Source organism: Pteropus vampyrus, unplaced genomic scaffold (assembly GCF_000151845.1).
Source record: "Pteropus vampyrus isolate Shadow unplaced genomic scaffold, Pvam_2.0 Scaffold927, whole genome shotgun sequence".
Taxonomy (NCBI): Eukaryota; Metazoa; Chordata; class Mammalia; order Chiroptera; family Pteropodidae; genus Pteropus; species Pteropus vampyrus.
Genome location: NW_011889708.1, coordinates 246,682 through 390,860, shown reverse-complemented (window position 1 = coordinate 390,860; position 144,179 = coordinate 246,682). Strand labels below are relative to the sequence as shown.

Here is a 144,179-nt window from a genome sequence, read left to right as displayed (position 1 = left end):
TACCTGCCTCAGTCCCACCCAGCAGGATTGGCCTCTACTCCCACAAAGATTTGTTTATTCTATTCCTATTCACTTGGCAGATAAGGTTCTGTCTGGGTCTGACATGTTCTAGTTCCCTGCCCTTGGCCCAAACTGCCCTCCCCTAGGCCTGGTCAAAATCCTTTCTACCCCCAAGAGCCAAATGCACTTGCTTCATGAGACTCCAGCCCCCTCAGGAGAGGTGCATCATTGTCCCTCACTCCCTGGTATTCTGGTTTCCTCCTGGGTCAGTTAGGCTATGCAGTCAAGACTACTAGCACCCCCAAAGGTTCTGGGATGGTGTCTGAGGTGTTTTTGGCCCCAACCCTCCTTTCTTTCCCGCCATAGTTGCCAGGAGGTGGGCTCGGCAGAAAGAGCCCTTGGGAGTGGGACCCTGAGTAAGCTGCTTGGCCTCTCAGCCTCCGCCTTCTTGTCTGCAGAACAATCTAGACAAGGTTGTGAGTAAGCTCAAATGACAAAACACACAGCCAGCCTGGGCCTAGTGCCAGGAGGCTCAGAGGTCCACAGCGGAGTTAGGTAGAGCTGACAGCAGGACATGCACACACCTCAAAGATGAGCAGGATGTGGGCGTCATGCAGCATGCACTTGTACAGGTAGTCCCTCATGTAGCCCTAGCCCCCAATGATCTGCGATGCCTCACTCACACTGCCAGGCGCACTCTAAATTGAACACCTGTCATGGACCCAGGAGCAAGATCAACATAGTGTCATTGGTGCCACTAATGGGAATGGTGTGGCTGGGGATGGAGTTGGAGGCTCAGTATGGAGAACTGGGCTTTGCGATGAGACCAACTCAGACAGGAGCCCTGACTGTCATGGTCTCACTAGGTGGCCTCAGGGAAGTCATTTTCCTTCCTTGTTCACAAAGACCAGCTATGGCTAAGGAGCATTTCTCAGTTTCTCTCTGGCTGCGCTGGGATTACCTGCACCATGGCAGCCTCAAGAGAGGAGTTGGAAAACGCTGGTTGGTCCAGCATTCCTGCAATGAGGTAGGCCATACTTTCTGTGGGTCCCAGATCTGGCTGTGATGCAGGCTCGCAGCTAGGAATAGGACCCTGGATTTAGAATATCACATTAGTAGAGCGCCTGCACCTAAAATATGTAAACATAATTCAGCTTATTGTATCATGCATGTGTGGCTGAATATCACTATTATACTCTTATATGTGTGGAGCCCATGTGGTCCCCTGGGGAGCAGAAGGAAAGCAGAAGAAGAGTAGGAGCAGAAGCCTGTTCCTCGCAATAAAGTCAGTGACACCTAACCCACAAATTAACTGTGGCAAGCCTGCTCCCAGGCAACCCAGTTCCATCCTATGCTTTCCTTGGGTCACGAATTCAACAGCAAGCAACAGTATTCAGTTCATGCAGCCCACACAAAGCCCATATATCTAGAAGAAGCATTCAGTAGCAGGCCACAAACTTATGCCCACGAGCTTCAGAAATTCTTAAACAGAGCCTGGGTGTTTATAGGACCAAGGTCAGCAGCAACTGACCTTGCTACAGTCTGAAACTTATACAGGGAGCTACGGAGATAATGCTGGCATATAAACTGACACTGAAGTGACAGGGGGAAATTTACTCAATAGATCCAAGAGATTCCCGGGGTCCCTATACCACCCAATAAGCATATCACCCAGAGGCTCTTCCAGTTTTAGAGACTTACAGCAACTGACAGGCAGTGTCAGGCCTTGAGGAGCACTGGTCCCTCTGTTAAACTGCCCTAGGTCAGGGACGGGGGATAACCTAACCGCTGCCTACAGCGTTGTCTCTTCCACTTACCTATGGATCCAGCATAGGCAACAACAAGCTGCGGATCACTTTGTAGCTCCCACCTGATAGCCCTGAGCAATCAAAGGCAGAGTTGACCTTGGCCTACTGGGGATCCTCTCCCAAGGGGCCACAAAGCCAATGTACCAGGAGGTTGGCACTAGACCACGACAGAGCAACTCCTGACTAGCCCTATATGCAGTGCACACAAAGGGTGGTCACAACAAGTACACAAGCCTGCTATGGCAAATCCCATTCAATAGGGTCAGCCCCCACACACCAACTCTTACCCTGTGGGTGCAGCTAATTCCCACAGTTAGCCTGAGCATTAATCCCATCCACTGATGTACTAACACCAATAAAGGCTCAGCTAAAACAGAAGGCCACATACAACCCACACAAAGATCACGTCCAGAGCCCCCAGCATAGGAGATAAGGGAGAGTATACCACTGGGCCACATAGGACACCTTCCATATGAGGCCATATGGCCAAGGGTGAGAGACAAAACAAATATTCCTGACGCATAGAAACGAACACAGAGAGGCTAATAAAATAAGAAAACAAAGAAACATGCCACAAATGAAACAATAGGAGAAAACTCCAGTAAATAAGCTAAATGAAATGGAGGCAAGCAACATACCAGAGACAGAGTTCAAAATAATGGTTATAAGGATGCTCAACAAACTAATGGGTAGAATGGATGAGCACAATAAGAACCTCAACAGAGAGATAGTAAGCATAAAAAAAGGACATAGAAACCATAAAAAAGGGCCAAACGGAAATGAAGAATATAATAACTGAAATGAAGAATACACTAGAAAGATTCACCTGTAATTGGATGAAGCAGAAGATCAAATAGATGAACTTGATGACAAGGTAGCAGAATACACAAAATCAGAACAACAAAAAGAAAAAGAATTTAAAAAATGAGAATAATTTTAGAGACCTCTGGGACAACATGAAGTGTAACAACATCCAGATCACAGGAGTACCCAAAGGAGAAGAGAGAGAGCAAGGAATTGAGATCTATTTGAAGAAATCATGACAGAAAACTTCCCTAACCTGGCATAGGAATTAGACTTACAAGTTCAGAAAGCACAAAAAGTGCCAAAATAAAAGAGCAATTCAAACAGGCACACACCAAGACATATCATCATCAAAATGCTAAAGGTCAAAGACAAAGAGAGAATCTTAAAAGCAGCAAGAGGAAGGCAGTTAGTTACTTGCAAGGGTACCCCCATAAGAATGTCTGCTGATTTTTCAATGGAAACTTTGCAGGCCAGAAGAGATTGGCAAAAAATATTCAAAGTTATGAAAAACAAGAATCAACCACGAATACTCTACCCAGCAAATCTTTTGATTAAAATGGAAGGTTTGAAAAAGAGCTTCCCAGACAGGGAAAAGCTTAAGGAATTCATCACCAACAAACCTGTGTTATAAGAAATGTTAAAGGGACTTCTGTAAAAAAGAAGGGGTAAAAAAGAAAAAAAACAAATACAAATAATAGAATGGCAGTAACTATGTACCTACCAGTAATTACTTTCCATGGAAATGGATTAAATGCTCCAATCAAAAGATGTAGGGTAGCCAAATGGATAAGAAAACAAGACCCAGGAATAATCTGTATACAAGAGACCCACTTCAGATCAAATGAGACTCACAGACTGAAAGTAAAGGGATGGAGAAAGATATTTCATGCAAATGGAAATGAAAAAAAAAAAAGCTGGGGTAGCAATACTTACATCAGATAAAATAGACTCTAAAACAAAGGCTATAATAAGAGACAAAGAAGGGCATTACATAATGATAAAGGGATCAATAAATCAAGATGACGTAACTCTAGTAAACATATACACACCTAGCATAGGAGCACTTACATACATAAAGCAATTATTGACTGACATAAAAGGAGAGATCAACAGTAATGCACTCATAGTAGGAGACTTTAACACCCCATTGGCACCAATGGACAGAGATCTTCCAGACAAAAAATCAGCAAGGAAACAATGGGCCTAAAAGACACATTAGACCTGATGGATTTAATAGATATTTTCAGAGCATTTTACCCCAAAGCTGCAAAATATACATTCTTCTCAAGTGCACATGGAACATTTTCCAGGATAGACTACATGCTAGGCCACAAAACAAGTATCAGTAAACTTAAGAAGACTGAAATCATATCAACCATCTTCTCCAATCACAATGGTATGAAATTAGAAATCAGCTATAAGAAAAAAAACTGGAAAACACACAAACATATGGAGGCTAAATAACATGCTACTAAACAATGGGTTATCAATGAGATCAAGGAAGAAATCAAAAGATACCTAGAGACAAATGAAAATGAAAACAAAATGACTCAAAAAAAAAAAAAGATAATAAAGATCAGACCAGAAATAAATGAAATAGAGTCTAGAAACGATATGAAAGATTAGTGAAACCAAGAGTTGGTTTTTTGAAAGGAAAACAAAATAGATTAACCCTTAACCAGACATCAAGAAAAAATGAGAGGACCCAAATAAATAAAATCAGAAATGAAAGAGGAGAAGTAACTATGGGCTCCATGGAAATACAAAGGATCATAAGAAAATACTTCGAGCAATTATACATCAACAAATTGTACAATCTGGAAGAAATGGATACATTCCTAGAAACATACAATCTCCCAAGACTGAGTCAAGAAGAAACAGAAAATCTGAACCAACCAGTTACTACCAATGAAATCAAATCAGTAATCAAAAAACTCCCCAAAAACAAAAGTCTTGGACCAGACGACTTCATAGGCAAATGTTACCAAATATTCTAAGATAAATTAACACTTATCTTCTCAAACTATTCCAAAAATTTCAAGAAGGAGGGCTCTCTATTTCTTTTTATGAAGCCACCATTTCCCTGATTCCAAAACCAGACAAAAACATTACAAAAAAAAAAAAAAGGAAACTATAATCCAATACCTCTTATGAACATTGATGCAAAAATCCTCAACAAAATATTAGCAAACCGAATTCAACAATATATTAAAAATATCTGATTCTGGGAAAACATGGTGGAGTGAGAGACATCCTCAGATCATTCCCCTTGAAACAACAATAAGCTGAACATCTAAAACTGAACAAAAAACACCCAAACTGCATACCAGCACATCTGACCGTGGGTTCTGCACATAAGAGCTACCACGGGTCAGAACCCCGGGTGTCAGGCAGTAGACTGGGAGAAATAAAGAAGCTGCCTCTTGCAGCTGCCAGAGCTTCACGCAGGAAGATGGGAAGGGGTGAAGGTGCGGCGACTTCCCTGATCAGCCTGCCTGGAAGTGCCGGAACTTCTAGCAGCTGGCAACAGGGCCCAGTCATCAGGGCAGAAAGCAGAGAAGCGGGACTGGACAGCAGAGAAACAACAGTTGATTTTCACCAGCCCCAGTTCCAAAACCAAGGCTGTGCTGCAACCCCCAACCACAACCGAGGGGTCCCCTCTCCACATACCCTCCAAGACCCAATACTGCAGAGCCCCAGGGGAATCTGAGCGAATGCTGCCGAGACTGAGGCTACCTCTCGCAGCCTCTGGAGCTCCATGCAGGAGGAAGGGGACAGGAGAAGGAGCAGCGAGTTCGTGCTGCAAGTTCTCTGAACAGTCAAGCCTACGAGGACTGTGGGCTACCTGTGGCCAGCTGGCAGCAGGGCCCAGTCATCAGGCCAGAGAGCAGAGAAGCAGCTGGCAGAGAAACAACAGTTGATTCTTACCGCCCCCGCCCCCCATATCCTCCGAGACCAAACACCACAGAGTCCCGGGGGAATCTGAGCAAACTCTACCAAACCTGTTAGAGATCCAAGAGGCTTAGACACCACCTACTGGAAACCAAAAGAAAAGCTCCTTCTTTGCAGCAAGCTAAAGAGAGATCTTTATGTAATAAATCTTCTTTCTGGTAAAACAACAGAATACACTGTAAAAGTGGAAATTCTCCAGTTTCAGGGAGGTGGTATCTCCAGGCGCCAGCCCCCAGGGAGAACAGTAACTCAGTTACAGGGAGGTGATATCTCCAGGTGCCAGCCCCAGGAGAAGCACGACATTCCAAGGCGCAGATGATAAAACTGTCTACTAGGCCCTGTTTTATCTGAGAGTCCCCCGGATACATTTATCTTTGTACAAAAGATTAACGGCTAACTTCTGCTTCTTGTAATCTGCTTATTCAAGGATATAGTTGGAGGCTTTATAAGCTGCCTCCTCTGGAAGCTCGGGATTAATCTCCTCTAACCCTGCATGGTACAGAGTCAGTCACCGGCCAGCAATAAAGGCTCATAATTACTCTGTAACATTTGGAGGCCCCAGCGAGATCTCTCCAGCGGAGGAGATGTCCTAAGACCCGCGACTCCGGCCGCCTTGGGCGAGGACCTGGCCGTCCAGGGGACGGCCGCTGAGAGACGTTCCTCAGCCCCGGACACCAGGCAGACTCGCCCAGGAGGGCAGGTGGACAAAAAGGTTTAATACTGTAACAATTGGGCACGAGCCATCTGGAGCAGCTTCACCGGTGAGTAAGACTGCTCTTGGATCTGTCTGTTAGTGGGCCCTAAAGAGAACTAGTGGAAGGCTGGACACAGCAATACTTTCCTAGTCCGGTCAAGGTCTGAGACGTCAGACTTGACTCCAGGTATTCAGTTTTCTGGTGCACTAGTGTTTTGTGTTACCTGTAGTTTGTCTTGTCTGTCTGTATTGTGTCTGCCTGTCCAGATCAGCCAAATGTACTGTTACCCTCCTATTGCTTTAGCTTTCATAAGTTTACTTAGTTTGATTCTTTCCTTAGGTCTGGCCTCCATGCCCGCCCCCCCTCCCTGCCCCCGACTGGACGTTAGGTCAGAGGCTGATCTTAGCCCTGGCTTATTTGGCTTTTGTGGGGATTTTCTCTTTTCTTGCCTGTCTTTACTAACATGGGTCAGGTTTCCTCCTCAAATCGTCCTACCCCCCTGCAGTGCCTCCATAACCAATTTAAGGATTTTAAGAGACGAGCCCAAGCCTACGGAGCTAATGTCACTCCCTTCAACCTCAAAAGGTTCTGCCAGTTGGAGTGGCCCACATTTGGAACAAGGTGACCACTAGAAGGGTCACTCAACCTGCAAGCAGCCTTTCAGGTGTGGGATATCATCTACAGAGATCCTGGCCACCCTGATCAGGCTCCATATTTCGATGTGTGGGTCAATATCGTTTCTGATGCCCCCAAGTACTTGAAGGGCTGCCGCTGTGGTCAAGAGTCAAGGGCAACTCCCAAGCCTATCCTTCTCTTAGCACCAAAGGGGCAAAAGGAGAAACTGTCCGGACAGACACTTAACTCTCTTTACCCTGTCTTAAAGGAACTCCCTGAGGACCCCAAGATCACTACTCCTCCTCCCTTACTCCCCTCATAACCCGTTCCTGTCTCCGTCCAACTGGGAGGCAGAACCTCTCTGGAGCCCTCCCCATACCCGCACTGGAACTGTGTATCAGCCCCCACAAGACCCTGACCCTGCTCTTGATTCCTTGAACCAGGCAGCAGTCTTGGCCCCGCTCTGGCAATTGGCACCCCCAGTTGGGGGAGAAACCCAGAGGCCATTCATGGTCTATGTCCCTTTCTCCACCAGCGACTTATACAATTGGAAACACCAGAACCCCTCATTCTCAGAGAAACTCCAGGGATTAATCTCTCTCCTAGAGACTATTTTCTTTACCCACCAGCCAACTTGGGACAATTGTCAGCAACTTCTCCAGGTCCTGTTTACCTCAGAGGAGCGGGAACGAATCCTGAAGGAGGCTGCAAGGATGGTATTAGAGCCCAACGGGCAGCCTTCCATCGATCCGGCCTATGTCCAGCATGTTTTCCCGAACACCCGTCCGCCTTGGGACCCCAACACCAACCAAGGTAAGGAGGCTCTCCAACGGTATTGCCAGCTTCTGCTCCAGGGCCTCCGGTCTGCCGCCCGACGACCCATTAACTTATCTAAGGTAAGTGAGGTCATCCAAGCTAAGGATGAATCACCAGCGGTGTTCCTGGAACGACTTTTAAAGTCACACCGGTTATATACCCCTATTGACCCAGAGGACCCTAATAATAGGAGGGCTATAAATTTTGCCTTTGTCAGTCAGTCAGCCCCGGATATTAGAAAGAAACTGCAGAGGATGGAAGGGTTTGAAGGAAAGAACCTATCTGAACTGGTCAAGATAGCCCAATGAGTATTTAACAATAGAGATGATGTAGATATAGCACAGACCAAGAAGATGACCAAGGTCCTGCTTGCAACCATGCAAGGAGCCAATCCAAAGGGACAGGAAAAGGCAGAGGCCAAGGACAGGCACCTAGAGCGAACAATGGACCTAGGAGAGTCAGGCTAGAGAAGAACCAATGCGCATATTGCAAGAAAAAGGGACATTGGAAGAATGACTGCCCTGAAAAAGGACGAGCCCCCAAGAAGAAGGCTCCCCTCGTTGTCTTCAAGGACGCAGAATGAGGAGGTCAGGGCTCTTACATTATAAGCCCCCGGGAGCCCAGGGTAACTTTACAAGTCGGAGGCAAGCCTATGAACTTCTTGGTAGACCCAGGAGCTACCTATTCTGTCCTACAAAGCACCCAGGGCCCACTCTCAAAGGAAAAGACACTTATACAAGGGGCCACTGGACAAAGTAAATCTTACACTTGGACCCAAGCCAGGATAACAGATCTGGGAAAAGGAACAATTACTCATTCATTTCCAGTTATGCCAGAATGTCCGTATCCGCTGCTGGGTAGAGACTTGCTACAGAAGTTACAGGCCACAATTACCTTCAAGGAAGGGCATACTGAATTGACTGTCGGGTCAGGACCACCTGCCCATTGTCTGAGGAATACCTTTTGCTAGAGAAGCCCCTAATAAACTCGCCAGGAGCCTTACTTACAAACTCCCTATTAACTGAATTCCAACAAAAGATTGGAATTCAATCTTTTGAATTCCTGATGTCTGGGCAGAAACAAATCCCCCCAGCTGGCAGCACATCATCCTCCAATTATAGTGACTCTGTCCAGCTCAGCTACTCCAGCCCGGGTACATCAATACTCTGTCAGTAAGAAGGCCCAAGCAGGTATTGCTGTCCATATTCGAAGGTTGAGGGAGGCAGGAATCTTAGTTCCCTGCCACTCCCTCTAGAATACTCCCTTGCTCCCAGTACAGAAGCCCGGCACCAATGACTACCAACCTGTCCAGGATCTCAGGGAGGTCAATAAGCGAGTTGAGACCATTCACCCAGTAGTGCCCGACCCTTACACTCTTCTCAGCCAGCTACCCCCGAGTCATCAAGTATATACTGTCCTAGATCTGAAGGATGCCTTCTTTACTCTGCCGCTGGCCAAGGCTAGCCAGCCCATCTTTGCTTTTGAATGGGAAGACCCAGACAGACTTTACTCAGGACAGTTGACTTGGACTCGACTGCCTCAGGGCTTCAAGAATTCCCCAACCCTGTTCGATGAAGCCCTAAGTAAAGACTTAGTCGAATTCCGCCAGAGGCACCCAGAGGTAGTACTTCTACAATATGTTGATGATCTTTTGCTAGCGGCTGAAACAGAATTAGAGTGTAAACAGGCTACTGAGGACCTACTCCAGGAGTTAGACAAGAATGGGTATCGGGTGTCTGCTAAGAAGGCTCAATTTTGTACTCCCCAAACGACATACCTAGGGTACAGTCTACAGAAAGGAAAAAGGGCCCTGTCCTCTAGTTGGGTTGAGGCTATTCTGAGGATACCCCAGCCACACACCAAGCGACAGGTTCAAGAGTTCCTGGGAGCAGTAGGTTACTGCAGGCTTTGGATTCCGGGGTTCACAGAAATAGCTAAGCCCCTGTACACCAGTACCGGAGGGAAAAGAGAGGACCTAGCCTAGGGAAAGGAAGAAAGAACGGCATTTGAAGCCCGGAAGGCAGCCCTAACCACAGACCCTGCATTAGCCCTGCCTAACCTGGAAAAGCCATTCCAGCTCTTTGTTACTGAGGTGCGGGGAATTGTGGAAGGCGTCCTGACACAGACCCTAGGACCCTGGAAGCGACCAGTTGCATACCTCTCCAAAAGATTGGACTACGTGGCAGCAGGATGGCCCAACTGGTTGAGGGCAATCGCTGCCACTGCAATCCTCACTAAGGAAGCCCTAAAATTGACACTAGGACAGACCCTCCAGATCATCGCCCCACAAGCAGTTGAGTCAGTGCTTCGCAGTCCACTGGACCGGTGGATTTCCAATGCTTGAATCACCCAGTATCAGGTCCTGCTTCTCAACCCACCCCACGTACAGTTCCTGAAAACTGCCACACTCAACCCAGCCACTCTACTGCCTGACAATGACCCTCGCCAACCCCTACATGACTGTCTTGAGGTCCTAGAGAATGTCACCTGCACCAGACCGGAACTGACAGATAGCCCTTGGCTGTACCCAGACGCTACCCTATTTACGGATGGGAGTAGCTTCGTCTCAGAAGGAGTCAGGTATGCTGGCGCTGCAGTGGTTACCACTGAGACTGTCATTTGGGCACAAGCCCTAAGCCATGGAACTTCAGCTCAGCGGGCTGAACTAGTAGCAGTGACTCAAGCTCTGCGGTGGGGTAAAAACAAAACTGTTAATGTCTATACGGACAGCAGGTATACCTTTGCCACGGCACATGTACATGGGGTGTTAGATAAGGAAAGGGGGCTACTGACCTCAGGAGGAAAAGAAATCAAGAATAAGGAAGAAATACTAGCCCTGCTTGAGGCAATTTGGCTGCCAAAGAAAATGGCAATCATCCACTGCCCAGGGCACCAAAACTCGGGTTCAGAGGTAGCACGAGGCAACTCCTTCGCTGATCAGACAGCAAAGGAGGCTTCCCGAAAACCAGTGGGGCCAATTGACATTCTGCCGGCCCTACCGCCCAGAGTGCTAACAGACATCCCTACCTACACTCCAGAGGAAATTGAACTATGCAAAAAGCTGGGAGGAAAAGAGGAATCTACTAGGTGGGTTAGGATTACGGACGGCCGCATTATAGTATCTGAGGTCTTGGGCTGAGACCTTATAACCCAGGTTCACCAGAGCACTCACTTAGAAGGGACCAAGTTAATTGAACTGAAGAGACTATTACATCCCGGGACTGCAAAGAATGGCTAAGCAGGTATCAGCCCAGTGCCACATCTGTGCACGAGTGAATCCAGGGCCCTCCAAAGAAGTACAGCAAGGGACGAGGCTTCATGGACAGGCACCAGGGGAACACTGGGAGTTGGATTTCACTGAGGTCAGCCTGGGAACCTTCGGATTCAAGTACTTGCTTGTGTTCATTGACACTTTTTTGGGATGGATAGAAGCCTTCCCCACCAAGCAGGACACAGCTCAAGTAATAACAAAGAAATTAGTCTCAGAAATAGTGCCTCGATTTGGCCTGCCCATAACACTGGGGTCCGACACCGGCCCGGCGTTCATTGCCCAGACCAGCCAATCTCTAGCAAAGGTGTTAGGGATCAATTGGAAATTGCATTGCATTTATAGGCTGCAGAGTTCAGGGCAAGTAGAAAGAATGAATAAAACCTTGAAAGAAACCTTAACTAAGTTCAAGCTGGAAATTGGCGAAAACTGGGTGAGTCTCCTCCCCTTTGCCCTGTTAAGGGCACGGTGCACACCCTATTGTAAGGGCATCACGCCTTATGAAATAATGTTTGGAAGACCCCCTCCTCTCCTCCCCAAGTTAGGGGAAGAAAAGCTAACAGAAGTTCATAATTTTTCACTGCTTAAGTCTTTGCAGGCCTTCCATCTCGCATGGCAGGAGACCCCGCAACTGGTCTCTGCCACTAGAACAACTGCTCAGCATCCAGTCCAGCCAAACAACCACGCTCCAGGTGATTGGATCTGGGTGAAGAAGGTACAGCCTGCTTCTCTTGAGCCCCGCTGGGACGGACCTTTCCCTGTCATCCTCACAACACCCACCGCAGTCAAAGTAGCTGGGTGCCATCATTGGATTCACCATACTAGGATCAAGGCTGCGCATCTACCACAGACATCGGAACAATGGACCCCGCGTCAGTCAGAGGACCCACTAAAGATAAAACTTTCAAGGGTTCAGACTGGACCATCTTAATTGTCTCTATCTTCCTACATGTCACTCACTGTCACTCCAGCAATCCTCACCGGCCCCAGGTGTATAGATGGGAGTTAACTAGAACCAAGACGGGCATTCCTATTTCCACAGTGAATATCTCTAGCCAACCTATTTTCAATGTAGATCTATGTGCTATGGCAGCCTGGCAAAGCTCACTATAAGGCAAGGGGCCAACTCTGGTCATCCCCATATGGGTGTGAAGACCTCACTATGGAAAAAGGTCTTCAAGGAACACAGCTTTATATGTGTCCTCAGGAAGGAAGCCCCACATGTGCTAAGCCAAATGAATATTATTGTGTCTCTTGGGGCTGCGAAACAATCACACCATGGGAGAGTGAACTGGGTGGGAGAGCTCACTACATATCCCTATTCAGTCTGTATGTACTAACCTAGGAATCTATAACCCTGTAACCCTCACTGTAAAACAATGGAATGCACAGGCCTGGACTACAGGGAAAACATGGGGCCTTCAGTTATATGTATCGGGAGTTGATCCTGGTATACTCATCACTGTACAGCTACAGGTGAACTGCCGCTTCTCACCTCTACCAATAGGACCCAATCACCTACTAAACCCCTTGATCCCTTTGCCCCTGCCATCTCTACCTCAACCCACGCCCTCAAAGGGACTATCTCTGCCCCTTAACTCCTTAGAAAGTGCTGCCCCCACCAACCCCACTATTCGGAGCATCCTGAGGCCACCACAACTCCCCAACCTGGTGTTAAGTATGTTAGATGCAGTTTTTTGTTTTGTTAATCAGACTAACCCTAATATCACCAGTGATTGCTGGTTTTGCTTGAATCCGGCCCCATCATACTATGTAGGGCTCGGAGCTACTACTGCTTTTGGAAATTCTACTCAGCAGATTAGGAATATTTCAGTAAGCAATAGCAGCACTTTGTGCCCTTGATTTACAAGGCCAGGGCGCTTGTATCCACTCTACTAGCTATCCCTTAAGCACTTCACCCTATGCCCAGAATTGTGACAGCATCACTCTCATAGACACTACTCCTCCGTTTTACTTAGTTGCCCCACAATGCACCTGGTTTGCCTGTAATATCGGTCTAACCCCCTGTATCAGCTCCAACTACTGGTCCCAGGGGACATATGGCTTCTGTGTACTAGTTCACATTATCCCTCAAGTGTATTTCTACTCCAGGGAAGGGGGCTGCAAACATTTTCAGTACATAGCAAATCACATTGCAAAGAGGGCGCCTATCCTAATACCTGCACTAGTAGGCCTAGGTGTGGCAGGATCAACGCTGTTGGAGCGCAGCCTCAGTAATGAGGGATTCTAACTACCAGACCCTGAGTCAACAAGTAAACAAAGACTTGCAAGACTAGAGACATCGGTTTCTCACCTAGAGACCTCGTAAACTCCCTAGCAGAGGTAGTCTTACAGAATAGGAGAGGACTGGATCTCCTCTTCCTGAAACACGGAGGTCTCTGCATGGCTCTGGGTGAAACCTGTTGTTTCTATGCTAATCATTCAGATATTATTAGAGATAGTTTAGCCCTGGTCAGACAGAGACTCCATGACAAAGAAGAACAACGTCAGCGGACAGGGTCTTGGTATGAGAACCTGTTCAACAGATCCCCTTGGTTAACTATACTGCTTACCTCCATCACAGGACCCCTAATGCTGGTACTTCTGGGGTTGCTATTTGGCCCCTGTGCAATTAACTGGATAACTGCCTATGTCAGAAAATGGGTCCAGGCAGTAAAACTCATGGTTCTCAGAACAAACTACCAGCCACTCCAAGTCGGAGAATCAATGACTTGATTTCCCTTCGAAACCAGTGGGGAATTTAAAAATAGAAATTCTCCAGTTTCAGGGAGGTGGTATCTCCAGGCGCCAGCCCCCAGGGAGAACAGTAACTCAGTTACAGGGAGGTGATATCTCCAGGCGCCAGCCCCAGGAGAAGCACGACATTCCAAGGCGCAGATGATAAAACTGTCTACTGGGCCCTGTTTTATCTGAGAGTCCCCCGGATACATTTATCTTTGTACAAAACGTTAACGGCTAACCTGTTTCTTGTAATCTGCTTATTCAGGGATGTAGTTGAAGGCTTTATAAGCTGCCTCCTCTGGAAGCTCAGGGCTGATCTCCTCTAACCCTGCATGGTAGAGAGTCAGTCACTGGCTGGCTAATAAAGGCTCATAATTACTCTCAATTGGCTCCGTGGGTCATAGAATCGTTCATGCCATAACAACACTTCCATTAATGCCCAGGTGAAAAAATAGCCCATTAAACACCATGAACAACCAAGGTGACAAGGCATCTCACAAAGAAAGAAAAAATCTCCAGAAAATGAGCTTAAGACATAGATATATGCAACTTAAGTGACAGAGAATTCAGCATGGTACTTCTGAAAAAAAACTCATTGAGTTCCAACATGAGTCATATCAACAATTTCAGAAACTGTAAAAACAAATAAATGAGCAAAGCAAGGAGATTAAAACCCTCAAAATGAACCAAAAAGAAATTCTGGAGATGAAGAACACACTGCAAGAGCTGAAAAATGAAATAGCGAACTTGGGAAATAGAGTAGACAAAATGGAGGAAAGGATCAGTGATATCCAAGACAGAAATCTAGAAATAAATCAGAAGGAATAAGAGAGAAACCAAAGAATGAAAAATCATGAAAGAGAAATTCAAGAACTAGCTGATACCATCAGAAGAGGAAACATAAGAATAATGGACATTACTGAAGGCGAGGAAAAGGAGCAGGGACTAGAAAGCATTTTCAGACAAATAGTGGATGAGAATTTCCCAAATCTAAGGAATGAGCTGGAGCTGGGAATTCAAGAAGTCAACAGAACACCCAAATATCTCAACCCAAAAAGGCCTTCACCAAGACACATTGTATTAAAGTTATCAAAAATCAACGATAAAGACAGAATTCTCAGAGCAGTCAGAAAATAGTAACTTATAAAGGAAAAACCATTAGATTATCATCGGATTTCTCAGAGCAAACTTTACAAGCCAGAAAGGAATGGAATCAAATATTTAAACTATTCAGTGAAAGGAACTACCAGCCTAGAATAACATATCCAGCTAAGCTCTCCTTTAGATATGAAAGAGAAATTAAGACCTTTCCAGACATACAAAAATTGAGGGAATTCTCCACTACGAGGCCTGCACTACAGGAAATTCTGAAAGTGGTCCGCACACCTAAAATAAAATAACAACAAAAATAATTAGGAGTAAAGTGACTATCAGGCAAATAGAAGCAGAGAAGTACAACCCTTACTAAGAATAGGGCATTATAAGCTTAAATAATAAGAAGAGAATTGCTATAGCAAGGTAGTAATGAACGTTCAGCATACATAGAAACAAACTTGAGATAACAATGACTGAAAAGGGGAGAATTCAAAGATCCAAATTTGCAAAGGGGAATGGAGATAAGGCACACGCAGAAGAAAATGGACAACTGTATATATATATAATTATCTTTTTCAAATTTGTAATGGTAACCGTGCATTATAGAGTCAAAACTGAAGTATGTAACATAAAACAAGAAGAATCAGAGGCAAATCCCATAAACACCAACCAAAATAAAGAAAATAAACACAAGGACAAGGAAGCAATGAATACACCAAGCTACCAGAAACAAAAGATAAAATGGCTATAAGAAGACCTCATATTTCGATAATCACCATAAATGTAAATGGACTGAACTCACCAATAAAAAGGCACAGAGTAGCAGATTGGATCAAAAAACAAAACTCAACCTTATGCTGCCTCCAGGAAGCACATCTGAGCTACAAAGACAAATATAGACTCCGAGTGAAAGGGTGGATATTTCAAGCAAATGCATTCAGAGAAAAGCGGGAGTAGCAGTACTAATATCAGACAAAATAGACTTCAAAATAAAAAAGGTAAAGAAACATATGAAGGGACACTTCATAATGATAAACGGAATCATGCACCACGACGACACAGCGCTTATTAATATCTATGCTCCCAATCAGTCAGCCCCAAAATATATAAAGCAATTACTAACAGACTAAAGGGAGAAACAGACCAAAACACTGTCGTAGTAGGGGACCTAAATACTCCACTGTCAGATATGGACAGATCATCCAAACAGAAAATCAATAAGGAAATAACATCCCTAAATGACACATTAGACCAACTGGACATAATTGATAATATGGAGCCTTCCATCTCAAAACAACTGCTTATAAATTCTTCTCTACTGCACATGGAACATTCTCAAGAATCAATCACATACTGGGACACAGAAATAGTCTTAAAAAATATAAGAGGGTCAAAATCATATCAACCATATTCTCCGATCATAATGCTTTGAAACTAGAGATCAACTACAGGAAGAAATCTGGAAGAACAGCAAATACATGGAGATTAAACAACATGCTACTGAAGAATAACTGGGTCAGGGAAAAAATAAAAAGAGAGATCAAGAGACACATAGAAACAAATGATAATGATAGTACAACATATCAAAACTTTTGGGACATAGCAAAAGGGGAAAGGGGAAAGTTCATATCATTACAGGCCTATCTTCAAAAACAAGAATGCTTCATCTTTAAAAACTAGAAAAGGAAGAACAAATGAGGCCTAAAGTTAGCAAAAGAAAATAAATCATCAAAATTAGAGCAGAAATAAATGAAATTGAAGAAAAAATAGAATAAATAAAATGAAGAGCTGTTTCTTTGAGAAGGTTATTAAAATTGACAAACCCCTGGCTAGACTCACTAAAGAAAAAAGAGAAAAGACACAAACAAAATCAGGCATGAAAAGGGGAAATAACGACTGAAATCACAGAAATACAAAGGATCATGCAAGAATACTATGAAAAAGTATAGAACACCAAATTTAATAACCTAGAAGAAATGAACCAGTACTTAGAAAACTACGATCTTCCTAGACTGAATCAAGAAGATCTGGAAAATCTAAATAGAGCAATCAGCAGTATGGAAATTGAAACAATCGTCAAAAACCTAACAAAAAGTAAAAGTCCAGGACCAGATGGTTTCTCTAGTGAATTCTACCAAACATTCAAAGAATATTAATACCTATTCTCCTCAAACTCTTCCAAAAAATTGAAGAAGAGGCAATACTTCCAAACAGTTTTTGAGGCCAGTATTACTCTGATACCAAAACCTGTCAAAGATACCACAAAAAAAGAAAACTACAGACCAATATCTCTCATGAACATAGATGCAAAAATCTTAAATAAGATACTAGTGAACTGAATACAGCAACATATTAAAAACATTATATGCTACGATCAAGTGGGCTTCTTCCCAGGGGCCCAGGGATGGTTCAACATATGCAAATCAATTAATGTGATACACCATATAAACAAATTAAAAAATAAGAATCATATTATTATATCAATAGATGCAGAAAAAGCCTTCGACAAGATACAGCATCTATTTATGATCAAAACACTTAACAAAATCGGTATAGAAGGAATGTACCTTAAGATTATAAAAGCCATCTATGACAAATCCTCAGCCAACTTATACTTAATGGTGAAAAACTAAAACTCTTCCCTCTATGATCAGGAACAAGGCAAGGCTGTCCACTATCGCCACTGTTATTCAATATAACATTGGAGGTCCTAGTGAGTGCAATCAGACAAAAGAAAGATATCCACATAGGTGTCCACATAAGAAACTAAGAAGTCAAACTGTCACTATTTGCAGATGCCATGATTCTCTATATAGAAAACCCTAACGACTCCACAAGAACACTACTAGAAACAATAAGTAAATACAGTAAAGTCTCTGGATGCAAAATCAACGTTCAAAAATCCATAGTGTTCCTATATTTTAATAATGAAGTGTCAGAAAAAGAAGTGGAAAAAATAATTCCTTTTCCAACTGCAACAAAAATATAAAATACCTAAGAATAAATTTAATGAAACAAGTGAAGGACCTCTATAATGAAAACTACAAGACCCTATTAAAACAAAAAAAAGAAATGGAAAGATATTCCGTGTTCTTGGATTAGAAGAATCAACATAGTTAAAATGACCATATTACCTAAAGCATTATACACATTTAATGCAATCCCCATCAAAATCCCATCAGCATTTTTTTAAAGAAATAGAACAGAAAATCATCAGATTTATATGGAAGGACAAAACACCCTGAATTGCCAAAGCCATTCTGCGAAAAAAGAATGAAGTTGGAGGCATCACTCTGCCCAACTTCAAATTATCTTACAAAGCAACAATAATAAAAAAGGCATGGTATTGACAAAAAACACAGACACACAGACCAGTGGAACAGAATCGAGAGGCCAGAAGTAAACCCATATTTATATGGACAAATATTTTTTGACAAAAAAGCCAAAAACATACAGTGGAGAAAGGAAAGCCTCTTCAATAAATGGTGCTGGGAAAACTGGAAAGCCACCTGCAAAAGAATGAAACTAGATTGTTGTCTATCACCACACACCAAAATTAACTCAAAATGAATTAGTTAAGGATCTGAATATAATACCTGAAACAATAAAATGCATAGAAGAAAACATAGGAACTAAACCGAAGGACCTTGGTCTTAAAGAGGATTTTATGAATTTGACCTCAAAGGCAAAGGAACTAAAAGCAAAAATAAATGAATGGGACTACATCAAACTAAAAAGCTTCTGCTCAGCAAAAGAAATCATCAACGAGGTAAAGAGACAACAATCCGAATGCGAAAATATATTTGCAAGCAATGCCTCTGATAAGAGCCTAATATCTAAAATATACAAAGAACTCATATGACTCAATAACAATAACAAAGGAAAAACAATCCAATCAAAAAATGGGCGGAGGACCTGAACAGACACTTCTCCTTAGAGGATAAACAAATGGCCAACAAACATATGAAAAGATGCTCAACATCGCTAGCTCTTAGGGAAATGCAAATCAAAACCACAATGAGCTACCATCTCACACCTGTTAGAATGGCTATAATCAACAGGGTAAGTAATAAGAAATGTTGGAGAGGATGCAGCTATGATGCGGGAAGCTGGGGTCTCCGGAAGTTTCCACAATTCACAATAATTTTTAGGCAATATTAAGACAGTAATCATAAACACCAAAGATTTTGTAGTTTTTCTATGAGGAAAACCTGGACAATATGTAAGGTTAAAATATAAAAATGCTCAAAAATGAGGATGGAGAAAGTACGGTTAGAGTTAGAGAACCAAGATATGGAAAAAGAAACTGCAAAAATGCCAATCAACAAGGAGCAAAGAAAAAGAAGAAAAATTGTCAAATGGATATCACTAGAAATCTGGAGAAGTTTGTAAATTGGGAAATCAATTACATATAATGTTGTTACTTGTCTTATATAATTAATATTATTATATTAAATACAATAATATTAAAAGTGAAATTTAAAGTACTGAAGGAGCAGCTTCAAAAGACAGCGAGACAACCTCTTAATTATAAAATGGTAAATTCATTTGAAAGTGAAAGAATCAATGATAAAAGGGAAGGTCGTTGACAGTATAAAAACAAAGCTATTGTGCTAGCACATACATTATAATAAGATATTGGAATAAATCTTTCACATGGTCTCAGACACCTCTCCCAACTTAACCTGCAACTTAACTTTTCCTTTTTGAGGGGTGAAGTGTGCTTGCTGTTGGGGAAGGCCAACAATTCACTGAATCTCATCCTCATTCCTATTTACAGTCACACTTTAACTCTCATCCTCTCTGCATTGGATTATGCCTATCAGCATCCAAACATTCTGCAGTATCTTCCTTCTAACCAAAACCAAATACACAACAAACATTTTCCTTTGACTCAAACATCTCCCTCTGTATGTACCCATAAGAGAAATTGCTAAATTTCCATTCTCTCTTGAATTCTCTCCATTCAATAATGGGTCCCCATTATTGTTCAGCAGCTGCTTCTATCTAGGTCACCAGTGACTTCCACATTCTTAAATGCAGTGGTCAATTCTCAGTTCTTATCTTAATCTATCAGCAAAATTTGATATAGTATCACTCTCCTATCCTATGAATTTTCACTTGGCTTCCTCTGAAATACCATTGTCTCAGTTTCATTTTACTTGGCTAACTATCCCTTCTTAATCTTCTTTGTTGGTTTTCTGTATTCTTGACCCTTTAATATTGGAATACCACAGAGCTCAGTCCTTAGGCCTCTTCTTTTGTCTATCTATACTTACTCTTTAGGTAATTTCATTCACTTTCTTGGCTTTAAGGCCCATCTCTACTTGGATGATTCCCAGATTCGCATCTCTAACTCATACCTCTTCCCTGAACTTTGAACTCAAACTGCCTAATTATTACCTCGATTTGGATTGTCCAATAGGAACCACTAGCCTACCATGTTCAAAACTGAACTTTAATTTTTCTGCAACAAATTTCCTCCTCATATCGAAAAAGGGCAACTTAAATATTACTTTCCCTGACAACCTTTTATAAAATAGCAATAGCTCAGTTGCACTCTAGTTTCTTGAAGCTGTTTCATTCATCTACATAGCAATTATCACTCTTTAACATAATTTATTTGTTTGTTTTCAACCCACCTATAATGTAAACTTTGTGAAAGTGGAGATTTAGTTTTGTTCACTGATCTGTGCCCACCACCTAGAATTATGCCTGTAATTTATTAGGTACTCAAAAAATATTATTAAATGAATCATTTTTTAAAACTTCTGTAATTAGACTTCAGACTAGTATTAAAAAATACTTCAATATCTCTTATAATTTAAAATATTACACACACTTAGGAAGCAGTTTTCTCCCCAAAGAATTTAAATGATTATAACTAATATTGTAGATTATGTCATAGTTTCAGAGAATGTAGCCATAATCACTTCTGATTTAAGACTATATTACTAACTACTTCATGGTAGCATTCAAAGAATTAGAATGCTGCAAGTCTAAGAAATGGCTAATAACAGTATTAAATGTAAAACCCTGGCCATTGGTAAATTACCTTACTATTAAATCATACTATTACCTTATTTAATATTTATTTAATATAATGGCAGACAAAATTTAAGGAATCTTAGCCAATTATACCTATCTAGAAATGTTTAAAAATATAAACAAATGCTAATATTCCTGAAGTTGCAAGTATGAAAGCTAAAAAGGACTTACTGGTTGAATTGATTGCTGTCCATGATCTAAAAAAGGATTTATGGAGTAGCAATGAGGCAATATTTCTATTAAATCTTATTCTATGTGAGCCACTTCTTAAAGGTCATGAAATTTGAACAATATGGCATAAGTAGTAGACAAGACCTTGAAATAAAGGATCCATTTTTTTATAGAGTAGGAAATACATGAAAAGGACTTTCCAGACAGGATAAATGATATTTTCCTTCACTGGAAAACAGATGAGTGACAACATGTGCAGCATTGTACGTACAGGCCAGGATTTAGGCCCTAAACATACTTAAACATTTCATTAAGATTTTAAGAAAGAATGTTCTTTGATTTGAAATGAAAAAAAAAAATCTTATGGTACATATCAAAGCACAATAATGTTATTTAAAAATTCAAGTTAGGCAGACCTAATTGAGTAGACTGTGGTAATGTTAAAGTCTGAGATTATCCTGCATTTTTAGATTTTATCACTCCAGATAATGCTGATTGGATAATTAGAGTCAACTTTTCTATATCTTATAATAGGGTCTTTATGAAGAAAAAAATGCATATTGGGGTAGGGGTTAAGAGCTTGTGTTTTGGGGGTTTGAATCTCAACTTTACCTGTTATTAACTATGTGACTTTTAGCAAATGACTTAATTCCTTTATATTTCCTTTTTCTCATTTGTAAAATGAAATAATACAGATATCAGTAATCTATACCTCAAAGTTACTGAATATAATTGAGAGGAGACAATAAATCATTTATTTTTGTTGTTAGCAAATAAAAAATGTTACCAAATGATCGAGCAATCTGTCTTCTGGAATGTACCCCCAATTTTTGATAACGTTTATTCGTATAGATATATGTATCCCTATGTTTATTGCAGACATGGGAAGAACTGAAGTGTCTTTTTAAAAAAATGTTTTAAATTAAATTTATTGAGGTAACATTGGTTAATAAAAGTATACAGGTTTCAAGTGTATGATTCAATAATACATCATCTGTATATTGCACTGTGCGTTCACCACCCAAAGTCCAATCTATTTGACCCCCTTAACGCTTATCTACCGCCTCTCTTACCCTCTTTCACTCTGGTAACCACTAAATTGTTGTCTATGTCTATGAGTTTTTATTTGTTTGTCTTGTTTGTTGCTTTCAGTTTTATATCCCACATATGAGTGAAATCATATAGTTCTCAACTTTTTCTGACTTATTTCTTAAGAGAAATAATGATAATCCTGAGATCCATCCATGTTGTCACAAATGGCAGTGTTACATCTTTCCTTAAGCTGAATAATATTCCATTGTATATATGTACCATATCTTCTTTATCCAATTGTCTATCAAGAGACATTTCAGTTGTTTTCATGTCTTGGCCACTGTGATTAGTGCTGCAATGAACATAGTGGTGCATATATGTTTACAGATAAATATCTTTAAATTTGGTGGTTAGATACCCAGAAGAGGGATTGCTGGGTCATATGGTAATTCTATTGTTAATTTTTGAGGAAACTCCATACTGTTTTCCATAGTGGCTATACCAATTTACATTCCACTAGCAGTGTATGAATGTTTCTTTTCCCCCACTGCCTCTCCAACATTTTTTGTTACTTGTCTTATTAATCATTGCCATTCTGACATGTGTGAGAATGTGGTTTTGATTTGCATTTTCCAATACATTTAATTTTTAAAAAATTTGCTACATTGGGGTACCAGAAGGAAAAGAGAGAGAGTAAAGGATCAAAAACCTATGTGAAGAAATAATGACTGAAAAATTCCCTAACCTGGTATAAGATGTGAATGTATCAACTTGCACAGAGAAGCATTTGGTATAATTATATAAAATCATGGCTGACAAATAATTTTGTCTTGCTGAGAGTTTCAGGTGCTAATCATTCAATTTAGTGGATGAATGGTGCTCTAGGTCATCCTGAAATTTGGAGGTGACCAGGCCTCTACTGGGGTGCTGCTGAACAAGATGCTCATCAGAGCCATGTGGCAAGGCTGCTGGCCAAGCCTGTAAATCCAACACTGCTAAAAATTATTATACTTGTTTATTCCATCCATCGTGATCATACTAAGAGCAGGTATGTCTCCATGTAATATAAAATCTGGGGCTTATGAGAAGGAACCAGCTGAAGTTCCTAATGCCAGTACTTGGAGAGGCCTCAGTGGACAGTTTTCAACAGGCAGAATTTTGCCTCCAATGATGTCTGACCTGTGGTGCTACTCCTGAGATTACATTATCTGACATAGCAAAGGAATTTTACAGATGTAATAAGTTTACTAATCAGTTGACTTTTGGAGAAGTACAATCTGGGTCGGCCCAGTCTAAGCACATGGGCCCTTTAAAACAGCTTTCTCTGGCTGAAAGCAGATGGGCAAGTCTGAGATGTCAGGAGCTCAACTGAGCCAGGAAGAGAGCTGAGTTGTCAGGTTGTCAGCTCAAGGGACCCCAATAAGAGGCTTTGGCTGTTTTATGCACCCAAGGATGAGGAGTAGGTGTGAGGGGGCTGCTTCAGAGTAAAAACTACTGAGTACTGGGAGTAGGGAAAATGCCTTCAAGGTTTCCCCTCCACTCCCAGAAGGAAGCCTCACAGAGGCTCCTAGGGAAGTCTCCTGCCCAAGGTCTCAGGTAAAGAGGCCTAGGGATGGAGATGTAGGACTTAAATGCAAATAGGTAAGAAGCATGCCTGGCCAAGAAACCTGAGTCCTTCACCTCAACTTTCCTCAGAGATGGTAGTTAACCATCTGTTTCGCAAGCCTGGTTCTCCATAAGGCCTACCAGGAAAAGCCTTTGTAACCAATCAGGCCTGAATAGGCACATATAGGCTTTTAACGAGAAACTGGATTCCTCAAGAGAGATTCAGAGTGTGACAAGGAAGGCATTGTTTCCATTTTGGAGAAAGAGGGAGCCCTATGGGATGGGTCTCAGACTTTCAGTGACAAGGAACTGGGTCCCACCAATGTCCTGCATGATCTCAGAAGTAGATTCTTCTCAGAACCATGGACAAGATCCCAGGCAGTTGAAGTCTTGATTTCTGTTCTGTTCATCCCTGAGCAGAGAACCCCGTTGAGGCTTCCCAGACTTCAGACCTGCAGACTTACGAGGCAGAAAATGGGCACTCACTAAAGACACTCAGTCTGTGGTTAGAGGATAGTGCTGATAGGAAATGCATATGGAGGTCAGTGGTGTAAATGTGGTCGTTACCTTCTTCAGCTTCTCCAGCAATCTGGCAGAGGAGGCAGTCACAGCTCCACAGGTTTCTGGGTCCATCCTAAAGCTGTGACCAAGTAGGGAATCCTGAGAGTACAGGGCCTGTCTTGGGTGGATGGCCCCCAAAGTTTCCCAAAGCCAGTCATTGCCCAGTGAGACAACAAAGGGGGAACCATATGACATGACTGCCAGGAGCTCTGGGACTGTAGTCAATTCTGCCAGGACCTCATCTCTAAGGTCAAGCCTTCCAGAGGACATGAATACTCAGGTTCCTGAGGTGAAGCCTGTGGTGGCCTGCAATGGAGAGCCTTAGGCAGAGGACCCTCAGGCCTCATTCCCACCCTGTGGTGGTGGCTCATCTCAAGACATTCTGGGCTACCATCTCCAAGATATACCTCTGATAGTTCATTCATTCCACCAAATGTTTTTTCCTTTCAATTTTTTATTGTGGTAAAATATATATAACATAAAATTTATCATCTTATCCATTTTTAACTGTGCAGTTCAGTGATATTAAATATTCATAATATTGTGCCATCATCACCACCATCAATCTCCAGAACTCTTCATCCTGCAAAACTGAAACTGTCCACATTAACCACTAACACCCCATTTTCCTTTCTCAAACCCTGTCTTTGGCAATTCCCATTCCACTTTCTGTCTCTTTGGAATTAACTCCTCTAAGTACCTCATAACAATGAATCAAGCAGGATTTGTCCTCTTGTGACTGGCCTATTTCACTTAGCATAACATCCTCAAGGTTCGCCCATGTCTCATAAATGGTTTTTTTAGCACCAACTATACAAGCCCTGGATGCTGGTGACAGAGAAGTGAGAGACTTTCACTTGGTCCTTGAAATAGCTAATTAACCATGTCCTCAGATTAAGTACTAAACCAAAAGTTACAACACAGAGGGAAAAGTGCATAGGGGGAAGTAAAGGCTACTTTCCAGCCTGGGGAAGTTAAGCAATGACTCTTGCAGGGATACATCTCTCACTATAATAGGACAGAAGGAGAAAAGAAGTGTTGTTATGCAGGGGTTAGAAGAAAGGTTCCAAAGAGATGGCTTATTAAGTGGGATCCAGCACATCTTTCGTGAGGGTTGGTTGTGGGGGCAGAAGACTAGTGAAGTGAGAAAAAAGTTGAAATAAATGTGTTAAGGATGAGAGATCTGATTATGACTATGATGTAAGGCAAGGGGTGTCAAACTCCAGGCCAGGTGCTACATCCTGACTACTGCCTGTTGTCATTCAGCACACAGCTTAAGTGGAACTTTTTACATTATTCAGTGGTTGAAAAAGTCTAAGAAGAACAATATCATGACACACAAGAATTATAAGAAATTCAATTGTCAGTGTCCTATGGAACAGAACCACCTCATTTTTTTAATATATTATCTACGCCTGCTTTTGCATAACTATGGCAGAATTGAATAGTTGTGACGGTGACCATAAGGCCTGCAAAGCCTAAAATACTTAATATCTCACTATTTATAGAAAGAATTTGGCAACCTCTGATGTCAGCTCCAAGAAGCAGGGACGTTATCTATTTTGTACAATGAATACATCCAAACTTACAAGGAAGGCACTCACCAAATTTATTTGGATGGATGGATGGATGGATGGATGGATGGATGGATGGATGGATGGATGGATGGATGGATGATTTCCATGCTGCATTGGAATTGACCAGTAGTTGCAGACCATACGTTTCTGGTAGCATGATATACAATCTTATGGGATTTGATCCAATAGGTCTCAGCCATTTACTATGAAGCAGGCTGAGAAGAGACAGCCAGTGGGGATTTCTCCAGGAAGAACTGGTAAAAGGGAAATAGGTATGGGTGTGAGGGTGTTGATGGTGGTGGTTAAGTGACAAGGCTATGAAGTCTATCATGGAGAGGGAAGACATAGAGACCAGAGGTGCTAGTGAACAAGGAAAAAGTGTGAGGAGCAGTAGACTGAGGCCATGACAGATCTCCACGTGGAGGCCTAAGTGAGAAAGATGGAGGGTGAGGTCATAGCACTGAATGCCAGATTGTATTACCTCAGAATACACAGCAGCTCCTGGTGAAAAATTCCTGACCTGGAATTTCTGAATTGCATTTTATGTCACTTTACATCCAAATCATCCTCCACATAACAAAGGGTTTTTCCAACCCTGGTTCCTCCTGTGTTAGCCTTCTCAAATTATAAGTAGAATTGTGTCCCCCTAAATTCATATATTGTAGCCCTAATACCCAAGATCTAAGAATGTGACTTTATTTGGAGACAGGGTCTTGAAGAGGTAAAATAAAATGACGTCATTGGGTGGCCCCAATTGATCTTATAAGAAGAGGACTTTAGGACACAGGCATGCGCAGAGGGAAGACCATGTGAAGACACGGGAAGAAGATGGTGATCTATAAGCCAAAGCGATGTCACCATTCCCCAAGGACCCAGCCAGGTCTCTGGTGGCAGGTTGATTGCATTAGATCACTTCTAGAATGAAGGGCACAGCAGTGTGATCTCACCAGAGTAGACACTTGCTCTGGGTATGAATTTTTCTTTCCTGCTCATACCTCCATGAGAGTAGATTCTGTGAACTACAGGACACTGTTTCTCCATCATGGTATCTTTCTCAGAATTGCTGCTTCTTGAGGAAGTCACATGGCAATGGGTTAATGCTCATGAAATTCACTGGTATTATCATGTTTCCTGTCTCTACAAAGCAGCTTATCTGAGAGAATGCTGGAATGGAGACTTTGGTCTCTAAGACAAAAAAAGAAAAAATTTAAACTTTACTGAACTATGATTTTATTCAATAAAAACTGTATTAACAAACATTAAAGACACTAATACAAATGTATGATAAGTAAACAGTCCTTGTCACAATAGTAAGATCAGGGAAAACATTGTGGTAGACTGAATAATGATTCTCAATATATTCAGGCACTAATCACTGGAACCTATGAGTGTTATCTCATATGAAAAAAAAAAAGGAGGAGTTTTGCAGATCTTATTAATTTAAGGGTCTTGAGATAGGTAGATGATGATGTATTATCCAAGTAAACCTAAATGAAATCACAAGGGTTTTTGTAGAAGGCAGAGGAAGATTTTCTAATAGACAGAGAGGAAGAGGCTATGTGACACAGAGGTAGAAAATGAAGTGACATGGCCAGAAGCCAAGTAATGCTGGCAAATTCCAAGAGCTGGAAGATACAAGAAATGGATTATTCTTTTGAGTACCTGAAGGGACAAAAACCTAGATATCAGCCCAATGAAATTGATTTTGGACTTCCAGTATCCAGAAGAGAGGATAAATATGTATTGTTTTAATCCATTAAGTTTGTGTTAATTTGTTACAGCAATCACAAGAAACTGATAACACATCTGGAAAAATTAATACACAAGTCTATTTTAGATTCTTTTCCAACATTAAAATAAAACTAACTAGATTTTCTTTTAAACTTCTCTTTGTGCATTCGGTTCACATAAATGTTAAAAAGGATGATAAATTTGTAAAGTCTAATAAAATTGTAAAAAATTGACCAGACCCAAGGGGAGAAATAAACCATTTGTAAAATATAATAACAGACCACTGGTATTAATTTATATTATGTCCCGCTTTGGAATTCCAAATACCCTTTGCAATTTTACCTTAGAAAAACAACATGTAGCAAATAGGAAAACTGGCATTCTAAATACATTTTCTCCATGTGACACATTTTTTCTCTGTTAATGGAATGAGAATTTTAAAAAAAAAAGATAGCTTTTATTCCTTCCTTTACTACCAAAACATAGGCACAAAAACAAGAATAAAAAGGAATAAGTTAAGATAGATATAGAGGGGGACATAGAAGCCAAGAATGGCAGACAGAATTCTAAGATGAAAGCCATGACCCTCTTGAAGCTTCTCCCTCTGAGCATGGGTGGAACCTGGAAATATGATAAGCTATCTCTCCCACATGGCAACAGTGATTTTTGTACATGCAATTAATGTTATTAATCAGTTGCCTTTTGGGTCATCAAATAGATGATTAACTTATTGGGCTTGGGCTAATCCTATGAGCCCTCAAATGTGGGTCTAGAAGTCAGGGGCAGAGAAGTCACATATCTGAAGCAGGAGAGATGTTCTGATGACCTTGAGGGAGCAAATGCCATGCTGTGGAGAGGGCCATGTGGCACAGAACAGACATACATTCACCCATTAAATGCTTGCTATCATCAACGGTGCAGCCAGAAGTTGTACCTTTTTATGTGTGAAGTTTTTTGATTACTAATCCAATTACTTTCATCGTTGTAGGTTTGTCAGATTTTACATTTCTTCTTGAGTCAGTATCTACAATTTACATCTTTCCAGAAATTTTAAAATCTAATTTATCTAATTGTTACCATGCAGTCGTTCATATTATTTCCTAATAACTGTTTTTCTAAAAGGTTAATAGTGATTTCCTTTCTTTCATTCCACATTTTAATATTTTGAGTTTTCTTTTATTTTCTTTGGTCAGCCTTGATAAAGATTTGTCAATTTTATTGATCTTTTCAAAGATGCAAATTTTGGTTTCATTAATTTTCTCCACTGTTAATCTTTCATCTTTATTATTTTCTTCCTTTGCCTTTCTTTGAATTTTGTTTGCCATTCTTTATTGGTTTTCCAAGTGTGAAAGTTTAAGTTATTGACTTGGCATCTTATTTCTTAACATAGGCATTAGAGCTATAAAGCTCAGAACTACTTTTAGTTGTATCTCATAAGTTTTGGTATGTTGTGTTTTTGTTTTCATTTTTATTTTTGTTTTTTTATATAATGTATTTCTGATTTGTCTCATGATTTCTTCTCTGTCCCATTGGTTATTTTGGAATATATTGTTTAATTTCCATATATTTGTGAATTTCCCAATTTCTTTCTGTTGTTAAACTAACTTAATCACACTGATCAGAGAACATTCTTTGCATTATTTCAATCCTTTTAAATCTCTTGAGGCTTGTCTCATCACCCAACATAAGGGCACTCCTGGAGAATGGTCCATGTAGTTTGAGAAGAAAGTATATTCTCCTATGTTTCTGGTGTGTTCTATGGATGTACATTAGGTTTAGTTGGTTTATATTGTTATTCAAGTCTTCTATGTCCATGTTGATTTTCTGCCTACTTGTTCTACTCATCATTGGAAGTTGAGTATTGAAATCTCCCATTATTATTATTGAGTTGGCTATTCCTTCTTTTATTCATATCAGTTTTTGCTTTAATTCTATTGAGACTGTTGTTTTGTACAAATACGTTCATCACTGTTATATATTCATTATGGATTGACTCTTTTGTAGCATTATTTGATATCCTTCTTTACATCTAGTAATATATTTTATTTAAAAGTCGTGTCTTGTCTATCTTGTCAGTATAACCACTTCAGTTCTCTTTTATTGTTATTTGCACAGTATATCTTTTTTTATACTTTTACCTTCAACCCTCTTGTGTCTTTGAATCTGAAGTGTGTCTCTAGTTGGCAGCATTTAAAAAATTCAATCTAGGGGAGTTAAATAGGGTAAAAGAGGTCAAATATGTGGTGATAGAAAAAATTCTGAAAATTAGATTAAACATGGCGGCACGAGGGACATTCCCAGATCTCTCCCGTTGAAACAATAATAAGCTGAACACCTAAAAGTCAACAAAAAACACCCAAACTGCACATCAGCACGTCTGAGCATGGGATCTGCACATAAGAGCTACTACAGGTCAGAACCCCAGGTGTCGGGCGGTGGACTGAGAGAAAGAAAGAAGCTGCCTCTCGCAGCCGGAGCTCCCTGTAGAGGAAAGGGGAGGGGAGAAGGTGCGGCGTGTTCCCTGAACAGCCCTGCCTGAGAAGGCTGTGAGCTCCACGTGACCAGAGGCAGTGCCCAATCTTCAGGGCAGAAGGCAGAGAAACAGGCAAAAATGCGAGGACGGCAGGGAAACAATAGTTGATTTTTATCAGCCACAGTTGCACAACTGAGGCTGAGCTGCAGCCTCCAACATCCAACCCAGAGGGCCCCTCCCCCATATGCTCCGAGATGGAACGCCATAGAGCCCCAGGGGAATATGAGCAAACACTACTGAAATTGTCACTTACACTGACAGGAACTGAGACAGGGTAGCGAGCATGATTAAACATCAATAAGGAAAAAAAACACTTTATTAACGCTTTATATAAAGCAGAGATCCAAGAGGCTTAGATGCCACCTACTAGAAACCAAAAGAAAAACATCTTATTTGCAACAAGCCAGGGACCTATATACAATAAATCTTCATTATGAAAAAAAAAAAAAAAAAAAAGCAGAACACACTTCCATTAATACCTAGGCAGAGAAATAGTCCATTAAACACCATGAATAACCAAGGTTGTTCAGAGCTCAGAAAGAAAGAGAAAAATCTCCAGAAATTAAGCTTACAGACATAGAAATATGCGACTTAAATAACAGAATTCAGGAAGGTACTTCTGAAAAACTCAGTGAGATCCAAAATGAATCATATCAACAATTTCAGGAATTGAAAAAACAACTATATGAGCAGAACGAGTTCTTTAGCAAGGAGACTGAAACCCTCAAAAAGAACCAAATAGACCTTCTGGAGATAAAGAATACACTGCAAGAGTTGAAAAATGAAATAACAAGCTTGGAAAATAGAGTTTACCAAATGGAGGAAAGGATCAGTAATATCGAAGACAGAAATCTAGAAATAAGTCAGAAGGAAGAAGAGAGAAACCGAAGAATGAAAAATCATGAAAGAGGAATACAAGAACTAACTGATACCATCAGGAGAGGAAACATAAGAATAATGAGAATTCTTGAAGGGGAGGAAAAGGAGCAGAGATTAGAAAGCATTTCCAGACAAACAGTGGATGAGAATTTCCCAAATGTAAGGAATGAGCTGGAGCTTGGAATTCAAGAAGTCAACAGAACACACAATTATCTCAACCCAAAAAGGCCTTCACCAAAACACACTGTATTAAAATTCTCAAAAATCAATGACAAAGACAGAATTCTCAGGGCAGCCAGGGAAAAGAAGATGTAACTTATAAAGGAAAATTCATTAGATTATCATCAGACTTCTCAACACAAACCTTAAAAGCCAGAAAGAAGTGGAATCAAATATTCGAACTATTAAATGAAAGAAATTACCAGCCAAGAATAATGTCTCCTTTAAATATGAAGGAGAATAAAGACCTTTCCAGACATACAAAAATTGAGGGAATTCTCCACTACGAGTCCTTCATTACAGGAAATATTGAAAGAGGTGAGCTCACCTAAAACAAAATGACAGAAAAATGCATAATTAGGAGTAAGGTGACTAGCAGGCTGATAAAAGCAGAGGACTGCAACCCTAACTCCAAACAGGGCTTTATAAGCTTGAAATAACAATAGATTTGCTATAGCAAGATAGTAATGAACATTCAGCACACATATGGACAAATTGAGACAACAATGACTAAAAAGGGGAGGATTCGAAGATAAAAATTTGCAAAAGAAAATGGAGATAAGACACGCACAAAAGAAAAAGTATGATTATATATATACCACGATCCTTTTTATGCTCATAATGATAACCACAGGCCAAAGAATTAAAACCAAAGTATATAACATAAAACAAGGACCAGAGAAAAAACCCACAAAAGCCAACCAAAATAAAGAAAACAGAAACACAAGGATGAGGAAGCAATGGTAACACCGAGCTACCAGAAAGCAAAAGATAAAATGGCTATAAGAAGAGTTCATATTTCAATAATCACCCTAAATGTAAATGGACTGAACTCACCAATAAAAAGGCACAGAGCTGCAGATTGGAACAAAAACAAAACAAAACAACAACAACAACAACAACAACAACAAAAAAAAAACCACAACCATTTGCTGCCCCCAGGAGATACAACTCAGTTCCAAAGACAAATACAGACTCAAAGTGAAAGGGTGGAAAATGATATTTCAAGCAAATGGCATTCAGAGAAAAGCAGGAGTAGCAGTAGTAATATTAGACAAAATAGAATTCAAAATAAAAAAGATAAAGAAATATATGGAGAGACACTTCATAATGATAAAGGGAATCATGCACCAAGAAGATGTAACATTTATTCATATCTATGCTCCCAATCAGAAGCCCCGAAATATGAAAAGCAATTACTAAAAGAACTAAAGGGAGAAACAGATCAAAACACTATCATAGTAGGGGATTTAAATACCACACTGTTGGATATGGACAGATCATCCAAATAGAAAATCAATAAGGAAATAACATCCTTAAATGATACATTAAACCAACTGGACATAACTGACATTTACAGAGCCTTCAAACCCAAAATAGCTATTTATACATCCTTCTCTACTGCACATGGAACATTCTCAAGAATTGACCACATACTGGGACACAGAGATACCCTCAACAAATATAAGAGAGTCGAAATCATACTAACCATATTCTCTGATCATAATGCTTTGAAATTACAGATCAACTGTGAAAAGAAAGCAGAAAGAACCACAAATAAATGGAGATTAAACAACATGCTACTAGAATAACTGGGACATAGAAGAAATAAAAAGAGAGATCAAGACATACATAGAAACGAATGATAATGATAGTACAACATATCGAAACTTTTGGGAAAGTTCATATCATTACAGCTTATCCAAAAACAAGAATGAACCCAAATAAACAACCTAACGCTTCATCTTAAAAAACTAGAAAAGGAAGAACAAATGAGGCCTAAAGTCAGCAGAAGGAAAGAAATCATCAAAATTAGAGCAGAAATAAATGAAATTGAAAACAAAACAAAACAAAAAACAATAGAAAAAAATGCAACAAAGAGGTGGTTCTTTGAGAAGGTTAATAAAATTGACAAACCTCTGGCTAGACTCACTAAAGAAAGAAGGAAAAGGACACAAATAAACAAAATCAGGGATGAAAGAGGGGAAATTAAGACTGAAATCACAGAAATACAAAGGATCATGCAAGAATACTATGAAAAAGTATATAACATCAAATTCAATAAACTAGAAGAAATGGACCAGTACTTAGAAAAATACAATCTTCCTAGACTGAATCAAGAAGATCTGGAAAATCTAAATAGACCAATCAGCAGTATGGAAATTGAAACAATCATCAAAAACCTAACAAAAAGTAAAAGTCCAGGACGAGATGGGTTCACCAGTGAATTCTACCAAACGTTCAAAGAACATTTAATACCTATTCTCCTCAAACTCATCCAAAAAATTGAAGAGGAGGCAATACTTCCCAACTCATTTTATGAGGCCAGTATTAACTTGATACCAAAACCTGGTAAAGATAACACAAAAAAAGAAAACTACAGACTATGTTTTACAGATTAAAATATCTCTCATGAATACAGATGCAAAAATCTTAAGTCAGATACTAGCAAACCAAATGCAGCAATATATTAAAAAGATTATACACTTATGATCAAGTGGGCTTCATCCCAAGGGTGCAGGGATGGTTCAACACACACAAATAGATTAATGTGATACACCACATGAACAAATTAAAAAATAAGAATCATATGATCATATCAATAGATGCAGAAAAACCGTCGACAAGATACAGCATCCATTTATGATCAAAACACTTAACAAAATCGGTATAGAAAGAATATACCTTAAGATTATAAAGGCCATCTATGACAAACCCTCAGCCAACATTACACTTAATGGTGAAAAACTAAAAACCTTCCCTCTAAGATCAGGAACAAGGCAAGGTTGTCCACTATCGCCACTGTTATACAGTATAACATTGGAGGTCCTAGCAAGTGCAATCAGGTAAGAGAAAGATATAAAAGGCATCCAAATAGGAAACAAAGAAGTCAAACTGTCACTATTTGTGCATGACATGATTCTCTATATAGAAAACTCTAAAGACTCCATAAGAACACTACTAGAAATAAGTAAATACAGTAAAGTCTCTGGATACAAAATCAATGTTCAAAAATCCATAATGTTCCTATACTATAATAATGAAGTGTCAAAAAAAAAAAGCAAAAAAAATAATTTCTTTTGCGATTGCAACAAAAAGAATAAAATACCTAGGAATAACTTTAATGAAACATGTGAAGGACCTGTATAATGAAAACTACAAGACCCTATTAAAACAAATCGAAGAAGATTCAAAGAAATGAGAAGACATTCCATGTTCTTGGATTGGAAGAATCAACACAGTTAAAATGACCTCATTACTGAAAGCATTATACAGATTTAATGCAATCCCCATCAAAATCCCATCAGCATTTTTTAAAGAAATAGAACAAAAAATAATCAGATTTGTATGGAAGCACAAAAGACCACAAATTGCCAAAGCCATCCTGAGAAAAAAGAGGCTGGAGGCACACTCTGCCTAACACCAAATTATACTACAAAGCGACGGTAATCAAAACAGCATGGTACTGGCAGAAAAACAGTCACACGAACCAGTGGAACAGAATCAAGAGTCCAGAAATACACCTATATTTATATGGGCAAATAATTTTCAACAAAGAGGTCAAAAAACATACAGTGGAGAAAGGAAAGCATCTTCAATAAATGGTGCTGGGAAAACTGGAAAGCCACCTGCAAAAAAATGAAACTACACTGTTGTCTATCACCACACACTAAAATTAACTCAAAATGAATTAGTTAAGGATCTGAATATAAGATCTGAAACAATAAAATGCATGGAAGAAAACATAGGGACTTAAACTGAAGGACCTTGGTCTTAAAGAGGATTTTATGAATTTGACCTCAAAGGCAAGGGAAGCAAAAGCAAAAATAAATGAATGGGACTATGTCATACTAAAAAGCTTCTGCTCAGCAAAAGAAATTGTCAACAAGGTAAAGAGACAACAATTCGAATGCGAAAATATATTTGCAAGCAATGCCTCCGATAAGAGCCTAATATCTAAAATATACAAAGAACTCATATGACTCAATAACAACAACAAAGAAATAATAATCCAATCAAAAAATGGGCAGAGGACCTGAACAGACACTTCTCCTTAGAGGATATACAAATGACCAACAAACATATGAAAAGATGCTCAACATCGCTAGCTCTTAGGGAAATGCAAATCAAAACCATAATGAGATCCCATCTCACACCTGTTGGAATAGCTATAATCAATAGGACAAGTAATAACAAATGTTGGAGAGGATGCAGAGAAAAAGGAACTCTAATACACGGCTGGTGGGACTGCAAATTGGTACAGCCACTATGGAGAACAATATGAAGGTTCCTCAGAAAACTGAGAATTGATCTATCATATGATCCAGCAATCTCTCTACTAGGTATTTACCCCCAAAGACTTGAAAACCCATATCTGAAAAGATATTTGCACACTGATGTTCAGAGCAGCATTATTCACAGTGGCCAGGACATGGAAGCAACCAAAGTGTCCTATGACAGATGACTGGCTAAAGAAGCTGTGGTACATATATACAATGGAATATTACTCAGCCATAAGAAAAGATGAAATATTGCCATTTGCGAGAACATGGATGGACCTCGAGATAATCATACTAAGTGAAATAAGCCAGGCATAAAAGGTTGAAAATCATATGATATCACATATGTGGAATATAAACCTAAAAGCAACAAATGAACAGGACAAACAGAGACTCATGGACATGGACAATGGACTAGTGGTTACCTGAAGGGAGGGGGAAAATAAATAAAATTAATAAAATGTTAAAAAAACATTATGTATATATCATATGAAAAAAATAAACTGGTTTTTAAAATATAAAAAATAAAAAAATAAAATTAAAAAAAGAATTAAAAAGAAGAAAGAAAAAAATCTAACTATGGGCAGCAAACACACAATGCAATATATATCTATGCCTTACTGTTGAATTGTACACCTGAAATTTATGGGATTTTGTTAACTAATGTTATCATAATAAAAATACATTATAAATAAAATGGGGAACTTCTAAAGACATAAATTAAAATTAAAATTAAATCTAGCAATCTTTGGAAATTAATTCCACACACCACCACCCCCCTGCCGCCCATACTTGTGTTTATGTTTGTTCCTTTGGACACTTTGTTGAGTGATTTGGCCAGACTAATTCTGTGAAGTCTATTTCACCTGCAGCGTGTACCCTCTAATATTCCTCAGAATCTGTGTTCCTCTGGGTGCCTTTCTTCCATCAGAGCTCTCTTTGAAACTGGTTCCTACATTGTCCATGATCCCCTTTCAGCATCACTTTCTCCTCATGAATACTCACATACCAGACCGTATTCCACAACTGGACCCAACTTTTCCTTCAGATGCTATTTTCTTACATGACCCTACACTCTCTCAGGATCTCAAAAACTGATCTGCTTCTGATAGCATGGATAAAGAAGGACAGACTGTGAGAATGTCCTCCTTTAGTTGTACTCATAGACTGGCAAAGGTGCCTTAGACTTGGGAGGACAGAAAACAGGACAAGAATCTATCATGGACCTAGGAGAAAGAGGCCAGCATAGAATGAGGAGACCAATGGCAGCATAGAATGAAATAAGGGATACAGGATTTGACACCACTCTCCCTGGGGAGATGGCCCCCTGTTTAGAACAGGCAATTAGCAATTTCTGTCCCTACTTCCATGACAAGTGCCTTAAAAACAGGAGGAGGCATTGGTTTTACTGCTTTCATCCACTGAAGAGAGAGAAGGGACATAAATACCCATGGCACAAAGCCACTATGCATAGCCCAGGGCCACCAGAAATCAGAGTTACCTCTGTAGGCAAAGGGAACATTGAAACCAGATGAACAAGCCAGACATTGCCCAGATCCTGGAGAAGATGGTGGAACTTAAGTGAGGAGTTAATGCAAGGAAAAGAAGTCCATTGAAGGAGTAACCTAAGGCTCAGGAGAGCCTAACATCACATCTTCCTATAATTTCAGGGCTCCCCAATTCCCTGAGCAAGGACACGGCTGAGGGCTGCATCCTGCCACCTTCACACAGACTCTGAGAGGCTGAATGCTCCACACAGGACAGTCACAAACAGGGTCAGAAACACCAAGGAAATTGCAGTTCCATGATGAGTGACTATGTTTGAGTCAATCCACTCCCATGCTGCTCAGGACATTGTCCCCAACCAGGACCAATAGCCTGGACCAAGAATGGATGGTCCATCAAACCACCTTACACCTGTTTCAGGCTCTGTCTCAGGGACCAGGGTCGATGGGGTGGGTTGGGGAGTAGGAGTTCCCTTCAATCAGTCAGAAAGTCTTCCTCCATCCCCTACTATAAGCAAAATTTCTCTCAAAGAGTTTCCGTACAACTTTTGAAAATTAATTGACTCTCATGTTACACATCCTCTGAAGAGGATCATCTTTGTTTCTCATAAATAGTGGCACTGATTCTTCTCTACTATTTACAATTTCCTCACAAACAAGAGTATGTTTCTCTCTCTCTGCTGAATTTAGGGGAAATTTAGAATATCCCCAGAACTGCCACTTAGAGTTCAGCTTCAGCTTTTACTGAGAGCAGCTTTGACTTCTCAGAACTGACAAGACTTACACAAAGAGATTCATGGTGATGTTGCACACCCACTATCATCCAGCTTCCTTCATTTGTCTCTATGAATCCTGCCTTTTAAAAACAAATACAAAATCCCCTAAAGAATTCAGTGAGAATTCTTTATGGAGAAGTGAGAAAATTAGATTTGTAATATGTAGGTATATATGTAATATATGTAAAAAGTGAGAAAATCCACTAAAGAGAATGCCTCAGGACCTGGAGTTATTGATCCTCTCACTTCTGTATCATTATATTGTACTGTATGTAAACAGCTGAGGCTGGAATGCTTGAATCTATACAGGTTACATATGGTCACAATTGTTCCCACTCATCTCCAGAACAGAGAGAGACAAGAAACTTTGCATATCTCCAATATGGAGCTATATTTGGGGAATCTTGGATTTCTAAGTTCAGAAAAGTGAAGAGCAATATCCATGTCCCTGAATATTTTGGTGAAGAATAGCTTCCATGCGTCCCTCAAGACCCCTTTCATTCCCAATGGAGACTGGAGAGATAAGCAACTCCCCATTTCTTAGCTTAGCTTTAATGAAAATAAACAGTCAACTATCAACTTCCTTTTCCTCTCCCAGTATGACAGGCATCAGAGCAGCAGGGAGCACAAGCCAACTTTGTGTTTTAGCAGGTGGGAACAGGAGGTCAAAGGGCAGGCAGAGCAAGAATAAGGTCTTAGCACAACTGCGAATGGAAGAACATGTTATCAGGTGTGGCAAAGAAAAAAGAATCTCAACATATCTTCAAGTAGCACTTTCAGCTCATTCTCTAGCTTCTAGAAAAGAGATGAATTCCAAACTAGAGACTTGAAAATTAGCCTAAGACCTGGGTCACCTTGCCCACCTTCTACACACTACAAGACAGCTTAGCTCTGGAAGTATTCAGGAATAACATAACTTACCAGAAATGGTGACTCTGGATGGTAGAAAATCTGGTGACTGTACAGTATACATTGAGCTGGGTCAGCTTTAGGAGGGCTGATGTTTGAAAATATTGCTGAGATGGATCACTGAATGAGTGTGGCAAGGTCAAGGAACAGAGTGATGGCTGCTGAGGGATATTACAAGTCTGTGGGGTTCATCTTTCTTGGGGCAAATCTTACACTCCATAAGAATTCTCCCTCCTGAGTAGAGACCTTGGGAAAGGGAAGTCCCTCTCCATATAGACTATATGGGACCTGACGTGATGACAGGGCATAAGGATCACACAGCTTGTAAGAAAGGGATGGCTCATGGGGCCACACAGCACCTGTGAGTCAGATAGGAAAAAATTTGAAGGTTGAATAAGTGGGAAAGGAGGAAGACCAATGAAGAGAGGAAAGGATGACCTAGATAGTATAAAGGATTATTTCCATTGTCACTAATAATAAAACCCAACTCACCAAATACATATACATGCTTATGACCAGACACAAGCTCTCTGTGACTGAAAAGGCTTCTGTGGATCATTGGTGCCATCTGGGTCAAAGTGTGTAACCAGTGTCTGCAGGAATGTTGTCTCAGCTGGTACCTTCTGTCTTGGTTAAGTGGTCTTGTTACCCTACTTCCAGCCCTTCTTTATGACTGCATAGGATAAGTCATATAGGATAATCTTGTCCCCAATGTAAGCAGTGGGCTCATAAGGAATGAGGCACCCCTAGTGAATTTTGTGTGCTTGATAGAGTCCTGGGAGATCTCCTTCAGGGACATACACAGCTAAGGCACCACAAGTGGGTCCTGCAAACTGTGATGAAGATGCCTGAAAGATTAATGTCTGCTCTTCATTACATACTCATGTATATTACATATATACCTACATATTACAAATCTAATAACACTGCATATGAAACTTTTTATTGAATTCTCCCAACTTGAAGTTCAGAGAGGCTGACTCACACAGTAGGTGGACAATTCAGGACTGGAGAGCTTAGAGGTGGTGGCCCTGAGGCTTCCACCTTTCTTTCTTGACTTCTCCATTCTGTCATGACTTAGATTACTCATTCCTCAGGAAAGTGGTGGTGGCTTGGAGGTTCTGAGTGACTGTCCATGGGTCATATAAGCTGCATTGGCTCCCAGTCTGTGGTTCTCTCCAGAGATACACAATAGGTGAGGCATCAGGATTGCATACACAGGGGACTACTGAGTGGTCCGTCCAAAATGATGTGGGGCCCACGACAGGAAAAAATGCTTACCCTAAATTGGGTTCTAGATCCTTTTCTTAAATTTTGCTCATATAGGTAAACAAGGTGGGCCCTTAGAGCAAGAGAGCCATTAAATGAATGTATGATACTGAGAGGAGAACCTATTTCTCAAGAAAAATTTCCAGTGCTCTGCTCCTTCCCTCAAGGTCCTCAGGACTGCCCAACTCCAGAGAGCATTGTGCATATTGTATAGAGCTATGCCTGGCCAGATGCCCCACTTGGGCTCCCTGGTGGAATTAACAAATTTTGGGGGTCTTAGGTGGGCATAGACTTTAGGAAAATGCTTGTAGGAAACATGGATGAATCATTTTTATTCTATAATACTGGAATGAAGAAGGTCCTTCTAAAGCATAAAACAAAACCCAGAAGCCATCAAAGAAATAATTGATGAACTTGACCACATAAATTTTAAACAAAATTTACCTTTGTATATACCACAAAAAAGTCCAGAGACAACAAATGTGTGGGGACATTTGAACAAATATATGCATGATGATAAGATTATTGATTTCAGCATTATCATAATAACAAAAAATTGGGGGGAAATAATAGTTATGCATTAAGAGGAACTGGGTTAAATAAATCCCATACGAAGCAAGGTATATCCATACAATGTACTACTATGAATCTGTGGGGATTTTAAGGAGGTAAATATTGATGATGAGCTGTTAAATGGAAAAAAGCAAGTTGTAGAACTTCCTTTGGTGTTTAAAAAAAGTAAACATTTACCTTTAAAAAATTATATGGATAGGCAGAGGAATTAGAATTGCTACAGCAATTTCAAATAATAAAAATAAAGCCACCTCTGTTTTGATGCTTATTTATAGAGCTGATAGAGACCATGTGATGTCGACAGACAGACACGTTTATCAATGGAACAGAACAGAAACCCAAACAAATATGTGCAAGCACAGCTGACTTTTGGCAAATGTGCAAAAGCAATTTATAGGATGTCCTCTCCATCAAATGGACATCTACAGGCAAAACATGCAAGAAAGCAAGCAAGCAAACAAACAAATCAACAAACTATCCTTGATATAAATACCTATACATAACCAGTTCACAGCTCATACAATAATGAACTTGAAATAAATCAAGCACTCTTATGTAAAACATGAAATTAGAATATACCTTAGGAAAAGGGCAAGGGTTGTAGTAAAATTCTCAGAGAAAAATTTGGGTTCTAGGGCCAGGTAGAGATTTTAGACTTGACACCAGAAGTGTAGTCCATAGAAAGAAATAGAGAAATTGAAATTCAGCAAAATTAAAAACTTAGATTAGTGAAAGACCCTTAAGAAAGGATGAACAGACAGAGTACAGACAGGGAGAAAATATTTGCCAGCCACATATATGATCAAGGTCTAGTATCTGCAATGTATAAAGAACCCTCAGAATTCTAGGATAACTTTATTAGAATGGTCTCCCTTACTGGCCTGCCAGAGAAGTTTCCAGGTTCCCGGTTTCCCCCAGAAACTTAGAAAACTTTGCAGGGTCCATAGAATGACCTTCTGTGTGCATCAAAGGCATGGGGATCCAACATTTAAAAGACACTGTCCAAATGGAGTTAGGCAACTGACTTAATGGGGTTGCCCTTCACTTCATGAGGCACACCAAAAGCAACTTCCTATCAGCAGAGAGAAAACAGCAGGGACAAAAATGATGCATTACATGCAGGAAAGAGTGGGAGACAGTGTCAACCATGCAACTAGAGATGGCCTTCCTGGGGGAAATGGTATGTGAGCTGATGTTGGAGAAGTGGAACTTCAGAAGTGGAAGAGGAGGGGCAGGGCAAGTACAAGACCAATGCCTTCCTTCTTGTTCTTGCGATCTTTCTCCTCCTTACTCACCACAGTCACGGGAACTGAATCCCTGAATACAAACATTTACTTTCCTGGAGAACTCAATGCCTAGTCCTGCCTGTCTCTCCAGATTGCTCCTCCTCTCCCTGGCCATGCACATCTTTTGGAAGCTTATTCCCACCCTGACATCTCTCACACCCCAGCCCTAAACTGAGCACTGACTGTTGGTTAGAATTCTACAGCAACCAGTCCTGTATTTTGACTCAAGAAGTTGATACTTTTACTGGGACATCAAAACAATGGGATCCAAAGGAATGTAGCCCAGCCTGCGACCTGAGAAAGAAAATCTATATAGAATTTAAGGACTAAATGAAACTTTGTTTACAAAACCTTATTCTAGGAGAATTTGAGGGAATGAATTATATCTGGGCTACTGAAGCAGGAAGGAGGCAGAGAAGCAAATGGATCTCCAAGGACCATGGAGAGAGGTTCAAGGCAAGTAGAATTTCGAGAAGGCAGGAACAATGGATGGAAGATAGAATGTTTATGTATGTGTGACAGTGCGTGGCCTGACTCAGCAGGATCCTAGGGGTTCAATGTCAGCTCATCGTGAGGCCCTGAACAACATGGCAGTGGTAGTAGAAAGCCACTGAAGATGTGAGAGCGGGGCAGGGGGCATTATAAAAAGTGATTTTTGGAAGGGAAAAAAATGGTGTAAATGATAGGGGTTTTGATCATCCCTCTTGAAACCAAATCAAAGTTGCAACAGAAACATGGAGCAAACAGCAAGTTAAGTTGCCTGGGATCTAGATGAATCAGTCCTATAACTGGAGAGAGAAATAAGAAATCACCCTGCAATGAGAGGAGGTGGGATGGGGAAAGGACGCAAGGCTGCCTGGTCCTGAGTGGCCTAGTTATATAGAGGCTGCAGCAGCAGCAGCCTGCAGCTGCAGACATCTCTTAAAGGGGCCATGTCCACAAGTGGACTTTCGTGGTGATGGACCTGCTCAATCTGAGCACCAGCACCTTGGTTGGCTGTGCAGGGGACACCAGGGACTTACGGTGGGATACTGATTTGTCCGAGTGAAGGCCGGAGGCTAAGATCTCTCTGGGACAGAAGTGTCGAGTAGTATCCATTGTTTCTCTGTTGAGCCTTCCCCACTCCCAGTGAGCTGAAGCAGCACTGCCAGCCAAGATGTCATCGAACTGGATAACAGAGGTCACTCCACCAAGAGGAGTCCCTGAAACTGCCCCTCTCCTAACTTGTGGCCTCACCCAAGCCAATTCCAAATGTAACCTCGGCGAGTCACGTGCTCCTTGCTGAGCAGACCAAGACTCACACTAGTGGCAGCTGACATCAGTTTCTGCTGTGGTTTCTTGAGGCAACTATAAGCACAGAACCTGTGGATTGTTTGCTGAATCAACAGGTGGCCCCAGAGGGGCACAGGCTGGGAATAAACTTGACTTGCAACTGAACCCTTCTTAGGATTGTGCCACTGAACACCTACTATATCTATAGATATATCTATAGATATATCTATATCTATAGATATACATATATATATCTTGATAGATAGATATAGATATAGATATAGATGATATAGATATATATATAGAGAGAGGATATCTTAAAAGCAGCAAGAGAAAAGCACTTATAAGAGAAGCACCCAGCAAGGGAGCACCCATAAGACTAGCAGCTGATTTCTCAAAAAAAATCATGCAGGACAGAAGGGCTTGACATAAAATATTCGATATGATGAAAACCCAGGATCTGCAACCAAGAATACTTTATCCAGCAAAGCTATCATTTAGAGTCAAAGGACAGATGAAGAGCTTCCCAGACAAAAATAAGCTGAAGGAATTTATCAACACCAAGCCAATATTACAGGAAATGTTGGAGGTTCTCCTTTAAGAAGAAAAAACATGTATCAAAAACAGGAATAAAGAATGGTAATAACCATATTCTTATTAACAAGTACCTCAAATGGAAAAGAATTAAGTGCTCCAACCAAAAGATAGGGTGGCTGAATGGATAAGAGAACAAGACCCCTACATATGCTGCCTCCAATAGACTCATTTTAGGTTAAAAGACTAAAAGGAAGGAGATGGAAAAAGATATTGCCTTGATGGACCTAGAGAGTATTGTGCTAAATGAAAGAGGTTGGATAGAGAAAGGTCTCACATGATTTCATGTACGCATGGAATCTAAAGAACAAAATAAACAACAACTAAAGCAATAATAAACTCATAGACACAGAGAATATTTTGAGGGCCACTAGATGGGAGGAGGGTTGGGGGAATGGAAAAAAGGGAAAGGGATTAAGAAGTACAAATGGATAGTTGCAGAATAGACATGGAGATGTAGAGTGTAGCATAGGGAAATGATTAATAATGTAATAAATATTAAGGGGAGGAGGGGTACTACAAAACTGCTTTGCGAGTTATGTGGATCTCTGATCACTAGAATGTACAACTGAAACTAATATATTATTGTATGACAATTATAATTGAAAAAAACTCTTTGAATTGTACGATGCAAATACAAGCAACTGTCTATTATATTTCAATAAAACCTGAAAAAAAAGTGATGTTTAGCAATTCCATGGGAAACGGTTGATTTCTTCTCACTGTCATATGAGTAATGAGTAGCCCTTACCTCAACCCCAATGAAATAGACTACTCATTGATCAGAGATATGAATGTTGACACTGAAACTATATAAGACTAGAAAAAAAAATTGGATAATTCCATTGTAACCTGTGTGAAGGTTTTTATAACTATGCTTCAAAAATACTGATGCAGTAAATAAAAAGAATGATATTTTAATGCATTAGTACTAAGGAAAAAAAACTCTTGCATGGGCAAAAAGCACCATAAACTAAGTCAATGTACAAATAAAATTGAGAGAATATTTGCAACGTGGAACCCAAATAGAAGGTTAATCTACCTAATATAAAAGAGTTCTTACAATTGACAGAAAAAGAGAGAAGTGAATAAAATGGCCTTTATGATACACTAATGATGTTTAATTTCATTCATAATATGATAAATGCAAAATAAAATTATACTAAAATCTTATTTCTTTCTTACCTCTTAGATTGGCAAAAAAAATCTCAGAGCTTAACAACACCCTCTGCTGGTGAAGGTGTGGGATGACAGTTGCTCTTACGCATCTCTGGTGGGAACGCAAAGCAGTGCAGCAGCCATGTGGGGAAATTTGACAGCATCTAACAAAACTACATAAAAATTTACCTTTTGATCCAGTAATTGCGCTTCTAAGAATTTAACCTAAAACTACACCTCAAACAATAAAAATAGATATACATAAGATTATTTATGGCAGCATTGTTTGTAACAGCAAAATATTGAACCAATCTAAATGTCCATGCTGAGAAGACTTGTCAAATAAAATATCTAAAAAACTGAAAAATACATATGGACATAAAAAATAATGAAAGCCATGTATTTCACTGATATGGAATGATTTTGAAGGCTGTACTGTTAAATAAAAAAGCAAGGTATAAAGTGTTCCATATATTTTAAAGAGAAATAAGAATGTAAATATATAGATATATGAATATGTGTTTGTTCATTTTTTTCAAAAAGAACTCCAGGAAGAATAACCAAGAAATCAATGAAAACATTTTGTTATAAGGGTTAGGTTAATGGTATAGATAGGATAGCGATTGGAAGGTGATTTCTTTGGGTCCGTTTTTAAAATATATTTTTGATTTTTTGACATTTAAAAAGTAACATTTAAAATATAAACATTTTATCGATTTGAAAAAACTAAATATAGAATTATGTAAAAACAAACTCTAAAAATTGAATGCAAACTGAAGTACATGAACCTGTATATCAAATTGATAACACAACTAAACACATTAAAAATAAATAATTCAAGTGACTTTCAAGAACAATAATTTGCATATACATTCTTACACAATGGGATATGTTCTATGGACAAAAAGATTTACAAAACATGATAGGTTTGCTTTACATGATAGTAAAATGGGCATAGGAATTCTGAAACTATATTTGTGTTACAGGACTGAGCAAATGCATACATTTCCTGATATTGGTAACCAGGTCTGTTCCCATGGGAGAAACGGAATGAAATCTTGGCATGGGGGAAATAGAGAAGAACCTGCTTATGTTTGATTTAAATAAGAGGATTAATATAAACCTATGATTTAAAAAATTACACACACATATATATATTTTAACTTGTGCATTAAAAACGCTTAAAAGCAGTAATATTGCAGGAGCAGTGAGCATACCCTTCCCACTAAAAGATACCAAAGTGCCTGAGGGAAATCACAGATCTGGGGCAAGCAAAGTCCTAGATGAGCCTGGAACATATTGTCAGAAATTAAGAAAGTGCTCAAAGAATGTTGGAGGACAAGGAGACAGCTTGAAAGGGGTGTGCTGGACAAATCTGGGACAATTTGAGCATCAAAAATAATGACATTTATGGACTAAAATTCCTTGAACAAAAGAAAGCTTCTAAAGCAGCTTTTCCATCTCTTATAAAAGGGTCTTTGTAACACTTTGTAACACTTACTTTTCCATCTCTTATAAAAGGGTCTTTGTAATACTTACTTGTATCATTGACCAGTCATGTTATTTTCCTTTCGTGAAGGGCAAAATTGCCTTCACCTTCAATTTGGTGACTGTAAGAAAAGCTGGGAAAACTTCAATCACTGAATAGTTTCCACCAGGTAGGGCCTAGGTAAGGCCACCACTACCTGATCATCAGTACTTCATACTGCCTGGGACTCTCATAGATCCACATTTGTTGTGGCCAGAACCGACCAATATTTGACTCAAAGGGTTATGATCCTCAAAATTTATTCTCCTCAGAACGAGCCATTTGGGAAAGGGCATTATTTTCCATTTTAAGCATTTTGAGCATTTCCAATGCTCAATCAAAATCCAGTATTGGGCCTCGTTTGTGTTGTCTGTCCTTCAAACATCTTCTATCCTATGGTGAAAACATAACCAAGCCCTGCAATCAGCCAAGCCCAGCTTTGGGGTCAGTGGGAGGTGGAGATGGCTGTCAACTTTTGGTTGCGCATGCGTGGTTGCTTCGTTGCCAGGATACAGAATCCTGCCTAGTAGGCTCTCCCTTGTCATTGGAGGTGGTGCCCAGACCCCGCTTCAAGGATTGGCCGGAGTGGTCCAGCTCAGTCCAACCCGCCGCGGCCTCTTTGGCTGCATTCTGCCCAGGGATCTGCAGAGTGGTGTTTGGGTTTGGTTATCCTAGTTCCTGGGAGAGGCCCAGCATTGCAGATTTAGCTGGAGGCGCAGAAAACCCGTCCTCAGTGTGAGTTTTTGAAAAATGGGTGCCTAGGAAGGGAGGTCCCATTATGGGGACCCCCTAAGTGGAATGAGGAGTGGAGGGGCAGGAACGAGTCTCTGAAATGGCCCCTGCAGCAGCAGATTCAAGGCTGGGACCTCAGGGAGGGCTGGGTGGGGTAGTCCGTGCAGGGACTGTCTCCGCGCTGTCGAATTTCCTCCCTGGGCTCAGGGTGAAAGTGAGGTATTGACGGCTCCCCTCACTTAGAGAGTATGTGGCAGGACCACGTGAGTTAAGGGGTCGGTGCCAGCGTGTATCCACTCTTTGCTGTCTAGGGCGCCTGCGTGGGAGGACAGGAGGGGTTAAGGCAAGAGGTGGTGGGGGAGTGACTGGGGAAGGTGAGGTCCTTGGAAATGTACCTGCAGAAGAGACAGGAGCTACAGAAAGCATTTTATTTTACTCTTTCACCCCTTCTCGTTGGCAATCATCAGCTTGCCAATCTACCATTCTGGATCATTTTTGTTTTGTTTATTCATTTGCTTTGATTTTGATTTCACATGTAAGTGAAATCATATGGTATTTTGTCTTTCTCTGACTTATTTCACTTAGTATGATATATATCGCATTATATATATAATCTCACATCTATTAATGGACACCTAGGTTGCTTCTGTATGTTGGCCATTATAACTAGTGTTGCAGTGAACCTCGGGGTGTATATATCTTTTAGAATAGTGTTGTTTTTTTATTTGGATAAATACCCAGAAGTGGAATTGATGGATCACATAGCAGCTCTATTAATTTTTTTGAGGAATCTACACATTGTTTTCCATAGTAGCTACAACAGTGTACGAAGGTTCCCTTCTCTCCACATCCTTGCCAGCACTTGTTGTTTGTTGATTTTTTCATAATAGCCATTCTGACAGGTGTGAAGTGATACCTCATCAGGGTTTTGACTTGCATTTGCCTGATTAATTAGTGATGTTGAGCATCTTTTCATATATCTGTTGGCCATCTGTATGTCCTCTTTGGAGAAATGTCTATTCAGCTCCTCTGCCCACTTTTTAATTGGAATTTTTTTTTTTTTTTTTTTAGTGTTAAGTAGTATGAGTTATTTATATATCTTGGATAGTAACCACTTATCAGATGTATTAGTGATGAATACCTTCTCCTATTTAGTAGATTGTCTTTTCATTTTGTAGTTTCCTTCCTATGCAAAAAACTTTTAGTTTGATGTAGTCCCATTTTTTAATTTTTTCTTTTTTCACCTTTGCCCAAGTAGACATATCTAAAAAGATATTGCTAAGATCAATGTCAGAGTTTACTCTGACTTAAAGTCTTTAATCCATTTAGAGTTTATTTTTGTATATGATGTAAGAAAGTGGTTCAATTTCAATTTTTTTTTTTTGCATGTATCCATCCAGTTTCTCCAACACTGCTTATTGAAGAGACTGTATTTATCCAATTGTATATCCTTGCTTTCTTTTTTGTCGATTAATTGACCATATAAGCGAGGATTTAGTTCTGGGCTTTCAGAACTATTCATTGATCAATATATCTGTTTTTATGCCAGTACCATACTATTTTGATTATTGTAGCTTTGTAGTATAGTTTGAAATCAGGAAGCATGATACCTCCCACTTTGTTCTTTCTCTGTATTTCTTTGGTTCCAAATAAATTTTAGGATGAGTTGTTCTAGTCCTGAGAAGATGCCATTGGGATTTTAATGGAGATTGAATTGGATATTTATAGTGCTATAGGTAGTAAGGACATTTAAACAATATTAACCTTTCTAATCCATAAGCATGGTATCTTTCTATTCATTCGTATCCTCATCAATTCCTTTCTTCAGTGTCTTATAATTTTCAGAGTAGAGATCTTCCACCTCTTTGTGCTTTTTGATGCAATTGTTTTCTTAATGTCTCCTGATCATTTGTTACTTGTGTATAGAAGAACAACAATTTTGTATCCTGCAATTTTACTGAATTAATTTATTCTAATAGTTTTTTGGTGGAGTCTTTAGGGTTTTCTGTGTATCACGTCATCATGTTATCTGTAAATAGTGTGAGTTGGTGTCAGTTGCATCTTATCTTTCATTTATCATATTTTTTCTTGATGAGTTTGGCTAATGATTTGTCAATATTATTTATCTTTTCAGAAAACCAGCTCTTAGTTTCATTGATCTTTCCTATTGCTTTTTAGATTCTATTTTGTTTATTTCAACTTATAATTATTTCCATCCTTCTTTTTACTTTGGGTTTTATTTGTTCTTTTTCTAGTTTCTTTAGTGTAAAGTTAGATAGTTTATTTGGGTTGGTTTTTTTTTTTTTTTTTTGAGGTAAGACTGTTTAGCTATCACCTTCCTTCTTAAAACTGCTTTTTCCGCATTTCATTCATTTTGAAATGTTGTGTTTTCATTTTTCATTTGTCTCACGGTAAGTCTTGATATCCTCTTTGATCCCTTGATTGTTTAGTGGCATATTATTTAGTGTCCATATATTTTTTTTCCCAGTTTTCTTGAATTTCTAGCTCCATACCATTGTGGTCAGAAAAAAATGTGTGATATGTTCAATCTTCTTTAATGTTATTGAAACTTGTTTTGTGGCCTAATATGTGATCTCTCCTGGGGAATATTTCATGTGCATTTGAAAATGGTGTGTATTCAGATTTGGGGAGAAATGCTCTAGTAATGTCTATTAAATTAATCTGGCCTAATGTGACATTTAAGGCCATTATTTCCTTATTAATTTTCTGTCTAGCTGATCATCCATTGATGTAAATGTATAAAAATCTCCTACTGTTATAGTTACTGTAGATTTCTCCCTTTATGTCCATTAATAATTGTTTAGGTGCTCTTATGTTGGGTGTGTAGATATTTATAATTGTTTTATCTTCTTCTTGGATTAACTCTTTTATCGTTATGTAATGTCCTTCTTTGTCTTTCTTACTTTGTTTTAAAGTCTATTTTGTCTGATATGAGTAAAACAGCTATGACAGCTTTTTTTTTCATTTCTATTTTCACGGAATATCTTTTTTCATCCCTTCACTTTCAGCCTTTATGTTTTCTGATTTAAAGTGAGTCTCTTGTAAGCAGCACATAGGTAGATCATGTTTTTTAATCCATTCAGCCATGCTATGTATTTTTATTTCAGCGTTTAATCCATTTACATTTAATTATTAATAAGTATGTACTTACTGCCATTTGTTCATTGTTTTTTCATAGTTCTCCTCTGTTACATCTTTCTTTTCTTGACCTCTGTGGTTCGGTTTTATTTGGGTTCTTTTTTCTTTATTCTTTGTGTATATTTAGTAGGCTTTTGGGTTGGGTTGTGGTTTATATAAGATATATATATATTTATATATACACATATATATATATATGTACACACACACACACACTTCTATATCCATAGCAGTCTATTTTGAACTGATAAGTCTTTAAGTTTGAATATATCTTAAAAGGACTACATTTTTACTACCCCTTCCATGCTTTATATTATTAATGTCATTTAGATATTTAGATATCTTTGTTTTGTATATTTCCTAACTACTTATTGTAGTTTGAATCAAATTTGATACTTTTGCCCTTTGACCTTTGTAGTTTTTAAATTTTTCGATTTACTGTATTAAACATTCGGCTTTACCTGTAAGTTTTTTTCCTTTCTCATATTTTCTTATTTCTGGTTATGGCCTTTTTCTGCTAGAGAAGACCCTTAAATATTTCTTGTAAAGCTGGTTTAACAGTGACAAACTCCTTAGATTTTCCTTGTCTGAGAAATTCTTTATCTCTCCTTCAATTCTGAATAACTTTGTTGGCTAAGTTATTCCAGGTTGCAAGTTCCTTCCTTTCAGCACTTTAAAGATGTCCTGCCACACCCTTCTGCCCTGTAAAATTGCTTCTGAGAAATCAGTTGCTAACCTTATGGGGTTTACTTTACATCTAACTAATCAGTTGCTAACCTTATGGGGTTTACTTTACATCTAACATGTTATTTTCATATTGCTGCCTGAAATTGTCTCTTTAACTTTTGCCATTTTAATTAAGATATGTCTTGGTTTGGGTCTCTTTGGGTTCATCTATTGGTTGGTTGCCACTATGTCTGCCAGGACGCTGTTCTGTTCATCTCTATTAGCTAATCTGCTATTGATTCCTTCTACTATATATTTTAATTTCAGTTACTGTATTCTTCAGGTCTGCTTCGTTCTTTATTATATTTTCTAACTCGTCCTTGAAGTTCTGCCCAAGTTTTTCTATTCCACTTTTAAGTATGGTGGACATCCTTATAGCCTTTTTTTTTAATTCTTTTTACAATTTAACAGTAAGACATACATATATATTGCATTGTGTGTTCACCACCCATAGTTAGATTTCCGTCATCACATATTTGACCCCTTTTACCCCTTCTACCTCTCCCCTCCCTCCACCCCCCTCACCCAACCCCTCTGGTAACCACTAGTCTATTGTCCATGTCCATGAGTCTCTGTTTGTCCTGCTCATTTGTTTTTAGGTTTATATCTCACATATAAGTGATATCATGGGATTTTCAACTTTTTCTCTCTGGCTTATTTCATTTTGCATGATTATCTCCAGGTCCATCTATGTTGTCACAAATGGCAGTATTTCATCTCTTCTTTTGGCTGAGTAATATTCCATTGTATATATGTACCACAGCTTCTTAAGCCAATAATCTGTCATAGGACACTTCGGTTGCTTCCATGTCCTGGCCACCGTGAATAATGCTGCTATGAACACTGATGTGCATATCGGATATGGGTTTTCAAGTCTTTGGGGTAAATACCCAGTAAGGGATATCTGGATCATATGGCAAATCAATTCTTAGTTTTTTTTTTAGGAAACTCCATATTGTTTTCCATAGTGGCTGTACCAATGTACATTCTGCCAGCAGTGTGAAAAGTTTCCTTTTTCTTCACATCCTCTCCAATGCTTGTTATTACTTGACCTGTTGATAATAGCTATTCTAACAGATGTGAGATGGTATCTCACTATAGTTATGATTTGCATTTCTTTAATAGCTAGCAATGTTGAGCATCTTTTCAAATGCTTGTTTGGTCATTTGTATGTCTTCTTGGCAGAAGTGTCTGAACAGGTCCTCTGCCCATTTTTTAATTGAATCGTTTGTCTTTTTTGTTGTTATCGAGTTTTATGAGTTCTTTGAATGTTTTGAATATTAGGCCCTTATCGAAGGTGTTGCTTGCAAATATCTTCTCCCATTCAAATAGTTGTCTCTTTACCTCGTTGACGGTTTCTTTTGCTGTGAAGAAGCTTTTTAGTTTGATGTAGTCCCATTCATTTATTTTTGCTTTTACTTCTCTTGCCTTTCAGGTTGAATTCATAAAATCCTCTTTAGTCCAAGACCCTTGAGTTTAGTTCCTATATTTTCTTCTATGCATTTTATTGTTTCAGATATTATATTCGAGTACTTAATTCATTTTGTGTTAATTTTGGTGTGTGGTACTAGAAAACAGCCTAGTTTCATTCCTTTCCAAATAGCTATCCAGTTTTCCCAGCACCATTTATTGAAGAGGATTTTCTTTCTCCACTGTATGTTTTTGGTTCTTTTGTCAAAAATTATTTGTCCATATATACATGGGTTTACTTCTGGACTCTCGATTCTGTTCCACTGGTCCGTGTGTCTGTTTTCTGCCAATACCATGCCATTTTGATTATTGTTGCTTTGTAGTACAGTTTGAAGTCAGGCAGAGAGATGCCTCCAGCCTCATTCTTTATCACAGGATGGATTTGGTGATTAGGGATCTTTTGTGTTTCCATATGAATCTGATGATTTTTTGTTCTATTTCTTTAAAAAATGCTGATGGGATTTTGATGGGGATTGCATTAAATCTATATAATGCTTTCAGTAATGAGGTCATTTTAACTGTGTTGATTCTTCCAATCCAAGAACACAGAATGTCTTCCCATTTCTTTGTATCTTCTATTTATTTTATAGGGTGTTATAGTTTTCATTATATAAGTTCTTCACGTTTTGTTAGATTTATTCCTAGGTATTTTATTCTTTTGTTGCAATTGCAAAAGAAATTATTATTTCCACTTCTTTTTCTGACACTGCATTATTAGAGTATAGAAACACTATGTATTTTTGAACATTGATTTGTACAGTAAAGCAAATACTTTACTGTATTTGCTTATTGTTTCTAGTAGCATTCTTATGGAGTCTTGAGTTTTCTATATAGAGAATCGTGTCATCTGCAAATAGTGATACTTTGACTAGTTCGTTTCTTATTTAGATGCCTTTTACAACTTTTCTTGCCTGATTGCACTCACTAAGACTTCAATGTTATATTGAGGAACAGTGGCGATAGTGGACAGCCTTGTTTTGTTCTTGATCTTAGAGAGCAGGTTTTTAGTTTTTCACCATTAAGTATACTGACTATATGGCCTTTATTATGTTAAGGTACTTTCTTTCTATACCAATTTTGTTAAGTGTTTTGATCATAAATGGATGCTGTATCTTGTCAAAGACTTTTTCTGCATCTATTGATATGATCATGTGATTCTTATTTTTTAACTTGTTTATGTGGTGTATCACATTAATCGATTTGCATATGTTGAACCATCCCTGTGCCTCTGGGATGAAGCCCATTTGGTTGTGGCATATAATCTTTTTAATATGTTGCTGTATGTGGTTCGCTGGTATCTTATTGAGGATTTCTGCATCTGTGTTCATGAGAGATATTGGTCTCATTTTCTATGTTATTTTTACCAGGTTTTGGTATCAGGATAATTACTATTAGCCTCATAAAATGTGTTGGGAAGTATTGCCTCCTCTTTGATTTTTGGAAGAGTTTGTGGAGAATAGGTACTAAATCTTCTTTGTTTGGTAGAATTCACTGGTGAGGCCATCTGGTCCTGGACTTTTACTTTTTGGTAGGTTTTTGATGATTGTTTCAATTTCCATACTGCTGATTGGTCTATTTAGATTTTCCAGTTCTTCTTGACTCAGTCTAGGAAGACTGTATTTTCCTAAGTAACATTTCTTCTATGTTATTGAATTTGATGTTATATACTTTTTCATAGTATTCTTGCATGATCCATTGTGATTTTAGTCTTAATTTCCCCTCTTTCATCTCTGATTTTGTTTATTTCTGTCTTTTCTGTTTTTTCTATAGTGAGTCTAGCCAGGGGTTTGTCAATATTATTAACCTTCACAAAGAACCAGCTTTGTTGCATTTATTTTTTTTCTATTGTTTTTTGTTTGTTTGTTTGTAATTTCATTTCTTTCTACTCTAATTATTTTTTAATTCCCCCACACACACTTCCACCCCTACCTACGGATGTTGCCATCTCCCTTAAAAACTGGATCTCTGAAAATGAGGTGTCTCCTCCCACATGCTTGCAGCCCACACATGGGGCCTGGATCACCCTGGGGACATGATGCACCTGAGACCTGTTGCACCTTGGGCCTAGCGCATCCAGGGCCTGGTGCACTCAGGTATGGGCTGTGGTTCCACTGGGGCTCAAACCCAGGACCTCCTGCATGTAAAGCAGACGTGCTAACTACTACTCTATGGAACCACCCTTTATATAATTTTGATTATTTCTTTCCTTCAGCTGAATTTAGGCTTCATTTGTTCTTCCTTTCCTAACTTTTTAAGATGAAGTGTTAGGTTATTTGGGCTCGTTCTTGTTTTTCAAGATAGGCCTGTAATGATATGAACTTTCCTCTTATGGCCGCTATTGCCATGTCCCCAAAATTTTGATATTTTGTACTATCATTATCATTCATTTCTATGTATCTCTTTATCTCTTTATTTCTTTTCTGACACAGTTATTCTTCAGTAGCATGTTGTTTAATCTCCATGTATTTGTGGATCTTCTTGCTTTCTTTTTGCAGTTGATCTCTAGTTTCAAAGCATTATAATCAGAGAATATGGTTAGTATGATCTGTGTGTCTCAGTATGTGGTCAATCCTTGAGAATGTTCCATATGCACTAGAGAAAAATGTATAAGCAGCTGTTTTGGGAGGGAAGGCTCTGTAAATGTCAATTATGTCCAGTTGGTTTAATGTATCATTTAAGGATGTTATTTCCTTATTGATTTTCTGTTTGGATAATCTGTCCATATCCGACAGTGGGGCATTTAGGTCCCTTAACTATGATAGTGTTTTGGTCTGTTTCTCCCTTTAGTTCTGTTAGTAATTGATTTATATATTTCAGGGCTCCCTGATTGGGAGCATAGATATTATTAAGTGTTATGTCTTCTTGGTGCATGATTCCTTTTATCATTATGAAGTGTCCTTCAGTGTCTTTCTTTTCATTGTTTATTTTGAAGTCTTTTTTGTCCGATATTAGTACTGCTACTCCCGCTTTTCTCTGAATGCCATTTGCTTGAAATATCATTTTCCATCCTTTCATTTTGAGTCTACATTTGTCTTTGGAGCTGAGCTGTGTCTCCTGGAAGCAGCATATGGTTGGGTTTTGTTTTTTGATCCATTCTGCAACTCTGTGCCTTTTTATTGGTGAGTTCAGTCCATTTACATTTAGGATATTGAAATACGAACTCTTCTTATAGCCATTTTATCTTTTGCTTTCTGGTAGCTCGGTGTTTCCATTGCTTCCTCGTCCTTGTGTTTCTGTTTTCTTTATTTTGTTTGGCTTTTGTGGGTTTTCTCTCTGGTTCTTCTTCTTTTATGTTGTATAATTCAGTTCTGAAACTTTGGCGTGCATCTACCATTACAAATATGTAAATGATAGTTATATATACACAGTCATCCATTTTCTTCTGCGTGTGCCTTATCTCCATTCCACTAGCGAGTTAGGATCTTTGAATCCTCCCCTTTTCAGTCATTGTTTTCTCAATTTGTCCCTAGGTATGCTGAACATTCATTACTATCTTGCTATAGCAAATCTCTTATTATTTAAGCTTATAATGCGCTGTTCTTAGTAAAGGTTGTAATCCTCTGCTTCTATTGGCCTGATAGTTAGCTTACTCCTAATTATGCATGTGTGTGTGTGTGTGTGTGTGTGTGTGTGTGTGTATATATATATATACACACACACACACACACACACACACACACACACACACACACACACGTGTGGAGAATTGGAGAATTCCCTCAATTTTTCTTTCTCTGGAAAGGTCTTAATTTCTCCTTCATATCTAAAGGAGAGCTTAGCTGGAGACATTATCCTTGGCTGGTAATTCCTTTCACTTAACAGCCTGAGTATTTGATTCCACTCCTTTCTGGCTTATAAAGTCTGGGCTGAGAAGTCCGATGATAATCTAATGGATTTTCCTTTATAAGTTACCATCCTTTTCTCCCTGGCTGCCCTGAGAATTTTGTCTTTGTCATTGATTTTTGATGATTTTAATACAATATGTCTTGGTGAAGGCCTTTTTGAGTTGAGATAATTGGGTGTTCTTTTGTCTTTTTGAATTCCAAGCTCCAGCTCATTTTTTAGCGTTGGGAAATTCTCATCAACTATTTGTCTGAAAATGCTTTCTAATCCGTGCTCCTTTTCCTTGCCTTCTATAATGCCCATTATTCTCATGTTTCCTCTCCTGATGGTGTCGGCTAGATCTTTTATTTCTCTTTCATTATTTTTCATTCTGTTTCTCTCTTCTTCCTTATTTCTGTCTTCGATATCATTGATCTTTCCTCCATTTGGTCGGCCCTATTTCCCAAGCTTGCTATTTCATTTTTAAACTCTTGCAGTGTTTTCTTTATCTCCTGAAGGTCTATTCTGTTCTTTTTGAGGGTTTCAATCTCCTTGCTAAAGAACTCATTCTGCTCATATAGTTGTTTTTTCAGTTCCTGAAATTGTTGATATGATTCATTTCAGATCTCAATGAGTTTTTTCAGAAGTACCATCCTGAATTCTCTGTCACTTGTCGCATATTTCCACATCTGTAAGCTTATTTTCTGGAGATTTTTCTTTCTTTCTGAGATGCCTTGTCACCTTGGTTGTTCATGGTGTTTAATGGACTATTTCTCTGCCTCGGTATTAATGGAAGTGTTGTCTGCTGTTTTCCCAGATTATAGAAAGGTCTTCCTTTAGCCTGCTGCAAAGAAGGCGCTTTTCTTTTGGTTTCCAGTAGGTGGCGTCTAAGCCTCTTGGATACCTGCTTTACATAAAGCCTTAATAATGCCTTTATTTTTTTTTTTAACCTTAAAAGATATTTAATCATGCTCACTACTATCAGTCTCAGTCTCTGTCAGTGTTAGCCACAGTTTCGGTAGCATTTATTCAGATTTCCATGGGGCTCCTCAGTGTTCGGTCTCAGAGAATATGGCTGGAGGGTCCTTCTGGATTGGGGGTTGGGCACTGCAGCTCAGCCTTGGTTTTGCAACCATGGATATAAAAATCAACTGTTGTTTCTCTGCTGTCCTGCTTCTCTGCTTTCTGCCCTGATAACTGGGCCCTGCTGCTGGCCGCATGGAACTCACAGCACTCCCAGGGAAGGCTGTTCCGGGAACTCACCACACCTTCTCCTCTCCCCCTCCTCCTACGGGGAGCTCCGGCAGCTGCAAGAGGCAGCTTGTTTGTTTCTCCCAGTCCACCTCCTGACACCGAGGGTTCTGACCTGTGGTAGCTCTTATGTGCAGATCCCATGCTAGGCATGCTGCTGTGCAGTTTAGGTGTTTTTTGTTGAGTTTTAGATGTTCAGCTTATTGTTGTTTCAAGGGGAGAGATCTGGGGACAACTCTCACTCCGCCATTTTTCTCTAAACCCAGGTATTTTATTTTTTGATGCAATTGTTTACCTAAGGTCTCTGATAGTTTATTATTTGTGTATAGAACCAATTTTTGAATATTAATTTTGTATCTTTTTACTTTAATGAATTCATATTAGTTCTAATAGTTTTGGGGTGGAATTTTTAGGGTTTTCCATCTGCACTTGAGAAGAACACATATTGTTGCTTCAGGGTGAAATGCTCCAAAAATACCAATTAAATTAGTCTGGTCAGGTATGACATTTAAGGCCACTGTTTCCTTGTTGATTTTCTGTCTGGAAGATCTGTTCATTTATGTCAATGGGGTATTCCCCTACCATGACTGTATTACTGTCAATCTCTACCTTTAGTCAGTTAATATTTGCTTTATACACTTCAGTGTTCTTATGTTGGGTGCACAAATGTTTTTTGGGGTTATATCCTCTTGTTGGATTGATGCTTTTACCATTATGTAATTTTCAGTCTCTTATGATAGCCTTGTTTTAGTTCCAGTCTTGTCATCTGCAAATAATGACAGTTTTATACCTTGCTTTCCAATTTGGATGGTGTTGTTTGTTTTTTGTGGGTTTTTTGTTTTTGTTTTTGTTTTTTTTTGTCTGATTGCTGAGGCTAGGACTCCCAATCCTGTGTTGGATAAATGTGGTGAAAGTGGACATCTTTATCCTGTTCCTAATCTTTAGGATAATGCTTTTAGCTTTTCCCCATTATGATGTTACCTGAGGGTTTGTCATATGTGTACTTTTTTGTGTTCAGGTGTGTTCCCTCTATTCCAACTTTACTGAGAATTTCTATCATAAATGAATGACAAATTCTGTCAATCATTTTTCTGCATCTATTGATATAATCATATGATTTATATTTTTTATTTTATGTGGTGTAATATATTAATTGATTTGAAGATATTAAACCAATCTTGAATTCCAGGAATAAATCCCACTTGGTCATGGTGTATTATCTTTTTAATTAATTTTTAGTTCCATACCATTGTGGTTGGATAAGATGCTTAATATGATTTTAATCTTCTTAAATTTATTGAGACTTGTTTTGTATTGCTGAACTCAGTTTGCTAATATTTTTTGAGGATTTTTGCATCTATGCTCATCAGGGATATTGATCTATAATTTTTTTTTTTTTTTTGGTAATGTCTTTCGTGATGAAATCAGGGTAAAGGTGGCTTAATAATGTAAGCTGGGAGCCTTCCCTTCTTTTGAATTTTTTGAAATATTTTTAGAGGAATAAGTGTTCATTATTTTTTGACTGTTTTGTAAAATTCACCTGTAAAGCCTTCTGGTCCAGGACTTTTGTTTTTTAGGATCTGATTATTGACCAGTTCAGATTTTCTGTTCCTCACTCAGTTTAGGAGATTGTGTGTTTCTATTATTTATCTTTTTCTTCTAAATCTTCCATTTGTTGGCATACAATTGCTCAGAGTATTTTTTATAATCCTTTCTATTTTGGTGGTGTCAGTTGTCAATTCTTTCGATTTATTTGAGCCCTCTTTTTTCATGATGAGTCTGATTCAAGGTTTATAAATTTTATTTATCTTTTCAAAGAAACAACTCTTGGTTTCATTGATCTTTTGTATTTTTTAGACTTTCTTTTATTTCCGCTCTTAACTTTATTATTTGCTTCCTTCTACTCACTTTGGACTTTGTTTCCTATTTTATGTCCTAGTTCCTTTAAGTGTAAGGTTAGTTTGAAATTTTTATTCTTTCTTGAGGTTGGCATGTATTACTATGAATTTTCCTCTTAGGACTGCTTTTGCCATGTCCCATAGATTTTGAGTCATTGTACTTTATTTGTGTCAATGATTCTTGATTTCTTACTTGATCTCATTGTTAACCCATTCATTGTTTGATAGCATGTTATTTAGCCTTCATGTGTTTGTATATTTTTCAGGGTTGGTTTTTTTTTTTTTTTTTGTGATTAATTTTTAGTTCCATACCATTGTGGTTGGATAAGATGCTTAATATGATTTTAATCTTGTTAAATTTATTGAGACTTGTTTTGTAGCCTAACATGTCATGTAGCCTAGAAAAATTTCCATCTGCACTTGAGAAGAACATATATTGTTGCTTCAGGGTGAAATACTCTGAAAATACCAATTAAATTAGTCTGGTCTAGTATGACATTTAAGGCCACTGTTTCCTTGTTGATTTTCTGTCTGGAAGATCTGTTCATTTATGTCAATGGGGTATTCCCCTACCATGACTGTATTACTGTCAATCTCTACCTTTAGTCAGTTAATATTTGCTTTATACACTTCAGTGTTCTTATGTTGGGTGCACAAATGTTTTTTGGGGTTATATCCTCTTGTTGGATTGATGCTTTTACCATTATGTAATTTTCAGTCTCTTATGATAGCCTTGTTTTAAAGTTTTTGTTTCTGATGTAAGCATGGCTACCCCAGTTTTCATTCATTTCCATTTGTATGAAATGTCTTTTTTCAACCCTTTAACTTTTTCCTGTCTGTGAAACTCTTTATCTCACCTTCAATTTTAATTGATAGCTTTGCTAGGTAAAGTTATCTTGGTTGTAGGTCCTTCCTTTTCATCACTTTGAACAATTCATGCCAGTTTTTTCTGGGCTACAGAGTATTTGAGAAATCAGCTGACTTTTATGAGAGCTCCCTTTTAAGTAACTAGCTACCTTTCTCTTGCTGCTTTTAGGATTCTCTCCTTGTCTTTAACCTTTTGCATTTTAGAGTTAGGCTTAGGTTTGGGATTAGGGTTATGGTTTTGGGTTTAGTTTAGGATGAAGCTTAGTATTAGGTTTAGGGTGGAGGTTAGCTATAGGATTTAACTTATGTTTAGGGTTAGTGTTAGCATTAGGATAAAAACTGAGTTTAGGATTAGTTTTAGGCTTAGGGTTGGTGTTAGGGTTAAGGTCATATTTATGATTAGGGTTAGGGTTAAGATTGGATTAAGTATAGATTTTTGAGATAGTGTTGTGGTTGGCTTAAGTGTTAGGCTGAGGTTAGGTATAGGGTTAGGTTTAAGGTTAGGATTAGGGTTGATAATGGATTACCATTAGAGTTACAGTGAGGTAAAGTATAGGGTTAGGTTTAGAGTTAGGGTTAGAATTGAGAATAAAATTGCAATTAGGGTTAGGTTAGAATCAAGGTCGGGTTAGGGTTAGACTTAGGGTTAGGTTTTGGTTTAGGGTTAGGTTTTTATGTATAGTGTTAAGTTTAGGGTTTGTCTGAGGTTAAGTATAATGTTAGCCTTAGGGTTGGCATTGGGTATAGGATAGAGTTCAAGTTAGAGATAGGCATAGGTACAAGTGTATGGACAGGTTTGTGGTTGTGGTTACGTTAAGGGTTAGGGTTAGGGTGATTTAGGTTCGATTTAAAATTATGGTTAGGGTTAGGCTTAAAATTATGTTTAAGTTTAGGTTTGAGTTTATGTGTACAGTTAGACTTAGGTTTAGGATTAAGGTGTGTGTTCAGTCTAGGCATAGGGTTAGGGGTTATATTTAGTATTAAGACAGAATTAGGATTAGAATCAGGGTTGAATTTAAGTATACATTTAGAGTTTAGGTTTGGGTTGAAGTTAGGTATAGGTTTAACTTTGAGTAGGGCTAGGTTTAGCAAACATAGGCATAGGTTTAGGCTTAGGGTTTAGTTTAGGGTTAGGTTTAAAGTTAGGTACAGTATGCTCCAGGTCAGGGTTACATTTAGAGTTAAGGTTTTGGTTTTGTGTAAGCTTAGGATTACTTTAGTGTTAGGATAAGTTTAGGATTAGATTTAAACTTAAGGTTTAAGTTGAAGTTGGCACACTCGGGTTATAGTTAGGATTAGGTTTAGGGTATTAGGTTTAGGATATAGTTAGGGTTAGTGTCAGGTTAGGATTAGGGTGAGGTTTCTTATTAAAGATAGGTATAGTATTAGGGTCAGTGTCAGGTTTAATATTAGGCATAGGTTCAGACTTAGATTAGGATTGAGTTTAGGTATGATTTTGGTGTAGAGTTATGGTTAGGGTTATGATTAGGGTTGAGGTTAGCTGTAGGTTTAGGCTTAGGGTTGGTGTTAGGGTTAAGATTGAGATTATGATTTGAGTTAGGGTTAGAAATAATATAGGTTTAGTCTTAGGTTTAGTGTTAAAGTTATGGTTAGTTGTCAAGTTATGGTTAGGGTTAAATTTAAGTATAGACTTTGGCTTATGGTTAGTGTTAAGGTTAGAATTGAGCTTAGGAATGTGTAATGCTTTGGGAAAGGGTTAAGGTTCAGTTTAGGGTTGAGGATATAGATAGGGGTAGTCTTAGGTTTAGTGTTAGGTTTATTTTTTATTAAATTTATTGAGGTGATATTGGTTGACAAATTTATAAGAGTTCATACAATTCAGTGATACTTACGTATATTGCGTTGTATGTTCTCCACCCAAAGTTAAATTTCCTCCATTACCATATATTTGGGTCAAGATTATGGTTAAGATTAATGTTAGAGTTGAATTTACGTATAGGGTTAGGCTCAGGGTTAGGGGAAGGATTCAGGTTGAGGTTAGGATAAGGGTTTGGGTAAGGGTTGAGCTTAGGTGTAGGGCTAGGTTTAGGGTTAGGTATAGGGTTATGGTTAGGCTTAGATTTATGGTTAGGGTTGATGTTAAGATTAACAACAGAGTTAGGTTTATGGTTGAGGTTTAGTGTAGGTTTAGGGTTAGAGTTACAGTTAGGGTTTGGGTTAGGGTTGAGTCTAGGTATAGGGTTAACATTAGGATTAGGGTTAGATTTATGGCTGAAGTTAGATATCAGGTTAGGCTTCATGTTTTATTTATGCTTAGGATTAGCCTTGAGTTTAGGTGTAATGTTAGGCTTAAGGTTAGTGTTGGGTTAGGTCTGAGGTTATGTATCAGGTTAGATTATGGTTTGGGTCAGGATTAGGATTAGGTTTTTGTACTATGGTCAGGGTTAGAATTAGGATTGAGGTTAGGTGAGTTAAGCATAAGGTTAGGGTTAGGGTTCAGTTTAGGATTAGAGTTATGGTTTGGTTTGTGGTACATATAGGGTTAGCTTTAGGATTAAAATTTAATTAGGGCAATGGTTAGGGTTAAGGTAACATATAGGGTTAACCTTCAGATTATTGTTAGAAATGGGGTTAATATTTAGTTTAGAATTGGTGTTAGGGTTAGTGTTAGGATTGGGTTAGGGTTGAGATTAGGTATAAATTTAGGCTTAGGTTTCATTTAGGGTTATGGTCAGGTTAGACGTTAGGTATAAATTTAAGCTGTGCTGAGTTAGGGTCAAGTTTAGGGTTGAGGTTAGATTCACAATTATGTTTAGGATTAGATTTGATTAGGTATAAATTAGGCCTAAGCTTAGTGTTAGGGTTAATGTTAAGGTTATGTAATGAGTTAGGCACCAGGGTTGGGTTTAGGATTATGGTTAGGATTAGGGTTAGATTTAGTGTTAGGTTTGAGGTTAGGTATAGGATTAGGATTATACATTAGGTTTAGGTTAGGGTTTAAGTTTGAATTTAGGTTAAACATTAGAGTTAGGGTTAGATTTGAGGTAAGTTGTAGGGTTAGGTTTAGGGTTAATGTTAGGGTTAGGGTTAGAACTAAGGTTAAGATTAGAGTTAGGGTTAGGCCTAGGTTTCAGGTTAGGTATATGTTTAAAGTTAGGATTAGGGTTAGAGTAGGTTGGAGTTTAGATATAGGATAAGTTTAGGCTTAGAGTTAGGTTTAGAGTAGAGGTTAGGCATAGAGTTAGCTCTACGGTTAAGGTTGAGGTTAAGGTTAGAATTAAGGTTATGGTTAGGGTTGACTTTAGGTATAGATTTAGGGTTAAGCTCAAGTGTATGCACAGGATTAGAGTTATGGTTAGAATTAGGTTTGAGGTTATCATTTTAACTGAGTTTAGCGCTAGGTTTAGGGTTAGAGTTAACATGGTAAATGTTAATCTTAGGTTTGAGGTTAGGTATAGGGTTAAGGTTAGGGTTAAGGATTATGGCTAAGGTCTGGTTAGAGGTAAGGTTAGGCAAAAAGTTAGGGTTAGAGTTAGTTTTCTATAGGGTTTGGGTTAGCATTAATGTGAATATTAGGGTTGAGGTTCAGAATATGCTTAGGGTTAGGGTTGACAGTAGGTATAGTTTTAAGTCTAGGGTGAGGGTTAGGGTTGGGTTAGTTTTGTGGTTATAATTAGTGTTAGCATTAAGTTTAGGGTTTAGATTAGGTATATTGTTAGCCTTAATGTCAGGGTTGGAGTCACTGTTGAGTTGAGGGTTAAGATTAGAATTAGAGTTAGGGTTGAGTTTAGGTGTACAGTTAGGCTTAGGGGTAGGCTTGAGGTTAGAATTATAATTAGTGTCACAGTTTAGGTATTGTGGTTAGGTACAATTAGTGTTGAGTTTAGGTATTGTTATAGAAAATTTGGGATGAAATTAGGTATAAGATAAATATTAGGGTTAGTCTTAGATTAAGATTAGGGCTGATGTTAGAATTAGGGTAGTGTTAAGGTTTAAGTTAGGTATACATTTAGCATTGGGGTTAGGATTAGGGTTGAGTTTTAGTATAGGGTTAGATTTAGCATTTTCATTAGGTTTAGGGTTGAGGTTAGGGATAGGAATAGGCTTAGTGTTAGTGATGAGGTTTTGACAATGTTTAGGATTAGATTAGGGTTGAGGTTAAGATTACAGTAAGTGTTACGTTTAGGAGTAGGTATGAGGGTTCAGGTTAGGTTAGTGTTGAGGTTAGGATTAGTTTAGGGTTAGGCTTAGTGTAGAGGTTAGGTTTAGGAATTACCATTAGGGTAAGCACTGAAGTCAGGCCAAGTTTAGGGTTAGGATTAGGGTTAGGTATAGAGTAAGGTTAGGATTAGAGTGATTTAGCATTAAGGGTAGGTATAGTTTTAGACTTAGTGTTAAGAATAGGGTGAGGTTAAATGTTAGGTAAACATTCAGGCTTAAATTAGGGTTGAGTTTAGATAGTTTTCAGCATAGGCTTAGGGTTAGAGTTATGATTAGAGTTGAGATAAAGTATAGGTTTAGGCTTAGTATTAAGGTTAAGTTTGAGTTATGATTAGTATTAGGGTTAGGGTTATGTTTGAGGTTAGTATAGGCTTAATCTTAAGGTTCTGGCTAGGTGTCAGGTTAGGTTTAGGGTCAGGGTTAGGTTAAGTTTTAAGTTAGGTATTAACTTTGGCTTAGTGTTTTTGTTAGAATTAGTGTTTGGGTTAGTGTTAAGTGTTAGAATTAGTGTTTGGGTTAGTGTTAGTGTTAAGAATGGTTTAGGCTCTGGGATAGGGTTATAGTTATTTTAGGGCTGAGGTTATGGATAGGGTTGATGTTAGCTTTACTGTTAGGTTTAGAGTTGAGGTTCATATTATTATTGTTAGTGTTATATTTGAAGTTAGATATAAAGTTAGGCTTAGTGTTAGGGTTCATGTTGAAGTTAAAATTAGAGTTAGGGTTAGGTTTGAGGTTAAGTGTGGGTTTAGATTTAGGGGTAGGTATAGAGTTATGATAGTATTAAGGGTAAGATTACATTTAGGGTTAGAGTGGGGTAAGAATGAGGTTAAATTTAGGGTAAGGTTTAAGGTTAGTGTTGAGGTTAGAATTAGGGTTAGAATTAAATTTAATGTTGAGGTAAAAGTTGTGGTTAGGATTAGGCTTAGGGTTAGTATCAGGGTTAGGGTTGTTTAGGATTGGGTTTAGGGTTACTATTAGGGTTGAGGTTAGAGGGTTAGGCCCAAGTTTAGGATTAGTTTTAGAGTTCGTGTTGAGATTAGGTATAGGGTCGGGGTTAGTGTCGAGGTTAAAATTAGATTTTGGATTAGGATTAGGGTGTAGGTTAGATATAGGGTCAGGGTTAGTGCTAGGGTTGATTTGAGGTATAGGTTTAAAGTTAGGGTTATAGTAGAGTGTAGGTTGAGGTTAGTTATAGTGTTAAGCTAGGATTATGTTAGAGTTGAGGATATTAGCAACAGAATTTGGTTTATGATTGAAGTTCTGTATGGTTTTAGGGCAGTGTTAGGGTTGAGTTTAGGTAGAGTTAGGGTTAATGTTAGAATTAGAGTTATGGTTGAGATTAGGTATCAAGCTAGGGTTATAGTTTTGGTTGGTGTTAGGGTTAGTGTTGAAGTTAAGTATAGGGTTAGGCTTAGAGTTAGCTTTGAGTTAGGGTTGAGTTTAGGTGTAGAAATAGGCTTAGGAGTAGGGGTATGGGCAAGGTTGTTTGGGATTCTGTTAGGGGTTATTTTTAGGATTAGATTTAGGGTTAGTGTTAGAGTTAGGTTGAGATTAGTATTGTTTATGGTTAGAATTAAGGTAGAGTTTAAGTATACACTTAGGCTTAGGCTTAGGGTTAGGGTTAGGTTTAGGGTTGAGTGTCAGTAAATAGATAGGTAATGGGTTAGGGTTAGAGTTAGTATGGATATTAGCATTAGGGTTAGTTAGGGTTAGGATAGGGTTTAGGTATAGTGTTATGCTTAAGGTTAGGGTTGTGGTTAAGTAAAGGTAAGCCTTAGGGTTAAGTTTAGGTTTAAGGTTAGGTTTAAGTTTAGGATTAGAATTATGGTTGAGATTTGTTATAGGCTTATTAAGATTACTGTTAGGGTTGGGGTTAGAGTTAGGGTTGAGGATAGGTTTAGGATTAGGATTAGGTTTATAGTTGATGTTACATAGAGGATCAGGCTTAGGGTTAGGGAAAGAACTAAGGTGAAGTTAAGAATAGGATTAAAAGTAAGGGTTATACATGAGTGGAATCTCCAAATTTGGAAATAGTGGGATTTATTGATATAGCTGATATTTCAACTCCCCCAGTTCTGTCCAGACATTTGGTCCTTCCTATAGCACGTAACGAAGAAGGTGATGAGGTGGGTACTGGCATAACTGACAAAAATGAAGATGAAAATTCAGCCAATCGGACTGCAGGCAAAATACCCAACTTTTGTGTCCTGCTCCATGGCAGCCTAAAAGTAGAAGGAATGGCATCGATAGTCCAGTTAGGTACTGAATGACGAAATGCTCTACTCTCAAGGTGACAGCAAGAAGAAATCAAACCTCATAATATCTTTGAGCCTGGCCCAGAACCTCTCCAATGGCTAGGGAAAATGGCACGGTTGGGTCCTATTTCAGATGCTAAAGAAAACCGTTATGGCAAAGATGATAGTAAGAGCCCATTCCCCCTGCAGCCCCAACAAAAGACACAAGTATGCCCAGAATGTGACTGTTTGGATCAAACCCAGTGGCCTGCAGACAGATGCACAGAAGATCTTAAGATATACAAGGAAACTAACCGGGAAAAAAAAAAAAAAACATAGATATTCTATAAGGAGGTGAACCATTTACGAAAGGCTGCCTTGGCCTTTGGTTTTCTGGACCTGCTCAAAGGGGTGGCTGACATGCTAAAAATGGAGTGCACACTGCTTCCCGACACAGCCCACCCCAGTACTACATTCCAGCTGACCCACACTGCCCAGCAGCTCAAGCTGGCCAGTATGCCTCTGAGTATGCCAGCTATGGCCACAACATCACACCTTTGCAGACAGACTTTCCTGGGAGCAGCACTGAAAGAATGTGAAGACTTCCCTGAGGCTGCCTCAGAAGCACCTTTTGCTGGTTTGAATGACTCTGCTACAGTCTGAGAAGGGTTCTAAAGGGTGGTTGGCTGCTTAGGCTCTGACTTTAGCTTTCTGGAGCTCAGTCTCTTTAAACCCAAGACACATGTTGCTCCTGCGATGGGTACATCTCCTGAGAAGCTTGAAGGACTGATGAGCACAGAGCTCTCCCCCTTCCTCAGGAAACCTACCTAGCGAGGGTCCACTGGCTTCCTGAAAGGTGTCTTCTATCAAACATAAGAACATTTTCAAGCTTCTGTCCTTGGAATAAGCAACCCAGACTGTCTGGACTTTCTAAGTACAAGCCCTACACCACTAAGTTTCAGAACTTTCTTAGAACTTGGGCAAAACTTGGTGGTAACCTGTAGGTGCTTTTGGTATGTCTTGAGATACAAACTTTTAAATACCAACCACAAATGTATAAAATTATTCCTCACTCTTCAAGGTTTTTTTTTTTGTTTTTGTTTTTGTTTTTTAATGAAAATATTTCTTCTTGATGTTTTGTATAGGGTTGAGAATAGGCTCAGGCATAGGTTTTAGGTGTTAAGGTTGAAGTAATATTAGGGTTACAGTTGGGATGAGGGTTGAGTTACATAGAGGGTTAGGCTTAGGGTTAGGGTTAAGTATAGAATTAGGGTTGTTTAGGATTAAGATTAGGGCTTGAATTAAAATTGAGTTTAGGTATAGGTGTAGGCTTAGGTTTATTGTCAGGTTAAGTACAGTGTTAGTTTGGGTAAGGATTAGGTCTAGGGATGGTCTTGAGGTTAGGGGTAAGATTAGGGTTAGGTCTAGGATAGGTTTAGGCTTAAAGTTAGGGTTGAGGTTAGAATCAGCATTAAAGTTAGGTTTGTGGTTAGGTATAGGGTTAGGCTCATGGTTAGGGTTAGGATTAGGTTTTGGATTCAGTTTAGGATTACGGTTACAATTAAGGTTGAGGTTAGTCAGAGTTAGACTTCTGGTCAGGTTATGGTTAGGTATAGGGCTAAGTTTAAAGGTAGAGAGAATTTGGGTTAGATTTAGGTTTATGGTTAGTGTGGGTTGAAATAGGTTAGGGTTAACAATTGAGTTAGAGTTAGCAAAAGGTTAGCTCTGACTGGGATTAGCCTTAGAGTGAGGATTAAATTTGAGTTTAGGGTTAGTAATTGTGTTAGATTTCATATTAGTTAGGTTTAGGTTTGGGGTAGGTTGGGGTTATGATTGGGGTTAGAATTAGGGTTATGGTTTGGGTTAGGTTAGAGTTAGGGTTAGGGTTAGGGTTGAGGTAAAGTATAATGTTAGGTTTAGGGTTAAGATTAGAATTACGGTTAGGGTTGAGTATAGAATTGGGGTTAAGATTAGGTTTACGGATGAGGTGAGGTTAGGGTTAGATAAAGGGTTAGGGTTCACTTTGGGGTTAGCGCTGAGTTTATGTATAGTTTATGTGTTAAGTTTAAGGTTTGTTTGAGGTTAAGTATAGTGTTAGACTTAGCGTTAAAGTTACAGTTGATTTTAGGGTTAGGGTCAGGGTTAGGGTTGAGGTTCTGCACGTTTAGTCTTGATAGTGTTTGGGTTGTTAGGTATAAGGGTTAGGCTTAAGATTAGTGTTAAGGTTAAGATTAGAGTTAGGTGTAGTGTTGGGCTTAGGTTGGGGGTTAGGGTTAGGTTTGAGAGTTGATTTGGGTTAAGGTTAGGATTAAGGTTAAGTTAAAGGATTAATTTTAGTTTTGAGGTTTGGTATAGGGTTAGACTTAGGGTTAAGATTAGGTTAAAGAATGGGGTTAGGATTAGGATCAGGGTTAGAGTTAGAGTAGGTTCAGTGTTAAGGCTAGGGTTGAGGTTAGGTTTAGTGCTACATTTAGTATTAGGTTGGAGGCAAGGTTTAGGGTTACGCTTATGGTTAGAGGTTTATTTGAGTGTAGGTATAGAGTAATGTTATATTTAGGGGTTGGAATCATACTAGAATTAGTTGTAGCACTGAATTTAAGTATAGGGTTAGGTTTAGGCTTAAGGTTAGGATTAAAGTGGGTAGTGTTAGGTTTAAGGTTAGTGTTATGGTTAGATATAGTTTTAAGCACAGGGTCAGGGTCAGATGTTGGTTAGGGCTGTGATTAGGATTAGGGTGTTAGGGCAAGGGTTGAGGTTAGATGCAGGTTTAGGGTTAGGGTTAGTGTTGAGGTTAGTATTAATGTTAGGGTTAGGATAAGGGTTGAGTCTATATATAGGGTTAGTTTTAGGGATAGGGATTAGGTTTAGAATGGGGTTAACATTAGAATAAAGGTTAGGTTAGGGTAGGTTCAAGATTAAGGTTAGTGTTGAGATTTAGGATTAGTGTTAGGTTCAGTTTTGGGTTTGAGATTAGGTATAACGTTAGGCTTAAGATTAGGGATGGAGTTAGGGTTAAATTTGAGTGTATGTATAGGGTAGTGTAATGTTTAGGGTAGGGTGGGTATTAGGATTAGGGTTATTTTAACATTGACTTAGGTATAAGGTTAAATTTAGGCTTAGGGTTAGGGCTGAAGTAAATACAGTGTTAGGTTTAGGGTTAATGTTATGGTTGATATAGTTTTAGGCACAGGGTTAGGGTTAAGACTTGGTTTTGTGATTAGGATTAAAGTTAGTGTTAGGATTAAGGTTAGGTGTAGGTTTAGGGTTAGGATTATGGTTGGGGCTATGTATAGTTTTAAGGTTAGGATTAGTATCAGGTTAGGTTTAAGGTTAGGATTTTGTTTAAACTGGGGTGTACAATACATGGAGACCCATTCTGTCAACCTAATATGTAAGCACAAAAGTTTATTATTCACTGGATCAGAGCACTCATGCCTACTACTGGACTATGGTAAAATTAAGTGACTGAGTGCTACAACCATGAGGAACTTAGGCAATAGTTCTGTTGGTTAAGGTGTAACATAAGTATTTGTCCTAAATGTCACAGTTTGGGTTGCTATAACAAAATACCATAAACCAGATAGCTTATAAACAACAAATGTTTTTTTTTTTTTCTTACAGTTCTAGAAGTTGAGTACTCCCAAGATAAAGGTGCCAGCAGATTTGGTATTTTGTGAGGAACTGTGATGGTTAATCAACTGCTGTCTTTTTGCTGTGTTCTAACATGGCAGAAGGTACATGGGACTTCTTTGAGGTCTCTTCTTAAAGGGCACTATGGTGATGCCAAAACATGGCGGAATGAGAGATGTCTCCAGATCTCTTCCCTTGAAACAACAATAAACTGAACACCTAAAACACAACGAAAAACACCCAAACTGCACAGCAGCACGTCTGAGCGTGGGACCTGCTCATAAGAGTTAACACAGATCAAAATTCCAAGTGTTGGGCAGTGGACTGGGAGAAACAAAGAAGCTGCCTCTCACAGCCAACGGAGCTTCAAGTAGGAAGAGTAGGAGGGAAGAAGAAGCAACTTCCTTGAACTGCCCTGCCTGGGAGTGCTGTGAGCTCCACCCAGCCAGTGGCCTTGCCCAGTCATGAGGGCAGAAGGAAGTGGGGACGGCAGAGAAACAACAATTGATTTTTATCAGCCATGGTTGCAAAACTGAGACTGAGTCGCAACTCACATCCCCTAACCCAGAGGGCCCTCCTCCTACCCCCACCTCCCCGCACCTCGAGACAGAACATCGTGGAGCCCCAGGAGAATATGAGCAAACAGTGCCGAAACTGTCGCTAACACTGACAGGAACTGAGACTGAGGGTGGTGAGCATGATTAAACATCTGTAAGAAAAGAAAACATTATTAAGACTTTATATAAAGCAGAGATACAAGAGGCTTAGACGCCACCTACTGGAAACCAAAAGAAAAGTGCCTTCTTTGCATCAGGCTAAAGAGAGACCTTTATATAATAAATCTTCTTTCTGGAAAGAAAGCAGAATAAACTTCCGTTAATGTCCAGGCAGAGAAAAAGGCCATTAAAAACCATGAAAAACCAAGGTGACAAGGCATCTCAGAAAGAAAGAGAAAAATCTCCAGAAAATAAGCTTACAGACATAGAAATATGCAACTTAAATGACGGAGGATTCAGGATGGTACTTCTGAAAAAACTCAATGAGATCTGAAACAAATCATATCAACAATTTCAAGAATTGAAAAAAAAACTAGATGAGCAGAATGAGTTCTTTAGCAAGGAGACTGAAACTTTCAGAAAGAACACAATAGACTTTCTGGAGATAAAGAACGCACTGCAAGAGTTGAAAAATAAAATAACAGGCTTAGGAAAATAGAGTCGACCAAATGGAAGAAAGGATCAGTGATATCGAAGACAGAAATCTAGAAATAAATCAGAAGAAGAGAGAAACCAAAGAATGAAAAATCTTGAAAGAGAAATTCAAGAACTAGCTGACACCATCAGGAGAGGAAACATAAGAATAATGGGCATTATTGAAGACAAGGAAAAGGAGCAGAGACTAGAAAGCATTCTCAGATAAATAGTTGACAAGAATTTCCCAAATCTAAAGAATAAGCTAGAGCTTGGAATTCAAGAAGTCAACAGAACACTCACTTAACTCAAAAGGCCTTCACCAAGACACATTATATTAAAATTGTCAAAAATTAATGACAAAGAAAGAATTCTCACGGCAGCCAGAGAAAAGATGGTAACCTATCAAGGAAATCTCATTTGACTATCATGAATTTGTCAACAGAAACCTACAAGCTAGGAGAGAATGGAATCGAATATTCAAATGAATGAAAAAGAGAAATTACCAGCCAAGAATAGTATCTCCATCAAAGTTATCCTTTAGATATGAAGGCAAAAAAAGAAAAAAATTCTTCAGACATATAGAGCTGAGGAAATTTTCCACCACAAGATCTGCATTACAGGAAACAATAAAGGGTATTTTTCTACTTGAAACAAAAGGACAAAAGATACAACAATACTAGTAAGATGACTAAGAAACAGAAGCTGAAAACTGCACCCCCTGTTCAGAATAGAGTATTATACATTTAAATATAACATAAAGGTTAAAGAAAGTAAAAACATTTTTAAAAAGGAAGACAATAACTACTGCTCTTTGGAAATGAACTTAAAGCATAAAAGGGGATACTTGGTGATCACAAAAACAAAATAGGAGTGGGTACATGTCTGAATCTGTACAGGTGAATGGAGATAAGATACAATTAGAAGAAAAGGAACTACTAACACATGAAAATTTCTTTTTCATAAACCTAATAACCATTAAAAAAAAGTCTAGAATTGAGACGCATGACATAAAAAAAGAGAAAATAAGAGAAAAAAAATGATAAAACTAAACTAAAATGATAGAAACACATGGGAAGAGAAACAAGAGATATAGAGTTACCAGAAAACAAAAGATAAAATGGCTAAAGGAAACTTTCATATATCGATAATCGCCCTAAATGTAAATGGACTGAACTCAGCAATAAAAAGGTACAGAGTAGTGGGTTGGATCTAAAAACAAAAGCCAACTAAATTACTAAATTCTATATTCAGGAGACACATCTCAGCTGCAAGGGTGAACAGAGATTCAAAGTGAAGGAGTGGAAAATGATACTCCAAGCAAATGGCATCCACAAAAAGTGGATATAGTCCTACTTCTATCTAATTATACAGATTTTGAGATATAAAAGGTAACAACAGACAAGGATCGACATTTTATAATGATAAAGGAAACAATACATAAAAAAGACATAACACTCATTAATATATATGCACCTAATCTGAGAGTACCAAAATATATAACAACTACTAAAAAAACTAAAGGGAGAAACTGACTAAAATTATATTAAAGGACCTGCATATCCCATTGAGAGCTATGAGTAAACCATCCAAAGAGAAAATCAATAAGGAAATATAGGTGTTAAGTGACACATTAAACTATAAGAATATAATTGATATTTACAAAGCTTTTCATCCCAGAACTCCAGATTATACAGTCTTTTCTAGTGCACATAAAAAATTCTAAAGAATAAACCATACGTTGTGGAATAAACCAAAACTAGCCTCAACAAAATTTAAAAGGCTGAAGTCATAACAAATATATTCTCCAACCACAATGCTGTGAAATTGGAAATCAACTGCAAAAAAAGGGCGGGGGGGACAAATATTTGGAGATTAAACAACATGCTACTAAACAACTGAATCAGAAGAAATAAAACTCAAAAAATACAGACAATTGAGAATGACATTACAACATATAAAAATTTGGCGGATCAGCAAAAGTGGTAATGAGGGGAAGTTATATCATTACAGGCCTACCTCAACAAACAAGAAAAGTCTCAAATAAACAATCTAACATTTCACTTTAAAGAACTAGAAAAAGAAAAGGTGAAGCCCAAAGTCAGTAAAAAAGGAAATAATAAAAATTTGAGAATTAAAGAAATAGAAAACAAAAACACAATAGAAAAAATGAATGCAACAAATAACTGGTGTTTGAATAGATTAATGAAGTTGACAAACCTCTGGCTAGATTCACTAAGGAAAGAGAAGAGACTTAAATAAAATCAGAAATAAAAGAGAAGTTACAACAAACACACACAAAAAAATACGAAGGACTATATAAAAATACCAAAGGCTCTTTGAAGAAGTAGCCCTGACCCCAATGACTTGAGAAAATGCTGACTTATTATTTTCTGCTCCAGATTCTGAGCTTGTTAAATACAGGATATATCAGTACCTGGCACAGGGTCTTACACAACTTTCAGATTCAAGAATTGCTTGTGAAATGAATAAATGAAATGACTCATGAGGAAACTAAAACATATATGGTTAGAACACATTAGTTCTGCCCTTTTTCATGAAAATTCTCTGAAAAAAAAATTCTGAAGTTTCTCAGCATGTTTCCTGCTGATATTGAGAGCTTTTTAAATGGTTGCGTACCTCATTTTCTGAACCCTAAGCTTTGAAATGCATAAAAGTTTTAAAGTCTCCCCACCACCATCCCCTGCAAAGCCAGGTTCTGCACTAAGTAGTATTAGTCAGGAAAATGAATTTGTGCCTGAAGTCGCTTGGCTTATGCCAGGAACTGATGAAGGCTTCCAGAAGAATTAAGTTCAGTTTCACATAACATGTTTCACATAACATGTTTTCTTTGCAGCAAGTTCTATCAGCTAATGAGTTGTGTGTGTGTTTTATGTATCTGTGTTCCAACTTTGCATTAGTTGAAAATGACATGCCATGGAATGTGGGTCCTCAAATTGGATCAGGTAGATTTCCCTACCCCAGAGAGTTGGTAAGAGAACTGGAGACTGTGAAGTGTGCTGCCACTCTTTTTTAGGTGAGAGTTCTAAAACATAAAAATCAAAGCAACATGTGGGTGAGTTATGTGGCACAGCGGTGAGCACAGCAACACCAGCTAAAAGTCAAAGCACCCCCAGGGGAGAAAGGGCATACATAGCCAGAGAAGGAAATTGGGTGGGCTACTTTATAAATAGTTTTATACTTTAATGATGTGACTTTACATTTTCTCCATTATAAAAATAATACATACTACAAAAACAACTAAGTAATAAAAAATGGGGAGAAAAAGGAAAATCTCATAATTTCACTAAAGACAATATAAGTCACTAAAGCCATTTTGGTATATTTCCTTGCAACCTTTTTTCCTTTTTAAAAACCATAGCTATAATCATACTCGCTCTATAATTTCATTCTTTTTTCTATTTTGTCAAAACATTAATTCTGATATTATATATTTTTATTACATTTATTGTGGTGACATTAATAAAATTATATAGGTCTCAAGCATACAATTCAATAATACATATGTATATTGCATTGTGTTCACCACCCAAAGTCAAATCTCCTTCAGCCACGATATAGTTGACCCTTTTTGCTCCTTACATACCTCTCCCCTTTTCCCCCTCTTCTCTCTGGTAAACACTAAACTGTCGTCCATGTCTATGAGTCTGTTTGTCTTGTTCATTTGTGGCTTTCACTTTTATATCCCAAATATAAAATCATAAACACCTTCCCCCTCCCTCCCTCTGCTATAAAGATAATTCCTATTATAACTCCTCACAAAATAGTTTTGCCTGTCTTTTCTTTTAGCCTTATGTAAATGGAATCATATGTACTTCTTTGTGCTTGCCTTCATTCACTTAACACTGTGATTAAGTTTAGAAGATTTATCTGTGTGTAGCAATACTCTATTCTTTTTCATTGCTGTATGGAACTCCATGATATGAATATAATACAAGTTATTTATTCATGCTACTGCCAAAGTCTGAAGCCGTTTTTAGTGATTAAAAATAATGTTCTTTTGAAAATTCTGGTGCATGCTTTTTGGTTCACATTATATACATTTTTGATGCATATTTATGTAAGAGTGAAACTGTTAGGTTATATAGCATATCTAACTTTAGTAGCTGTTGCTAAATAGTTTTCAAGAATAGTTGTTCTGATTTATATTTCCACAGTGTATGAAAATTCTAATTTCTTCAAATCCTCATCAACACCTGATTTGTCAGTTTAATTTTTTTTGACTGTGTAGATATATAATGGTAGGTATTTTGTTATAATTTTAAATAGCATTTAACTAATGTCTAATGAGGTTAATAACTTTTGTATGTTTACTGAGTATTTAGATATCATCTTTTGTGAAGTGGCTATTCAATTCTTTCACTTATTTTCTCTCTATCTCTATCTATCTATCTATCTATCTATCTATCTATCTATCTATCTATCTATCTACCTATCTATTGCAAATCCCCTCAAATATCATTGTTTTCTACTATCAATGATCATTTATATTCATACACGTATTCAATTTTTACTGCTATTTCTTTCTTCTTGGTTGTCCATTTCCCTTCTGAAATTACTTTTTCTTGACCATGAGGACATTATGTTACTTGAAATATATATATATATATATATATATGTTTTTCTCCATACACACACACACACGCACGCATTTCTGTGTGTGTATATGTTCATTAAAGACTACATGCAATAACCTAAAAAAATGCACAAGTTCTTAGAAATATAAAACCACCTGACTGAATCAAGAATTGGAAAATATAAACAGATCAATCAACAGTAAGGAAATTGAAACAATTGCCAAAAATCTCCAAAAAAGTAAAAGTCCAGGACCAAATGAGTTCAATAGTGAATTCTACCAAACATTCAAAGATGATTTAATAACTATCCTTCTCAAATTCTTCCAAAAAATTGAAGAGGCAATAATTCATCTCTAATTTTATGAGACCAACATTACACTGATACTAAAACTTGGAAAGGATAATGTAAAAAAAGAAAGTTACAGACTAATATCTCTGATGAATACAGATGTAAAGATTCTCAACAAAATACTAGCAAATCGAATACAAAAATACTTTTAAAAGATAATCCATCATGATTAAGTAGAGTTCATTCCAGAGACAAAAAGATGATTCAACATATGCAAGTCAATGTGATACACCATATTAAAAAAGATAAAAGAAATCATATAATATCAATAGATGTGGAAAAAGCATTTAACAAAATACCACACCCACTTATGATTAAAACATTGAACAAAATGGGTAAAAAAGGAAAATACCTTAACCTGATAAAGGGTATATATGACAAACCCTCAGCTAATATTGTACTCAATGGAGAAAAACTGAAAGTTCATCCTCTAAGATCAGGATTAACACAACGATACCCAGTGTCACAACTGTTATTCAACAAACTAGTGGAAATTCTAGTCAGAGCAATCAGGCAAAAGAAAAGAATAAAAGAATAAAAATTATCCAAACTGGCATCTGGGCAAGAAAGCAGAGTAGGTAAACGCTGTGTTTGCTTCCTCTCACAACCACATCAAAATCACAACTAAACTACAGAATAGCCATCATTGGGAGTTTCCTGATGTCTAGCTGAACAAAGGTCCTACAACTGGGGACACACAGAAGAGGCCACCTTGAGACTGGTAGGAGGGGCAGATACAAAACAGGCTGGTCCCACACCCATGGGGAAATTAGGAGAAATATTTAGGCTGTGGAGGTCCCCCCAAAAGATCAAGAAGTCCAGGTCCCACACCTGGCTCCCCAGCCCAGAGTTCTACTGCTGGGAAGAGAAGTCCACACAACTTCTGGATGTGAAAACCAGCAGAGATTGTGGCAGAGTAAGACAGAAGGCTGAGGGAGTCACAGACTTTCCTCTTAAGGGGCCAACATGCAGACTTACTCTGTGACAGACTCACTTGCTCTGAGCATCGGATCTAAGGCAGCAGCTCAAAAGGTGCCAGGGACATAAAGAAACTGAGTTGTCTTGCTACATGGTGAGGGCCAGAGGAGCAGCTTTCTCCCAGGCAGAAGTGCTACCAGAGGGCATTGTTCCTTGTTGAGCCTTCCCCTGCCCAGCTTACAGACCTACGCCAGTGCCATATTTAAGTTTCTATCAATGTAACTAATACTGGCCACCCTGCCCTGGTGATTCCCTAAGACCCAGCCCCTCCCAATGAGTGGGACTACTCAAGCCTCTTCCAGTAGATTTTCCACACAAACAGCTTGTTTGGGCTCATGCTATGGTCTTTCCTAAAATCTCTCAAAGGTTCACGAAACCTAAACAAGTAGCAGCTGGCCTCTGTGTGCCCCATACCTCTAGCCCAGTAGCCCCAAGCCCAGCACCAGCAGCAGCCAGCCTCAGTTTGCGGCTTGACTCTTGAGGCACTTCCAAGCCCAATGTGTGATGGTCATCTGCGAATTGCTTGGTAGCTCATGCCAGGTGGCCCACACTGGGCACAGGCTGAAGCTGAACTTTGCCTGTGGCAGGGACCCTCCCAGGAGGCCCCAGACTACACTCTCAGTGGCTGGATATAGTCAGAGCTAGAGTATCACCTGGGTTACATCTGAGAATGACACAAGCAAAAGGCAGACAGGGCAGGCACTAGAGCCCTGCTAAAGTAAATTGAGCTCTGTAGGGTCAGCCGAGGCAAACCAGCTCATCCACTGATCATGGCCAGTCATCTCAACAATCAGCTCAAGGGCCAATCCCTCCCACTGATGAACAAACAACAATCAATACTCAACTACAAAAGGAGGGCACATACAATCCATACATGGGATATACCTGGAGCACCCAGCTCAGATGACCAGGGAAGACTGTGCCACTGGGACCCACAACACACCTTGTACATAAGGCCACTCTACTAAGACCAGGAGACAGAGCAGCCCTGCCTAGTACAAAGAAACAAACACAAGTCGGCAGCCAAACTGGAAAGACAAACTGGGAAAACAAACTAGGAAGACAAATAAACATCCCAAATAACAGAACAAAACTCCAGAAAAAGAAATAAACAAAACAGACAAGCAATCCACAAGATGCAGAGTTCAAAACACTGATTATAAGGATGCTCGATGAACTTAGGTGAAGAGTAAATGAACTCACTGAGAACATTAACAAAGAGATAGAAAACATAAAAATGGAAATAAGAAACACAGAAAGTCAGAAGAATACAATAACTGAAATGGAGACTATCTTAGAAGAAATTAACAGTAGATTAAATAAAGCAAAGAATCAAATCAGTAATTTACACAGTAGCAGAAAACACCTAGTCACAACAGCAACAGGAAAAAAATTCAAAAAAGGATACTTTAAAGAGCCTCTGGGACAACATCAAGTGTTAACATTATTCACATCATAGGGATACCAGAAGGGGAAAAGACAAGGAATTGAAAACCTATTTCAAAAATAATGACTGAAAAATTCCCTAACCTGGTGAAGAAAATAGACATATAAATCCAAGAAGTGCAGAGTCTCAAAACAGACGAACCCAAAGAGGCCCACAGCAAGACACATCATAATTAAAATGCCAAAGGTTAAAGACAAAGAGAGAATCTTCAAAGCACAAGAGAAAAGCAGTTACTTACAAGAGAGCTCCCATAAGACTATCAGCTGATTTCTCAACAGAAACTTTGCAGGCCAGAAGAGATTGCAGGAAATACAGTGATGAAAAGCAAAGACCTACAACCAAGAGGACTCTACATGGCAAAGCTATCATATAGCTTCCCAAACAAGAAAAAGCTAAAGGAGTTCATTATCACCAAGCCAGTATTACAGGAAATGTTAGCAGGACTTCTTTAAGAAAAAGAAACAAGAAAAAAATGTCAAAAATATAGATAATAAAATGATAATAGGTACATATCTAGCAACAATTACTTTAAATGGAAATGGATTAAATGCTCTAATCAAAGGATAGGGTGGCTGAAAAGATAAGAAAACAAGACCCTTGCATAGGCTGCCTATAAGAGACTGACTTCAGATTGAAAGACACACACAGACTGAAAGTAAAGGGGTAGAAAAAAAGATGTTTCATGAAAATGGGGGAAAAAGCTGGGGTAGTAATACTTACAATAGACAAAATAGACTGTAAAACAAAAATTATAATAAAAGACAAAGGACCCAGTTATTCCAATTATGGGTATTAATCTAAGAAACCCAAAACACTACTTTGAAGGGACATATGAATCCATATGTTCATTGTGGTATTAATTACAGTAGCCAAGATAGGAAGACTTCCTGGGTACCTAGCAATGGATAAATGGGTAAAGAAAAGGTGATGTATAATATACATACACACACATATATATGTGTTATATATATAATGTATATCCACACACACAAAATGGACTATTACTCAGTGATAAAAAGAATTAAATCTTACCACGTGCAACAACAGGGATGAACCTAGAGAGTACTGTGCTGAGTGGAGTCAGACAGAGAAAGACAAATATCATAGGTAAAATCTAGAGAACAAGATAAACAAACAACAGAAGCAAGCTCATATACAAAAACCATTTTGATGGTTATCAGATTGGAAGGTGGGGGAAGAGATTAAGAGGTACAAATTGGTAGTTATAAAATAATCATGGGGGATGTATAGTTTAGGGAATATAGTCAGGAGTATTGTCATTGTAATAACTACATATGGTGTCAAGTGAGTACTGGATTTATCAGGGTGATCACTTCATAAGTTATACAAATGTCTAATCACTGTATTGTACACCTGAAACTAATATAATATTGCACATTAACTAACTAAAAAAAAATACAAAAATTAAAATTAACATATAAAAGCGTTTAAACTCAAAATATGTCAACAAGCAATACAATAATATAATTCAATTATACTACTGGTAATTAAACAAATAGGAAAAAAATGTCCATATTGGAAATGAAAAAGTACAAGTCACTTTTTGCTAGACAATTCTTCACATAGAAAACCATAAAACAAAAATATCAAAAACAAAAACTACAGAAATATTGCAGAATACAATGTACGAAATCCAACACATTCCTATTTGATAATAATAAAATTTCATATAAAGAAATAAAAAATTCCACTTGCAATTGCAACAAAAATTTAAAAAACACTTAAGAATAAACTTAACAAAGGATGTGAAGAACCTATACACTGAAAACTAAAAGACATTATTAAAAGAAATTGAAGAAGACACAAAATAAAAAGATATTCCACATTCATGGATTGGAAGAATCAACAACAGTAAAAAGTCATATTACCCAAAGCAGTGTACAGATTAAATGCAATCCTCATCAAAATCCCAATGGCATTTTTTAAATAAATAGAAAAAAAAAACATCACATTTGTATAGAATCACCAAAGATCCCTAATAGACAAAGCACTCCTGAGAAAACAAAGAACAAAACCAGAGGCATCACACTCCACTGAGTTCAACTTATACTACAAAGCAACAATAATCAAAACAGCATGGTATGAGCAGAAAAACAGACACACTGACCAAAGGAACAGATTTGAATATCCAAAAATAAACCCCCATAGATATGGGCAAATAACTTTTGACAAAGGAGCCAAAAACATACAATAAATTCAGTGGAAAAGAATGAAAGAGATGGGGCTTCTGACTTCAAGGCAAATTATTAAACTATGAGGACACAGACACAAAAACAAAAGAACAATTTTCTTCTTTTTGCTTTTAATATTTTTTATTTAATTAAAAGTTACTGGGGGGTGACATCGATCAATAAAATCCAATTAAGTTTCAACTATACAATTCAACAGTATGTTGTATGATTATTGCATTGTGTTCACCACTCATAATTAGATTTCTTTCCATCACCACATATTTGACACCTTTACCCCAATCTACCCCTTCCCTTTGGTAACCACTAGTCCACTGACCATGTCTGAGTTTCTTTTGCTTTTAAATTTATATGACATATATGAATGATATCATGTGGTTTTCAACTTTTTCTGTCTTATTTTGCTCAGCATGATTATCTCAAGATCCAGCCATGTTGTTACAAATGGCAGTATTATTCCACCATATATATATGCCACATCTTCTTTATTCAATCATCTATTAAAAGACACTTAGGATTCTTCCATGTCCTGACCACTGTGAATGCTTCTACTATGAACATCAGTGTGCATATATCTTGTCACATAGATGTTTTCAAGTTTTTTGGATAAATATCCAGTAGAGAGATTGCTGGATCATATGGTATTTCAATTCATATTTTCTGAGGAACCTACATACCTTTTTCCACAGAGATTGTACCAATTTGCAATCCCACCAGCAGTGTATGAGAATTCCTTTTTCTCCGCATCCCCTCCAACACTTATTACTTGTCCTGTTGATAACAGCTATTCTAACAGGTGTGAGATGGTATTTCATTATGGTTTTGATTTGCATTTCCCTAATAGCTAGTGAACTAAGCATTCTTTCATATGTCTGTTGGCCATTTGTATGTCTTCTTAAGAAAAGTGTCTCCTCAGGTCCTCTGCCCACTTTTTTAATTGGATTGTTTTTTAGTTGTTATTGAGTTGCATGAGTTCTTTATTTTAGATATTAGGCCCTGATTACAGGAATTGTTTGCAAATATATTCTCCCATTCAGTTCTCTCTTAGCTTTGTTGATGGTTTCTTTTGCTTTTTAGTTTGACATGGTCTCATTCATTTATTTTTGTTTTTATTTCCTTTGCCTTTGGGGTTAAATTCATAAAATCCTCTTTAAGTCCACAGTCCATTAGTTTAGTATCCATGTTTTCTTTCATGTAATTTATTGTTTCAGATCTTATATTCATGTCCTCAATCCATTTTGAGTTAATTTTGGTGTGTGGTGATAAACAATAGTCTAGTTTCATTCTTTTGCAGGTGGCTTTTCAGTTTTCCCAGCACCATTTATTGAAGAGGCTTTCCCTTCTCCATTGTATGTTTTTGGCTCCTTGTCAAAAATTATTTGTCCATATAAATGAAGGTTTACTTCTGGACACTCAATTCTGTTCCACAGTGTGTTTTTCTGCCAAAAATATGCTGTTTTCATTATTGTAGCTTTGTAGTATAATTTGAAGTCAGGCAGAGTGATGCCTCCAGCCTTGTTCTTTTATCTCATGATTGCTTTGGCTTTTGGAGGTCTTATGTGCTTCCATACAAATTTGATGATTTTTTTCTCCTATTTTTTAATTCCGATGGGATTTTGATGGAGATTCCATTAAATTTGTATAATGCTTTAGGTAATAAGGTCATTTTAACTATGTAGATTCTTCAAATCCAAGAACATGAAATATCTTTCTATTTCTGTGTCTTGTTCAATTTCTTTATTATAGTCTTATAGTTTTCGTTTTATAGGTCCTTCATATTTTTCCTTAGATTTATTCCTATTTTATTCTTTTTGCTGCAATTGCAAAACAAATTGTTTTCACTTCTTTTTCTGATGCTTCATTATTAGAGTAATAGGAATGCTATGGACTTTTGAACATTGATTTTGTATCTTGAAACTTTACTGTGTTTATTATTTCTAGTAGTGGAGTTAAGGGTTTTCTAAATAAAGAATCCTGTCATCTGCAAATAGTGACAGTTTGAATTCTTCATTTCCTATTTGGATATCTTTTATTTCTTTCCTTCACCTGATTGCACTCACTAGGACTTCCAATATTATATTGAATAATACTGTTGATAGTGGACAGACTTGTTCCTGATCTTAGAGAAAAGGTTTTGCTTTTTATCACTAAATATAATGTTAGCCGAGTGTCATAAAAGGCCTTCATTATGTTGAGGCACTTTGCTTCAATACCTATTTTATTAAGTGATTTAGTCATAAATGGATGTTGTACCTCGTCAAAGGCTTTTTCTGCATTTGATATGATTATTCTTTATGTAATATAACACATTAATCAATTTGCATATGTTAAACCATCCCTGTGCCCTGAGATGAAGTGAGCTTCACCTCAGTGTATAATCTTTTTAACATGTTGTTGTATTTGCTTCGCTAGTATCTTACTTAAAATTTTTGCACCTGTGTTGAGAGATATTGGTCTGTAGTTTTTTTCTATGTTATCTTTACCAGATTTTAGTATCAGGGTAATGCTGGCCTCATAAAATGAGCTGGGAAGTACTGCTTCCACTATGATTTTTTAAAAGAGTTTGAAAAGAATAGGTATTAAATCTTTGAATGTTTGGTAGAATTAACTGGTGAAGCCATTCGGTGTGGGACTTCTGCTTTTTGGGAGGTTTTTGAAGATTGTTTCAATTTCCATACTGCTGACTGGCCTCTTTAAATTTTCCCATTCTTCATAATTCATTCTAAGAAGGATGAATATTTCTAAGAACTTTTCCATTTCTCCTATGTTATTGAAATTGGTGTCATAATTTCTCTTAGTATTCTATGATCCTTTGCATTTTTGCAGTACCTGTCGTAATTTCTCCTTTTTCAACCTGATTTTAATTGTATCCTTGCTCTTTTTTTCTTTAGTGAGTCTAGCCAGGGGGTTGTCAATGTCATTAATCTCAAAGAACCAGCTCTTTGTTGCATTTATTTTTCTATTTTCTTTTGGTTTTCAATTTTATTTAATTCTGTTCTAATTTTGATTATGTCCTTTCTTGCACTAACTTTAAGCTTCATTTGTTCTTTTTCTAGTGTTTTAAGTGGGTAAGTTATTTGGGCTCATTCTTGATTTTTGCGATAGGCCTGTAATGATATAAACTTTCCTTTCATTACCGCTTTTGGTTTGTATTAAACCAAAAGTTTTGATACATTATACTTTCATTCTCACTTGTTTCTATGTATCTCTTGATCTTTTTATTTCTTCTATGACCCAGGTTTTCTTCAGTAGCATGTTGTTTAACTTCCATGTTATTTGTAGTTTTTCCCACTTTCTTTTTACAATTAATCTCCAGCTTCAAAGCATTATAATGAGAGAATATGATTGGTATGATTTCAATCATCTTGTATTTGTTGAGGCTAGTTTTGTATCCCATAATGTGATCTACCCTTCAGAATGTTCCATGTGCACTAGAGAAGAATGTATAAGCAGCTGTTTAGGAGTAAACGGCTCTATAAATGTCAATTCTGTCCAACTGGTCTAACGTATCCTTTAAGGATGTTACTTCTTTATTGGTTCTCTGTTTAGATGATCTATCCATATCTGATAGTGGCATATACAGGTACTCTACTATGATAGTGTTTGGGTCAGTTTCTCCCTTTAGTTCTGTTAGTAATTGTTTTATATATTTTAGGGCTTGCCTAATTGGAAGCATAAATATTAATGTTATGTCTTCTTGATGGATGGTTCCCTTTATCATTATGAAGTGTTTGCAAGTATCCTTTTTTTTTTTTTTTTTTTTTGTCTTGAAGTCTATTTCACCCAATATAAGTACAGCTACACCTGCTTCTCTCTGGATGCCATTTGCTTGGACTATAATTTTCCACCCTTTCACTTTGAGCCTATATCCTTGTAGTTGAAATGTGTCTCATGAAGGCAGCATATACTTGGGTTTTGTTTTATGATCCAATCTGCAACTCTGTCTTTTTATTGGTGACTTCAGTCCATTTACATTTAGTGTGATTACTGAAATATGAGGTTTTCCTATAGCTATTTCATCTTTAGTTTTCTGTTAGCTTGGTGTTTCCATTGTTTACTTGTCCTTGCATTTCTGTTATTTTAATTTGGTGGGGCTTTGTGGATTTTCCCTCTGATCCTTCTTGTTTTATGTTAGGTATCTCAGTTTTGGATCTTTGGCATGTGGTTACCATTAAGAATATGTAAAGGATATTTTATTCTGCATGTGCTTTATCTCCATTCTCCTTTGCAAATTTAGATCTTTAATTCCTCTCCTTTTACCTAATGTATGCTGGATATTCATTACTATCTTGTAATAGCAATTCTTATTGTTTAAGCTTAAAATAACCTGTTCTTGATAAGAGTTGTACTACTCTGATTCTGTTTGCCTGCTAGTCGCCTTACTCAGTTATGTACTGTTTTGCCATTTTCAAGGGGGCTGACTCCATTCATTATTTCCTGTAATGCGGGCCTTGTGGTGGAGAATCCCCTAGCTCTGTATGAATGGAAAGCTCTTTATTTCTCCTTCAGATCTAAAGAAGAGCTTTGCTGGATACATTATTCTTGGCTGGTTAATTCTTTCCACTTAATAGTTTTAATATTTTGTTCCACTCCTTTCTTGCTTGTAAGGTTTGTGCTGAGAGGTCCAAAAGTAGTCTAATCAATTTTCCTTTATAGGTCTTTTTTTCCCTGGATACCTTGAAAACTCTTGGTCATTAATTTTTGACAATTTTAATATAATGTGCCTTGCAGAAGGCCTTTTTAGGTTGAGAAAATTGAATTCAAAGCTCCAGCTCATTCCTTAGATTTAGGAAATTCTCATCAATTTGTCTGAATATGCTCTCTGTTCCCTTCTCCTTCTGGTATACCCATTATTCTTATGTTGCTTTTCCTGATGGTGTCAGATAGTTCTATAGCTCTTGTTTTTTTGTTTTTTCCATTCTCAGGACTCTCTTCTTCTGATTAATTTCTAGACTTCTGTCTTCGATGACACTGACTCTTTCCGCCATCTGGTCAGCTCTGTTTCCCAAGCCTGGCATTTCATTCTTCATCTTTTTTAATGTGTTCTCTAGCTCCAGAAGTACTATTTGGTTCTTTTTCAATGTTTCAATCTCCTTACTAAAATACTCATTTTATTGGTCAATATTGATTCTCATTCTTCAAAATTGTCAATCAGATTTGTCCTGCATCTCATTGAGTTTTTCCAGGAATGTTATCCTGAATTCTCTGTTATTTAAATTGCACGTGTCTATGTCTTAAAGCTTGTTTTCTGGAGAATTTTCTCTTTCATTTTGAGCTGCCTTCTCCCTTGTTACCTTGGTTATTCATGGTGTTTGATGAACTATTTTTCTGCCTGGGCATTAATCAAAGTGTACTCTGCTTCACCCCCTCCACCCTGCCCCCCCCCCAAAAAAAAGATTTATCGTACAGACATCTCTCTTTAGCTTAAGAAGGGTTTTTTCTTTGATTTTCAGTAGGTAGCATCCAAGACTCTTGGATCTCTGAGGCAAATAATGCTTCAATCCACTATGGGTTGTCCTCAGTCTCAGCACATATTTATAACACCAGCCATGGTTTTTGTTTGTTTGTTTGTTTTTCAGTACCAGTTGCACAAATTTCCCTGGGGCTCCACCATGCTAGGTATGGGAGGATCTGGAGTCAGGGGAAGGCATGCTCTGAGTTAGTGGGTGGGGGTTGCTGCTAGGCTCCATGTCTCAGCCTCCTGCTTTACAACAGCAGCTGCTACGACCCAACTGTTGACCCCTGCACTTAGTTCTTGCTTTGATTTCTGCCCTGACCCCTGGGCTCCACTGTGTGGAATTTGCTGACCCCTCAGGCAGAGCTGTTCGGAATAGGCTGCAAACTCTCCCCTCTCCCTCCTCCTGCAGCGAGTTCCAGCTGCATATGGTAGCTTCTTTGCTCCTCCCAATCTACTCCCAGACTCTCATGATTCGACCTTTGGAAGCCCTTGCAAGCAGATGACTCACTCAGACTTGCTTGTGTGAAGGCTGGGTGTTATTTGTTGAGTTTTAGATATTCAGCTTATTGATATTTCAAGGGGAGAGATCTGGGGACATCCCTCACGCCATCATGCTTCTCTCTCTTCCCCTTTCTTTTTCAATCTCATTAATGCATTCTTCCAATTCTCTGAAAATGTATTACATTTCATATTTTTAAAATTCTTACAGTGGCAAAAATTTAAGTTATTCTGACATGCCTTTGAATAACCAAAAAATATAGTTAGCGGGTGAGTTTTAAGTTTGGTAGTTATATAGGAAAATATCCTTAGAGAATCATGCATATTGCCATATGTAGACAGGGTCTGTTTACTTAATACACTTTATTTTTTAGAGTAGTTTTAGGGTTACAAAAAAGTTAAGATGGTACAGAGTTCCTATATACCTTTTCACCTCAACTTCCCCCACCCCGCCGTTTCCATTATCTTGTATTACATGGGACATTTCTTAAAACTGATGAGCCAATATTAATACATTATTACTAAAGTTTGTAATTTAGTGTTTACCTTTGTGTTTTAGTCTATGAGTCCTAACAAATAATGGCATGTATCCACCACTAGAGTATCTTACAGGATAACTCTCAAACTCCTCTGTAATCCACCTATTCATCCCTGCTGCCCTACCCTCCATAAGCCACAGCAACCACTGATCTTTTTACTGTGTCCATGATTTTACCTTTATCAGAATGCATTATCAATGGAATTATACAGTATAAAGGCTTTTCACATTGGCTGCTTACATTTAACAATATGCATCTAAGCTTCTTCCACGTCTTTTGTTGTTTCATAGCTCAATTCTTTTTTTTTTATCAACCATCTAAGCATCATTTCCTGTAACCCTGCTACAACTGCTTACTAGTATCAAGATTTTGTCATTGATTCTTTAAAATTTTCTACATAGACAATCATGTTATCTGTGAACACACTTTTCTCTCTTCCTTCTACATCTGTGCACCTGTTATTTCCTTTACTTGCCTTGCTTGCATTAGCTAGACTTCCAAAGAAGTGGTGAGAGACCTGTCTTGCTACCTATCTTACTTGGAAAGCATTTGTATCTTATCATTAAGCATAATAATGTTACCTGAAGATTTTTTTGTATATGTTCATCACCAAGGAAGTCCCCCTGCATTCCTAGTTTTTTATCATGAATGAGTGCTAAAATTTTGTGAAATGCTTTTCCATATCTATTAACATGATCATATGATATTTCTTCTTTAGCCTGTTGATGTGAAGTGTTACATTAATTATCAAATGTTGAACCAGTCTTGCATGCCTGGAATAAATCTCATTTGGTTATGATGTATAATTCTTTTATACCTTTTGGATTCAATTAGCTAATATTTTGTTGGTGACTTCTACATCTATGTTCATAAGAAATATTAGTCTGTAGCTTTTTGTAATATCTTTGCCTGCATTAGGGTAATGCTGGCCTCGCAGAATGAATTAGGATGTATTCCCTATGCTTTTACTTTCTGGAGCAGACTGTAGCAAATTGGTATCATTTCATCCTTAAACATTTGGTAGAATTCACCAGTGAACCCATCTGGGCCCGATACTTTCTGATTTGGAAGAATAAGTATTGACTCGACTTCTTTATCAGCTACATGTCTATTCCGACTGGTCCTTCTACTACTTTTGACAGATTGTGTCTTTCAAAGGATTGGTCCATTTCCTCTAGGTTATAAAATTTGTAGGCATAAGTGAGTGGTCCATCATATCCCTTTACAATCCTTTTTATGTCCATGGGATTAGTAGTTAAGACACCTCTTTTGTTTCTGATATTAACAACTGTCTTCTCTTTTTATTAGTTAACCTAGTTAGAGGTTTATCAATTTTATTGATTTTGAAAGACCCACCTTTTACTTTTATTGATTTTCTCAATTGGTTTCATTTTCAATTTCACTGATTTCCACTTTAACCCTTACTGGTTCTTGTTGTTGTTTTGCTTACTTTAGATTTAATTTGCTCTTCTTTCTCTGGTTTCCTAAAATGGAAGCTTAGACTATATAATCAAAGATCACTAAACAGTATAATCTTAGATTACTTGTGTAATCTAATTATTCAAGTAAACCATGTAATTAACTATACCAACTTTACACTGTCAATAAAAGCCCCTCTCTACCACTACTCTGCTCTTGCTCCAGGCTCACTCCTCCTCATATAGTCATAGTCTCTAAGGGTCCAGACATCCCTCTGGACACATCAGACCCTGAATTTACAGCCCAACTTACACCCCTGAGTATCATCTCGTTGTCTATGGCTTCTTTCCTGGGCACTGTCATGAAGGGCAGCTGCTTACAGGGAGTTTGGACAAAATTTAGGCTAAGAGCTAGAGTATTCACATATGTACACTCAAGACATCCCATGGCTTGGGATGAACCATGGATGAGAAGAGAAAGGAGGCAATGGGACTAGGGCCTAGAACTCCCCATACAGAGTTTATTATTTTTCATTTATAACTTTTAAGTGATTGATATTAGCTTTGTGGTCTTCATTTCAAACTATTGCTCCAGGCCCTACACACATAGGGGAATAGTCCTGAAATAACTACTACTAAATCAAGATTATTTCCTATTCACAATTACATTGTTCCATTATGCATATGAAACAGTTTATGTAATGTACCACTTATATAGACATAAATCCTGTGATCTTAGGGGATGCTTGACATATGCATTTAATGCTTTTGCCCTGATTATTCAACTTATTTCTGCTTTTAGAAAGCTTCATATTCAAATGGTTGTCAAGATTAGAGTTGCAGAAAAGGTATGACTATTAACACAAGGGAACGACTTGTGGTGAAATCTTGATTCCTCTGTAAACCTGATGAGATACAAATTCCAAATTCCTTTATGATTTCGTAACCTGATTATGCTAATGATTATTCAAATCTATAAGGGATAAAATTTCACAGAACTATACCCAGAGTGTATGTAAAAACTGCTGAAATCTGAATATGATCAGTATCTGACATAGCAGTAGGCTATCATCAATTTCTTATACTTGAATATATACAACTAGGTAATATATAATCATTAGAGGAAGCTTGGTGAAGGGCACATGAGAATTCCATGTATTATTAATGCAGCTTCTTGTGATTCTATTTCTTCATTTTGCAATTTATTTTTGTTTTGTTTTAAAGCTTTACATTGCACAATATACATCTATAAATTATAATTTGTTATGTTTCCTAAAGATTATGGCATCAGAACCAAAACACAACTTTAAATAATACATTACTTCTAAAGAAAATTTTTGAACTTTGCTTTAATATAAAATCTGACACAAGCTATTTTGTATTTTTGCTAAGAAATTTTACAAAATCAAAAATTCTGTACAGTTTTACACCAGTATTAGTTACTTGACATTCAATGGAATATTAGTTCTTAACAAAACTATCTGATATTTGTTGCAGATTATGAGTTTGATCCATATCGTTACTTTGGAATAAAACAAGGCCAGTTTGTGGATGGTTACTGAACATTCAGGATGTCAAAAAAGTTTTCTCCAGAGTGTGAATTCTTTGAAGTCTGGTAGGTGCTGAACTGTGACTCAACATTTCTAATATTCACTTTAATCATAAGATTTTTCTCCAGTGTGTGTTCTCTGATGTACAATGAGGTTTGACTTCTGAGAGAAGGTTCTTCCACATGTGTTACATTCATAAGGCTTCTCCCCTGTGTGTGCTCGCTGATGTTTAGCAAGGTCTGATTTACGGTAAAAAATTTTCCCACATTCATTACATTGACAAGATTTATCTCCTGTGTGAACCCTGTGATGGACTGTGAGGGATGATTTATGACTGAAAGATTTCCCACATTCGTTACATTCATAGGGTTTCTCCCCTGTGTGCTTTCTCTGATGTAAAATAAGTCCTGACTTCACACAGAAAGATTTTCCACATTCATTACATTTATAAGGCTTCTCTTCTGTATGAGTTCTCTGATGTACAATTAGAGCTGATTTATGACAAAAAGCCTTTCCACATTCATTACATTTATGTGGTTTCACCCCTATGTGAATTCTGTGGTGCTGGGTGAGCTGTGACTTCTGGCAGAAGGTTTTACCACATTCATTGCATTCATAGGGTTTTTCTCCTGTATGTGTTCTATGATGTTTAGTTAGGCATGATTTATTATAGAAGATTTTCCCACATTCCTGACATTCATAGGGCTTCTCCCCTGTATGTGCTCTATAATGTTGAGAGAGAGTGGACTTATGGCTGAAGAATTTACCACACTGAGGACATGCAAAAGGTTTCTCCCCTGTGTGAGTTCTCTGATGTACTGTGAGGTCAGACTTTAAGCAGAAGGTTTTCCCACATTTGTAACACTCATAAGGTTTCAACCCTGAATGAATTATCTGATGCCTGGTGAGTACAGATTTGTAGTAGAAAGTTTTGCCACATGCATCACATTCATAGGGTTTATCCCCTATATGAGTTCTTTGATGTTGTGTAAGATGTGACTTCTGACAGAAAGATTTCCCACACTCAGGACATTCAAAGGGTTTCTCGCCTGTATGAGTTCTCCGGTGTACTCTCAGGTGTGAATTCATGCAGAAGGACTTCCCACATTCAAAACATTCATAGGGTTTCAGCCCTGTGTGTGTTCTCTGATGTTTAGTGAGGTCCGACTTCTGGTAAAAAGTTTTCCCACATGCATTACATTGATAAGGTTTCTCCCCTGTATGTGTCCTCTGGTGTAATGTGAGAGCTGACTTGTGACTGAAAGCTTTCCCACACTCATTGCATTCATAGGGTTTCTCTCCTGTGTGTGATCTCTGATGCTTAGTGAGATCAGACTTCTCCCAAAACATTTTTCCACAGTCATTACATTGAAAGCATTTCTTTCCTGTGTGTATCCTCTGATGGCGAGTGAGGTGTGATTTCTCCCAGAAAGTTTTCCCACATTCATTACATTCAAAGTGTTTCTCTCCTTTAAGAGATTTCTGAAGTTGTGAGAGGCATATTTTCCTCCTGAAATTACTCCCATTTTCATTACATTCATAGTGCTTCACGGATGCCCCATAATGCTTCAAAAGATTAGAATTCACAGATAAGGATTTCCCACAAACACAAAATTCATAGTGATTTTCCTTTGATGGTGTTCTTTGATTGAACAAGAAGAATGAGTTGTCACAGGATGTTCTCCCGAATTCATTATAGTCACAATCATTCCCTTCTGTTCTCTCACTCTTTTCAAGGAAGGTTTCTTGATCCATGTTGTATTCGAAATGTTGCTCTAAAGTTTGAATCTTCTCATGTTGAAGAGGGTCCTCATTATGACTATAAGTTTTCCCACTTTCAAAAAATTCATTTTTCTCTCTAGTATGAGTTGTCTCATGTATAGTATTGAGTAGCAATTTTCCACAGGCATTAAATTTATCAGTCTTTTTCCCTAAATAGTTTTTCTTATTGATAATCAATTCTGAAATATAGTTGAAACTCATTCTACATGAGTCACACTGGCAGAGCATTTTTCTGGGAGGAAAAAAATTTGTCTCCAAGTTAAATGGTATTCCTATTACATTACCTTGTTCTTTACTCCGCATTTTATTATTCATGAATACAACCTCCCACACATGTGGAGACCGGTATTCTTGGCTCCTCTCCTTCACATAATCAGTTTTCCAGACTTCTAGAAATAAGAAAAATTAATGTTACCATATAAACACATTTCTTATGGAATGAACCCTATATAAAAATGCCCTATGGTGTAGTTGACTTTGATGTCTTTTCCAGCCTCCAGGGAGTAAAATAACTGCAAGAACATATTTCTTCTATTTCTTGAGTTTCAGGTGAAGAAGAAAAAAAACAAGAAACAAAAAGTATAGTGGAAAAAGGGAGAGGAAACTGGCTATTAGAACATACATATTTGCTTTCCAATGTCTGAAGAATAAAAGCAATGGCTTAAATCTGAATCTCCCCATGTATTTTCTAAAAAAAATCCTAAGAATCAATATAAGGAGAGCAATAAAATTACCTATAGTAATCCATGACTTTAGCATAATTAGGAGATACAGAATACTACTAACCACAAATCACCATTATGTAAGGAAATACTCAAATGTAGAAGACACTGATATAGAGCCCACATCTATGAGAAAAGCTGTAGACTGTGGCAACTACACGTAAAACAAGAGACAGAGATGGTTAACTACAAATAAAATTGCTCCCAGAATGAGAAAGTTCCACTGTGAGTGGGAAAATACTGATATGATATTTCAGTTCTGATGAATGAGTTCATCTATCAGGAAAACCAAATAAAAGGGGGGGGGCGGCGGGGAGATTACTTGTAGTAGACAGACATTAAGGAGGCAAAGGAGGATCAAAGTGATGAATAAAACTGTATAAACAAACAAAATGATCTTAGAAAATAGGATTTAAATTATAAGGACTCTGCTATGGACTAAATTGTGTCCCCTACAAATTCATATGTTGAAGCTCTAATCTCCAATGTGATGGTATCTGAAGACAGGGCGTTTTTTTAAGGAGGTAATTAAGGTTATATGAGGTCTTAAGTGTGGAATACTAATCTACTGAAAATAGTGTCCTTATTAGAAGAGGAGGAGACACCAGAGCTTGCTTGCTCTCCATAAAAGTACAGATAAAAGGCTATATGAGGACACAGAGAGAAGGTGCTATCTGCAGGCTGAGGAAAAAAACCTCACCAGAAACCAACCCTGCTAACACCTTCATTTTGGACTTGCAGTCTCCAGAACTGTGAGACAATAAAAATCTGTTGTTTAAGCCACCCAGTCTGAAGTATTTTGTTATAGCAGCCTAAGCAGAGCAACAGAGAACCCAAAGATAAATTTTAATAAATAGCATTAAGAGGGGCATGAAAGCAGAAAAGAAATAGAAGACTAAAGAAAGAAAATTTGGTCACAAAGAAAGTTCTGAATAAAGAAAGTAGTCTGCAAATTAAAACAAAAATTCAAAAATAAAACTGTATATATGTATATCATTGTAGTCTCTAAACAGAAAAAAAGAAAATAATGGAATAAATCTAATATTCAGACCATAATCTAAGAAAATTGTCCAGAAATAAAAGACCTGATCAAAATATTCAAAAGGACCACCATGAACCTGGGTAACCTGACTAGGAATAGTTGTCTCTAAGATATACCTTAATATATTGACTAGATCTGAAAAATGAAGAAAAAGCCCTCTGGGCAAAAATGCTAAATCTCAACAAACACATAGGTTTGGCAATCTACTATGTAAAACAAAGCAAGACTCAGTGGAGTACCATTTTAAAGAGAAGAAAATGGGAGTCAAAGGTTTATATTCAGCCACATTACCTTTACACTGCTGAAGCAACAGAAAAAGGCAATCCAATTTAGATATTCAACAACTTAGGTAATACTGTAATCATGAAACCTAACAGAGGACAAACTTCAAGCAATCAAGATTTGATAGGAAACACTGGCAAAAAAAAAAAAAAAAGAAAAGAACTAAGAAGTAGATACACTTAATTGCAGATGTAGGTCTATGACCAAAAAAAAAAAAAAAGATGAATATAAGAATAGAAAGTAATATATAAATGTTACATGTTCTAGTGAAACAGAAACACTACAACTAAAAAAGCTTTAGAAACAGAAGAAAAAGAAGCTCAGAGACAGCCACATAAATAACAGACTCTAAAGGATGTCACTAAAAGTTTAAAAATCAAATAGAGGCTTAAGTAAGAAAAGGGCAACTAGGCCAGTATACAAGATATTAATATAAAAGTAACTACTAGAAGAAAAACGTCGAAATTTCCTAATTGCCTCACTACAAAAAAGAACAAATAGAAACATTCAGTAAATGTGATATGCTTCCTACATAACACTAAGACAGAACTAAAACTAAATATGAGGATGATCAATAAATGTAAATAGGCTTAACTCACCAATTAAAACAAAAATGATTTTCAATCATAGATAAAACACAAATCTATGCTGCAAAGGGTAAACATATTAAAACAGATTCAAAGAGGCTAACAGCAAAGAGATGGACAATATTATTCAAGACAAAGGGAAACAATAAGAAAGCAGAGGAGCATTTGATATCAGGAAGGAAAAAGGAACAATTTACAATGCTAAAATCCACAACTTTGAATAGAAAAATAATAGTTATGAGTGTCTAGACATGAAACCACCTTCATGAAGCAGAACTCAAGAGAAGCAAGAAAAAACAAACATTAATGGCATTTTTTTTTTTTAAAGAAATAGAACAAAAAATCATCAGATTTGTATGGAAGCACAAACAGCCAAAGCAATTCTAAGAAAAAAGAAAAGGCCAAAGATATCATTCTGCCTAACTTGAAATTATACTGCAAATCAATAATAAACAAAACAGCATGGTACTGGCAGAAAAAGACACGCAGACCAATGGAACAGAACTGAGAGCCCAGAAATAAACCCATGTATATATGGGAAAATAATTTTCAACAAAAGAGTCAGAAACATACAATGGAGAAAAGAAAGCCTCTTTAATAAATGGTGCTGGGAATACTGGAAAGTCACATGATGCAAAAGAATGAAACTAGAGGGCTATCTATCATCATACACTGAAATTAACTCAAAATGGATTAAGGACCCCGATGTAAAATGTGAAACAATAAATTGCATAGAAGAAAACACAGGCACTAAAATTCATGAATCTTGGATTTAGAGGGGATTTTATAAATTTGACCTTAAAGGCAAGGAAAATAAAAGCAAAAATAAATGAATGGGTCTATATCAAACTAAAAAAATCTTCTGCCTAGTAAAAGAAACCATCAACAGGATAAAGAGGCAACCATCTGAATGGAGGAAGATATTTGCAAACAATGTCTCCAATATGAGGCTAACAGAATTCGTACAACAACAAACAATCCAAATAAAAAATGAGCAGAGGACCTGATCACACTTCTCCCAAGACATACAAACAACCAACAGACATGTGAAAGGATGCTCAACTTACCTAACTATTAGAGAAATGCATATCAAAACCACAATGAGATACGTTCTCACACCTGCTTAGAATGGCTATCATCAATAGGACAAGTAATAACAAGTGTTGGAGAGGATGAGAGGAAAAAAGAATCCTCACATACTACTGGTAGGAATGTCAACTGGTACAGCTACTATGAAAAACAGTATGAAGGTTCCTCAAAAAATTAACAATAGCATCACCATATGACCCACTAATCCCTCTTCCTGGTACCTACCTAAGAAATTTGAAAACATTTATTCATAAAGATATATATTCACCTCAATGTTCATTGCAGCACTATTCGTAGTGTTTAAGACATGGAAACAACTGAAGTGCCCTTCAAGAGATGATTGGATAAAGAAGATGTGGTACATAAACATAATGGAATATTAATCATAAGAAAAGATGAAATACTGCCATTTGCAACAACATGGATGGATCAAGAGATTATCATGCTAAGTGAAATAAGTTAGAAAAGTCGAGAACCATATGATTTCACTTATATGTGGAATATAAAACTGAAACCAACCAACAAACAAGAAAGACAAAAACTCATAGACATAAAACAGTGTAGTGCTCACCAGAGGGAAAGTGGGGAGTGGGGAAGTAAATAAGGGTAAGGGGGTCAAATATATGGTGACGAAAGATTTGACTTTGGATGAACACACAATGTAAAATACAGATGAGCTATTATTAAATTGTACACTTGAAACATATAATTTTATTAACCAATTTCACCTCAAATAAAAAAGAATAAAAAGAAAATCATAAGGAGAAGAAAATACATTTACAGTATTTATTGAAAAAAACCTGTGTATAAGTGGACCCTAGTGGTCCAAACCACGCTGTTCAAAGGTTAACTATAATAATGTAAAAGTAGAGAGAAAGCACAAAGAAGGAAATAATAAAAGGCAAAAGCAAGTAATAAATTTAAAATAATAAAAATAAAATCTTTTTATTCATTTTTCTTCATTTTTAAGATCTAGTGGTTTCATTAAAGTATGTCTTAGAGAGGGCTGTTTTAAGTCAGTTTTCCCAGGTTCCTGTTGGTTCCTTCAAATATATGGATCAGGTTCCTGTTGGTTCCTTCAAATATATGGATTTTATCTCCAAACGGTTTTCTTAAAGGTGAGAAGTTAATAAAACAGAAACAGAAAAACAGAAGAAACTGTTAAGTAAAAATGTTAGTTCTTTGAAAAATATCATAAAGGAGGCAAATCACTGGCTAACCTAATTAATAAAAACAAGGGAAAGAAATCTCAACTATAAAAATAATAAACAGGAAGGAAGGAACAGTCATTGAAACAAAACATGAAAAAAACTAAGAAAAAGATTTTTTGTACAGCTTGATACAAATACATTCAAAAGTGAAATAAATAATTTCCTACAAATATATAACATCAAAGTTTACCCTGGTAGAGACAGAAAATGTAAACAGAATAATTTCCACATAAGAAACAGAAAATATCGAGATTGCCTGAACTGAAAAATAAGCACCTCTATTCCTTTCATCTAGATTCATAAATTGTTAAAATTTTGCTACTCTTGCTTTCTCATTCTCTATATAAAGCCTTCTCAACCATTAACTACTTGAGTTAAATGTAAACATCATGACCCAATACTCCAAATATGTCAGCATGTATCTCCTAAGAATAAAGTCATGAGCACATTAAGAAAACTGTGCCAATACTATATCATCCATACACGGTCCATTCAAAGAATATCTTTGAAAATGTTTTTCAGCTGCATAGATCCCCTCCCTTTACTGCAAAAAACTCCAAATTTACAAGTATAACTATCATAAAATTGAGTTTAATAAAAACTCTAAAGTTTCCACGTTCTGAATTTTATTAAACTACTGTTAAGTATATTTCTGTTACTTTCTTTTTCCACTGTGCCCAAAATTCGCCCACATTGTTGCACATGGATATATACACATATGTATATGTATATATATAAAAGGCCACTGTAAGAATATACTGTAATTTCTAATTGATTCCTCTATTTGATGGAAAATCTGGTTGATTCAGTTTTTCTGTTATGAATAACACCGAGACAGGTGAATTTTTCTATATATCCCTGGTGAATATCTGAAGAAGTGTTTCTAAAGCAGTGCTATTCAAAATTGGGGTATGCGAGTCTACATCATGTAACAAATACGTGATGGATATAAAAACTGAGAGGAACCATTTAGAAATTTCCATAACTCTCTCAAAATAGCTTCAGTGAGGCATAAGTTTTGAACCAACTAAATATGTTTAAACTATGTAATTTGATGTTTTGACATAACATATATGAATGGATTTATTTCTGGGTTCTGTATTCCGATCTACTCACTCTGTCTTGTTTACTGTAACTTTATAGTAAGTCTTGAAATCTGGCAGCGTTACCCCTACAACTTAGCTTCTATTTTTCAAAATTGTTTCAGTTATTCTAGATCGTTTATATTTCATATAAAGTTTAGAATCAACTAGTCAATTACTCTATAAAAGCCTCCCAGCAACTAGGTTGAGATTGTTCTAAATCTATAAATCTTTTTAAAGAGAAAAACATGTTAATATATCGAGCATTCTGATACATGAACAGGGTATCTCTCTCCATTTATTATTTAGGTCTTCAATTTTTCTCTACAGTGGTTTATAGTTTTTAGTGAGGTCTGTCACATCTTTTGTTAAACATATCTGCAGAAAATATTTTTTGATGCTATTGCATATATTTTCAAATTTTTTAATTTCCAATTGATCACTTGTATATAGAAATAAAGTTGATTTTTGTATGTTGATTTCTATCCAATGTACACTCAATAGTCTAGACATTTTTTTGTACATGCCATAATGGATTTTCTACATAATCATGTTTTTAATAAATAAAGTTCTACTTCTTTTCCACCCTGGTCTCCTTTTCTTTCTTTTTAGCCCTTGACTGCACTAGTTAGATTATATTACTGAGTATGTGTGGACATCCTTGTCTTGTTCCTGATGTTGGAAAGAAACTATTGTTTTGTTTTGTTTTGTTACAATTAAGAATATTAGTCAGTTTTTTATAGATGTCTTTTATCAGATTAAAGAAAGTCCCTTCAACTCTTCATTTAAGAGTTTTAATCAGGAATGGATGATGGATTTTGTCAAATACCTTTTCTGTATCTACTAAGATATAGGTTTTTGTTTTGTTTTTGGAAATACCGTGCAGGGATGACTACATAAGTGATAGGGCCAGTGCAAAATGAAAATGTGGGCCACTTAAAAATCATAAACAAAAGCATAAAGATAAAATTATCCTTTTTCCTTAAAAATTTTATTATGAAATTTAATAGATGTAATACTAATAAATGAGTAACCATATAAATTTACAAATTGCAAACCATTTTTGGTATAATAATTGTATATAATACAATAATTAATAATACTTTATTAATACCATGTCTTGGTTAATCATATAATTTAATTTTTCATAAGATTTTTCTGGCACTCCTTTCTGTAAATTCATTTAGTCAATCATCAAACTTTATACTTTTAGAGACTTCATTTTCAATAGATATAATTGAAAGTAACGTGAGTTATTCTTGGCAAATGCAAGATAAATAATTTTTTATTTTGAGAAGGTTCTTTCAGCTGTTGCAACTGTTTCTGAAGCTCTTAAGAGTTTTTTTAAATTTAAAATTTAGTATACCTAGTGATAAAGATTCTTGAGGAACATTTTTCTAAAACTAACTTCATAAATAGTTTTGTGAAAATCTGAATTCAATTTTAAATGTAAATTTGTTATACAATAGCATTTCAATGTTTCCTCTGACATTTCCTATAACCTGTACAAGAAACCAAAAATGGCTTAATGATTTGTATATAACTCAAAACACCTTATTATGCAGTCTATTCCTATACAGTAAATCTTCACTGAACATCATCCATAGGTTCTGCGACTTTAAATGAAACAATGGGTAACAAGACCAATTTTACCACTGGCTAATTTATATAAACATGAGTTAAGTTTCTATGGCATCTCATCACTATTGTAACAAAGCGATGCTGAACAAAATGACGTTATTTGAGGACCTGATATATCTTCAAAGACAAAGAAAAATTAATTTCTAAATTGACTTCCTTGTTAATAACTGGTTCATCCAAAATTATGTATGAAAATAATGTTCTTTCCCATCAAATTTAATTTCCATTTCTAAGCCTGTTGATTCTGCTTTGTAATGTTCCAGCAGTTTTCAAGACCAGAAAGTGTATACTGTGAAGAATTCTAGTTAACTACCTAGTATGTTTTAACACTATGTCCATGAGTATGTTTATATTTTGTAATACTTTACTGACTATAATTATTGAGTGCCGGAGGTAACTGTACCAGTATTCAACCCAGAAAGTTAATATTTTGTGCAGATGCCAAAGGGACACGTTCAAGGGAGAAACAGGAAAGTCAGCCTCCACTTGGGTTCTCTCTTTGGGTTGCAACCACTGCACTACTACCTTTGGTTTTGCTTCTCTGCCACCAATGTGGAACTGGGTCTTGGTCACCCACTCAGGACTATAGAATACCAGACTGTTCCAAGAAGCCAAACCAACTGCTGAGGAAGCACACTGCCATTCAATGTACACAGTCTGCTCATATACATGTTTACATACAAATCACAAGTTCAAAGACAAATGGTTAGGAATTTAAAGATGGCAACAGCAGAGCATTAAACCAAGTACAGGTCTCCTTCTGAGAGCACAGTACTGGTGATAACACAGTGACTCTGATACAGAAAATTAAACTGATTGCTTTTCAAACGTTGAAAAAGTCTTCCTGGGATTAACTCCACTTGGTCATGATGTATTAGCCTTTTTGCATATTTTGGTTTTTAATTACTAAAATTTTGTTTATAGAGTTTTTGCATTTCTTTCTTTTCTTACAACATCTTTATCTAGTTTTGGTCTTAAGGTGAAGCTAGCCTCAGAAAATAAAACAGGAATTATTCCCACCTCTTGAATTTTCTGAAAGATTTTGACAGAATTGGTATTTCATGTTTAACAGAATTCACTAATAAAGCCATCTTGACCTGGGGCCTTCTTTGTGAAAAGGTTATATATTTCCTCTGGAGTGAGCTTTGGTAGTTGTTTCTTTGAAGGTCACTGTCCATTTCACATAAATTGTTGAATTTATAATATTATAGGCACAATATATTTCCTTGTTTTACTTGTAACATCCATAGAATCTTAGTGATATCACCAATCCTATTCTTGATATCAATAATTTGTTTCATCTAGTTTATCGATTTTATCTTCTCAAAGAGACAGATTTTGGTTTTGCTAATTTTCTTAACTGTTTTTCTGTTTTCTATTATACTGTTTTCCAGTTTGTTCTTTATTACTTCATTTCTTCTGCTTACCATTGGCTTAGTTTGCTCTTTTATTCTATATTGTTAAGGTAGAGGCAGTTGGAGCCATTGATTTGAAACTTTCCTTCTTATCCAACACACATTTCATACATGTATGTTGATAAAACACTTCATATGATTTGAATCCTTTTAAACTTATTGAGGCTTGTATGTCCAAGAATGTGATCTACCATGGTAAATGTTCCTGGTTTATGTGTGGGGGAGGACACTGATCTGTGTCCTTGGGGTAGGGGGCAGGGGTATTTTTTACAAATGTCAATTAGGTCAAGTTAGTTATTTAGTGTTGTTCAAGTCCATTATATCTTTGCTTATTTTCATTTTCTATTAATTATTGGGAGAGGGATGTTGAAATATCTGACTGTAATTGTGGGTCTATTTTTCCTTCAAATTCTATCAGTTTTTCCTTCAAATACTTTTTGGAAAACTGATATTAGCAATATAAAAGTCTAGGATTGTTAAGTCCTCTTCAAAAAGTTATCTTTATCAATATGAAAAGATCTTTCACTAGCAACATTCCTGGCTCTGAAATCTATTTCATCTGATATTGACACAGCATTGCAGCCTTTTCAATAATTTTACCACAATGTATCTTTTTCCATTCTTTTTGTATCCAACATATTTCAGTCTCTGAATCTAACATGTTCTCTTATAGGCAGCATATAACTGGACTTTACCTTTTTTTTTAATCTCACCTGGCAATATCTGTCTTTTAAATGGGGTTTTAGATCATTTACATTTTCTATAATTACCAATATGATATTACACCTTTAATTAATATATGTTTAAGCGATACTACATGACTTTACACATAGTATAAGAATTTTACATTATTATACTTTCACTTCTCTCCTCCTGGCCCCTAGGCTGTAATTGTCATACATTTTACTTAGATGTTACAAACGTCACAGTACATTTGTTATTATTATTGTGTAAAGTAAGTATCTTTTGTAGAGACTTAAATATAAAGAAATAAAGAAATGTCTTATATACATATCCATATAGTCATCATCTCCTGTTCTTCATTCTTTTGGGTAAATATAGATTGCCATCAGATATCAAAACATTTCTTAAACTGCACATGCGCTGTTTACGAATTCTTTCATCTTTTAAATAACTGAAAACTTCCTGATTTTTTCACTGTTTCTGACAGCTATTTTTGCTGAGTATCTTTTTCTATGGTGATAGTTTTTTTGTTTTCCAAACTCTAAAGTTAATGCTCCACTACATTCTCTCTTGCCACATTTAAGGAGAAATGCTGTCACCCTTATATTTTGTCACTGGCTATTTTAAAGATTTCCATTTTAACAGTGGTTTAGAGCATTTTGATATATATGTGTTGGAGTAGTTTTCTTCATGTTTCATATGCTTGGGGCTTATAAAACATCTTGGGTAGGTGAGTTCTCACCACACCTGGAAAATTTTAACCATTAATTCTCTAAATATTGTTTTCTGTTCTCTGTTCTCTTTTGTTCAGGGACTCCAAATATATATGTTGGGTTACATAAAGTTATCCTATAGCTCAGGGGTCCCAAACCCCCAGGCCATGGACCGGTACCAGTCCATGGCCTGTTAGGAACTGGGCCACACAGCTGGAGTTAAGTGGCAGGCAAGCGAAGCTTCATCTGTATTTGTAGCCTCTCCCCAGTGCTAATATTACCACCTCAGCTCCACCTCAGATCTGCCATTAGATTCTCATAGAAGAACCAGTCTCTGGTGCCAAAAAAGTTGGAGACCACTGCTATAGCTCACAGGTGCTCTTTTCGTTTTTTCCAAAATCTTTTATATCTCTGCTTCATTTTGTATGGCTTCCTTTAATATGTGTTTAAGTCCACTACTTTTTTCTTCTGCATTATCTAATCTGCCACTGATTCCTATCCTAAATTATTTTTCATCTCAAACATTGTAATTGTCATTTGTAGAAATTCGATTTCAAATTTTTTATACTGAATTTTCATTTGGGCTGTTGTTTTATCTTTCATGTTTCTATTTAAGTTTTAAAACACATGGAATCCCATTATAATAATTTTTAATGAATTTGTTGGCTAATTTAACATCTATGTCAATTCTGAGTCTATTTTGATTTATTCATTAATCTTCTCAACAAGGCCAGATTTTCCCACTTGTCTGTATATTTTATACTTTTTCAACAGATGGAAGCATGTGTGAATTTTACCTTATTGGAAGCTCAGTACTTCTGAATTCCTGTATTTTTGTGCTTTGTTCTACAATGCATTAAGTCACTTGGAAACAGTCTGATACTTTTAGGTCTTGTTTTTATGATTTGGTAGGCAAATGTGGAGCAGGTTTCAGTTTAAGGTGTATTATTTCTCACTACTGAGGCAAGACTTTTCTGAGTATACTATCCAATTCTCTGTGAATTATGAGTTTTCCACTCTGGCTGGTGGGAACAGGTCTTTTCCTGGCCCTGTGTGAGTGGTATATACTGTTCTAATTATTTTCAAAAGTTCTTTAATTTCCTCATATATATGAGCTGATCAATACTCTGCTGAATACTCAAGGAGGACCCGTGCAGATCTCCAGATTTTCTCTCTGAGCAGTTATCTCCTATCTAGTCCTCTCGTCCTGTGAACTCAAAGTAGCCTTAATCTCCCTGGACTGTCAATTTATCCTCAATTTAGTTGAAAATGCAGGGTTCTCAGGGATCACTGACTTGGTAGGACTATCATAGGGCTCAAGTCCTTTGTTTTCTGGCTCTAAGAAATTTCAGTCCTATATTGGCTGATGACTAAATCTTGAAATTCATTGTTTCATATATTTTGTCTAATATTTTGGTTGTTTCAGACAGGAAGGTAAATCCAGTCCCTATTATTCCTTCTTGGCCGAGTGTAAAAGGCTACTTTTTAATATAAACTAAAGTGTAATTTTATGTTTAAATCTGCTAATAAAAAAGTGAGGCTTATATTTTTTGTCTTTGCTCTATATTCTTTGATTATATTTTATAAAATATTTGTCAGTGCTTTTAAAATATTTAAAATGACATGTTAAAGACCTTTAAAACAAAAACAATATGTTCTTCATCACAGGTTGAACATAAAAGTGTATCTCAAAGATATAAGGTATAAAACTAGATCAAAAGAAATGTATATGTTCACTATGTAATAATAGATTGTTTTCTAAAGTTGTTTAGCCATGGCATTGTATAAAAAGAACAAAAAGGTGAAGGAAGGGCAAATTCTTTCTTCTTGAGCTGGGACATCCATTTCCTCCTGTTCTTGGACATTGGAGCTCCTGGTTCTTGGGCCTTGGGACTTTGAGACTTAAAACAGTCCCCTAGTTTTCAGGCCTTTGACCTTGACTTAGGATTTTTTTTTTTTTTTTTTTTTGGAAATTGACATTATAAACAATATTTGGTATTGTTACACTCCTTAATTATTTTCATTTAAACAGGTATATTGTGGTTTTTAACTCTAGTCTTGTTATATGCATTTCTCTATTACCAATAAAGCTTTGTAACCTTGCCTTTTCACCATTTTTTAATTGGGCTGAGTTTTTTGTATTAATTTATAAGGGGCTTATTTTCATCACATTTTGAGTACTTACTAAGGGTCAAGCATCGTCTTAGGAAGTAGAGATACAGCAGTAAAGAAATAGGCAAAATCTCTTCTTTCATGGAGCATACATTTCAGTAGAGAGAGTAACAATACATGTAACAGCTGTTTCATATATTAAGCACAATTTAGAAAATTCTTCTATCTTTTGCCAGTAATTTGCAGTGCCAGATCTATCCAGAGATCAAATACCCATACATGGAGAGGTCACCTTCTGGGCTCTCCTTAAATCAAACCAAGAGACTTAATTACCACAGGCTTACTTTATATTGCAATCATTTTCTGGCTTCTAACTATTAAGGTGTAACAACTTCTTGAAAACAAAAACGAACACAAAAAAAAATCTTATAGACTTTCTAATTAGAATTAATTGGATCTATATGTAAAATTAGGAAGAGACTTGTGACGTTGGCCTTTCCAATGAATCAATAATATACATTTATTCATAGATATAAACTTCTTTAAAATTCTCAATTAAGTTTTATACTTTTTAAATAAAAGTACTACATATTTTATATTTACATCAAGCTATCAGAAACAGAGAGATACACACATTTCCTACTGAACATAAAGCACAGTATCACCTTGAGAGAAGCAAAACACTATTCCAGCTCCCAGCTCCAGAGCAATGATGGAGAGCTCCTATTCAGAGAAAGAAGCAAGCCAGAGAACAGAGAATTCTGAGGTTCTGCTCAAGAAAATTCACCTTATTTGTAAGAGTATGGGTAAATTCAAGCCTAAGATCATCCTGGAAAACAATGGAATTTCAGCAATAATCAATGAAGAAGAAGCTAATAATTCCGTGAGAGCAATAAGTTAAACCACAGACTCACTACAAGTAGACCAGAAAGAATAATGGAAAGAGACAAGTAAGAAGAGATATACCAAGCTATTAAATTTGTTGCTGTTTACCAGACACATTCATGAAAATACACACATAGAAACACATTTTCTACAGTAATAACTTCCTTAAATTATGTTTTCTAGGAGATGATTTCCAAAATAGTAGCACAAAGGGCAACCTCAAATTTAACTGAACCAATTTGTTGTTGGAAAGAATAGAGCAATCAGTCAACAATTAGTAGAGGCTAAAAGTTGGGTGTGATACCAACAGAGGCAGACCACAGAGAGATGAGACAAAAAGGTTGTATTAGTCAAAGTTCTCCAGAGAAACAGAACCAATTAGATAGGTAAATAGATGACAGATAAGACAGATATATCTATCTATCTATACACACCTATACACACACACACACACACACACACACACACACACACACACGCACGCACACACACGGAGCCCTGCAATCTGACATCTGCCGGTTGGAAAACTAGGAAAGCCCATAGTGTAATTCAGTCCAAATCCAAAGGTCTAAGAACTAGGGGAGCCAATCATATAACTCTAAGTCAAGGTCAAAGGCCTGAAAACTAGGGGACTGTTGTTAAGTCTCAAAGTCCCAAGGCCCAAGAACCAGAAGCTCCAATGTCCAAGAGCAGGAGGAAATGGATGTCCCAGCTCAAGAAGAAAGAATTTGCTCTTCCTTCACCTTTTTGTTCTCTTTGGGCCCTCAATGGATTGGATGATGCCTACCCACACTAGTGAGGGTAGACCTCTTTCCTCTGAATCAAATGATAATCTCTTTCAGAAACATCCTCTGACACACCCAGAAATAAGGATTTGCCAGTTATCTAGGCATCACTTAGCCCAGTCAAGTTAACACATAAAATTAACAATTACATAGGCCTTCAAAGAGCACCCTGTTACCACTATCAAAATTCTAAGGACTGTATGTATGCCTAAGACAGAGCTCTCCAACAGCAACATCAGAGATAACACACTCTGGGGGAAAAGAACTTCACTCAAATAGTCCATCCAAGTCACTAAACATATAAGTAAGCAAAAAATAACAATAACCCCTGGCAAGAAGAAATCAGTTCAGAGTAGGGAGAAAATATTATCTAAAATGTCCATTGTCCACAAAAAGTTACAAGACATATTAAGAAACAGGAAATTTTCACAATTACAGAAAAAACACCAAGCAATAGAAAATCTCTCTTGGGAGGGTCCAGACACTGGACTTAGCAGACCTCAAAAAAGCTACTATAAATATGGACAAAAGGAAACCATGAGTAAGGAAGTAAAGGTGTATGATGACACCTCATTACAAAGAGAATATCAATAAAAAGAGAAAACAGTAATAAAAATTCTAAGTTTGAAAATTAAAATAAATACAATGAAAATTCATTAGAAAGGCTCAATAGTAAATTGAAGTTTATAGGAGAAAAAAATAACTGAAGATAGATCAATAGACATCATGTAATATAAAGAACAGAGAAATAATAAGCAATGAAGAAAACTGAACAAATAAATGAATAAATAAATGAACACCATAATTGCACCTCAACTGAATGTACACCATTAACTTCACCAACATGTTAATAATAGGAGTACCAGAAGAAGAGAAGAAAGAGCAAGGAGCACAAAAAATATTCACAAATGATGGCAAAAATCTTATAAATTTTATGAAAATATTAATCTGATGATTCAAGAAGATAAAGTCCAAGAGGGATAAACAGAGATCTATGACAAAATGCATCAGAGTAAACAAAGACAGAGATTTCTTAAGCACGAAGAGAAATATAACTCATCACATACAAGAGAACTTCAGTAAGATTAACACCTGACTTACCATCAGAACGATACAGTCCAAAAGGTAAGATAACATATTCATTGTGCTGGGGAAAAAAAACATCGTCAACCAAAAGAGCAGAACTATTTTTTCAAAACTGAAGATGAAATAAATAAACTATAGATTAAAAAACTAAGAGAAACTAAAAATCCCTAGAATCCACTGCTATCAGACCACCCTTACAAAAAATAAATTCTTCAGACTGAAAGCAAGGTTGTATAAAATGTGAAAATCCAAACACGTGCTGTCTGTCAGAGACACTTTAGATTCAAAGACGCAAACAGGATGACTTTTAAAAACAGAAAGATGCATCACGTACTCAGTATCCGTAAGAGACTGTAGATAAAGAGGGACATTTTGTACAGTGCAAATACAAAAATCATTATAAGGGAATGCTATGAACAACTGTATGCCAACATATTAAGTAACTCTGATAAAATGGAAAAATTCCTAGAATAACAAAACCTACAGAAACTGACTCAAGAAAAAATTGATAAATCTGAAGGAAACCTAAAACAGGTGAAAACACTAAATTAGTCATTTTAAAATTTCCCATTAAAAAAGCCCAGGTCTAGATGGTTTCACTGATGAATTTTACCAAGTATTTTTAAAATAATAAATATCAATTATTATAAAACTCCTCTCCAAAATTAAAAGTACACTTCCCAATTCATTTTATGAGCCCAATATTACCCTGATACCAAAATCAGACTTGAGAAAGAAAACTATAGATCAATATCTAAGAAAACTAAGATTACATCGTATGACTATACACGCACAAATCCTCAAAAACATACTAGCAAACTTTATCCGGTAATATATAAAAAGATTACACACCATGACCAAGTGGGATCTATCCCAATAATGCAAGATTGGATTATCATCTGAAAATCAATTAATAGACCATATGAGTAGAAAACAGACAATAACCAAATGATCATCTAAATACATGCAAGAAAAAGTATTTGACAAAATTTACACCCTTTCCTGTTTATAGAAACTATCAACAAACTAGGAATAAACATCCTCAATCTGATAAAAAGACATCTATGAAAAGGTCACAGCAAACAACATGGTAAAAGGTGAAAGATGGGATGCTTTCTGCCTAAGATCATGAACAGGACAAGAATGTACTCTAACCACTTATACAGGAAATACTAGCCAAAAAAAGAAAAATCCAAAGTGAAAAAAATGTAAAACTACTTGCAGGTGATATGATTTTAAACAGAGAACTTAAAGAAACCACTCAAACACTATTAAAACTAGTAAAAGAGTTCAAAAGGTTACAGGGTACAAGACCAATATATAAAAATTAATTATATTTCCATATACTAACAACGAAAAATCCATGAATTAGGATAATAATTCCAATAACGATAGCATCAAAAAGAATAAAATACGAGTAATTTTAACCAAGTAATTTCAGAGCTTATAGTCTGAAAACTACAAAACAATGCTGAAAGAAATTAAAGATGACCTAAATAAATGGAAACATGCTCAAGAATCAGAAGACTCAATTATTTACTTGGCAATAACTGCCAAATTGATATAAAAATTCAACACAATCCCTAACTAAATCCCAGCTGCCTTTTTGCAGAAACTAATAAGTGGATCCAAATATTCACGTGAAAATTCAAGGAACTGAAAGTGATCAAATCAATCTTGAAAAAAAGGGAGAAAGTTGGAAGATTCAGACTTCCCAATTTAAAAATCTGCTACAACACTACAGTAATCAGGACCTTGTGGAACTGGCATAAGAACAAACAGAGAGATCTATGAAATGAAATTGAGAGTCCAGAAATAAATATGTTCAGTTCATTTTCAGTAAAGTGACAAGACAATTCAATGGTTAAAAAACAGCCTTTTCAACAAATTGTACTGAGACAATTGGATGTCTACATGCAAAACAATGAAAATAAACCCTTTCCTGATACCATAAACAAAAATGGGTCATAGACCTAAATATAAGAGCTATTTCACTTTAAAAAATATGTAGGGGTAAATCTTCATGTCCTTGAGATAGATACAATACCACAAACAAAAATGACAAAATAGATAAATTATCCTATATGAAACAAAAAATTCTTGCTGTAGACCATGAAGCCAAGATTGTGAAATGAAAAGCCACAAATGAGAGAAAACATCTGCAAATGACATACTTAATTAGGGGTTGGTATATAGAACATTTACTCTTATAACTCAACAATAAAAAGACATAAGTACAATATTGACAAAGCAATTGATTTTTGTATATTAAATTTGTATCCTGCAACCAATTTTGTCTAAGTGACCATAATCACTCATAAGGAAAACTTCAACAGTCCCCTAATGAGCTCTTATGCTCTTCTCATTATTTTCTCAATAGAGATGAGAAAGATCTTACATAACTATGTATCAGGTGTTGCTCATTTGCCAAAAATCCACCAATATATTAAGAATAAAATTAAATTTTTTGATAAGGCTTATGATACTCTCGTCTTTTGGGTCACAGCTGCCTGACATCATTTCCTGCCCCTCCTCCTGTCTACTTCAAAAACACCAAGCAGATTCCTGCCCATGGGCTTAACCGTTGCTATTACCCCTGCTGAAAACAGGGAGTATCCTCAGGTTCATACAATCATTTCATTCAAATTTTTACTCTAATGGTGATCTCAAAGTTTTCCCTAAACTACTCTTCTTAAATTAGCACACTCAATCAATTTAACCCTGCTTTAATTTCTTCTACAGTCAATCAATTTAACCCTGCTTTAATTTCTTCTACAGTTTTTACCTCCACAGAACATTTAATATACATATCTGTTTGTGTTTAGTGATTCAAATAATCATCATTTCTTTTTAGTGGGTGGAATAATTAAGTTCTAGTCTCTTAGCAAATTTGATTATGATAAAATATCATTGTCTATATTCACTATATATAGATCTCTAGGACTTACTTACTACCTGTTGCAAGTTTGTGCCCTTAAAAAACTGCCCTATCCCTACACACACCATCACCTGTTAACCAACATTTTACCCTCTGTTTTTACAAGTTTGTCTTTTTTAGATTCCACATATGTGATACGATATATTATTTGTCTTTCTCTCAGACTTATCTCAGTGCAATGTGCTCAAAGTCCATTCATGTCATAAAGGCAGAATGTTCTTATTCCTTATGGTTGAATAATATTCAATTTTATATATATATATATATATATATATATATATATATATATATATATATATATCTATATATATATATATACCATTATCTTCTTTATTTCAGCCACTGATGGGCACTTAGGTAGTTTAAATATCTGGCTACTGTGAACAATGCAATGAACATGGTAGTACATGTAACTCTACTGTATCTCATTTTCCTTTCCTTTGGGTTCATACCCAGAGTGGAACTGCTAATCATAGAGTAAATCTATTTTTAATTTTTGAGAAACCTCCACATTGTTTTCCATAGTGGCTGTACCAATTTCTATTCCTACCAACAGTGTACAAGGATTCCATTTTATCCACATCCTCGCCAACAACTGCTACTTCTTGTCTTCTTGATGCTAGCTAGCCATTCTGACAGGTGTGAGATAATATTATCTCACTGTGGTTTTAATTAGCATTTCCCTGATGATTAATGATGGTGAACATCTTTTCATGGCCCTGTTGGCCTTTAGCACTATCTGTATGAACTCATTAACAAACATTAATTTTTCATTAATATAGTCTCAGCGCTTAACAAATAACTGGCACATAGTATATACTCAAAAATTATTTGAGTCAAGGAGTCTCTTGGAAACAGCAGAGTGGCAGACATCTTCAGAGCTCTCCCCTTGAAACAACAATAAGCTAAATATCTAAAACAAAACAAAAACACCCAAACTGCACACTAGCATGTCTGAACGCGGGATCTCCGCATAAGAGCTCCATAGGTCAGAACACCAGGTGTCGGGCGGTGGACTCGGAGAAATACAGAAACTGCCTCTCACAGCTGCCACAGCTCCTTGCAGGAGGAGGGAGAGGAGTGAAGATGCGTCGAATTCCATGATTAGCTTGCCTGGAAGTGCCAGAAATTCTAGCAGCTGGCAACAGGGCTCAGTCATCAGGGCAGAAAGCAGAGAAGCAGGACAGGACCACAGAGAAACCGGCCTCAGTTGCAAAATGGAGGCTGAGCCGTAGCCGCTGACTCCCAACCCAGAGGGCCCCACACCCTCTACACTACAAGACACATCACCTCAGATCCCCAAGAGAATCTGAGCAAAAACAACCGAAACTGTTGCTAACACTGACAGGGACTGAAACTGAGAATAGCCAGTGTGATTAAATATCTACAAGAAAATAAAAAAGACATTTAGGCTTTATATAAAGCACAGATCCAAGAGGCTTAGACGCTACCTACTGGAAACCAAAAGAAAAGTGCCTTCTTTGCAGCAAGCTAAAGAGAGATCTTTATATAATAAATCTTCTTTCTGGAAAAACAACAAAATACACTTCCATTAATGCCCAGGCAGAGAAATGATCCATTAAACACCATAAACAACCAAGGTTGACAAGGAATCTCAGAAATAAAAAGAAAAATCTCCAGAAAATAAGCTTACAGAAATAGAAATATGTGACTTAAATGACAGAGAATTCAGGATGGTACTTCTGAAACTCAGTGAGATGCAAAACAACTCAAATTAACAATTTCAGGAATTGAAAAATAACTAGATGAGCAGAACAATGAGATATAAACCCTTGAAAGGAACCAAATAGAACTTCTAGAGATGAAGAACACACTGCAAAAGCTGAAAAAAAGAAATAGCAAGCTTGGGAAATAGGGTCGACCAAATAGAGGAAAGGATCAGTGATATCGAAGACAGAAATCTAGAAATAAATCAAAGGAAGAAGAAAGAAACCGAAGGATGAAAAATAATGAAAGAGAAATTCAAGAAATAGCTGATACCATCAGGAGAGGAAACATAAGAATAATGGGCATTACCAAAGGCAAGGAAAAGGAGCAGGGACTTGAAAGCATTTTCAGACAAATAGTGGACAAGAATTACCCAAAGCTAAGAAATGAGCTGAAGCTTAGAATTCAAGAAGTCAACAGAACACCCAATTATCTCAACCCAAAAAGACCTTCACCAAGACACATTGTATTAAAGTTATCAAAAATCAATGACAAAGAGAATTCTCAGGGCAAATAAGGAGAAGAAAACGGTAACATATAAAGGAAAACCCATTAGATTATCATCGGACTTCTCAGCGCAGACCTTACAAGCCAGAAAGGAAAGGAATCAAATATTTAAACTATTAAGTGAAAGGAACGACCAGCCTAGAATAATGTATCCAGCTAAGCTCTCCTTTAGATATGAAGAAGAAATTAAGACCTTTCCAGACATACAAAAATAGAGGGATTTCTCCACTACTGCTACAAGGCCTACACTACAGAAAATATTGAAAAGTGCCAGCTCATCTAAAACAAAATAACAAAACAAAAAAATATACATAAATAGGAGTAAAGTAACTCTCAGGCAAATAGAAGCAGAGGAGTGCAAACCTTCATAAGAATAAGGCATTATAAGTTTAAATAATAAAAGAATTGCTATAGCAAGATAGTAATGAACATTCAGCATACATAGGGACAAACTGAGGTAACAATGATTGAAAAGGAGAGAATTCAACGATCCAAATTTGCAAAGGAGAAAGGACATAAGCCACGCACAGAAGAAAATGGACAACTGTGTATATATAACTATCCTTTACATATTCATAATGGTAACCACACGCCAAAGATTCAGAACTGAAGTATATAACATAAAACAAGAAGGACCAAAGGCAAAACCCACAAAAGCCAACCAAAATAAAGAAAACAGAAACACAAGGACAAGGAAGCAATGGAAACACTGAGTTACCAGAAAGCAAAAGATAAAATGGCTATAAGAAGACCTCATATTTTCATAATGACTCTAAATGTAAATGCATTGAACTAACTCACCAGTAAAAAGGCATAGAGTTGCAGAATGGATCAAAAGACAAAACCCAACCATATGCTACCTCCAGGAGACACATGTCAGCTCCAAAGACAAATATAAATTCAAAGTGAAAGAGTGGAAAATGATATTTCAAGCAAATGGCATTTAGAGAAAGACAGGAGTAGTGGTACTAATATCAGATGAAATAGACTTCGAAATAAAAATTAGAAAGAAAGATACTGTGGGACACTTCATAATGATAAAAAGAATCATGTAACAAGAAGACGTAAGACATTGATATTTATTCTCCTAATCAGGGAGCCCTGAATTATGTAAAGAAATTACTAACAGAACTAAAGGGAGAAACAGACCAAAACACTATAGTAGTAGAAGACCTAAATATCCCACTGTTGGATATGGAGAGATCATCCAAACAGAAAATCAATAAGGAAATAACATCCTTAAATGACAAATTAGACCAACTGGACATAATTGACATTTATAGAGCCTTCCATCCCAAAACAGCTGCTTATACATTCTTCTCTAGTGCACATGGAACACTCTCAAGAATCGACCACATACTGGGACACAGAGATAGCCTCAACACATATAAGAGGGTTAAAATCATACCAACTGTATTCTCTGATCATAATACTTTGAAACTCGAGATCAACAGCAAAAAGAAATCAGGAAGAAACACAAATATATGGAGATTAAACAACATGCTACTGAAGAATAACTGGGTGAGGGAAGAAATAAGAAGAGAGATCAAGACATACGTAGAAACGAATGATAATGATAGTACAACATATCAAAACTTTTGAGACATAGCAAAAGCAGTAATAAGAGAAAAGTTCATATCATTACGGGCCTATTTCCAAAAAACAACAACTAGCCCAAATAAACAACCTAATGCTTCATGTTAAAAAAGTAGAAAAAGGAGAACAAATGAGGACAAAAGTTAGCAGAAGGAAAGAAATAATCAAAATTAGAGCAGAAATAAATGAAATTCAAAACAAAAATTAAAAAAAAAATAATACAACAAGGAGCTGGTTCTTTGAGAAGGTTAAAAATTGACAAACCCCTGGCTAGACTCACTGAAGGAAAAAGAGAAAGGACACAAATAAACAAAATCAGGGATGAAAGAGGGGAAATTACGACTGAAATCACAGAAATACAAACGATCATGCAAGAATACTATGAAAAAGTATATAGTACCAAATTTAATAACCTAGAAGAAATGGACCAGTACTTAGAAAAATACAACCTTCCTAGACTGAATCAAAAAGAACTGGAGAATCTAAATAGACCAATTGGCAGTGTGGAAATTGAAACAATCATCAAAAAACCTAACAAAAAGGAAAAGTCCAGGACTAGATGGCTTCACCAGTTAATTCTACCAAACATTCGAAGAAGATTTGGTAGAATTAACTGGTGAAGCCATCTAGTCCTGGACTTTCTCCACAAACTCTTCCAAAAATCAAAGAGGAGGCAATACTTCCCAACTCATTCTATGAGGCCAATATTACCTTGATACCAAAACCTGGTAAAGATAACACAAAAAAAGAAAACTACAGACCAATATCTCTCATGAACACAGATGCAAAAATCCTAAGTAAGATACTAGTGAACCAAATACAGGAACATGTTAAAAAGACTATACACTACGATCAAGTGAGCTTCATCCCAGAGGCACAGGAATGGTTCAACGCACGCAAATCAATTAATGTGATACACCATATAAACAAATTAAAAAATAAGAATCATATGATCATATCAATAGATGCAGAAAAAGCCTTTGATGAGATACAGCACCGATTTATGATCAAAACACTTAACAAAATCAGTATAGAAGGAAAGTACCTTAACATAAAAAAGGCCATCTATGACAAACCCTCAGCCAACATTACACGTAATGGTGAAAAACTAAAAACCTTTCCTCTAAGATCAGGAACAAGGCAAGGCTGTGCACTATTGCCACTGTCATTCAATATAACGTTGGAGCTCCTAGAGAGTGCAATCAGACAAGAGAAAGATATAAAAGGCATCCACATAGGAAATGAAGAAGTCAAACTGTCACTATTTGCGGATGACATGATTCTCTATATAGAAAATCCTAAAGACTTCATAAGAACACTACTAGAAACAATAAGCAAATACAGTAAAGTCTCTAGATACAAAATCAATGCTCGAAAATCCATAGCGTTCCTATACTCTAATAATGAAGCGTCAGAAAAAGAAGTGGAAAAAATAATTCCTTTTGCAATTGCAACAAAAAGAATAAAATACCTACCAATAAATCTAACAAAACAAGTGAAGGACCTATATAATGAAAACTACAAGACCCTATTAAAAGAAATCGAAGAAGATACAAAGAAATGGAAAGATATTCCGTGTTCTTGGATTGGAAGAATCAACATAGTTAAAATGACCATATTACCTAAAGCATTATACGGATTTAATGCAATCTCCATCAAAATCTCATCAGCATTTTTTTAAAAAATAGAACAAAAAATCATCAGATTTGTATGGAAACACAAAAGACCCCGAATTGCCAAAGCTATTCTGAGAAAAAAGAATGAGGCTGGAGACATCACTCCTCCCAACTTCAAATTATACTACAAAGCGACAGTAATCAAAATGACATGGTATTGGCAGCAAAACAGTCACATGGACCAGTGGAACAGAATAGAGAGTCCAGAAGTAAACCCATATTTATATGGGCAAATAATTTTTGACAAAAAAGCCAAAAATATACAGTGGCGAAAGGAAAGCCTCTTCAATAAATGATGCTGGGAAAACTGGAAAGCCACCTTCAAAAGAATAAAACTAGACTGTTGTCTATCACCACACACCAAAATTAACTCAAAATGGATTAAGAGCCTGAATGTAAATAAGACACATGCAAAAAGAAAACATAGGAACTAAACTCAAGGACCTTGGACTTAAAGAGGATTTTATGAATTTGACCTCACAGGCAAGGGAGGTAAAAGCAAAAATAAATGAATGGGACTACATTAAACTCAAAAGCTTCTGTTCAGCAAAAGAAATCATCACCAAGGTAAAGAGACAACCATCCAAATGGGAAAATATATTTGCAAACAATGCCTCCAATAAGAGCCTAATAACCAAAATATACAAAGAACTCATATGACTCAATAACAACAAAGAAAAAACAATCCAATCAAAAAAGGGGCAGAGGATCTGAAGAGACATTTCTCCCTGGAGGGCATACAAATGGCCAACAAACATATGAAAAGACGCTCAACATTGCTAGCTATTAGAAAAATGCAAATCAAAACCACAATGAGATATTCCATCTCATACCTGTTAGAATTGCTGTTATCAACAGAATAAGTAATAACAAATGTTGGAGAGGATGTGGAGATAAAGGAACCCTCATACACTGCCGGTGGTACTGCAAATTGGTACAGCCACTATGGAAAACAGTATGGAGGTTCCTCAAAAAACTAAGAATTGAACTACCATATGATCCAGCAATCCCTCTACTGGGCATTTACTCTAAAGACTTGAAAACCCATATCTGAAAAGATATTTGAACACCGATGTTCATAGCAGCCCTATTCACGGTGGCCAGAACATGAAAGCAACTGAAGTGTCCTATGATAGATGACTGGCTAAAGTAGCTATGGTATATATATACAATGGAATATTACTCAGCCATTAAAGAGATGAAATACTGTCATTTGCGACAACCTGGATGGACCTCAAGATAATCATGCTAAACAAAATAAGCCAGACTAAAAAAGTTGAAAATCACATGATATCACTTATATTTGGAATATAAACCTAAAAGTAACAAATGAACAGTACAAAAGGCGACTCAGGGACATGGACAAGGGACTAGTGCTTATTAGAGGATAGGGGGTGGGGAGGAGGGAAGAGGTAGACAGGTAAAGGGGGTCAAATATAGGGGAGTTGGGGAGGGTGAAGTGGGTAAAGGGGATCAAATATATGGTACCCGAAGGAAACTGGACTCTGGGTGGTAATCACACAATAGAATATATAGATGTCAAATTATAATGAACACCTGAAATTATAATTATATTAACCAATGTTACCCCAATAAACTTAAAAAAAAATTATGAGTCAAAAACCGAGTATATGAAAGAATGTCTGAAAGTAACAGAAAGGAAGGGCAGTGAAGGTAATGTGGGCAACTGAAATTGCTTTGAAAACATACAATAATCAAGATAAACAGTAGTAAAGATAAAAAGGGCAAAGATTGGACTGTTGGCAGATGTAAGAATAGTAAATGTTCGAAAAGTGAATCAAAAAGGAGGACATTCTCTGTGGGCATGATACCTGGAAATTTGCTTCAATAATCAGTATTCTCAATCACATCCAAGGGTTAGGACCTTGAAAGAGATATTCTTGAGAAAACATTTCAAAGTGGTCAACCTGTGGATTAACCACAGGAAAATAATAAATCCTCTGATGTTCACATTAACTCACCTGAGAAACTCTGGCTTGGCAATTCTTTCTCCAATATCCATGGCTCCTCTCCTTGCTCCAGTCTGAAGATCACCTCTGGTTTGGTAACACAATACCCTGACAAAGTAAAATAATTTAGGACTTGGACAAGGCAACCTAGACTCCATGGCCTCAGAAAGAGGAGGAAGCTTCTGGAGCTGCTCAATAAAGGTGCCACTGAACATTTCACTGGAGAGGTAAACACATATATTCTTGGTACCCAAAAGTGATCAATCAACACTGAATTCTAATATTAACTATCATTAAACTCTAGAGTGTCTGTATGCTTCATAATTAAAAGAATTTTAAAATGCTACTTAGAATTACATAATAAAAGACCTTACCCACTGAGACAAGGTTGCTGTAGTTCTCCAACATCACATCTCTATACAAGGATCTCTGAGTTGGGTCCAGGTGCTGCCACTCCTCCTGAGTGAAGCCCACAGTCACATCCTTAAATGATACTGATGTAAATTTCTGTTCAATCTGAAATGTTCAAAATTAGGTAACATGGAAAAAGATATATGAGAACTAATCTTTACCATGATTACCATTCACAGATTATCTGAATGAATATAGAATATTTTGCTTTATATTCTGGACAAAGAAGAGAAATCATAATAGAAATATTCTGCCATTGCATTAATCCCCACAATGTACCTGGAACTATTCTAGTTAGTTCTTGGAAGCACTAAAATTAATCAACATCTTGTATTCAAAAAACATATAATCTGGTAAGAAAACATATACAGTAATAAATTAGAAATGCTATAGTGAAAGTACACACAAGACAGACTAATGTAAATGAGGAGCAAAATTAGTTCTATTTTAAGTTTCACTGAAGAACAGCTGTTGGATGAAGAGTAATACTGTGTTCTTCATGAGCACAGGGCCATGGCACAAGCAAAGGCCTCTAACACACTCAGGAAATGGGCAAAAGGACAAACAGCACAGGAAGAATTGAGAATAGAGCCTGGAGCTACGATGAGAGAAGGGGCCATGGATATATTCAGGAAATGGATTGCAGGGTAATTTCAGATCAATAGTTTCCAAAGCACGTGATTACTTTCCACCTTAAAGAATGGTGGACATTATCACCTATCATGTAGCCTCTGGAAAACTCCACTGCACACTTGTGAGACAATATAGTGAACTGAGTATATATGTATAAATATAGTTTCGAATTCAGATTTTTTGAAAAGGTCTTGAAGAATCCTCACAAGGGACCCTGGAACAGTTTGAAAACCACCAAATTAGAGCGAATTTACCCAGCATATAACCTAGGGAGACTAATTCTTGCTAGGTGAAAAGAAGTTAGAAAAATACACACATTTAAATAAAGTGAACACTCTATGATCCTAAGCCTCTAATATGTTACTCTATATTTTAATTTTGAGGAAAAGACTTCAGTGTATAGAATTCTCTAATTTACAGAAATATGACTACTACTATAGTCATATTATAATACTCTACTATACCCACCTTGCCCTCTAAATTTTTTTTTCTCAGAATGTTTAGTAGAACTGATTTGCAGAAAACTATACTTGAAAGTAGATGCTTTACAGATATATTGGGAAGCAAGTTGTTTTGGGGTACTGGTGCTTTCCTAGAGGAATCATCAATCAAGTTTTACTATATCCTCCAGGAAGTAAGAAGTTCTGGAGATGACTAGAAGAAACTGTGATCCAAAGACGATCAAGGTTTCTGAATGACTTGGGCAGTCTGAGCACCCATAATTGTACGGCTGCTGCCCAAGGATGAAGCCCTCTAGGTGTTCAGAGGTCCAGGCCAGAATTTAGAGGCATATTTGCTTAGAATACTTAGTGGCTAGAAACAAAAAAAAAAAAAAATAGAAAAAGAAAAGAAAAGAAAGAGCTCTACATCTTACTAAGTGAACACATTTAAGAAGAGAAATCAACTTGGGAAGATTTTCAGTTTGAACTAGAGAGCTCTAGCTCGAGCATTTAGCCTGGCATTGGTCTTATACTTTAAAAAGTATGTGGCATGAGTTATTGCCTCCCTGCCTGCTGTGTGCTGAAATATGGAAATTATCCACCCATCATATGGAACTCCAGCTTGAAATCCTTAGTACCTTGATAACACATTTTTCATTATACATTGGCTTCTAAAAATTAAATTTAAAAAAATTTTGTGAGAAAATTATCTACTTTAAAGATGACTTCTTTTCCTTTTTATTGTTTTCATTTAAAAAAAAAATCAATCACATTTACTAAGTCCCAGTAACTTTTTTAACTCTTTTTGATCCTGGGGATATAGCAGTAAACTAAATTTAAAATGTTTCTGTCCCTTAAATAGCTTAGAGCTTTTTGAAGGCAGGATTTTTCCTGAACTACATGTTACTCCAAATTTTAGGAAACATTTATCAGTGATAATGTGTCTCTGTTCCATGGATAAAACCAAACCAGACTCCAAGACAAAATGAGTTTATACATGTGAACAATTTCACAGATGCAAATTATTACAAAAGAAACCTCAGAGATAAACACTTCCCAACAAAACCAAGAGAATTGCCCAAAGGTGTCTAAGGCCCACTATCTTACAGAATTCAGGACTTCTAATATAGAGTTCAGCATTCTTTGTCAATTTCCAAAAAAAATTTACAGTATAACTCTTCCAAAGCATAGTAAGATGTTACTTGTTATTAAAGCATTAAATTAGTTTTTTTAAAAAATCCAACACTATAGAAGTTTATATTTATAAATTATATAAATAAACTATCAATACATTATAATTTTTAATTTTCTTTATATTTAGACTTAAAATTGTAGAGAGATGGCCTAATATTTTATTTCACTGCAATACATATTCTAGATTCTAACTTCAATTCAGAGACAATAATGAAGATGTGTAGAAAATGAAAAGGGAAAGATTTTGGAACTATTGTACTTGAAATGTCTGTAGACTATATAAGAGAAGATATCCAATTGGATAGTTTTTGATATCATCTAGAATGCACACTTTTACCTTTAGATAACTGTTGCAGAGAAAGGAGAGCAAAAGAACAGATTTGAGCATATACTGAAATTGTTACCAGGTTTTTATTTACAGAATCTACTCTTTTTAAAAAGAGAAGAAAAAGCTAAAAAGACAAAACACCACCACTTACATGAACTAATATAGTAGAAATTGGGATGCAAATAGGGCACTGATAAAAGGGGATAACAATAGAACTGGTCACCAATTCACTGGGCAGGGATTTGCATGAACAGCTGTACAGATACTAGATTAATTATATTAATCATACTTCCTCAGGGATTTGCATGAACAGCTGTACAGATACTGGAGTCACAAAGCCAGCCAGAAAAATAGGAGAAAACAGAACTGCACACTTTATTTTAGTAAAATAGGTCTTAGATATAATAAATTTGAAACACAATACTGTAGATCTAGAAATGAAAATAAAGATTTGGTAGACATTAATAACAATACCAGAGGGAAGGGGAAGAGGGTAGGTAGTTAAGGATAAAAGGGGTCTAATATTTGGTGGCAGAAGGAAATTTAACTTTGGGTGGTGAACACACAATGCAATATATGTATATACGTATATATGTATTTATATATTTAAATACACGCACACATATATACACATATATATATGTATATATATACACACATACACATATATATAACATTGTTGAATTGTACACTTAAAACTTATTTAATTTTATTAACCAATGTCATTCCAATAACATAAATAAATACATACATACATACATACATACATAAATTAATGATTTGGTGGAGTTTGAAGTCATCAAGAATGAATCCGATAGCTCTCAAGGAACTAAGAGACAGAAGAGAGAAATTAACAAGAATGCAACCTGAGGGAAAATCACTTTTCAACAGGCTCACAGAGAAAGAATGGGCTATGAACACCATGAAAGTATTTTCTGAAGGTGGAAATAAAAATGAGAATGAATAGTTTTAAAAACTAAGAGATGATATGATCATCTCATACAGAAAAGCAAGATAAGAAATATTCTTGGCAAACTATAAAAAGGAATTTCCTCAATGGGATAAAGGACTTTTTCAAACACCTACAGCAAACATCACATTTAATGGTGAAATATGGAAATTGTTCAACTTAAAACTAGTACCAACATAAGGATGTCTTCTATCTCCAATTTCATTCAATATTCTTCTAAAGTTCTTAGTGTATTATGACAAAACAATCATATACAAAGAAAACCCAAATTAAGTATCTAAAATAAAAATTTTAGAAATTAGATACAAGTTCAATATAATAAATTTCAGAAAATTAAATATTTTAATGGTACAATTAATAATAGCATAACAATATGAAAATCTCTACAAAGAAAATTACAAAATATAATAAAGAAAAATAAAGAAGACCTAAATAAATGGAGAGATATAACAGGTTCCTAGATAGGAAGGTTCAACACTATAAAAATATTAATTTGCTCCATGTTGATATACAAATTCATAGCAACCTCAAACAAAATCCCGGTAGACACTTTCTTGGATATTAGGCAGGCTAATTCTAAAATATGTGAAAATGCAAAGGGCTAAGAAGAGACAAAACAATCTTGAAGAAAAATAAAGCCAGAAGAAATATATCAAGTATAATTAATCAATACACCATAATTAAAACATAGTGTGATATGGGCATAAGAATTTTCAAAAGTATACACAGAATGGGGAAGAGTTCAAAAACAGACCCACACATATATGACCACCTGATTTATGATAAAGGTAACAGAAAGATAATCATTTCAATAAATACTGCTAGTTTAATTATATTTATTGCTATCTTAAGTATAAGCAGAAATTCATTATAAACATTATATATATTATAGATATATATCTAAATCTGAAGAGTAAAACAATAAAAAATTTCAGAAAATGCTATAAGAAATACCTTCATGACCAAAGATTTTTAAAACAGAAAACAAATTATATTAATCATACTATATTAAGAACCTACCCTTATCAAAAGACATAAAGAGGATAAAAATACAACACACACAGTGGGAGAAGACATTCAGAATACATATGTATCTAGTTAGTTTTACATATGAAATTGAATTAATATAATTCACCAATGAAGAAAATAAAGGAGACGAATCATATAATGATCTCAATAGATGATGAAAACCATTTGATAAACTTTAACAGAAACTCATTAAAAAAACTTTAGATAACTAGGACTAGAATGCACATCCTTGATGTGATTATACAAAATAAATGCAGCAAAAATTACATATTGAAAGAAAAGCTTTCTCTTTGAGAACAGAATCAAGACAAAGAAACCTATTCTTGCTTCTAACCAATATTACATATACAAGAAACTAGCAATGCAATAAAAGAAAAAAGGTTAAGAATTGGAAAATATAAATAAGTGTCTTTATTCCCAAATTATTTGTTTATATATATATAGAAAAATCCAAATAATGTATAGGTGAATTTTCTGACATAATATATTAGTCCAGAAAAATTGTTGGATATGAGATCAATATACTAAAAATAATTTTACATGTCAGCATCAAGTAATTAGAAAATGCAATTGAGATATATGTATGTTAACAAAAAAACTAAACATATAAAAATAACTAATAACAGATGTGCAAGAATCTACACAAAAAACTTTAACAATTACTAAAAACTTACATAAATGTTAGGAAATACAGCATGTTCATGCGTTAGAAGATTCAATATCAAAAAAAATAGCAATTTTTCCCAAACTTATTTATAGATTCGACTCAACCCCAAAGAAAATCCCAGCAAGTATTTTGTGAATACTAACAATTATGTAACAATTGTCAATACTAATATTCATATGGGAATGCAAAGGGCCACGAAGAACGAGGATCTCATTGAAGAAGAAAAAAATAAAGGGTATATACTACTAAACGTAAATACTTTTTGTCAAATGTGATACTGGTATAAGAAGAGACAAACCAATGGAACAGAAAGACCCAGACATAGACGTATACTTTATTATGACATATAACATGCTGCAAAACAGAGGAGAAAAAATTGTTCTAAGAATGATTCTAGATAAATTATATGTGAAAAAACTAAACTGATGTCAACCTCGTACATAAGTGAACATCAATTCCAATAAAACACACATAAATGTGAAAGCCAAAACAATATTTTTAAAATGACATGACCTTGGAGTTGGAAACTTACTTTAAACAGGAAACAGATAACACCAACACTAACAAATTTAAAAAACTAATCTAGGGATTGCCAAACTACTTTTACACAGCCAGACAGTAAATATTTTAGGCTTTGAGGGTTAGATGGTTTCTGTCACTTCATACATCAACTTCCCTATTAAAGCCACAGATTAATTGTAATGAGCAGGGAGGTATTAAGGATTGTGAGGGGGCACAAGGGAAGCTTCAAGAGTGCTAGTAATGTTTGTTTTGACCTATATATGAGTTATAAGGGTACTGAGTTTGTAATATAGTCATGTGCCAAATAACAACATTTCAGTCAATGATAGACCACATATATGATGGTGGTCCCACAGGATTATAAGGGAGCCGGAAAATTCCTATCACCTAGTTACTCATAGCCATCATAAGGTCATAGTGCAAGGCATTACTCATAGGTTTGTAGTGACGCTGGTGTAAACAAACTTATTGTGTTGCCAGTCATATAAAAGTTTAGCATGTACAATTATGTGCAGTATATAATACTTGATAATGATACTAAACAACTATTTTACTGATTTATGTATTTAATATGCTATACTTTTTGTCACTATTTATAGTGCACTCTTTCTACTTATTAAAAAAAAGTTTGCTTTAAAAGACTATGCCTTGTTAGGCTGTCAGCAGCCTCACATATCTCATGTTTACAGAGTCTCTTGATTGCATCATTTTCTCTTGAGCTTGATTTAATCTTATGTTATTTTCTACAGTAACATGCTGTACAGGACTGTAACCTATGAACAACAGGTTAAACCATATAGTCCAGGTATGCATTAGGCCATACTATCTAGATTTGTGTATCTCTATGATGTTCAAGATGACAAAACTGCCTAACAATGCATTTCTCAGAAGGAATCCCCAATCGTTCAGCAGTGCATGATTCTAATTCTTTAAGCTCATAAGCTCTATACTTAAGACCTGTGAACTTTTCTATATAACTGCTATACATATGGAATAAGATTTATATACAGCCTTCCTAGACTGAATCACGAAAAAGTGGAAAATCTAAATAGTAAAGAAATTAAAACAATAATCAAAAATCTTCCAAAAAGTAAAAGTCCAGGATGGTTACACTAGTAAATTCTATCAAACATTCAAAGATGATTTAATACCTATTCTTCTCAAACTCTTCCAAAAAAACTACACAACAGGCAGTAGTTCCTAACTCATTTTATGAGGCCAACATTACCTTGATACCAAAACCTGGTAAGGTTAACATAACAAAAAGAAAACTAGTAACCAATATGCCTGATAAATACAGATGTAAAAATCCTAAACAAAATACTAGCAAACCAAATACAACAATACATTAAAAAGATTATGCATCAGGATCAAGTGGGGTTCATTGCAGGTCACAAGGATGATTTGACATACACAAATTGATTAATGTGATATGCCACATAAACGAAATAAAGAATAAAAACCATGATCATCAGTAGATGAAGAAAAACCATTTGACAAGATACAACATTAATTTATGATTAAAACATTTAAGGAAATAAGTATAGAAGGAAACTATCTCAACATAATAAAGGTCATCTATGACAATCCCTCTGCTAATATCCTATCCAATGGTAAAAACCTAAGAAACTTCTTTTTAAGATCAGGAACAAGACAAGGTGGTCTGATATAACCACTATTATTCAATACAGTATTGGAAGTCCTGGCTAGAGCAACCAGGCGAGAGAAAGAAATAAAAGGCATCCAAATTGGGAACAAAGAAGTCAATTGTCTCTTTTTGCAGATGACATGATTATATTAGAAAACCCTAAAGACTTCACAAGAACACTACTAGAGACAATAAACAAATACAGTAAAGTTTCAGGATACAAAATCAATGTACAGAAATCCACAGTGTTCCTATACACTAATAATGAAATTTCAGAAAAATGGAAAAAAAAAAACAAAAACTATTACTTTTGCAATTGCAACAAAAAGAAATAAAATACCTAGCAATAAACTTAACAAAGCATGTGAAGGACCTACACACTGAAAACTACAAGGCATTATTAAAAGAAATTGAAGAAAACACACACAAATGGAAACATACTCTGTATTCATGGATTGGAAGGTTCAACATAATTAAAATGACCTTATTACCTAAAGCACATACAGATTTAATGCAATCCACATAACAATCCCAATGGCATTTTTTTAAAGAAACAGAACAAAAAACCATCAGATTTGTATGCAAGCACAAAAGACCCTGAATCGCCAAAGCCATCCTGAGAGAAAAAAACAAGGCTGGTGGTATGACTCTGCCTGACTGCAGATTATACTACAAAGCGACAATAATCAAAATAGCATGATACTGGCAGAAAATCAGACACACAGACCAATGGAACAGATTTGAGAGCCCAGAAATAAACCCCCATATATGGGCAAATAATTTTCAACAAAGGAGCCAAAAACATACAATGGAGAAAGAAAAGCCTCTTCAATAAATGGTGCTGGGAAAATTGAAAAGCCACATGCAAAAAAATGAAATTAGGCTGCTGTCACCATATACCAAAAATAACTCAAAATGGACCAAAGACCTAAATATAAGAACTGAAACAGTAAATTGCAAAGAAGAAAACACAGGTACTAAACTCACAGACCTTAGATTTAGAAAGGCTGTTAATGTATTTGACCTGAAAGACAAAGGAAGTTAAGAGCAAAAATAAATCAATGGGACTATGTCAAACTAAAAAACTTCTGCAGAGCAAAAGAAACCATGAACAAGAAAAAGAGGCAACCAACTTAATGGGAGAAGATATTTGCAAATAATGCTTCCGATGAGAGGCTAATATCCACAATATATAAAGAATTCATACAACTCAACAACAACAAAAACAAACAATCCAATAAAAAAATGGGCAGAGGACCTGAACACTTCTCCCAAGAAGACATACAAACGGCCAACAGACATATAAGAAGATGCTTCACTTTACTATTAGGGAAATACAAATCAAAACCACAATGAGATACCACCTTATGCCTGTTAGAATGGCTATCATCAAAAGGACAAGTAATAACAAGTGTCAGAGAGATTATAAAAAAGAAAAAAAAAGAACCCTCATACATTGCTGATGGGAATGTCAATTGGTACAGCCACTGTAGAAAACAGTATGGAGGTTCCTCAAAAAATTAAAACTAGAGTTACCATATGACCCAGTAATCTCTCTTCTGGGTATCTACCCAAAAAATTTGAAAACTCTTATCCATAAAGATATATGCACCCCGATGTTCATTACAGCAGTATTCATAGTGGCCATGACATGGAAACAAGCAAAGTGCCCCTCGATGACTGGATAAAGATGTAATACAATGCAATATTACTGGGTCTTAAGATGAAATACTGCCATTTGCGACAACATTGGATAGATCTTCAGATTATCATGTTAAGTGAAGTTAAGTCAACAGAAAAAGTTAAGAATCATATAATTCCACTCAGATGTGGGATATAAAACTGAAGGCAACAAATGAACAAGACAAACAGGGATTCATGGACACAAACAACATTTAGTGGTTACTAGAAGACATGGAGGGTGATAGATAAGGGGGTCAAATACAACGTGATGGAAGGAAACTGTGGGTGGTGAACCCTCAATGCAATATACATGATGTATTATTGAAATCTATATCATTTTATTAACCAATATCACCCCAATAAATTTAATTTAAAAATAAGATTTGTTAAAAATAAAAATACATTTTGATTTATTGATTGAACAGGCATCAGAAAGAAAACTGAAACCTGTGTAGAAAAAAAGAAAGCATTATATATTGCTACTTGGGGAAATTATAACCTTAAATGTAACTTTAACAAAAAAAAAGAAAATAGAAAAAGCAGTTATAGCCAAGATAGCTGAAGGAAGGAGTAAAGATAGGAGTTAATGAAAATTATAGTTAAAGTCAATGAAACCAAAAGCCAGTTCCCTGAAAGACTAATAAAATACATGTCTATATAAAAATTGGTCAAAAAAGGCACAAATGTAAAACTGTTAGGGATAAAAAAAGCAATAAATTAAACTTTTTTAAAATGATAAAAATAATATAGACAAGTTTATGGAAAAAATACTGAAGAGCAGAATTACGCTAATCATTAAAAGAATAACACTTTTTGATCAAGTGGGGCTTGTTTCAGAACACAAAGATTAGTTGTTGAGAAATGTGGGAATATAACTCAATAGATCCAAAGAAAAAAGTTACATCATCATCCCCATAAAATGTTAAAAAGGCTTGTGGAAAAATTAAATTCTCATTTTTAATAAAATAAGACTCAATGGATACTTTGTGAACATGACAAAATGTATCTACCTAAGTCAAAAGCCAGCAGCATGCATAATGAAAAAATATGGCAGGCGTTCCTACCAAGTTCTATTTTATTAGTCCTAGGTCAGGAAGTGTTATCTTTTAATTGTGCTGCTTATTTTTTACAGATGGACCAATATAAAATTAGATCTTTTCATCTAATTTTATTTAAGGTACTAAATATTAAAATAAGTTTGGTATTTTTAGACAAAATATAGAAAAATTTCATTAGGTCTCTGGGGTATGGAAAGCAAGAATAAAAAATAGAAGATATCAAAGAGTTGTACCACAATATAAAAGTTTCAGAAAATATACCATTAAGTTAAAAGACAAAAAGCATACTGAGAGAAAATAATTAGTAACAATTATAACAAAAGATTATCTTTTAAAATATGGAATTCTTACAAAACTCAGTAAAAAAAATCTGAAAAGCCATAAATTTATAAAAGTTCGCAACTCAATAATTAGACATATGAATTAAACAGTTTAGTTTTTCACACATTAGCATAGGAATAATTTTTATATCTGGAAAGGAAGGAGGAAAAGTAGACTTCTAAAGAATAATAATATACCTAGAAAAATTAGAAATCTTCATATTCTACAATCCAAAAATATTAATCATAGGACTCTAGAGCACTGATTCTTAAACTTACTGAGTATCAGCATCACATGGATGCCTTGTGAAAATATGGATTGCTGGGCCTCCCCCCTAGAATTTCTCTTCTAGTAGGTTTGGAATGGAGCATGAGAATCTGCATTTAAAATAAGTTTCCAGGATATGCTGCTCCTTCTAGTTAAAGAACCTTACTTTGAGAAGCACTACTCTAGAGTCTGGAGATACATTTGTGATTGTGCTGAGAGAATGACAAGAATATTCACAGCAGCATTATTTATATTACTGAAAAATGGAAAATACCTAGATGTCTACCAATAAAATACAGTAATTAGAACAGTGTGCCATACAATGGGAAAACATAGCATTAAAAAGAATAAACAACATTTGGATAGATCTTAAATTATTTATGAGTTGAGAAAAAATGTGTATAATATATACATTAAGATAATTTATATATTTTTTTAAAGCTCCCAAAACAATAAACAGTATTGTTCAACTAACTACATATCATTTCAATGTATATATAGAGATAAAATGAGAAAACTAGTAGGCAAAGGATGAAAACCTGGAACTAAACTAAGGGCACAATGAGGAAGACTCCAAAAAAACAGCCATCAGAAGAGTGATATGAAAAAAAAATAGTGGTATGAGTAGAAGACAAAGGATACTTTCCTAGAGAGAGAAGTCAGTAGGCTAATGCAGCAGTTGTTCAAAGAAGGCAACTACAACTAAGTCATTGGTGACCTTTACCGAGATAGATTCAAAAAAGTGAAGGGGAAGAACCAAGAGAGAATACTATGGAATGAAGTTTGACTGAGAAGCTCAGGAACATTTACCAGAGAACTTAACTTTTAACCATCTGCTGCACACCTTGTATACACAGCCTAGCTAAGATAAAATAGTTATGGAGAGTTTTTCTAACGGGCATGCAGGCCATTAATTCCTCTAAATTTTATACTAGGATCAAACAAGACCATTATAAAATTCACTGCTTGAACCATCACTTGGACCCTTTTACTCTTAGTAAAGAACAGTTTCAGGAACATATTTCAGGGCTGTCACTGGAAAGTAAGTCACTGTTTCCCTATATTAAGATTAAAAAAGATATCTCCAGGGAGTCTTTGTGTCTTGAACGGAATTTGTCTGTATCCAAGTGTCTCCCTTTCTACCATGGTTATCAAAAACATCAAAGACACATTTGCAGGTCGACTTAGAAACTCTAAGATATACAATGATCAGTATATATCTATAAGCCAACTTGGTCTTGCTGTTGATCTTTATATTTTCTGTGAAATTCGATTTTTATCTTACCTATTACTAATTTCCCATCTTAACATACGGACTGTTAGAAATCATATTAAATCTATTGTAAAATACAAAGTGGGGACAAACAACTTACCTGGAATTTGTTCATATTCTTCTGTTCTTGGAAAAATGTAGACAACTCTGAAGACATGCTGGGTTAGAAGAGGAATTGGGTCATGAAAGATCTGGCCTGCCTGGCAGCTCCTGAATTCTCCTGCCCTTTAAAGCTACACACACCCACTAGGTAGGAAGAATGTCAATATCCCTTGGACCTTCAGAAGGAACAGGAGGATAGTAAAAGAGCACCTCTCTGACTCTGATATAATCATATAGCTTTGGGGCATAAGATTTTTTACTGGGTAAATATATATATTTGCTTCCTATGGATTTTTTATAAGTTTAAATATCCCTTGGTGTTCACAAAAGAAAAAGTTTAAATGACAAGACTGATTAAAACAAATAACACACCTAATGAAGGAACATTAACTCCTCACCAAAAAACTGTTGTAAAAAATACTGAGCGCTACGCTGTTTATCAATTTTCCTAACGTTACTAAACCTTTAGTTATTGACTCCAAAGAAAGCTATAAAAAGCAGTGCTTTAAGGAAAGGTCTGTTTTAATTTCTTTAACTTCACTGCGATTTCTCAAAAAGTTCTTTTACACGCAACATGCTTTTACTTGTGCGGAAAAGTAGGCAGTACTTGCCCAGGAGTCGAGAGATCTTAACTTTTCAGTCTTCATCACTGACAAACCTGTCGTCCTGCATAAATCACTAACCTTCAGAAGAAAAACAATTTTTTTTTCTAGCAAATGAGACAAACTAGATGATCCCTGAAACTGCTTCCTGAATGCTAGGGCAAATCAGGAAAGAGCAATAGCATATAACAAGATACGTTGATGGACGAGATCGGATAGCACCTAACCCGCCCGTCCGCCCGTCCCCCCTACCGCCCCCTCCCCCCCCCCAAAAATCAGAGAATCAAGGGAACGGTGTCTGGAGTGATAACTGAATCAGCCATTCCTGGCCACTCCTTCTTCCCATACCACGCCACACAAGTAATACGTCACACACGCGCCTCCTCCCCACAGACTAGGTGCAATCGTAAAGCAAGAGCACATGCCCTTCTCCTGCGGCCCGAGGACCTGGCCTCACGGACCGTGCTCCGTGCAGAGGCTGGTCACGTGGGGATTCCAGTTCCTAGGCTTGACTGACACGCCCGCACTCCGCCGTCCCAAGGGTCTGGAGCGCTCCTCCCCACCACTGGACACTGATCGCCTCCCCTACAGCCGCACGAGCCTTCCCGGGCCCTCCTCCTACCCGCCAGGGCTCACCCGCCGCTCCCTTGTCATGTGACACGGACCGCAGAAAAGAGCATACACTCGCGACCTCAGAACCACCTTCCACGAGAAGCCTGAGAAAAACAGAAATAAAAGGCGGAAGTGCATAGAGGCAGAAGGCGGAACTAGGCATGCGCAGAAGACCTGCACACGGAGCAGAGCACTATCTGCACTATACTACAGAACTACTTTTTCCTCTGGTGTTTGCTACTAGCGTTTCTAGATTGGCGGAGAGGTGCCACCTTACGTAGCATGTGGGAAATTTGGGGCGGGGCGCGCGTCTGAGTTCCAAAAGCAACCGAAAGCCGTGGTTCCTTCATGGACTCCCCGCAAAGTTAAGGGTTACAACTGAGTTCTATGTGCTGCCAGTGTGCTGTTTAGAAACAGCTGTCAAAGAAAGGGAACCTGCCTGTCAATTTTACTTTTTTTTGACTACTAGGAAATGATCCTAGCAATACATAAAATAATATCTGACCCCATCACAGATATTCTCTGGAGCGGGCGGACAAGAAAGCTAGTTCGTCAATATCATTAAAGCAATAAACGAAATTGTAGATAAGTCAGAAAAGGCACAATCTATATAATTATAAAAGCCTATATAATTCACACAAAAAAGATATCTTTATTCATTTATATAAACATATTTTTTCCTCTGTGACAAAATTACTTGAGTAAATGGAGGTAGAACCTTTCATAGAAAAATCAATATTCTGACAAAATTCCAGTAAGAATCTCAAATTTTTGTGTATACTTTTTTATTTTCAATATGTACTTCACAAAAGCATTCTTAACGTCATCCAGAATAAATAAAATTCTAAATTAACAGCCAGGAAACATTTTTAAAAGGAGAAAAATTGCCTAAGAAATATCGATATGTATAAATTGCTTTGTTATTCAAAATAATTTGGCAACCGCTTAATGGAAATACAACAGCAATGATTAAGAGCATTTTTCGACATTTATTTAAACATTTATTACTGTTGATTTTCTGAGTTTTATGAAGAGTATTATTTTAAATCTCGTATAGTAAATTAGCAGTTATTATACAATGACAGAAAGAATGGAGTACTCCAAAGAGCAAGTCATTCTCAACAATCTGGAATAAAGGTTAAATCCGTAGATTACACGAGATACTATTCAATCCACAAATATTGTGGATTCAATATTTGAAATGTTTAAACCGTTAAGTTAAAGAAATAAATACATTGAAATGGAGAAGTCGTGACACCAAAGATAGAAACCATAAATTTAAAACCTGATACATTTTAACACAGAAAATAACAACTCGGTTCTAGTTTTAAATATGTTCAAAGCAAATAAAACCAGAAAATTATATTTTTATTATTTGAAAGAAAATATGTATTAATAAGGACATCTTTAAATAAATAGAAAACTTAAAATGGGCTACAGAACTGTGCAGTAATATAATAAAAAAGAAAATGGAAATGAATAATGTATGTATGGAAATTACCATTGTGAGGTAAAAGAAATTCAAATATTTAAGTAAAAATATGTAAGATGTCATTTATTGAGATATAAATTTTTTAATTTACTTTTTAATTTATATACACCAAAGTTCACTCTATTTGGTGCAGTTGTGAATTTTTACAAATGCATGGATTTATGTAAACACCACCACAGTCACCTACAGAACTGATTTCCTCATTGCCCCAAAACTCACTCATGATACCCTTTCAAAGTCAAATTCTCTTACCACTTTTTTTATTAAATATTTTTTAATTTTTCAATTATAGTTGGCATACAATATTATATTAGCGTCAGGTATATAACATAGTGATTAGACATCTATATAATTCACAAAGCGATCACCCCAATAAATCTACTACTTATCTGACACCGTACAGTTAATACAATATTATTAACTCTATTCCTTATGCTATACTTTATATCTCCATGATTGTTTCGTAACTACCATTTTGTACTTCTTAATCCCTTCCCCCTTTTTCACCTACCCCCCACCCCACCATGGAGTTAATTCAGAACGTAGCCCCTCCACATACTCAGAAGGCTGTTGGCTGCCTGGCCAGGAGACAAGGAAGGTGCTACACAAAGAGCTTTGGGCAGTGCTGGCACTCAAGAACATTTTCTGCTGCTCCCATGAACATTATCTGCTACTGTAACCAAGCAGCACATCTTACTCTCATCCGCCTCCCCCAATGAAATTACCCCTCCTTCTGCTTGTGTGCATAAAAACATTGCTTGCCTTTAGCCGGGTAGCTTTTTCTGCAGCTCCCTCTGGCTGCAGCTGAAACTTCCCTACCCCGTGAGTAATAAACGGCATGTCACACCAGTCTGGTCCTCCCTGGTGGTTTTTTCTGGACTATCCAAGGTGTGGGTTCTAGGCCTGGAGCTTCTGTGTTATACCCTTCAACACCCCTCCCATCCGATAACCCACAAAATGTTCTCTGTATCTATGCATTTGTTCCTTGTTGTTGTTGTTGTCCGTTAGATTCCACATGTGTGCAAAATCAAATGGCATTTCTTTTTCTCTGTTGTACTTTACTCAGCACAATACCCTCTGGGTCCATCATGATAAAACTTTTTCCATCTCTTTATTTTCCATCTATGTGTGTCTTTCAGTCTGAAGTGAATCTCTTGCAAGCAGCCTATATAAGGGTCTTGTATTTTTATCCATTCAGCCACCCTATCTTTTGATTGAAGCATTTAATTCTTTCTCATCTGAAGTACTTGTTGATAGATATGTAATTATTGCCATTCTTTATTCATATTTTTGACGCATATTTTTTTCTTCTTAAATAAGTCCCTCCAACATTTCCTATAATACTGGATTGGTGGTGATGAACTCCTTTAGCTTTTTCTTGACTGAAAAGCTTTTTATCTGTTCTTTGATTCTGAATGCTAGCTTTTCTGGGTACAGTAATCTTGGTTGTACATCATAGGTTTTCATCCTTTTAAATATTTTGTGCCAAACCTTTTGGCCTGCAAGTTTTCTGCTGAGAAATCAGCTGACGGTCTTATAGGAGCTCTCTTATAGGTAACTAGGAAGGAGATTAAAAGCCCAAAAAAGAACCATATAGAAGTTCTGGAGATGAAGAATACACTAAAAGAGATGAAGAGTGACATAGCAAGCTTTGGAAAAAGAGCTGACCAGATGGAAGAGAGAATCAGTGATATCAAAGACAGAAATCTAGAAATGACTCAGAAGAGGAGAGAGATATCAGAGAATGAAAAGAATGAAAAAGAAATACAAGAACTAGCTGGCAACATAGGAAAAGCAACATAAAAATAATGGGTATACCAGAGGAAAAGAAAGAGAAGAGAACAAAGAGAATATTCAGACAAATAGTTGACAAGGATTTCCCAAACCTAGGGAATGAGCTGAAGCTTCAAATCCAAGAAGCTAACAGAATACCCAATTATCTCAACCCAAAAAGGCCTTCTCCAAGACACATTATATTAAAATTGTCAAAAATTAATGACAAAGAAAGAATTCTTAAGGCAGCCAGGAAAAAGAAGACAGAAGCCTATAAAGGACAATCTATTAGATTATCTTGGGACTTCTCAGCACAATCTTTACAAGCAAGAAAGGAGTGGAACAAAATATTCAAACTATTAAATGAAAGGAATTACTAGCCAAGAATAATATGTCCAGCAAAACTTTCCTTTGGAAATGAAGGAGAAATATGACCTTTACAGACATACAAAAGTTGAGGGAATTCTCCACTGCAAGACCTGCTTTACAGGAAATACTGAAGGAGGTCAGCCCATCTGAAACAAAGTGACAAAAAAAAAAAATACATAACTATGAGTAAGACAATTAGCAGGCAGATAGAGCAGGATAGTTAAAAACAAAGTATTATGAGCTTTAACATTAAGAAGATAATTGCTATTGCAAGATAGTAATGAATGTTCAACATACATAGGAACAGTTTGAGACAACAATAACAGAAAAGGGGAAGGAACAAGGCTCCAAATTCACAAAGGGGAGTGGAGATAAAGCACACACAGAAGAAAATGGACTACTTTATATATACAATTCTCCTTTTCTTAATCTTAATGGTAACCACAAACCAATGATCCAGAATTGAGATACATAACATAAAACAAGGATCAAAGGGCAAATCCACAAAACCCCACCAAATTAAAATGACAGAAACACAAGGACAAGGAAACAAGGGAAACATCAAGCTACCAGAAAACAAAAGATAAAATGGCTATAGGAAAACCTCATATTTCAATAATCACCCTAAATATAAATGAACTGAACTCACAAATAAAAAGGCAAAGAGTTGCAGATTGGATCAAAACACAAACCTCAACCACGTGCTTCCTTCAAGAGACACATCTCAGTTCCAGAGACAAATACAGACTCAGTGAAAGGGTGAAAAAGTATAATCCAAGTAAATGGTATCCAAAGAAAAGTAGATGTAGCTGTACTTATATTGGATGAAATAGACTTCAAGATAAAAGAGGTAAAGAGAGATATTGATGGACACTTCAGAAGGATAAAGGGAACCATACATCAAGAAAATATAACACTTATTAATATTTATGCTTGAAATTAGGGAGCTTTGAAATACATAAAACAATTACTAACAGAACAAAAGGGAGAAAGTGACCAAAATGCTATTATATAGAGGACCTAAATATCCAATGTCGGATATGGACAGATCATTCAAAGAGAAAAATCAATAAAGAAATAACATCCTTAAATGACGCATTAGACCACTTGGACGTAACTTATATTTAAAGAGCCTTTCACCCCAAAACATCAAGTTATACAGTCTTCTCTAGTGCACATGGAACATTCTCAAGGATAGACCATATATTGGAATACAAAACTAACCTCAAAAAATTTAAGATTGAAATCATACCAAGCATATTCTCTGACCACAATGCTTTGAAACTGAGATCAACTGCTAAAAGAAAGTGCGAAAAACCACAAATACATGGAGATTAAACAACACGCTACTGAAAAATGACTGAGTCATAGAAGAAATAAAAAGATCAAGAGATACATAGAAACAAATGAAAATGAAAGTACAACATATCAAAACTTTTGAGACACAGCAAGAGGGGTAATAAAAAGAAAGTTTATATCATTACCGGCCTATCTCAAAAAACGAGAACTAGCCTAAGTAAACAATCTAACACTATATCTTCTAAAGCTATAAAAAGAAGAACAAAATGAAGCCTAAAATCAGGAGAAGGAAGTAAATAATTAAAATTAGAACAGAATTAAATGAAATTGAGAACCAAAAGAAAATAGAAAATATAAATGCAACAAAGAGCTGGTTCTTTGAGAAGATTAATAAAACTGACAAACCCCTGACTAGACTCACTAAAGACAAAAGAGAAGGATACAAATAAACAAAAACAGATATGAGAGAGGAGTTATAACTGATCTGTAAATACAAAAGATCACACAAGATACTATGAAAAATTGTGTAACACCAAATTTAATAACCAAGAAGAAATGGACACGTCCATGAAGAACTGAAAAATTTAAATAGACTGATCAGCAGTATGGAAATTGAAACAATCATCAAAAACCTACCAAAAAGTAAAAGTCCCACACCAGATGGTTTCACCAGTGAACTCTACCAAACATTCAAAAAAGATTTAAAACCTATTGTTTTCAAACTCTTCCAAAAAAAAACTAAGAGGAGGCAATATTTCCCAACTCATTTTAAGAGATCAACATTACCCTAATACCAAAATCTGGTAAGGATAACACGAAAAAAGAAAACTATATACAAATACTTCTCATGAACACAGATGCAAAAATTCTAAATAAATTACTAGCAATCCGAATACAACAACACATTAAAAAGATTATACACCAGGGGAAAAGGAATGGTTTAACAGAAGCAAATTGATTAATGTGCTACACCAAATGAATGAAATAAAGAATAAAAATCATAAGATCATATCAATAGATGTAAAATATCCTTTGACATGATACAGCATCCATTTATGATCAAAACTTAATAAAATGGATATAGAAGGAAAGTACCTCAACATAATAAAAGCCATATACAATAAACTCTCAGCTAACATAATACATAACTAAAAACTTTTTCTCTGAGCTCAGAAACAAGACAAGGCTGTCCACTATCACCACTATTATTCAATATAATATTGGAAGTCCCAGCGAGTGCAATCAGGCAAGAGAAAGAAATAAAAGGGATCCAAATAGGAAATGAAGAAGTAAAACTGTCACCATTTGCAGATGACAGGATTCTCTTATTTAGAAAACCCTAAAGACTCCATTAAAATACTACTAGAAATAATAAATACAGTAAAGTTTCAATATAAAAAATTAATGTTCAAAAATCCATAGCATTCCTATATTCTGTCAAAAAAAAAAGAAATAAAAAAATTCCTTTTGCAATTACAACAAAAAGAATAAAATGCCTAGGAATAAACCTAACAAAACATGCGAAGGACCTATAAACAAAAAACTATCAGACTCTATTAAAAGAAATTGAAGAAGCCACAAAGAAGTGGAAGGATATTCTGTGTTCTTGGATTTGAAGAATCAAAATAGTAAAAATGACCTAATTACCTAAAGCATATACAGATTTAATGCAATGGAAATCCCTATCAAAATCCCAATGGAATATTTTTAAAGAAATAAAACAAAAACATCAGATTTATATGAAAGCACAAAAGAACCTGAACAGCCAAGGCAATTATGAGAAAAAAGAACAAGGCTCTGCCCGACTTCAAAGTATACTACAAAGTGACAATAATGAAAACAGCATGGTTTTGGCAGAAAAACAGGCACACAGACCAGTGGAAAGAACTGAAAGTCCAGAAGAAAATCCCCATTTATATAGGTAAATAATTTTTGACAAAGGAGCCAAAAACACAATGGAGAGGGGAGAGTCTCTTTAACAAATGGTACTGGGAAAATTTGAAAGCCATATGCAAAAGAATGAAAGTAGACTTTTGTCTATCACCACACACCAAAATTAACTCAAAGGATTAAGGACCTGAATATAAGACCGGAATCAATAAAATGCATAGAAGAAACCATAGGAACTAAACTCAAGGACCTTGGACCTAAAGAGGATTTTATGAATTTGACCCTAAAGGCAAGGGAAGTAAAAGCAAAAATAAATGAATGAGACTATATTAAACTAAAAAGCTTCTGCACAGCTAAAGAAACCATCAATAAAGTAAAGAGGCAACCATCCAAATGGAAGAGTATATTTTCAAACAATGCTTCCAGTAAGGAGCTAATATCCAAATATTCAAAGAACTCATAGACTTCAACAATAAAAAATAATCCAATTTAAGAAATGGACAGAGGACCCAAACAGACACTTCCCCAAAGAAACATACCAATGGCCAACAGACGTATAAAAGGATGCTCAATTTCACCAGCTGTTTGGAAAATGCAAATCAAAACCACAATGAGATGCCATTTCATTCCTGTTAGAATGACGATCATCAACAGACAAGTAATAACAAGTGTTAGAGAGGTTGTGGGAAAAAAGGAACCCCCATACACTGCTGGTGGGAATGTAAATTGGTACAACCACTATGGAAAATAGTATGGAGGTTCCTCAAAAAAATAAAAATTGAACTACCATATGATCCAGCAATCCTACTGGGTATTTACCCACAAAACTTGAAAATGTTTATCCGAAAAGATATATACACTTACCAATGTTCATAGCAGCATTATTCATTGCGGCCAGGACATGAAAGCAACCAAAATGTCCTACAATAGATGACTGGATAAAGAAGTTGTGGTACATCTATGCAATGGAATATTACTCAGCCATAAGAAGAAATGAAATACTGTCATTTGTGACAACCTGGATGGATCTTGAGATAATCATGCTGAGCAAAATGAGTCCAACAGAAAAAGTTGAAAATCACTTGCTATCACTCACATGTGTGATATAAATCTAGAAGCAACAAACAAATATGACAAACAAACAGAGCTTCATGGACATAGACAGTGGACTAGTGGTTACCAGAAGAAAAGGGGGAGGCGGTAGGGAGATAGGGATAAAAGGGGCCAAATGAGTGGTGATGGAAAAAAATCTAACTATGGGTGGTGAACACTTAATGCATATATATATTACATATATATGTGTGTGTGTGTGTGTGTGTGTGTGTGTGTGTGTGTAATATATTGTTGCATTCTACACTAGAAAGTTATTGGATTTTGTTGATCAATATCACTACAATAATATTTAACAATAAAAAAGAAAAAACAACAAAAAATACAAAAAAAATGAATAAAAAAATGGCAATAACTACATATCTATCAACAAGCACTTCCAATGAAAAAGAATTAAATGTTCCATCAAAAGATAGGGTGACCACATGGATAAGAAAACAAGACCTTTATATAGGTTGCCTACAAGAGACTCACTTCAGATTGAAAGACACACACAGATGGAAAGTAAAAAATGCAAAAAAGATATTTCATAATGTACCTAGAGGATGTTGTGCTGAATAGAGTAAGTCAGATAGAGAAAGACAAATTCCATATGATTTCATGTACATGTAGAAACTAAACAAGAACAACAACGACAACAAAAACAGAAACAAACTCATAGATACAGAGAATCTTTTGAAGTTTACCAGATAGGAGAGGGGTTTGTAGGGAGGAGGCAGTGAAAAAGGGGGAAAAGATTAAGAAGTACAAATTGGTAGTTACAAAATAGTCATGGAGATATAAAGTATAGCATAAGGTATATAGTCAATTATATTGTAAGAACTATGTACACTGTCAGTGGGGTACTAGATTTATTGGGGTGTTTTAAGATTTAAAAAAATTAAATATCAAAGGGCACTAAAGGGACTTGGTTCCTGCTGACTGTGCTCAGGACTTCAGTGGGAACACCATTCATAAACTTCTGGAGTTATCGCAATGAAGATATTCCCACTGGGTCCACAGGCACCCCTAACACCCCAAGTGCTAAACACACACCTCCTACCACTCTGTGGCCAGCTCCTGTGCCTTTTCCCAGGCTTGGTGGCAAGGTCAGGTCCAGTTAATGGAATAGTATCGGGGGTTGGGGGGTGGGGACAGATGTAAGGAAAAAACCACAAACTTGACCTATAGTGCTATCTTCCAGAAAATGAGAGAGGTTTCCAATAGCCAGCCTGGTGAGTGGTAAAAACCAGAGAACACAAAAAAACTTAATAATTCTGCCACAAGAGGGAGTAGGAAAAGTGAGCAGGTGTAACCAGACAAAGACAAAAAATCTCAAATATAACAGCACAAAAGAAAAGTGTAACCCATTTGAAAGCAAACAGTAAAGAATTTAAGAAGTGCCTGCTACTTCAAGTGCAAAATCAGCAAAGTAAAACTACAAGAAATATGAAAACTCAAGGAAACATATTACCAAATGACAGCAATAATTCTCCAAACATCAAGCACAAAGGCATAGAATTTTGTGATAGAACTAATTCAAAACAGCTGTTTTGAAGAAACCCAAGGAGCTACAAGAAAACTCAGAAAAACAATTCATTGAAATCAGGAGGACTATGACATGAACTAAATGAATTATTTGCAGTGAATAAGCTACAACGACATCAAAGTGCATATATCTTAACAGATAAACGTTTTCAATTTTGGGGGGTAGATATCCAGAAGAGAGATTGCTGAGTCATATGATAATTCTATTCTTAATTTTTGAGGAACCACCATACTGTTTTCTCCTGGGGGCGGTACCAATTTACATACCCACCAACAGGGTATGAGGGTTCCTTTTTCCCCTCAACCTCTCCAACACTTGTTATTATTTGTCCTGTTGATAATAGCCCTTCTAACAGGCTTGAGGTGATTATCTCATTGTGGTTTTGATTTGCATATCCCTAATTGCTAGTAAAGTGGAGCATCTTCTCATATGTCTGTTGGCTATTTGTATGTCTTCTTGGGAGAAGTGTCTGTTAAGATCCTCTGCTCATTTTTTAATTAGACTGTTTTTGTTGTTGTTGTTGTTGAGTTGTATGAGTTCTTTTTATATTATGGGTATTAGCCCCTAATCAAAGGTGTTATTTGTAAATAGCTTTTTTCATTCTGTTGTTTGCCTCTTTGTCTTGTTGAAGATTTCTTTAGCTGTGCAGAAGCTTTTTAGTTTGATATAGTCCCATTCGTTTATTTTTGCTTTTACTTCCCTTGCTAAGACATAGAAACAACTGAAGTATTCTGCGATAGATGATTGGATAAAGATATAGTACATAAGAAAAGGAGAAATACCACCAATGCAACAACATGGATGGATCTGGAGGTTATCATGCTAAGTGAAATAAATCAGACAGAAAAAAATTAAAAACCATATGATTTCACTCATATTTGGATATAAAACTGGAAGTAACAAACAAGACAAATAAAAACTTACAGACACAGACTTTAGTCGTCACTAGAGGGAAAGTAGGAAGGTAGATAAGGGAAATGAGGATCAAATATATGGTGACAAAAGGAGATTTGACTTTGGGTGGTGATCACACAATGCACTATACAGATGATGTATTATTGAATTGTACACTTGAAACATATAATTTTATTAACCAATGTGATCCCAATAAATTTAATAAAAAATGAGTTATTTACCAAAGTGATAGAAATCATAAAAAATAACAAAACAGTAATTCTGGAGCTCAATAATTCAATGAATGAAATTTAAAGCATAATAGATACAGAAAAAGCATTTGACAAAATAAAACATTTTTCCATGATTAAAAAAAAACCTGAAAAATTGGGTCTAGAAGATGCATGATAAACAACTGTGTGCCAGGTCATTGGATACTTTAAGTACATCTTGATTTTATTAATGATTGTTTAGATCATTTACTAAAAGAACAGTTTGGTAACAATGTTTATGTTCATTTATATATACCACCAAAGAGTAGAGAACACACATGACATAGTATTTTATACACATGGTATTTTATACATGGTATTTTTAAAGTTTCTTTTTAAATATATGTTGTGGTGTAAACATATGATGAGACAGTAGTATTTAAGGTAGAAAAGCCTAGTACATAGTACAAAAGTTATTTAGATTAGCGAGCATTATTTCCACTATAACTATTTTGGGGTCTAAATCAAACTTCAAGCATACACAAAATAGCTGTTAAAGGGCATACTCATATGTATAATAATCCTGAAATAGCTCAGAGGCTATTCATATGTACATTTAATGTGGCTACTCTGATGATTCAGCTCACTGGTGCCTTCCTTAAAACTACATATTTCATGACAAGCATGACTGTAAGTAAACATACCATATTATATTACTAATAAAATATTTGGTACTACATCCAAAACTTTGCTTCTATATTAAGATTATTACTACATGAAGAGTTCCCGCCACATTTCCTAAACTGACAATTTTCATTCATTACATATTCTCTGGTACATAAATTTTGAAATGTTTTGCAAGATTACGAGGCTTTATTCCACTCTCAATTATCTAACATTCAATAAGATGGTGCTTCTTTGTGAAATTTTTCTATGTTCATTTCACGTTTTGGGATTATCCCTTGTAAATTTCTGATTTACACAATGTTTGACTTATTAATGAAAGTTTATTAAAATGAAAGATATTGACAGGGGTTTCTCCTCCACTGAATTCCCTGGCTTACAATGTTTATTACATCTTTGTTAGATTACCAAAGTGTATGAGATAAGGGATGATAGGATATACCATGGCAACAAATAGACCTAAACATGTAATGGTTCGACACAACACAAATTTTTCTTTTCACAAAAAGACTTAGGGGTGATGGTAGAGAAGGAAGGACTCTGCTCAGGAAGTCCTGGTTTCTTCTAATTTTTAAACCTGTAATCTTTAAAGACTAGCTCTCAAGTTGTTCTGGGAAGAATCACCATTGCCCTTTGGTAGGCAAAAAAACGTGGCAAGTAGTTAATATTTCAAGTGAAGTTGTTTACAGGCTTGGAAATGATGTATGTCATTTGCACCCACACTCTGAGCCATAACTTGGTCACATGTGGATGAAAGAAAGGCTAGAAAATTTTAACTAGTACTATACCTACAAAAATAAGAAAATGGGTGTATGGAAAACATAAGCAGTTTCTGCCACACAGCGTTTCTGCTGTATGTTAATTCTCTGATGTTTAATAAGAAAGCTTCTGACTTCTGGCAGAAGTTTTCCCACATTCATTACATTCATAGGATTTTGCCCCTGTGCAAGTTCTCTTATGTTGAGTGAGGAATGATTTCCAGTAAAAGGACTTCCCACGTTTAGTACATAGGTACAATTTCATTCTTGTATGTCTTTGAGAGCTGACGAAGTCTGTGAGGGCTGATTTGTGATTGAAGGCTTTCCTACATAAATTACGTTCATAAGATTTCTCCCCTGTGTGGAC

The 144,179-nt window shown here is 36.4% G+C and overlaps 1 protein-coding gene and 1 pseudogene across 1 annotated transcript; one reads left to right on the top strand and one right to left on the bottom strand.

The window, feature by feature from the left end:
* Positions 1-10,923: 10,923 nt before the first annotated feature.
* LOC105309895 lies at positions 10,924-67,248 on the top strand (annotated as a pseudogene).
* Positions 67,249-90,291: 23,043 nt separating this feature from the next.
* Positions 90,292-132,054, bottom strand: LOC105309891 (zinc finger protein 33B-like). The gene is given in 6 exon segments (XM_023526464.1): positions 90,292-90,629; positions 90,631-92,681; positions 118,056-118,151; positions 118,418-118,559; positions 130,588-130,645; positions 131,814-132,054. Coding segments are annotated over 6 exon segments (2,589 nt in total). The 5' UTR covers positions 131,942-132,054; the 3' UTR covers positions 90,292-90,515.
* Between the last annotated feature and the right edge of the window lie 12,125 nt (positions 132,055-144,179).